The sequence below is a fragment of the Monodon monoceros genome, unplaced genomic scaffold (assembly GCF_005190385.1).
Source record: "Monodon monoceros isolate NGI ecotype Baffin Bay Population unplaced genomic scaffold, NGI_Narwhal_1 Super_Scaffold_7, whole genome shotgun sequence".
Classification (NCBI taxonomy): domain Eukaryota; kingdom Metazoa; phylum Chordata; class Mammalia; order Artiodactyla; family Monodontidae; genus Monodon; species Monodon monoceros.
In genome coordinates, this window is record NW_021703784.1 from 445,611 (window position 1) to 588,322 (window position 142,712).

Consider the following 142,712-nt stretch of genomic DNA (forward strand, 5'->3'; position numbering starts at 1 on the left):
ATTGACCTAAAGTGTTTAAGAACCCAAATCTTCCCCGTTAGGGAAAAACGACTCAATCTGTCTTTAACGTCCAGGTCCTCTGCCCCTGCCTCTGTCTTTCTCCTCACAGCAGACATCTTAGCATAGACTACAAGTCTCTGCTTAAGAAAACCCTCTGTGTCCCTTACCTGGAGCAACAGCAGCGCTGATGACATGCGCGTAGTCCGCTAAGGGCTGTTCCCACAGGAGAGTGGCCTTAGGTTCCTCTGTTGGCGCCATCAGGTAACCTTAAAACACTTGTATGTGCGTGTTTTGTCCAAGAATGACCAGAAAGAAATTTGGTTGGTTCACATTTTAATCCCAGTTCTACAGAAGTAAAAGCACAGGGTTGCTGTTTGCGTGTCCTGCACGTGACGGGGTGGTTGGATGAGAGGGTGGATGTCGTCATGACCCCCCAGCTCCCGTGTGTGTTGACACGCATGCACGGAGTCAGTCAGAGGGCTGCCCCTAAGCAAATACCCTCACCTCCGTCCAGCACTTCAAACCTAGGGCCATGCCTGACACGACACAGGAAGGAGAGAAATGAAGAGACCGAGCTGCTTTTTTTTTTTTTAGAAGCTTTTATAAATGAGGTTTAAGAAATACCAACTCACAGGTGTGTTAGTAGCACAGGTCTGTGGCACTGTGTACAGCTGCAGCCACACCAAGGCCCCAGCAGCCCATGTGGCCTCGCGTCTCCAGCAACGTTTACATCTTAAAATCACTCGATGCTCCTTTTCTGTCTGCGTTTTTACAGTGACGGGCAGCAACCTCCCAGACCCCACACTCACTCCTCTCTCCTCCGTCAGAGCCAGAGCCAGGTCACATGGCACCGGGGCGGAGGTTTTAGGGTACAAGAAGACTACCCCATCACTAGGACAACCGAGGAGGAGGCTGGAGCTGCCCCCACAGGCGGAAGGGCCCTACCCTTCTCCACCCAGAGGAGCTGAGGATGAAGGGACAGTCTTAGGTCTGTCTGCGCTCTCAAGACACAGATGGAAGAAGTCAGGCACCCCCAGCATGACGAGGTGCTGCCCTCTGCTGCCGCCAATACTCCATGACAGAGCGTTCACACGACTCAGAAAAGAAAGGGCAACGGAAGTCTCGAGTATTCAAGTAAGACACTGAAAGTTTCATCCCAAGATGACTATGTTCTTCTACATAAAAACCATCCTGTAACACAGAGTCGGAGGCATCCTTCTGAGAAGCTCCTTGGTCCCAAGGGCTTCACGCTGAGTTAACACAGCAGCGTGTCTGAGGCTAAGAACAAAGGGTGCTGTTCCTGACGCCCCCACAAAGCAGGCAGCATGTGGGGCACGATCAGGAAGTTGCCTTTGACTCAGGCACACACTTTGCCCATCGTCAGTCGGACCGTCGCCGGCCGCCCTTCCTGCTGTTCTTCAGAGGCTGGCCTCGCGACCCTGCACAACAGCTTCCTGTGCGGCGAGACAGAACCTGCGCTGTCTTTGTGGCAGAGAGGGACAGTGGGGTTCATTGTCTTTAACAGATTTGATTTCTAAACTGCCTTTGGCCCTGGACCGTCGTATGAACTACACAAGTAAGTAAAATGAAATTTAAAAGCCAGACAGCAGGGCTGCTGTTTCCTGAGCCATCTTCAGCCAAAAACCTCTGTCCCAGGGAAGCCAGGCTGGGGTGCCACACCGAGGACCCCGCCCTTGCCGCCGTCCTGGGTTGACCCACGTGGTACGTGAATGGCACCCTTAGGTAGGGCTGATCCATGCACGGCCAGTGTCGGGGCGTCGGACAAGGGTGGGCTCAGGAGCCAACGCTACTCTGAGCAGGTATGCGGCCCCACCCTGGGCACCAACCAGCATGGTCTGCACACCGCGTCTGTGGGTCTGGGGCAGAGGTGGTCTGAGGAGCCCAAGGAAGAGGCAGCTTGAAGCCAACCCGAGAGCCCCCTCATGTCTCTTCTGGAGAGACGCAAACAGACCAAGACAGTACTCAACTGGAATTTTCTTAAAGGTTTCCTAAGCACAAGGAACACTGAGTGGTGTTTCCAATTGAACAGGAGTAGCTTGGGCTCCTGCCTTAAGTTGAACTTTTAAAAAAAGAGGTTATTTAACATTGTATGAAAACTTATTTACAGTTTAAATAGAAATTTTCAATAATCAAAATACATCTTTAGCAAAAATTTAGAATGTAAAATTTTATAAAATACCCATAGAAAAGCAGAACATAGTATCAGTACCATTTCAGATTTAGCATAAGATGAAGGTCTTCCTTCAACACTGGGACCCGCCATGGATGAGCAGGGTTCCTACAGGTAAGAAGATTCCCTCCTTCTAACAAGCAATTTACCTTCCTGATTTGGACTGTTGTTATAAAATGCTGACCCAAAAAGATTCCCCAAGATGGACACTAGGACAGTAACAGCAAAGCCTCAGGATGAAGTGGCCTGACCACTTGGCCCCTGGCTCACGGGCCACCGTGAAGCCAGGTCACTGCAGCTGAGGCTCATGCCTCGACCCCCTCTGCCAGCCCTTGGATGCCGGCGCCACCTGCCACGGAGCAGATCACCGTGCCTCCCGGGCCCTTGGCGCCCGCCCTGAGGCCACCCAGGCCCTGATGGGGTCGGCCTCGAGAACCCGGTCACTTTTTGGCCTTGTGACTGTGCCCATCTTGAGGAAAACTCTTTTATTCGTGTGGCTTGTTAAAAAGTAAGAAAGGAGTAGTGGTCAACTTTGGCCAAAACAAAAAGCTTTCGTGCGCGTGTCCAGCCCCATCTGGCTCCCCTCGCAGGGCTGCTCCCAGCAGGGTCCCCCGTGGAGGTATCCACGTGTGCGTGCGGCCGTGCTGCCATCTAGATCACGAACGAGGACTTGTGTCTGAAGTCGCCCTGCAAGGCCAACACCAGGTTAGAGGGCAGCCCGCGGCCACGCAGGGCCCAGCGTGCAGTGGGAAGGGAGCCTGACACCGCTTCCCCACAGCGTGCTCTGAGGAGAGGCCGCGAGGCCTGTGGACTGAGTGCCCCGCGAGCGCACAGCCAGGGGAAGGGCTGAGGGCTCGCGCTTCGGACCTGACTCAGAAATCTGTTCTACGGACCTGCTTGGTTCTCAGGGGAATGTCATCTTCCCTGCTCAGGACACTGCAGTGCAGCCTCTAGGCTGCCTTACCTCGTCGTCCGTCCTGATGTAGTTAACTCCATCCGGCTTCCCTGGGTTCTTGTAGCTGAAACAGAGGGGAGCCGAGTGACCACCGGTGGACCACAGAAATGCCCACTGGAGCTTTGTGCAGCTAGGACAGGCTCACCTTTCCCCGTTCTGCTTGCTGTTGATGAAGTAGCCACGTCTGTAGGCACAGCAGATGCCCACTGTGATCAAGGCCAGTACAGTCAGGACAACCAGGACTCCCCCAATAATCCCGCCGATGTTGAGGTCATCTGGAGAAGAGAAGGAGTCAGAAGACACAGCCTGCTGCCCCTGCCCCTCCCGGCCCGGAACACCTCCGCCCACAGGCCACGACACCCACCCGCTGCGCCAAAGCCGTGTGGCACTGCCTGCGGGGCATAACAATCATCTGGGAACATTATTACTGGACGACATGGTTATACTACAAAGACAGCTAGGAGCCAGGGTCCTAAGGCAGAAAAAATTCTCCCTTGTCTAGTACAGCGTTCTTGAATGTGAGTGCACTGTTATTTAAAAATAAGTCTTTGAAATTTTGATTTCATAACGTCAGTTCCCAAGCTCTATCCGTAGAGAGTCCAGAGGTCTGGGGCAAAGCCCAGGAATCTTCCTCCTGCCGAGAGCAGCTTCCCAAATCTGACAGCAGCCAGAAGAGTCGCCTGGAGGCTGACTCCACAGGTGAGGGGGGCCCTGAAGTCTAACACCGTCCTGCCCTCAACCCCCCCCCCTTAGAGCCAACACCCCCAGAGAAAGAAGCACCCGAACAGGGCAGAATTACTGGGGCTAAACCCTGGGTTTCAGCTTACTGCAAAACGGTTAAACTTGATACATTTCTGGAGAACCTTGTATCTCAACAATTCTATCAGTTACCAAAGAAATGGGAGTTCATGGAACGTCGTTAAGAGTTACAAGATGAGGAGAGGACCAGTGTGTCAGTCCTCCAGCTGCTCCTTGGTGCGTCCTCGCCTCCTCCCACCGGACCCGGGCAGAGCCCGTGTGCCCGCGCAGGGGGGTCACAGCTGAGGGACCCCCGCCGGCCTGCAGGGCAAGGCTCGGCAGAGACACTCACACACTTCCATGTCCTGCTCCTCGCAGCGGGCTGAGCCCGCATCGTTGGAGGCGATGCAGTAGTACTGGCCCGAGTCCTCCTTGTGGATGGCGCTGAACACCTGTTTGGGGACTGGGAGTGAATGGGGACCCGACAACAGGGCTTGGTGCACAGTGAGTCCCCTCCATGCCAGGGGCACCAGAGCCGGCAGCAGCCGGGCTTCACGTGCCCGTGACTCCAACCCACTGCCTCCTCACTCCCCACCACGGGGTCGTCCACAAACATCTGTGTGTCTCTAGAAGGACTTTTTTTAAAAGTCGTGCCCACGGCCGTGCTGAACGCAGCCAGCAGTTCCTCAACATCAGACGTGTGGCCAGGGAGCAAGTCCCAGCTGCCTCCCGACTCTGCCCCGAGGACAGCACCGGCCAGGCCACCTACGCCCTCCTCAGTCACTGTCCCCCCCTTGGCTCTGCCCCCTTACAACTCTTCTGTCTGTAAAGGGAGGGCAGGGTCCCCAATGTGCGGGGCTCAAAGCTGCTGTCTCGTAAAGTTTACTGTCTCTTAATAACTGCTCTTCCCACGACACAGATGTGCGCACCCGCCCCCCTTCTGAGAGACCTTACCAGGGTGCCCGTGTCAGGGTTGAAGAGGAAAGAGGAGTTTCGGAACCGGGGGTTGGCCCTGGAATCTGTGGGCAGCGGCACGTCGTTGCGGTACCAGCTGTAATGAGGCCGGGGGTAGCCCTCGCCCTCCTGGCAGGTCAGCGTGGCCGCCTTGCCCACAGGCACAGCCCTTGGCACCCTGCACACTGGGGGCACCGGCTTCACTGCAGGAGAAGCACAGCAGGGGTTACGGTCAGCAACAGGGCCCTGTTCTTACCACGGCCCACAATGAACCTGCTCCAAAAACGAGAGCCAGCCAGGCTCCAGATGCTGCGTTGCGGGCAGGCCCGCTCCCCCACGGCTCGCGCTGCCTGTGGTTGCCCCCGTAGGTGACCCCCCAGCGTTCCCAGTGCCTCCACCCCCTCTAGCAGGTGGACAGAAGAGGCAGAAGCTCCCCTTCTCTCCTCACCTCCAACCCAACGCAGGCAGCCTGAGCTTCCCCTTCCCCACCCTGCCCCGCCAAGCACCACACCCTCAGGGACGTGACCGTAGAAGCAAAGGAAGGAAGGAAGCTGGTCTTCTCCCCACAGGCAGGCGCGTGAGCCGAGGGCAGGGGCCACCACCCCACGTGCACCCGCACCTTGCACAGTTAACTCGATGACAATCTCATCAATCTCCTTGCGGTCGTGCCGAGCAACCACCTCACAGCGGTAAAGGGCTGAGTCCGTCCGGGTCACGTTCCAGATCTTCAGAGAGGTTTTCCCCAGCAGTTCTGCACGGCCGGCCAGGTCTCCTGTACAGAAGACAGGGCGCTGAGGGGCTCTTTACAGACAGCTCTGCTGCTTGAAGGAGGAGGTTCTGGGGCCATCTCTGGTGCCTCGGCGGGAAAACTGCAACTGGCTCGTCTCCGTTCCTGTGAGAATGCCGAGCACCAAGGGAGTGCCTGGGCTGTAAGCTGACTTGGCCATGTGTCTCTGTTGTTAAGGCAAGGGCCTCCTTTCCTTTTCATCATTCCCAGAAAGGGTTCCCCATTAAAAGAGAAAACAAGTCAAACAACATTAAAAGACAAACAGCATTCCACAAATGGTACTGGGACACCTGGGTACCCACATGCAAGAGAATGACGTGGACCCCTACCTCACACCACACACCACACACAACACAAACCTTGCTGCACAAGCTGAAACTGAAACCCTAGGAAAAAACAGAGACGTGAATAACCATGACCTTGGATTAGACAGTGATCTCTTAGGTCACCAAAAGCACAAGCCCACACACACAAAGTTATATCAGCCTTCACGAGCCTTTCATAATAAACTAAAAACTTTTGTGCTTCAAAGGACAGAAGCAAGTAAGAAGACAATCTGCTGACTGGGAGAAAATCATATATCTGACAAAGGACTAGTATACAGAACGTATGAAAATTCGCAATTCAACAAATAAACAACCTAATTAAAAATGGACAAAGGATTTGAATAGACATTTCTCCAAAAAGACAAATAGCCAATAAGCACGTGAAAAGATTCTCAACATCGTTAGCTGTCAGGGAAATGCAAGTCAGAACCACAACGAGATACCACTTCACACCCCCTAGGATGAGTGGAATCAAAACAATGGATAATCTCAAGCATTACTGAGGATGCAGGGAAACACACAGCCAAGGGAACGTCAAATCGTCCAGCCACTGTGGAAAAGAGCTTGGCGGTTTCTCAAAAAACTGAACATGTGATACCACATGACCCCACAATCGTGCTCCTGCTAATTATCCCCAAGAAGTGAAAAATTACGTTGGCACCAAAACCTGTACAATGTTCATGAACATTATTGATAATAGCCCAAAATGGAAACAACCCAAATGTACAGCAGTTGATGAAATGTGGCATATCTATAATGGAATATTATTCATCGATATAAAGAAGAACAGGGACTTTCCTGGTGGTCCAGTGGTTAAGAATCCGTCTTCCAGTGCAGGGGACATGGGTTCAATCTCTGGTCAGGGAACTAAGATCCCGCGTGCCGCGGGGCAATTAAGCCTGTGCTCTCTAAAGTCTGTGCACCACAACTAAAGATCCCACGTGCCGCAATGAATATCCCACGTGCTGCAACTAAGACCCAACAAGGCCAAATAAATATATATATATATTTTTAAAAAGAACAAAGTACAGACACTTGCTACAACATGGATGAACCTTGAAAACGATGCACTAAGTGAAAGAAGCCAGGACCAAATATTGTATGATTCCATTTATAGGAAGCATCCAGGACAGGCAAACCCACAAAGTGGATTAGTGGCTGCCAGGTTGGGGAAGAAGGGACACGGTTTCTTTTGGGGGCGGGGATGTGCTGGAATCTGACAGTGACGGCCACACGTCTTTGCTGAATGTACTAACCACCAACTACACGCTTCAAAACAGTGAGTTTCATGCTATGTGAATTACTGTGTCTCAATTAAAACATTTTTAAAGCATAAAGGACACAGTAACTCTTTCAAAGAAGCACAAAGGACCCGGGCACTGACAAATAGGGAAAGAGTTAGAAAAGAAAATGACACAAAAATTAGAAACGAATTTACTAAACCTGCTAATTGGTGACAAGTCTAGGAAGGATTTACCACACGTGATGGAAATGGCAAAATGCTTTTGCTAAGAGAACGAACGTTTCTGACGGCGTTTTCTAGCGGGAAGGTTCGTCATCCGGGCACCAGCAGGGTTCAGAGCGTCCACCGTGTGGGAAACAAGTAAACGCAAACCCACCAGGCGCTGGCAGCACAGCCCTGCCCTAGGCAAGGCCTCCCTCCAGGCCTCTGTTTTGTGTGGCAATTTCTGGGGGGGAAGAAACAGAAAGTTGCTTAAGAACATTCCTGCTCGGTCAGGGCTTATCCAGAACAGCCTGATGAAGCTGCCAGAGAAAACCGATTTGTTTCCTGAGAATAGCATTGCCATCTCTTCGTAAACCAGAGGTGGGAGGATACTGGTGGGCAAACAGAACTGTTTCTAAGAGCCCATGACCCCCGATGATGTGGAGGACCTGAGGCAGAAAGGCCGTAATTTCAGGTTGATGGCGCAAAGCCTCCACCCCTTCCCTGAAACCCCCACTGTCACATTCTCAGAGGGATCGGGGCTGCCCGCCTCTGCGGCTGCGCTGACTCTTCCATCCGCCTGCTGTCCCCCGGGGTGGCCCCCTCCTGCCATCACAACCCCCCGCCCCGTCCACACTACCCTGACCCCCTCCTGGCCTCTGCAGAAGAATCCTGAACTGGGCCCTGCTCTCAGCTGTGCCCACCACCAGCCCCGTCTCTAAAGCATCAGTGGGACCACATCATGCCCCTCCTGAGGCCCTCCAAGCGCCATCCACCTCGTGTCCGCCCTCCCCTGCTGGGCCAAGAGCCAGCGGTCCCTCCGAGAAGCTCCCTGCGCTTCCATGTCTTTCTGCCCCACGTGCTCATGGCCCAGCACCTCCCTGCAACCTGTACCCTGCCCTCCCGCATGGTGCGCTCAGCACCCAGGTGTGTACAGTGGGCGCTGCTGTCCCCCTGCTGTTCCATACTGTCCTACTAATGAAGTCACTTATAAAGTCGTGGGTCACGATAGGGAGGTGGCCTCGGAGAATGCTCACTCAGATACCTCAAAGCTACGGCTGCGTGTGGACTAAAATCCTAACTGATTACGTGATATTTACTGAAGCAGGGTCACAGGTGCAGGGAGGTTCCATACACTATTCTCACTACTTTTGCATGTTGACTTTTCCATATGTAAAACAAGACAGAACACCAATCCTGGCTACAGATGCAGGTCCAGTTAGAGCAAAGTCTTGGCCACAAGTGCATGCCTGGGCCTTCTGTACAAACGAGAGGACCACAGGATCATACCCTGAATTTTGTTGTCAAAAAACACGTATGTGGTTTGTTCATCTTGGATTTTCTTCCACTCAATCCTGGGGTCATTTGTCTGTGAATCCGTAATGATACAAGATAGTTCCACACCTAATGAGCAAGGGAAGAAAGAGAACTGTCAGTGAATGTGGAACAATTTTAGGTTCACTTGTATACCCAGACCCTGCAAGCTATATGTATATTTAGGTCTGTCGTGTAGATTAAAAATCTAGCTAGCTCCAGGCTCCAAGAGACTTTAGTTTTAGCTAGAAAAACAATATAGATGATTAGCAAAGACTTTTATTAAAGAGAGCACACGTTCCCCCTAATATTCTGCTTGTATATAAGAACGTTCTTGGTTGTGTAAACGCAAAGCCAGGCCAGGAATCAGGTTTTAGCCAACAGAAAGCCTGCAGAGTTGCCCGCGGGCTGCTGAAGCAGTGCTTCGCTCACACGTGCACATCAGATGGCTGCTGGGGAGCCAGCCACCCCCAAGCCTCTTGGGCAGGACACATCCGTGTGTGTCTATCCTGCATCAGCTGCCAGATCACCAAATGGTGCCCCTTTGCCTAAACCCTTCCTTGGACTTACTTTCAAATTCCTGTACCACTGGGTTTCGGTTGCTGGATTTGAGATTCACAGCCCCTATCAAGCAGCCTGAGGGAAAAAAGAAAAGTAAAATCAAGAGACAACGCGACACTAAAAGAGCAGAGAACCCGCACTTGACATCAGACTTTCCCTTCATGGCGGCTACAGTCACGAACCACAGAGGATGTCAAATGTCATGTTCCAAAACAAAGTCTCTTAGATACAGCAGGGTGACTGCTTTCTGAGTCTGACCTTCACTGGAAGGAACCCAGGAGAAAGAGAATTCTCAGACTGCACTTTCCTTCTTAGTCCCAGAACAAAGCCTCTAGAACTTTCAAGACCTTCCTCTAAGAATGTACTTTTTAAAAAAGGATTGTAAGAGAGAGCTACACAACAACAGACTGGACAACCCAGAAGAAATGGACAAATTCTTAGAATCATACAACTTTCTAAGACTGAATCATGAAGAAAGAAAATCCAAATAGATCACTAGTAAGGAGACTGAAACAGTAATCAAAAGCTCCCCCCAAACAAAAGTCCAGGACCAGTCAGCTTCACTGGTAAATCCTACCAAACATTCAAAGATTTGATACCTGTCCTTCTCAAACTATCCCCCAAAACTGAAGACGACAGCACACTTCCTAACTCACTTTTCAAGGCCAACATTACCCTGATACCAAAACCAGACAAAGATAACACACAAAAAGAAAATTATCTCTCATGAACATAGATGCAAAAATTCTCAACAAAATATTAGCAAACTGAATACAACAATACATTGAAAAGATCATACACCATGAACAAGTGGGACTTATCCCAGGGATGCAAGGATGGTTCAACATCCACAAATCAATGAACATGATACACCACATTAACAAAATGAAGGATAAAAACCATATGAGCATCTCAGATGCAGAAAGAACATTTCACAAGGTTCAACACCTATTTATGACAAAACTCTCAAAAAAATGGGTATAGAAGGAAGCTCAACATAATAAAGGCCACAAATGACAAACCCACAGCTAACATCACACTCTACAGCAAGGGTCCCCAACCTCCGGGCCGCGGACCGGTAGGCCTGTTAGGAACCAGGCCACATAGCATGAGGTAAACGGCAGGCAAGCGACCGAAGCTTCATCTTCCACTCCCTATCGCTCACATTACCGCCTGACTGCCACTCACATTACTGCCTAAACCATCCCCCCACCCCCAGTCTGAGGAAAAACTGTCTTCCATGAAACCAGTCCCTGGTGCCAAAAAGGTTGGGGACCACTGCTCTACAGTGAAAAACTAAAAGCTTTCTTTTACAATTGGGAACAAGGTAAGGATGCCCACTCTCACCACTCCTATTCAACACAGGAAGTCCTAGCCAGAGCAATTAGCCATGAAAAGAAAATTAAAACATCCGGGGACTTCCCTGGTGGCCCAGTGGTTAAGAATCCGCCTGCCAATGCAGGGGAAACAGGTTTGATCCCTGGTCCGGGAAGATCCACATACCATGGAGCATCTAAGCCCATGTGCCACAACTACCAAGCCTGTGCTCTAGAGCCCACGAGTCACAAGTACAGAGCCCACGCGCCACAAGTGCTGGAGCCCACGTGCTCTAGGGCCTGTGCTCCGCAACAGGAGAAGCCACTGCGATGAGAAGCCCGAGCACCACAAAGAGTAGCTCCCACTCGCCGCAACTAGAGAAAGCCCATGTGCAGCAACGAAGACCCAACACAGCCAAAAAATAAATTAAAAAAAAAAAGAAAAAAAATTAGGGGCTTCCCTCGTGGCACAGTGGTTGAGAGTCCACCTGCCAATGCAGGGGACATGGGTTCGTGCCCCGGTCTGGGAAGATCCCACATGCCGCGGAGTGGCTGGGCCCGTGAGCCATGGCCGCCGAGCCTGCGTGTCCGGAGCCTGTGCTCCTCAATTGGAGAAGCCACGACAGTGAGAGGCCTGCGTACCGCAAAAAAAAAAAAAAAAAAAAGAAGAAGAAAAAGAATAAAATAAAAACATCCAAATTGGAAAGGAAGAAGTGAAATTATCACTATTTGTATATGACATGATTTTATATACAGAAAATCCTAAAGACTCCACCAAAAAACTATTAGATATAATAAATGAATTCAGTAAAGTTGAAGGGTACAAAATCAACATACAGAAATCTGTTCTATTTCTAAAAATTAACAACAAGCTAGCAGAAAAAGAAATTAAGAAAACAATCCCATTTACAACTGCAGCAAAAAGAATAAAATAACCTAAGAATAAATTTTTCCAAGGAGGTGAAAGACCTGTACACAGAAAACTATAAGACATTGTTCAAAGAAACTGAAGAAGACACAAAGAAACGGAAAGACATTCTGTGCTCATGGACTGAAAGAATTAACACTGTTAAAATGTCCATATTACCTAAAGCAACCACAGATTCAATGCAATCCCTATCAACATCCCAAGGGCATTTTTATTTTTCACAGAAATAGAACAAAAAATTCTAAAATTCATATACAACCACAAAAGACCCTGAATAACCAAAGCAATCCTGAGAAAAAAAGAACAAAGCTGGAGATATCACACTCCCTGATTTCAAACTACATTATAAAGCTTTAGAACTCAAAACAGCATGGTATTGGCAGAAAAACAGATATAGCTCAATGGAACAGAATTGAAAGTCCAGAAATAAACCCACACATATATGGACAATTAATTTATGACAAAGGAGCAAACAGCATACAATGGAGAAAGGATAGTCTTCAATAAATGGTGTTGGGAAAACTGCACAGCCACATGCAAAAAAAAAAAAATTGAAACTAGATGACTATCATATGCCATATACAAAAATCAACCCCAAATGGATTAAAGATTGAATGTAACCCATGAAACCATAAAACTCTAAAAGAAAACACAGGCAGTATGCCTTTGACATCAGTCTTAGCAATATCTTTCTAGATATGCCTCCTCAGCAAGGGAAACAAAAGCAAAAATAAACAAATGGGACCACATCAAACTAAAAACCTTTTGCACGGCAAAGAAAACAACAAAATGAAAACACAAGCTACCAAATAGGAGAAGATATTTGCAAATCATATATCCAATAAGGCATTAATGCTCAAAATATATAAAGAACAATAAAAAAACCCCAATAACCTGATTAAAAAATGGGCAGAGGAACTGAACATACATTCTTCCAAAGAAGACATACAGATGGCCAACAGACATGAAAAGATGTTCAACGTCACTAATTATCAGGGAAACGCAAATCAAAACCACAATGAGACATCACATTATATCTGTCAGAATGGCTGTTATCAAAAAGGCAAGAAATAACAAGTGTTGGCAAGGATGTGGAGAAAAGGAAACCACGGTGCACATGGATAATGTAAATTGGTGCAGCCACTGTGGAAAACAGTATGGAGATCCTCAAAAAACTAACACTAGTGAGCTTCCCTGGTGGCGCAGTGGTTGAGAGTCCGCCTGCCGATGCAGGGGACACGGGTTCGTGCCCCGCTCCGGGAAGATCCCACATGCCGCGGAGCGGCTGGGCCCGTGAGCCATGGCTGCTGAGCCTGTGCGTCCGGAGCCTGTGCTCCGCAGCAGGAGAGGCCACAACAGTGAGAGGCCCGTGTACCGCAAAAGACAAAAAACTAACACTAGAACTACCATATCACTGAGCAATTCCACTCCTGGGTATTTATCAGAAGAAAACAAAAACACTAATTATAAAAGATATATGCACCCCTATGTTCATTGCAGCATTATTTATAGTAGCCAAGATATGGAAGCAACCTAAGTGGCCATCAATGGAAAAATGGATAAAGATGTGGCATGTGTGTGTATATATATGTGTGTGTGGGATGGAATATTACTCAGCCATAAAAAAGATGGAATCTTGCCATTTGCAAAAACATGGATGAACCTTGAGGATATTATGCTAAGTGAAATATCAGGTGAAGAAAGACAAATACCATGTGATTTCACTCATACATGGAATATAAAAAAACAAACAAAATGACAAAATGAACCAAACCAAACGATAACAAACATGTAGATACAGAGAACAGAGTAATGGTTACCAGAGGGGGTGGGGATGGGTAAAGGGGGTCAATATGGTGATGCATGGAAAGTAAACCCTTGGTGGTAAGCTGCTGTAGTGGATACAGAAGTAGAAGTATAAAGTTGTGCACAAGAAGCTTATATAATGTTATAAAATCAATGTTACCTCAATAAAAAAAAATTTTTTTAAGAATTTTCTTTTCATCATCTCCCAGACCTACATGGGCCTTCTTGTCATTCCTCCCTCCTGCCTGGTACCTTCCCCTGCATGATGGCATGGACATTCTGGGTACAGTTACCAACCAGGTAAGAGACCACCTTGCTGGATTAGCTGTTTATCTAACCCGTGATTTCCATCCATTAAAAAGTTTGCACCTGTCTTTGGTAAAATAAGAAAAATAACAACATGGCGTTTTCATGAAGCTTAGCTGAATGAAGCTATTGATGAAATCAAAATATGCTATTTGCATGGTGATCTCTTTCAAAATTAGCACCTGGCTATCCACGTGTTTAAACAACGTTGAAATCAGTTATCATGGTCTCAAAATGTCTTAGCTGATTTCTTGGAGACAAGATCAACTAGGTACATTGACCACCTACAAAATGTCATTCTTCAGCTACTTGACCTCTAGGAGAATATGCCATCCCCAGAGAAGGCCTTCCTACGTTAACCCTCATTAAGGTCCCTGGACCTCAGCTTACCACACCAGGTAAGAAAATGTGAAGACTTGTACTCTGAGCTGCAGGTCACAACAATCCATTTTTTAAATTTTTAAATCTTATTTAATGGTTCGGCTACATGTATACATTCCAAGTATGTGTTTTGATGCTTTCTGTCTTATTTAGTAAGACTTCATTAATTACAGCAGAAGCCTTAAAGAATGTAATAATAGGGATGAAAGTCAGAAGTATAGGGGCTTCCCTGGTGGCGCAGTGGTTGAGAATCTGCCTGCCAATGCAGGGGACACAGGTTCGAGCCCTGGCCCGGGAAGATCCCACATGCCGCGGAGCAACTAAGCCCGTGCGCCACAACTACTGAGCCTGCGCTCTAGAGCCCGTGCTGCACAACAAGAGAAGTCACCGCAATGAGAAGCCTGCGCACCGCAACGAGAGTAGCCCCTGCTCGCCGCAGCTAGAGAAAACCCGCGCACAGCAACGAAGGCCCAACAGAGCCTAAATAAATAAACTTTAAAATTAGAAAAAAAAGAAAAAGTATAATATACTTGAACTGTCATTAGTTGCTAAAACAGTCACTTCTACTTTAGATTTCAGATCCAGGACAAGTGGCGCCTGCTCTGTTTGTTTTGTAACCACGTGCTACTCCTTTTGGGGAAACCCACCCACACTAATGCAGCCCTTTCCACTGCTCCTTCCATCCAGAAGCCCCCAGGGACCCACTAACAGAGAGAAACACGGGACGCTCTGAGTATCTACCAAGGCCACACAGGTTCCCTCTAAGGAAAATGACCTCAGACAGTCCTTTCAGTGCGATCACTGTAATTTAGGTGACGAGACACCAAAACTGTGGTCCCAAATGACTATGACCAGGGATCAGCTTCCGACCCAAAGGCCATCTAAGGGGCCTTAGAGGTAAGTCACCAGAGCTTTGCCTGACTGGATAATGACAGGACAACCCAATCTGAGGCTTTCTCTTGAGAAGTATGAAGCTGAGAGAAATAAGAGAATAAACTAGAGAGTTTACAGTCACGAGAGAAACAGCTGAAGTAGAGCCTGAGGACGCAGAGCTGGCGACAGATGAGCCAGGGGACAAGAAGGGGACACTGAGGTTACTCTAGTGTCCACAAAGGTCAGATTGTCACGGGGGCCAACTCTTCACAATAAACCTCTTAGGGAAACCAAGACCACTTGTTTCTTATAACCTAAAAGAAGCTAAGGTAACACAGCCCCAGATGATGGAGATAATCACCTCTTTTCTCCCCCTGCGTTGTGGCCAAGGTGAATGCACCCCAAGGCCTGACTCTCTCCTGCCCAACCACATGCGCAAGGGCAGAGCTAGACGAAGTGATGGCTCACAGCAGCCAGGCCCTGGCTCTGCCGAGGCCCCGTGCTGAGTCTCTCCTCAGCATTTCCTTCTGCTCCCAAGCTGTTCTTAAATGTAAAGACGGTTACGTTCCTTACTTTGCCCACCTCCAACAGCCCAGGGTCCCACTTTAAAATACAGAAGTAACTTGTGTATCAGAACGGTGTTTGTGAGGATTGGAAGCCCCAGACCAAACGCTTGAAGACATCGCAGGTAACTCCTCCGGATATGAGCCAGTGCCTGGGCATGAGGTTCTGACATAAGCCAACCTCCTGGTGCTGTTGGAATACACTGAGGCTACATTATGTGAGACTCAGCAAAGGGATTTTGGACGGAAGGAGAAAAAGGGGGAAAATCCATTACAGCATACATCACATGCAGCTGTTCCTCTTTAATTTCATACCAACCTCGGCTTGCGCCTACCAGACTCTAAGCTCTTTGGGACAATCCAATCATTCAGCAATTTTTTATTTGTTGCCTTTTATAAGCCAGATACTGGCCTAAACATGAGGGATGATACATGAATAAAAGATAAAAATCTATGCCCTCATGGAGCTTACATTCTATCAACAGTACAAAGAAACAAGTATCATACGCACTCATCTTTATATCTTCAAATCTAGTGTGGAACAGTATTTAGCAGGGACTCCAGAAGTGTTTACCGAATAAATCAATGTGCATTTTTTATGTTCTAGATTGGATCTCCTTGAGTTTCCCAGAAAATCATTTAGTTGAATTCAGTTTGCTCACAGAGCTGTAATGTGGCTACTCTATTTTTCATCTTGCCCAGGAATCCATTATTAAATCTTGGACTTAGAAGGAATCTAAGACATGTGTAGTTGTCTGTTTCTATTCAAATCCTCCGAAAGAAATTTAAGACTGTCCTCTGGAGGCAGGTGTGGTAAGTTCCAAGTATATTGTGTTCATTTAATGTGACCTTGACCCAGCCTCCCCCAATGGTTATATAATTACAGCACAGTATCAAAACCAGAAAACTGACGCGTGTACAGTGTATGTGGATGGTTGTACATCATTTATCACATGTGAAGATTCCTGTAACCACCACTGCAGTCAAGACACAGACCTCTTCCATCACCAAAGACCTCCCTCCTGCAGGCCCTCACCATCCCTCAGCACTGGCAAATGTTAATCTGTCCCCTATGGCCATAATTCTGTCATCTGGAGAATGCTATATAACAGGAAATGCACAGTCGGTGGCCTTTTGAGGCTGACTTTTTCGTTCAGAATAAAGCCCTTTAGATCCATCCACCTTGTGTGTAATGACAGTTTGTTTCTTTCTACAGCCAAGCAGCGCTCCGCACCGGGGGTGCACCACACTGTGTTTAACCACTCACCCACGGAAAGGCGTCTGGGTTGTTTCCAGTTTGGGGCTATGATGAATAAAACTGCTGTGACATTTGTGCACAGACTTTCGTATGAACATAAGTTTCCTTTTCTCTGGGACAGATGCCCAAGAGCACAAACCCTCGTCGTATGTTGTGGCATGGTTAGTTTTTTAAAGAAACTAATAACTGTTTTCCAGAGTTGGGCTGGACCAAAAATTCATTGTAGGAAAGTTTTCTTTCTAAATTTTGGTTTTTAAACTTAGCAGGTACACCGGACCACTCTGTACTGCCTTTGCAACTTCCTGTGAATCTATAATTATTTCAACATTATATCGTAGAACACTTCTCTACTTCTAAAATGATGATAGTGAAATCAGTATGGCATTTGGAATCGGTTGGGTGTGCAAAAAACTGAAGTAAGAGTTTTAAAGCATTGATATTCACAATACACCAGAAATCATATATATACTTAACTATTTAAACTTAGATAAAAATTTTTATGTAAGGTCTCCTGAATTCTTTCAGTGAATACATCAGTTAAAAAATCAACTGGCATGGGACTTCCCTGGTGGTCCAGCAGTTAAGAATCCACCTTGCAATGCAGGGGATGCGGGTTTGATCCCTGGTCAGGGAGCTAAGATCCCAAATGCCACAGGGCAACTAAGCCTGCACACCACGACTACTGAGCTCGCGCACCTCACGTGCCACAACTAGAGAGAAGCCCATGCGCCGCAACAAAGAGCCCGTGTGCTGCAACTAAGACCTGACGCAGCCAAATAAATAAATATTTTTTAAAAATTAAAAAAAATCAACTGGCATAACTGTATTCATGACCAAAGTATATAAAAGGAATACTCGTGTGGTCATGAATAATCTGCAGTGCGTTTCACTGAACAGTAATGTCTGAGGTTTTGCTTTTGGACTCTCTAAAAAGCAGCAGCAGGTAGAAAGTCTGCTGTTCCTACCCAGCTGAAGGTTGGTGAACAGAGAAAACAGGAGTCAGGGTGACATCAAGATTCCCCCTTTATCAAATGTGGTATTTTTATCGCAGGAGATTCTTACAACTGAATGTGAGACGTGGGGCTCCGCCCTTTGTACTCTCACTGCGTTTTCCACTTTTCCCACGGTCTCACCATCATCACTATTTAACAATGTTTTTTATTCTGGTACAACATATACAACATAAAATTTACCATTTTAACCACTTTTACGTGTAAAACCTCAGCGGCATTAGGTACATGCACAATGGGTGCAGCCAACACCACCATCTGTCTCCACAACTTGCTCATCGTACCAAACAGAAACTCCATCCCCATTAAACAGGAGCTCCCCACTTCTTGGGAACCCTGGCCCCTGGCAACCTCCAGGCCATTGTCTCTGGACTTGCCTACTTGACAGACTTCACAAGTGGAATCACACAATATTTGTCCTTTTATGTCTGGCTTACTTCATGCAGGATGATGTTTCCAAGGTACATCCATGTAACATGTAGCAGCATCTCATTCCTTTTAAGGCTGAATGATATTCCACTGTACGTATACAATCATCCCTCGGTGTCTGCAGTGGACTGGTTCCAGGACACCCCTCGGCTAGCAAAATCCATGAATGCTCAAGTCCTTCATATGAAGTGGCCTAGTGTTTGCATATAACCTACACAACCTCTCGGGTACTTTAAATCATCTCTAGGTTACTTATAACGCCTAATACAATGCCAATGCTATATAAAAAGTTGCCAGGGCGAGGCAAATTCAAGTGTGGCTTTTTGTAACTTTCTGGAATCTTTTTTTTTTTTTTTAACATCTTTATTGGGGTATAATTGCTTTGGAATCTTTTTTCAAATATTTTGGATCTGCATTTGTTAAATCCATGGATATGGAACCCATAGATACAGAGTGCTGACTGTATACCATGTCTTGTTTATCCATTCATCTGTTGATGGACATTAGGTTGTTTCTACCTTTTGGCCGTTGTGAATAATGCTGCTGTGAACAGTGGTGTACAAATATCTGTCTGAGTCCCTGCTTTCAACTGTTTGCGGTATGCACCTAGAAGCTTAATTACTGGGTCATATTGCAATCCTATGTGTAACTGTTTGAAAAACTCCCAAGCTTTTCCACAGTGGCTGCACCATTTTATGATCCCATCAGCAATGCAGACAGATTCGAATTTCTCCACATCCTCACCAACGTTCGTAATTTTCTTTGTTTTTTCAATAATATCCATCCTAATGGGTGTGAAGTGGTATCTCATTGTGGTTTTTAATTGCATTTCCATAAAGGCTAAAAATGCACATCCTTTCATGTGTTTATTGACCATTTGCATATCTTCTTTGGAGAAATGTTTATTCAAATCCTTTGCCATTTTTTAAATTGGATTGTTTGGGGTTTTTGTTGTTGAGTTGTAGGAGCTCTTTATATATTCTGGATATTAATCCCTTGTTATATATGTGCTTTGCAAATACCTCCTCCCACTCTAAGTTGTATTTTTACTCTCTTGATAGTATTCTTTGATGTACAAAAGTTTTTAATTTCAATGAAGTCCAATTTACCTATTTTTTTCTTTTGTTGCCTGCCTGTGCTTTTGATGTCACATCCAAGAAATCATTGCCAAATCCAATGTCATGAATATCTTCCACTGTTTTCTTCTAAGAATTTTATAGTTTTAAATCGTATGTTTAGGTCTTTGGTCCATTTTAATTTTTTATAAGGCAAGGATCCAACTTCATTATTTAGAATGTGTATATCCAGTTTTTCTAACATCATTTGGTGAAAAGACTGTGCTCCATTCAATGGTCTTGGCACTCTTGTCAGAAATTATTTGATTATATACACAAGAGTTTATTTCAGGGCTCTCTGTTCTGTTCCATTGGTCCATACGTCTATCTTTATGCCAGTACCATACTGTTTTGATTACTGTAGCTTCATAGTAAGTTTTGTAATCAGCAAGTGTGAGTCCTCCAACTTTGTTCTTTTCTTTTTCAAGATGACTTTGGCTATTTGGGTTCCCTTGAGATTCCATATAAAACTTTAGGATGGGATTTGCTATTTCTGAAAAAAAAAACAACATTGGGATTTTGATAGAGAATGTATTGAATCTATAGATGGCTTTCCATAGTTTTAACAATATTAGGTTTTCTAATCCATAAACGTGGAATATCTTCCATTTATTTGTATCTCCTTTAATTTCTTTCAGCAGTGTTTTCTAGATTTCAGTGTACTATGCCTTTTACCTCCTTGATTAAATTTATTCCTAAGTATTTTATTCATTTAGATACTACTGTAAATGGGATTGTTTTCTTAATTTCCTTTTCTGATTGTTCTTTGTTAGTGTATAGAAATGCAACTGATATTTGTATGTTGGTTTTGTTTTCTGTTTTCCTGTTATTAGCTCTAACAGGGTTTTTTGTTTCTTTGCTTTGTTTTTGGTGTAATCTTTAGGGTTTTCCACGTATAAGATTAAGTCATCCATGAATAGGGATAATTTTATGTTTTCTTTTCCAACTTGGATAACTTTTAAATTTCTTTTTGTTGCCTAATTGCTCTGGCTAGAAATTCCAATGTTATGTAGAACAAAAGTGGTAAGCTCTGGTATCCTACTCTTCTTCCTGATCTTAGGGAAAAACCTTTCAGTCTTTCACCATTAATTATGACACTGGCTATAAGGTTTTTCATTTATCTTTTATTATGTTGAAGGAGATCTGATCTACTCCTAGTTTACTGAGTGTTTCTATTATGAAAGGGTGTTGAATTTGTCAAATATTTTTTCTGCATCAACTGAGATAATCATGTGGTTCTTTTCCTATATTCTATTAATGCGATGTATTACCGTAATTTTCATATGTTAAACCATTCTTGCATTCTGGGAACAAATCCCATTCATTCATGGTGTATAATCCTTTTAGTGTTTTGTGGAATTCCATCTGCTAGTATGTTTTGGAAGAATTTTGCATCAATGTTAAGGAATATTGGTCTATGGCTTTCTTGTAGTGGCTTTGCCTGGTGTTAGTATCAGGGTAATGCTGGCCTTACAGAATGAGTTAGGAAGTATTCTCTTCAATCTTTGGGAAGAGTTTGAGAAGGACTGGTATTAATTCTTTAAATGTTTGGTAGAATCCATCAATGAAACCACCAGGTCCAAGCTTTTCTGTTTTTAATTACTGTAGTTCTATTCAGATTTTCTACTTCTTAATGACTACATTTTGCTAGATTTTATGTTTTGGAATTTGTCCATTTCATCTAGGTTATCCAACTTGTTGATATATACTTGTTCATAGCATTGTCTTATAATCCTATTTATTTCCATAAAATCAGTAGTTATAGCCCCACTTTCTTTGCTGATTTTAGTAATTCAAGTCTTCTTTTTTCCTTACTGAATCTAGTTAAAGGTTTGTCAATTTTGCTGTTCTTTTCAAAACAGCAACTTTTGTTTTCATTGATTTTTCCCTACTGTTTTTCTTTTCTCTTTTTCATTAACCTCTGCTCTAATCTTTATTAATTCCTTCCTTCTGCTAGTTTTGGGTTTAGTTTGTTCTCCTTTGTCCAGTTCCTAAAGGTGTAAGATTGTCACTGATTTGAGATATATATATATATTTTTTTTTTGAAATTTACATGTACTGCTTTTGCTGAATCCCACTAAGTTTTGGTATGTTGTGTTTTCATTTTCATTTTCTTCAGGTATTTTCTAACCTCCTTTTTAACTTCTTTGACCCATTGGTTAAGAGTATGTTGATTTCCACGTATCTGTAAATATTCTAGTTTCCTTCAGTTATTTACTTCTAACTTCATTCCACTGTGATTAGAAAAGATACTTTATATGCTTAAAATTTTTTTTAAATTAAGACTTGTGTTTTGACCTAACATATGATCTATCCTAGAGAATGTTCCATCTGCACATGTGGAATATGTGTATTCTGCTGTTTTGGGGTGTAGTGTTCTGTATATGTTAGGTCTGACTGGTCCATATTGTTCTTCAAGTCCTACATTTCCTTATTAATCTTCTATCTTGTCTGTTATTGAAAGTAGGGCACTGAAATGTCCGATTATTATTGTAAAACAATCTGTTTCTCTCTTCAATCCTCTCAATGTTTGCTTCATATATTATGGGGCTTAGATATTTCATGCATATGTTTATAATTGTTATGTTTTCTTGGTGAATCAATATACATTGTCATTCTTTGTCTCTTGTAACTGTTTTCTGACTTAAAGTCTATTTTGTCTGATATGAGTATAGCTACCTTAGCTCTCTTTTGGTTATTATTTGCATAGAATGTCTTTTTCCATCCTTTCACTTTACCATCCTATTTGTGTTTAGGTCTAAAGTGAGTGTCTTGTAGACAGCATAAAGTTGGATCACATTATTTCATCCATTCTGCCAGTCTCTGCCTTTTGACTGGACAGTTTGATCCATTTTCATTTAATTAACTGATAAAGGACTTACTTTTGCTATTCTGCTACTTGTCTTCTGTGTATATTATTCTTTTGTCCCTCATTTCATCCACTACTGCCTTCTTTTGTATTTCTTTTTGTACTGACACATTTTGATTCCCTTCTCATATCCTTTAGTGTATACTCATGATAACCAAACTTTGTGGTTATCATGAGGATTATCATAACATCCTAAAATTGCAACAAACTTGAATTGATAACAATTTAACTTTAATTGTATACAAAAACTCTACTGTCCTACCCCTTATGGTACTGAAGACACAAATTACGTCTTTATACATTGTGTGCCTTATCAATAATGGATTTATCTTTTAAATTCTACAGAAATAAAAAGTGCAGTTACAAACCAAAATTATAATAAGACTAGCATTTATATTTGCCCATTAATTACCTCTATTGGAGATCTTTAGATCTTCATAACAGCTTTGAGTTACTGTCTAGTGTTGCTTCATTTCAACTTGAAGGATTTCCTTTAGCACTTTTTGTAGAGCAGGGCTAGTGGTCATGAACTCCCTCAGCTTTTGTTCTTCTGGGAATGTCTTAATTTTTCCCTCATTTTTGAAAGTCAGTGTTGCCAGATATAAAATCTTCTGTTTACAGTGTTGTTGTTGGGTTTTTTTTTCTTTTAACACATTAAATCTTTCATCCCACTGTCTTCTGGCATCCAACATTTCTGATGAGAAATCAGCTTAAGATCTTGTTGAGTATCCCCTGTATGTAATGAGACACTTCTCACTTGCTGTTTTCAAGATTCTCTCTTTGTCTTTAGCTTTTGACTGTTTGATTATAATGTGTCTCAGGGTGGGTCCTCTTGGGTTTATCCTACTTAGAGTTCACCAAGCTTCTTGGATTTGTAGATAAATGCCATATGTCAAATTGGGGGAGTTTTCAGCCATTATTTCTTCAGATAACCTTTCTGCCTCTCTCTCTCCCTCTTCTCCTGGGACTCCCATAAAACATATCTTGCAATTATACCCCAATAAAGATGTTAAAAAAAAAAAACATATCTTGGTCAGCGTAACAGCATCCCACAATTCCCTTAGGCTCTGTTATGGGCTGAATTGTGTCCCCCTGCCACCCAAATTCATATATTGAAGCCTTCACCCCCAGCAACCCAGAATGTGACTATATGTGGAGATAGGGTCCTTAAAGAGGTAATAAGTTAAAATGAGGCTGTTAGGGGCCCTAATCCAATCTGACTAGTGTTCTTATAAAAATAGGAGATTAGGACACATAGAATGATGTGTGTTCAGAGGAAAGACCATGTGAGGACACAGCAAGAAGGTGGCCATATGCAAGCCAAAGAGAAGCCTCAGAAGAAATCAACTCTGCCAATATCTTGATTTTGAACATCTACCCTCCAGAACTGTAAGAAAATAAATTTCTGTTGTTTAAGCCACTCAGTCTGTGATATTGTTATGGCAGCCTAGCAAACATACATGCTCTGTTCACATTTCTCCATTATTTTTCCTCTCTTCTCCCAGACATGATAATTTCAATTTTCTTATCTTCTAGTTCACTGATTCTTTTGCCTGCTCAAATAAGCTGTTTATCCCCTCCAGTAAATTTTTCATTTCAGTTACTACACTTTTCAGCTCGAAAATTTCTTTTTGATTCCTTTTTATGACTTTTCTCCTTATTGATACTTTGTTGCTCATATAATGTTTTCCCTTAGTCTAAGCATATTTAAGACAATTTGTCTTTTTCTAGTACGCCCAATATCTGGGCCTCCTCAGAAACTGGGACAGTTTCTGTTCATTCATTTTACTCTTTTGAATGAACCACGTTTTCCTGTTTCTTTGTATGCTTTGTGATTTATTTTTGTTGAAAACTGGCATCTATTATAAAGCAGTTTCTCTGGAAATCAGATCCTGTGCCCTGTGTGTGTGTGCGCGCGCGTGCACAAAATTATTATTGTTGAAGGCTATAGGAGTGCATTTGTTTTGAGTTCCAAACTTTTTTCTCAAACACTATTTCCTTTCAAGCATGATCACTGAGGTTCCTTTACCTCATCTTCAAATAACATTCTGATTAAGATTCCCTTGAATGCCAAGAGCTAAAACAAACAAAAACACCGGGAGGGAGAAAGGGAGGGAGAGAGGGAGGGAGAGAGAGAGGGAGGGGGGAGGGAGGGAGGGAGAGGAGGGAGAGAGGGAGGGAGAGGAGGGAGAGAGGGAGGGAGAGGAGGGAGAGAGGGAGGGAGGCAGGGAGGAGCCCCCTCTCCCAAGTCTTTGCAAACTGGCTCTGTAGGTACTCCTTCACCTCTCAGCTAGGCTTGCTCAGAGTGTAGGGGTCACCTTGAGATGCGATGTGGTTGCTTTTGTCCTACCTTCCCTGTCTCACCACAGTTTCTCTCCTGAGCCTCAGATGGCCTGTTGTGTGCCTCCACCAGAATCTCTTCAGGCAGTTGTGGGTTTGTCATCCCCTTGTAGCTCTTACAAGCAGTGCCTGCTGCCTTTCCCACCTACATCCCAAGGAGACAAAGACAAGCCCCTCGTCTCAGTCTTTCAGGTATCCCCAGGAAGGTGAGAATGATGGACACAATAATTTGCAAATAGGGTTTGCTCTGCTCCAATTTGGTGGGAGGAGGGGAGGAGGCTGTGCTGGGTAGACAGTGGGGCAAGGTTGAGAAAATGTCTCATGAAACCTTCCTACCACTCTGAAGATCTTTTTTTCTTGATCAGGTATTGACGTGGTTGCTATAAACCTTCGACTGTTTCCAGATCTCCTACACAGTTGGTTCAGCTCCTGTTTGTTTCTCCAATGTTTCTGTTGGGGAACAAGGGCCTGGAGTTTCCTATTCTACCTCTTCCTGATTTCACTGCAGGTGAAAATTGCTGCTTTTTTTCTTTTTTATTTCAGCCATTCTTATGCATCTCCAATTCCCTACCACCACACCTGAGATGCAAGAGTTTCTGGAAATGTTACTGACTGTGAGGCAGAGAGACACGATTTCAATAGAATATGATAAATGTCACAAAGAAGCCTGCAGAGCACAGTGAAGCTGGCCGGAGAACCAGGATCCAAGCCCAGGACTGTCCGACTCACCATCTTTGCTCTTTTGGTGTCACTTCTGACAGTGCACCTCTCACTGTAAGTTGGGAAACTGGCAGGTTTGGTTTCCATGATTTCCCAGGATTCACTGCTTCAAGTAGGACTGACAAATGTGTTTTCAACACAGAAGAACTAGGTGGTCCAGTCCAGAGGACTGATCCAATCAGTCTTGGGCTTGTAATTTCATTTTCAAAGCTCTTCTATATGCTAAAGCTATGAACTACTATCAAGAATCTGGGCTCTTTTTTTTTTTTTTTTTTTTTTTGCGGTATGTGGGCCTCTCACTGCTGTGGCCTCTCCCGTTGCGGAGCACAGGCTCCGGACGCGCAGGCTCAGCGGCCATGGCTCACGGGCCCAGCCGCTCCGCGGCATGTGGGATCTTCCCAGACCGGGGCGCGAACCCGCGTCCCCTGCATCGGCAGGCGGACTCTCAACCACTGCACCACCAGGGAAGCCCTGGGCCCTATTTTTAGTACTCCTATTGACTTTCAGTGTGATTCTGCACCCCTCATTTTTTCCAACTATAAAATATTATTAGAAACTCTTTACCCTTCTTTCACCAATAATTGATGATAAATAAACATTTAGAAGAGAGGTCATTTATTATCATTGTTATTATTATATTTGCTTTATAGGAACCAACATTCTTCTAGTGGCCCAAGGAACAGTAAGTTTCATCCTTAATGGCTTTAGGCCAGAGCCCAGAAAATACATTAACCCTGGATACCACGAGTGGAATAATACAAATGAGAATTCCAAGAAAATTCAATACAACATCTAAGACACGAGAGGGAGAGACAGGCTAAAAAAGAAAAAGGAAAGCAAGAAGGGGAACAAGAGGAACTGAAAAAGAGAGGACTGAAAGGCAGTGAAACAGAAAAAAAAAGAAAACATCAAAGTGATGATTCCTGACTTCACACTAAATCCAGAAATTCTAAATTTTTGAGCACCAGAATCTGCTTGAATTCATAGCTGGCAAAGGCTGCCGGTCTTCTGGCTCGACGGTCTTTAATCCCAGCTGGGGCGCAGACCAGTTCTGAGGATGCAGACACGGGGGTCCACTCCTGGGAGGGCCGTCTCGGCAAGTGAGCAGAGACGGCAAAGGATTTACGAGACCACACAGAATGGCGTTTCCAACTATGTTAAGGAGAAAACCCGACCTCAAGCCGGTGTGTTCTCCAGCTGATGATAATTACAAAAATATACCAGCTCAGTGCTGAGCCAAGGCTAAAACCCAGGAGGGAAATCTTTTTTTTCCTTTCTTTTTGCTTCTTGTAAATAACACCCAAAAGGCTCTGATTTTATTTTTACAAGCAAAAAATACCACCACTTGGCTCACTGTGAGAACTGTTATGTGCTTTCTGCCCGGAGGGACCTCATACCAACCGAACAGCCACGCTGCCACACACCGGGGCAGGGAGGGCAGGGTCAGGAGCTGAGGACGCATGCGGGGACAGGATGGCCAGCCTCGTGGGTCTCTCTTCCTGTTGTTGTCCTCTGTGCCCTTCTTCATGTTATTCTAGGAGCAGCAGTGGTCACTCTATTCTCCACTGGGCCTACTTGTTTGAAAAATATTAAACTAAGTTGTATCTCCAGAGGCATCATGCTTTGAAGTGGCTTATTACAATGGCGTTATTTATTCTTGAAACCACGCCCATCAGAGGTGGCACAGTCCAGGGCTGGGGACAGAGGTGAGGATGACTCCGACTCCTTCCTCAGCTCACCCTTCAAGACGGTGAGGGTGAGTGGCATTTCCAGGTTACGAAGCAGCAGCTAAGGGACTGGCCTCAGTGGAGGATGCAGCTTGTCCTCTAGCCCATCCTCAGACTCAGTCCAACTCTCTTCCCATTTCATGTACTGTCTACAGTTCCTTCTTTTCCCTGTGACTCCATGAAAGAATTCATTAAAATGCGGTTGGGGGCTTCCCTGGTGGCACAGCGGTTAAGAATCCACCTGCTAATGCAGGGGGACATGGGTTGGAGCCCCGGTCCGGGAAGATTCCCACATGCCGTGGAGCGACTAAGCCCGTGCGCCACAACTACTGAGACTGCGCTCCATTGGAGCCTGTGAGCCACAACTACTGAGCCCACGGGCCTAGAGCCCACGCTCCACAACAAGAGAAGCCACTGCAGTGAGAAGCCCGTGCACGGCAACAAAGACCCAACGCAGCCAAAAAAAAAAAAAGAAAACACGGTTGGTTTTATGTGTGATGCGCACGTGACAAGAAATGTGGCAGAAGACAGAAGTCTGAGGATTCGTCCTCTACAATCTAACCACTTATTTCCCCAAATGCTAAGTGACACTAAAATGGCCCAACGGCCAGGTTACCTCTGCTCTGTGGGTGCCCACCACACCCAGTTACTAGAGCGGCAGGGAGGACCCACCCACTCTCCTAAGGCCCAAGAGTGGTAGAAGCAGCAGGACCTGGGGAGGAAGAGGCAGAGCCAAGATTCAGAAGGGTGACACGGGGACATGCCCAGGCCGTGAACAGCAGCGTCCGGCACAAGTTTTCTAGTAGGAAGCTAGGGCTGACCAAGGCTGACTGCTGTCCTGGCTCGTCAAAGACGTCCTGAGCCATCTCCACTGCTCGTCCCCAGACCACCCAGTAGCGCCCCTTCCTGTACCTGTTTGCCAAGCGTGAGGGACAAGGCACGCTGTGAGGGAGGGCCCCAGCCGGGAATCCCGCCTGGAGGACTCAGAGACAGGTCCCCCTGGTCAGGAGGCCTGCACTCAGACACAGACGACAGAGTCATGCACAAAAAGGGACCCAAAGGGCCCTGCGGCGCGGGTTCAGCTGGAAGAAACAGAGCGATGGCGGCAGGGCAGGCACACGGAGGCATTGTCTGCATAAGTCAGCGCCCTGGACACCAGCCTTTGCCCCTTGGCTGGGGTGCCCGGCACGGCAGATGCAGAGTAAGAGCCAGAGGACCGGGGCCTGTTTCTAAGTTCCAGTATCAGCTGGCTAAGCAACTGGGCTCCAGGATGTCAGGGACCCCCCACCCCTCTGGACAGTGGTCTGCAAGGGAAACATGCTCGTCGTGAGACGACCAGGGTGGGCTGGGGCAGGGGTGCCGCATGGAGAATAAACTTCACCACCAGCAGGGCTCCGGGAGAGGAGCTGACGGACGGGGGACGCGAGGCCTCGAGGCACACAAGGAGTCGGGGGGCGTGCAGGTCCGCCGCTGCTTGCGGCTCAACCACGACGATGCTGAAAAGGATAACTGAACCGCTGGGGCCTTTTCCCGGAACAGGACCGATGCCCAGCTTGCAGGATGACCTAACAATGAGAGAGGAACCAAGCGGGAGGGAGTGGGAAGGCCCCACTGCGGGCGTCTCATCTCATCCTGTGCATCGGCTCCAGCACCTCCTGAACGCGCTCCAGCCCCCCAGCTCCCGTCGTAGGGCAGGGGGACTACTCGAGCCCAGCTGGTTCACGTCTGTGAGCGCAGAGCGAGAACCAGAAGCCAGTTCCTACTTCCCTGCTCTGGCTCACACAGTCTCTTACAAGAAGGAACACGCCCAGAACCAGAAGAGACAGCAACAAGGGTGTGTGAGGGGGATCGGAGCTTAAGGAAGCCCGGGTCAGACCCGGAAGCCCAGCTCATATCCCACTGTTCTTCCGGACCTCCCTTAGCCGAGGCGCAATGGCATCTCCAGCAGCCACCCTTTCCCGCCGGGAAGCTGGGGGAGTGGAGGGGCAGGCAGACGGGGAGGAGGCCATGCTGCGCCCAGTGGTTCCTGGCCCCCCGTCTGCCCGCCTCTCTCCTGGTCTGGAACCATCCCAGCAGCTCTTAGAGACAAGTACAGTTTCTTACTGCGGTTGCGGGAGACCTTTCAGAAATCGTGCCAGGGCCTGGGGGCCTGGTGCCAGGCAGGCTGTCGGGGGATCACCTCAGGGGGCCCGTTTAAAAGCCCGCTTCCCAACCCCCCTCCTCGGCCCGAGAGCACACGCCCCAGATTCTAACTCAGCAGGTTAGGAAAGGCCCGGATCTGTGTCTCGCCAAGCCTCTCACGTGATTCTCATGTGCGGCCCATCTGGCAACCCCACTGAGCCCTTCATGAAGTCAGGGCCACCCCAAATCGAGAGCCGGGTCCACAGAGGCACAGCCCTGGGGCTGGGCTTGAGGACGCTGCCTGCTCCCCTTTACTTTCTCAAGAAATTACTAACCACACAGTGCTTGTGAATCCTCAGGCAAAGGAACTAATAACAACAGAAAATATTATAAAAAAGTACATTTAGGGCTTCCCTGGTGGCGCAGTGGTTGAGAGTCCGCCTGCCGATGCAGTGGACATGGGTTCGTGCCCCAGTCCAGGAAGATCCCACATGCCGCGGAGTGGCTGGGCCCGCGAGCCATGGCCGCTGAGCCTGCGCGTCCGGAGCCTGTGCTCCGCAATGGGAGAGGCCACGACAGTGAGAGGCCCGCGTACCGCAAAAAAAAAAAAAGTACATTTAAGCCGGAACAGCTGTGGAGGTAAGGCAGTCTCGGCCCCAGGCTCCCTGACTCAGCAGAGGCTGCCCTGCTGTGGTCAGCTCTCCCAGGAGCCCACACCGGTGCTCGCGTCCCAGCGCACAGTGAGACCAAGGGAAAACGAAATGCCGACGTCCACCACTCAACCCACATCCAGACACATCAAGGTGTGAAGTGGAAACCACCCGTCTTTTCCTCCTGTGGAAACAAAACCAATCTGAACACAGCAAGACAGGCCTGCCGGCTCCTGGATGGGCACAGGGTGAGGGCCTTCCTTCTACCTTCAACAGCGCCTGTGATCATTTAACTGCAGAGACAGCTCTCAACAAGAAGTCAAACTGATTTGGGTTTCTATTCATTACTGTAAACCGAGAGCAAAAAGCAGCTCTTTTAGAAAATGTTTCCACTCCAAGTCACATGTGTGTCTGGCTCTGTAAAGAGTTATATTTAGCCTCTGACATTCCATCCAGCATGTCCCCCGCTCTCGACCAGGCCTGGAGCAGTGCGGGCGCACGGTGGCTCCACTGAGGGCCTCGCTGCTCCCCCGGGCTCCAGGCTAAATTTAAACGGCAGTGCAGGCTCTCCAGCGAGAACACTGCATGGCCATCCTCAAGACAACTTCTGTGTGCTTGCTTAGCAGAACCCGTCCTAGAGAAGAAAGTACCCCATATCACAGCATGTTTTCAACACTGTTCTGGTTCCTTAACCAATTTTTAGAGGAATTTAAGAGCAGGGGGAGAAGTCCACGTCAGTGATATTTTCCAGACACACAGCAAAGAATCCACAGTAAACCCATCAAATACGGGCTCCGACAAGAACACAGGCAGCTGAAGCTCTGGTTAAAGATAGCCCGTTGTAGGGCTTCCCTGGTGGCGCAGTGGCTGAGAGTCCGCCTGCCGATGCAGGGGACGCGGCTTCATGCCCTGGTCCGGGAGGATCCCACGTGCCGCAGAGTGGATGGGCCCGTGAGCCACGGCCGCTGAGCCTGCGCGTCCGGAGCCTGTGCTCCGCAGCGGGAGAGGCCACAACAGTGAGAGGCCCGCGTACCGCAAAAAAAAAAAAAAAAAAAAAAGATGGCCCGTTGTTATTCTGGCTAAACTACATTGTTATCCAAAGAGACCCTTAAAACTAAAGCATAGGGCTTCCCTGGTGGCGCAATGGTTAAGAATCCGCCTGCCAATGCAGGGGACACAGGTTTAAGCCCTGGTCTGGGAAGATCCCACATGCCGCAGACCAACTAAGCCCTTGTGCCACAACTACTGAGCCTGCGCTCTAGAGCCCGTGAGCCAAAACTACTGAGCCCGCATGCCACAACTACTGAAGCCCGCGCGCCTAGAGCCCGTGCTCCGCAACAAGAGAAGCCACCGCAATCAGAAGCCCACGCACAGCAACGAAGACCCAGTGCAGACAAAAATAAATACATACATACATATATACTAAAGTATAGAGACCCAACCAAACATCATGGAATTCCAAATAAATCTGGCTGTGATGGTCCAAGTGTCAGCTTGGAGGGTGTTTTTGGATGTGATTAACATTAAATTGTGAACTTTTAGTGCACTGCCCTCCATAATGTGGGGGGCCTCATCCAATCAGTTGAGGGGCATGAACAAATCAAAAAGACCAGTCTCCCCAGGCTGGAGGGTGTTTCTCCACCAGACGGCACCCTCAGACCTCCTGGGTCTCCAGCCGGCAAGCCCACCCTGCAGAGTGTCAACTCACCAGCCTCCATAATCACACAAGCCAGTTCTTTATAATCAATCTCTTTATCTGTACAGAAGATATATACATAAGGTAAATAAATTCTACTGTGTTCTATTCACACACACACACATCCTGTTTGTTGTGTTCCTCTGGAGAGCCCTGACTCATACCCTGGCCACGGCATGTCTTGTTCTAAATCCCGAGTTTATCGGAAACTGCACATGTGCCCCATGAAGAATGCTCAGTGGCGACACTAGACAGTCTCGGCACAGTCACATCCTGCTCCAGGGATCGGCTCAGCAGCAAGACGTCAGCTGAGGCACTACTGACGTGAGTTCACTTAATTCTATCTCCAAGCCAAAGCCATGGAAGATTTCTGACCATGAGTCCGACCAACTGGGCCAGGTCAAAGCCGATACAAGTCCATCAAGCGGTCACCTGGACAGAGTGTCCGAAGAGCTAATGCTCTGGAGGGACCCCCCTCCTTCTTTCATCTCAGGCACGGTCCAGGGAAGCCGTCCGGGGTTACCGAGGGAGGAGTCCCTGTCACTAAAGGAAGCCGAAGGGGACAACCGGGGGGAAAGAGGGAAGGGCTGGGTCCTACACGCCCGTTGGCATCAAACCATTCAGTAAACCAGAGCTTGGGGAGTCGGCCCAGGAGGGCAGAGGAAGGGGGGGTGCAGCCGAGCAGAGTGGGGTGGAGGCAGAGGGCCTGGGAGAGGAAGGGAAAGGGCACCCAGGCAGGCAGCACGCCTGTGGCGCCAGTGCAGTGGTCCTCGGTGTCTGCAGCAGCTCCAGGCATGTCTGTGCATGGACAGAGACGCTGCAGGGCCCTGTTCTCCCCATGAGCTGGGCTTGTGCTGAAACGGGCACCAGTTGCACGGGCTCCAGTGGGCCTGGTGGACGGCGGGCACCATCGTCACATGAACCCAGCACCGCAGACCAGTCGGACCAAACGTACGCCAGCCCTGGCTCTAAAGCCCAGATCAACACACAAAAGCCTCAGAGGCACTGGGGTCTGACAAGTATGTGTGACCATCACAGACCATGTGTCAAGCACGTCATTCTGTAAAACGCCTCCTCAGGAAATAAGTCCCACAAATCTGGCCCTGAGCGTGAGCCCCGTTCTGCTATTACAGATTCTGGGGTCAGGGAATGCCAAGGGTGAGAGGACGAAAGCTCGCAGCCGCAGAGAAACCCTCCAAGTGTGTCTGTGCAGCCCATCCCAGAGGCGCTGGGGGTCGCCTGCTGATTGGGTCAAAGGCCCGAGGGGTGTGTCACTGCTGAGGACCACAGTGGAGGCAGGGCACCCGATGTTTCTTTTGGCCGTGTCGGGTCTTAGCTGCCGCGGGATTGTCCTTGTGGCACGCAGGCTTCTCTCTAGTTGTGGCGCTTGGGCTCTAGAGTGCGCGGGCCCAGGAGTTGCAGCATGCAGGCTCTCTACTTGTGGCACTTGGGCTCTAGAGTGCACGGGCTCAGTAGTTGTGGTGTGCAGGCTTAGTTGCCCTGTGGCATGTGGGATCTTAGTTCCCCTACCAGGGATCAAAACCGTGTCCCCTGCATTGGAAGGCAGATTCTTAACCACTGGACCCCCAGGGAAGTCCCCTGTTGGTGCTGTTTCTGTTCCTGTTTTATTCCACTGATCCACCAACAAGAGGAAACAAATTTGAGCTACAGTAAGTGGGTTTTAGGGTCAGCATGTTGGAAAAGCTATGAAATACTCCAGTGGGGACCAAAGTGCTGGGGTGGGGAGGTGGGGGGAGTCTATACACACTGGTTTTAGCACCGTCCCACCCGAGGTGGAAGAATAGATTCTATTTCTTCTCTAACATGGGAGGATGGCCACTGAGTCATACACAACCTAAACAAATCATTATAAAGCAATTTAATTTGCTTTTTCTTGTCTCAAGAAAGAGTGAAACATTCAATCCACTTATATCTTAAATTCAGACCAAATTAAACATATATATTCAAAAATATAACTAATGCTAAAAAATAAATATTTTAATTTTACATTAAAGCTAGTTGTAAGGAGACAGAAAGAAACAAGGAAATATGAGAGAAAAATCTAGAGTTTAGTGACACAGTCACGACTAAATACATAAAGTTTACTGAATAAATGCACATATAAATGAATTCAGGAAGGGAATCCCTGGTAGTCCAGTGGTTAGGACTCCACACATTCACTGCCAAGGGCATGGTTTTGATCCCTGGTTGGGGAACTAAGATCCCACAAGCAGCACGGCAAAAAAAAAAAAAAAAAAGAAGAAGAAAAGAAATAGCATAAAAAAAAGAACATAGGAAAAGGGAGAAAGTGCAGAAGTGTAAGAAAGGAGATAGAAGAGGAAATGGAACACAGACCAAAAGTCGGCACTAGAGATAGCTCAAACATCTGCTGTGGCAGCTTCACTCTGATTTTTTTAACCTGGTCTTTACCAGCTCCACTATGGACAGGAAGATCAGAGATGCTGATTTTCTGAAATTCTTCCCTGGGAAGCCACATCAAAGACTCTACCACCCTGGGACAAAAAGCGAGCAAAGCCTTGGTTGTCTTCGCTTGTTTCTCTGCTGATTTCAACCTAACAAGAACTTCTGCTCTGGCTGACCTGCACGGTATTTCATGTCAAAAGGTGCTCTGAAGAAATGACTTTAGCATTATATGGTTTATTTTAATACCAAAATACACTATAAGGATCCATGTAATAACTTATTTTAATAAATAACTTCATTTTTAAAAAGAGGCAAGGGGCTGCCTGATAGACATATTAGGGTGCAGTACCATGATGGTGAATCCACGGCCAAGCATTCACCAAACCCTTCAGAACTCTACACCACAAAGAGTGAACATTATACTGCATGAACATTTTAAAAATATGTATCATACAAAATGTCCAGGGAACCAGGATGGAATGCGGACTCTGAGAAATGAAACTAACTGTATTACAAGTAAAATAACCTCACTTAAGGAGATGGGGAAGAAAGGAGTTGACATAAATGACTTTGGGAAACAGTGTTTTGACTGGCTATAACAAGGCTACCAAGAGAAGAATTTTGCACAAACACTGCACTCTAGCTGATAAATTTACTTCTCATAGCAGCATGGGTTAGCAACTCTGAAAATACTTTACATGTATAACAGGGTTGAGTAAATAAAAACTATAAAGATGTCATCAATAACGAGAGCCACGTTTCTCACTGTCAAAGAAAGTTATGAATATGAAAGAGAGAAGCTAGAAGTAGCTCTGTAGGGCTGGACCAGTCAGAGACACTAGTACAAATCAATGTTTATTTCAAATATACACAAATAGAGAAATAAGTATCCATGAGTCCATTAGATAGGAATAATAAACGACAGACTGTTATCACACAAAGAATAAAATAAGTATCCATGAGTCCACTAGATAGGAATAATAAATGATAGACTGTTATCACACAAAGAATAAAATAAGTATCCATGAGTCCACTAGACAGGAATAATAAATGATAGACTGTTATCACACAAAGAATAAAATAAGTATCCATGAGTCCATTAGATAGGAATAATAAATGATAGACTGTTATAACACAAAGAATATAATAAGTATCCGTGAGTCCACTAGATAGGAATAATAAATGATGATAGACTGTTATAACACAAAGAATAAGTATCCATGAGTCCATTAGATAGGAATAAGTGAATGAATAAGCAAATGGAAGGGAGACAGAGAACTTTCTTTACGGAAGAATCCCAATTAATAATGTAGAATGAATGAGGGAAACAGAAAACCACCTTTAGAACAACAAAGTAATAGTTGCTTCAGGCAAGATCCACTGATGATTGCCAAACTTAGTTGAAAAACTTTAAAGAGAAACAGAATATTTGGACAGCTTCAGAATATCTGATCCCACCAAATACTTATTAGCTATTGTGGTGGTTTCTCATATGTCCACAAATTATTTGATACTCTGCCCTCCCCTTGAGGTAGGCTGGCTGAACCTCTAATAGTGTTCAAAAAAGGAAAAACAGTAACTTCACAGGGGAGAAACCCAGAAGCCACAACCTAAACTCAGAGATCAAGGCAACATCATCAGTGAAATGTCATGGTAATATGATGATAAGAAGGGTACTACACCTCTATGGAATTCTCCCACCTACCCCCTCAAAATCTATAACCCAAGGCCAATCATGAGAAGACATCAAAAAAACTCAAACCGAGGGACATTCTACAAAATACCCAACCACTACTCTTTAAATGTGTCAAGCTCATGAGTAATAGCTAAGAAACTAACAAAGGAGATAAAATAATAATCTGAAAGAAGTGGGAAAAGAGGAACAAAGAACAGATAAGACATGTAGAAAACAAATAGAAAACTAATAGATGTAAACCTAACTATAAAAAATAATCACATTAAATGTAAATGGTCTAAACATCCCAATTAAAAGGCAGAGATTGTCAGAGTTCTTTAAAATGCAAGACATCTTTAAATATAAAGATACAAAAAGATTAGAAATAAGAGAATATATTGGGTGGGCCAAAAGTTCCATTCATTTTTTTCTGTAAGATGGCTCTAGTAGCACTTAGTTGTCTTTAACTTCATTCAAAACAATTTTGTTAGACTGTATGTGACAGCTGTCATACCAGCACGCATTTAAAAAAAGACTTATCAAAATTGGTGAATTTTTGTGTAGCCATTTTAATACTGAAGATGGAAGAAAAAAGCAACATTTTCAGCATATTATGCTTTATAATTTCAAGAAAGGTAAAAATGCAACTGAAACGCACAAAAAGATTTGTTCAGCATATGGAGAAGGTTCTATGACTGATCGAACATGTCAAAAGTGATTTGCTAAGTCTCATGCTGGAGACTTCTTGCTGGACAATGCTCCACAGTCGGGTAGACCAGTTGAAGTTGATAGCGATCAAATCGAGACAATAATAATTGAGAACAATCAACATCATACCACACAGGAGATAGCCAACATACTCAAAGTATCCAAATTAAGCGCTGAAAATCATTTGCACCAGCTTGGTTATGTGAATCACTTTGATGTTTGGGTTCCACATAAGTTAAGCAAAAAAAACCTTCTTGACCATATTTCCACATGCGACTCTCTACTTAAATGTAACAAAAACGTTCCGTTTTTAAAACAAATTGTGACGAGCAATGAAAAGTGGATACCGTACAATAATGTGGGACAGAAGAGATCATGGGGCAAGTGAAATGAACCACCACCAACCACACCAAAGGCCGGTCTTCATCCAAAGAAGGTGATGTTGTGTATACGGTGGGACTGGAAAGGGAGTCCTCTATTATGAGCTCCTTATGGAAAACCAAATCATTAATTCCAACAAGTACTGCTCCCAGTTAGACCAACTGAAAGCAGCACTCCACAAAAAGCGTTCAGAATTAGACAAAAGAAAACGCATAATCTTCCATCAGGATAACGCAAGACCGCATGTTTCTTTAATGACCAGGCAAAAACTGTTACAGCCTGGCTGGGAAGTTCTGATTCACCTGCCATATTCACCAGACACTGTACCTTTGGATTTCCATTTATTTCGGTCTTTACAAAATTCTTAGTGGAAAAAATTTCAATTCCCTGGAATTGAAAAGACACCTGGAACAGTTCTTTGCTCAAAAAGATAAAAAGTTTTGGGAAGATGGAATTATGAAGTTGCCTGAAAAATGGCAGAAGGCAGTGGAACAAAACAGTGAATATGTTGTTCAATAAAGTTCTTGGTGAAAATGAAAAATGTGTCTTTTATTTTTACTTAAAAAAACCAAAGGCACTTTTTGGCCAACCTAATACTATGCTAACACTAGTCAAGAGAAAAGTGGGGTACCTATATTAATATCAGACAAAGTAAACTTTAGAGCAAAAAATATTAACAGGGATTTTTAGAAAGGTCACTCATGTTAAAGGGGTCGATTCATCAAGAGGATATAATTACAATTTATTTATTTTTATTTTTCTTCCAGTCTTCTTGAGATATTACTGACATATAGAACTGTATGTCTAAGGTGTATAGTATAATAATTTGATTTACATACGTCATGAAATGATTATCACAGTAAGTTTAGTAAACATCTATTACCTCATACAGATACAAAATTAAAGAAATGGAAAATTCTTTTTCATCTGATGAGAGCTCTTAGGATTTACTCTCTTGACATCATTCATATATAGCATACGAGTGTTAATTACATTTATCATGTTGTACATTCCATCCCTAGGACTTATTTATCTTATAACTGGAAGTCTGTACCTTTTGTCTGCCTTCATCCAATTCCCCCTCCCCCAGCCCCCACCTCTGGTAACCACAAATCTGATGTCTTTTTCTATGAGTTTGTTTGTTCACTGAAGTATAACTGACCTACAACACTATGTTAGTTCCTGTTACACAACATAGTGATTTGATATTTCTATACATTTCAAAATGATCACCATAAGTCTAGTTACGATACATCACCATACAAAGATACTATATAGTTGTTAACTACATTCCCTACACCGCACATTTCATACCCATACACCTATTTCTTTCCCCCCCCCACCCCCTCCCATCTGGCAACCACCTATTTGTTTTCTGTGTCTATGACCTTGTCTCTGTTATGTTTCTTCATTTGTTTTGTGTTTTAGATTTCAAACATAAGTGAAATCATACAATGTTTGTCTCTCTTTGACTCATTTCACTTAGTATAATACCCTCTAGGTCCATGCATGTTGTTGCCAATAGTAAGATTTAATTCCTTTTTTTTATAACCAAGTAATATTCCACAATGTGTGTATGTGTGTGTATGTGTGTGTGTATGTATGTATGTATGTGTGTGTGTGTGTGTGTGTGTATATATATATATATATATATCACATCTTCTTTACCCATTCACCTGTTCATGGGCACTTAGGTTGCTTCTATGTCTTCGCTACTGTAAACAGTGCTGCAATGAACACAGAAGTGCATATACCTTTTCCAATTAGTATTATTGTTTTCTTCAAATAAATATCCAGGAGTGAAATTGCTGATCACATGGTAGTTCCGTTCTTAATTTTTTGAGGAATCTCCATACTGTTTTCCACAGTGGCTGCACCAATTTATGTTCCAGCAAAAGTGCATGAGGGCTCCCTTTTCTCCACATCCTCACCAACATTGTTATTTGTTGTCTTTTTGATAACAGCCATTCTGACAGTTGTGAGGTGACATCTCATCGTGGTTTTGGTTTGCATTTCCCTGATGACTAGTGATGGTGATCACCTTTCATGTTGACCATTAGTATGTCTTCTTTGGGAAAATGTCTGTTCAGCTCCTCTGCCCATTTTTTAATCATGTTGTTTGGGGCTTTTTTGATGTTGAGTTGTATGAGTTCTTTCTATATTTTGGATAGTAACCTTTTATCAGATATATCGTTTGCAAATATCTTCTCCCACTCACTAGGTGGCCTTTTCACTTTGTTGATAAGCTTCGCTGTGCAAAAGCTTTTTAGTTTGATGTAGTCCCATATGTTTATTTTTGCTTTGGTTTCCTTTGCCTGAAGAGACAGATTGAAAAAAAATATTGCTAAGACTGATATCGAAGAGTGTACTGCCTATGTTTTCTTCTAGAAGTTTTATGGCTTCAGTCTTACATTTAAGTCTTTAATCCATTTTGAGTTTATTTTTGTATATGGTGAGAAAGTAGTCCAGTTTGATTCTGTTGTGTGTAGCTGTCCAGTTTTCCCAACACCATTTATTGATGAGGTATATTCTGGCCTCCTTTGTCATAAATTAATTGCCCATATATGTGTGGGTTAATTTCTGGGCTCTCTATTCTGTTCCATTGATCTGTGCAACTGTTTTTGTGCCAGCACCATACTGTCTTGATTACTGTAGCTTTGCAGTATAGTTTGAAATCAGGAAGCATGATACCTCCAGCTTTGTTCTTCTTTCTCAAGACTGTTTTGGCTCTTTGGGATCTTTTGTGTTTCCAAACAAGTTTTAAGATTATTTGTTCTAGTCCTGTGGAAAATGCCACTGGTATTTTGATAGGGATTGCAATGAATCTGGAGATTGTCTTGGGTAGTATAGTCATTTTAACAACATTAATTCTTCCAATCCATGAACTTGGCATATCTTTCCATCTGTTTGTGTCATCTTTAATTTCTTTAATCAGTGTCTTATAGTTTTCTGAGTACTAGTAATTTACCTCCATAGATTTGTTCCTAGGTATTTTATTCTTTTCTGATGAGATTGTAAATGGGATTTTTTTCTTAATTTCTCTTTCTGATTGCTTACTGTTTGTATACAGAATTGCAACAGATTTCTCTATATTAATTCTGTATCCTGCAACTTTACTGAATTCACTGATGAGCTCTAGTAGTTTTTTGGTGGCATCTTGAGGACTTTCTATGTATGGTATCATGTCATCTGCAAACAGTGACAGTTTTACTTCTTCCTTACCAGTTTGGATTCCTTTTCTTTTTCTTGTCTGATGTGGCTAGGATTTCCAATACCATGTTGAATAAAAGTGGTGAGAGTCAGCATCCTTGTCTTGTTCTTGATCTTAGAGAAAATGCTTCTGCCTTTCCACCACTGAATACGATGTTAGTTGTGGGCCTGTCATATATGGCCTTTATTATGTTGAGGTATGTTCCCTCTATACCCACTGTGTTGAGAGTTTTTATCATAAATGGATGTTGAATGTTGTCAAAAGCTTTTTCTGCATATATTGAGATTACCATATGATTTTTATTCTTCAATTTGTTAATAGGACATAACAATGTTAAACAATTATGCACCTAATAACAAAGCTATGTTATATGATATATAAATCCAGTTATTATTGGGTACATTTCAGTACACTTCTCTCAGTAATTAACAGAACAAGTAGAAAGAAAATCAGTAAGGATATAGAAGATTTTAAAAAGCACTGTCAATGTGACTTAGTTGACATTTATAGAACATTTTACCCAAAGACAGTAAAATACACATTCTTCTCAAGTGCACATGGAATATTTACCAAAGTAGATCATATTCTGGGAGATAAAACCAACCACAATAAATTTTTAAAAATTCAAGTCATACAAAGTCTGTTCTCTAGCTATAAAATTAAACTAGAAATCAATTACAGAAAAGTATCTGAAAAATCCCTAATATTTGTAGACTGAATAACATAATTTTCAATAACCCATAGGTCAAAGAAGAAATCAAAAGAAAATTAGAAAGTATTTTAAACTGAATGAAGATGGAAACATGACATAAGAATTTGTGGTAGGCCACTAAAGCAGTAGAGTGAAATTTATACCAGTAAAGGCCTATATTAGAAGAGAAGGTCTCAAATCAACCATCTCAGCTTCTACATTATGACAGCAGAAAGAGAGAAGCAAATTGTATCCAAAATAAGCGGAATAAAGTAAATAACAGAGATCAAAGCAGAGGTCACAAGAGAGAAAACAGACAAATAGAGAAAAACTAATAAAACCAAAAGGTGGCGCTTTGGAAAGATCACAAAATTAATGAGCTTCTACCTAGACTGGTCAGGAAAAATAGAAAACACAGAGTAACACTGTCAGAATTGAGAGGGGTGACTACAACTGCACAGACATTAAAAGAACATTGAGACAACATTATGAGCAAGTTTATGCTTACAAATCTGACAACTCAGAGTAAATAAATTCCTTGAATGACGCAAACCACCAAAGCTCATTCAAGAAGAAATGAGTAACTTGCACTCAGAGTTTCACTTTATGAGTACTTTTACTTTCCTTTACTCTTTAATAAAGAGATGAATATCTATATGTCTATTTTAAAAAAAAAAGAATTTAGGGACTTCCCTGGTGACGTAGTGGTTAAGAATCCACCTGCCAATGCAGGAGACACGGGGTCGAGCCCTGGTCTGGGAAGATCCCACATGCCGCGGAGCAACTAAGCCTGCACACCATAACTACAGAGCGTGCGCTCTAGAGCCCACGAGCCACAACTACTGAGCCTGCCTGCTGCAACTACTGAAGCCCATGCACCTAGAACCTGTGTCCCGCAACAAAGAGAAGCCACCACAATGAGAAGCCCGCGCACTACAATGAAGAGTAGCTCCCGCTCGCCGCAACTAGAGGAAGCCCGTGCGTAGCAACAAAGACCCAACACAGCCAAAAATAAATAAATAATTTTTTTTTTTTTTTTAAAAAAGAAGAATTTATAGAGGTTAAAAACCTCCCCACAAGAGCAAACTCCAGGCCTAGACAGCTTAACTGGTAAATTCTACAAAACATCTTAAGAAAAAATAATACCAATTCTGAACAAACGGCTCCAGAAATGTGAAGAAAAGGAAATATTTCCCAACTTATTCATTCTATGAGGCCAGCATTACCCCAATATCAAAACTAGACACATTATAAGAAAAGAAAATACAGACCAATATATCTCATGAACATAGATGCTTGCCTAAACATTTGAAAACCAATTAATATAATTCATCATACTAAAAAAGAAAAACTATATGACATTCTCAATAAATCCAAAAATAATCTGACAAAATCTAACCATTATCCATTAACCATCTAACCATTATCTACCATTCCTGATAAAAATTTTTGGAATAGAAAAGAACTTCCTGAGATAGATAACAGAAAAAAAAAAAAATCAACAAACCAGCTTGAGAGAATTTCCTAATCTTTTTTTTTTTTTTTTTTTTTTTTTTTTGTGGTACGCGGGCCTCTCACTGTTGTGGCCTCTCCCGTTGCGGAGCACAGGCTCCGGACGTGCAGGCTCAGCGGCCATGGCTCACGGGTCTAGCTGCTCCATGGCATGTGGGATCTTCCCGGACCGGGGCATGAACCCGTGTCCCCTGCACTGGAAGGCGGACTCTCAACCACTGCGCCACCAGGGAAGCCCCGAGAATTTCCTAATCTTGATAAACAGTATCCACAACAAATCTACAGCTAAGGTTGATTATGATTCATGATAAAAGACTGCTTTCCCCCTAAGATCAGGAACAGGACAAGGATATCTGCTCTCACCATTTCCAGTCAACACTGTACTGGACAGTTTAGCCAGTGCCATCAGGCATGAAAAGAATTTTAAAATGCATCCAGATAGGAAAGGAAGTAAATCTATCTTTATTTGCAGACATCTGGATCATCTATGTCAGGAGTCAGCAAACTATGATGCGAAGGCCGTGTACATCCTGCTCCCTGTTTTCTCTTGCTGTTGTTTGTTTATTTGGATAAATAAGGTTTCACTGGAACACAGCCCCACCCATTCATCTACTTACTGCTCTCACCCCAAAGCGGAAGAGTAGGGTAACTGAGACAGAGGCGTCATGGAAAGGAAACACAAGAAAAGATGCTCCCCATCCTTAGCCATTATTGAAATGTAAGTTAAAGTAATGAGACACCACTACACACCTATTAGGATGGTTAAAACTAAAAAGACTGACTAGGTCAAGTCTTTTCGCAACAAGGATGCGAGAAACTGGGTTTCTCCCCCACTGCAGGCGGGAGTGTAAAGGCACAGTCGCTTTGGAAGTGACCTTAAACACATGCCTATCATTTGGTTCATTCTATTTATCTACATATCATCCTCTTCCCAGATACCTACCAAAGAGAATGATGTTCAAAGAAATACTGGTACACAAATATTCACAGCAACTTTATTTGTAACAGCTAAAAACTGGAAACAACACAAACAACCATAAACAATGAACAGATGAACTGCAGTTATTTCCATTCATCCGTAAAAAGAAGTGAGTTACTGATGCTGCTGCAACACGTCAAAATAATTATACTGAGGGAAATAAGCCAGATGAGAAAGAGTACCTATGGTACGATTCCATTTACACAAAGCTCTGTGGAATCCAAACCAGCGTGCAGTGAAAGAAAACAGTAAGTGGTTGCCTGGGGCCAGGGCAGGATGGGGTGGGATGGGGACGGTGGGCAGAGAGGAAGGGGCACTAGGAAACTTGGTAGCGGTGGACAGGACCAAAATCTTGACTGTGGCAGAAGTCACAGGACTTCATGTACAGGCCAAACTTATCAAACTACACGAAATATGTGTGGTTTATTAAATGTCAATTACATCTCAACTGTTTTCTAAAAGTTTCCAAAACTGAAAAACAGGTTCAGGTGGGTGGCCCTGTGACATGGTGACCTGCAGAACAAGGATGCAGCAGCTCTAAGCCAGAGCCCTCACTCCCAAGACTGGGCACCCGAACTTTTTCCTTTCTGAGGAGCTTAGGGCATAAGGATACAGGACCAACACGGTTGCCTGAAGATGCCGCTTTGTCCTCACTACACCTTTCCTACACCGGGGCTGCACGCCTGCCTGCACCCCACACACCCATTGTTTAACTCAGCTACAGAAAGACACCAGTGACAATTCAAGCACTTTCATTTCTGTCCTTCTGCATGATCCTATGGGTGAGTAAAATCATAGTTTTCAAAAGGAAGGAGCTCCTAATTTTTCTCAGACCATGTAACAATCTTCCCCACACAGCCAGAATTAAGTTTTGGGCCCTGTCTTTGAACTTTAAAATGGGACCCTACAACGTACCAAGGAATAAAGCAAAGAATGGCAAAGTGCAGAAATGGTTAAAAATCACAAGTTAAAAGCAAACTATAAGGACTTCCCTGGTGGCACAGTAGTTAAAAATCCACCTGCCAATGCAGGGGACACGGGTTTGAGCCCTGGTCTGGGAAGATCCCACATGCCGCGGAGCAACAAAAAGCCCGTGCGCCACAACTACTGAGCCTGCACTCTAGAGCCCATGAGCTACAACTACTGAGCCTGAGTGCCACAACTACTGAAGCCCGCGTGCCTAGAGCCTGTGCTCCACAACAAGAGAAGCCACTGCAATGAGAAGCCCACACACTGCAACGAAAGAGTAGCCCCTGCTCGCTGCAACTAGAGAAAGACCACGTGCAGCAACGAAGACCCAATGCAGCCAAAAGAATAAATAAAATTTTTAAGAAAGCAAACTATATAAAATAAACAACAAGGTCCTACTGTATAGCACGGGGACTTATACTCAATGTTTTGTAATAACCTGTAAGGGAAAAAATATCTGAAAAAAAAATAACTGAATCACTGTGCTATATACCCGAAACTAACACAACATTGTAAAACAACTATAATCCAATTAAAAAAAATTACATGGCACATATACATGCACCTTAAATGTATTTGATTTTCATTTCTCAAAAATAAATAACTTGCAAAATGAAATGGAAAAAGCAAACTGGAGCTTCGAAAAAAATGTGTTGTTCTCATTCCAGATAAATAATAAAGCAGGAATCTCTGTGTTCTTTTTAGATAATTTGTCTCAGCAGACAAGTGTTTCATTTTTTCGTTTCTGGAGATCCATAAATTAACAGGATACCCACATGCCCAATCTCCCAGTTATAACTCAGGCCCAGCGTATTCCCTGAGCCAAGCAACTCGGCTATCCGGGTCCAGCCTCTCCTCCCTCCTCCCCAGCCTCCTTATCACATGAAGGCGAGGGCGGTTTCAGAACCAAGGAAGACAGCAGGTCTCTAAAAACAGAAAATAGCTTGTACGTGACAAGCAGCCCTCTCATGTGGCAACATTTAACACAGGAAAGCAATTTAAAATGAGCTGTACACTCGGGAACAGGAATGACATGCAGGTTCCAAGTCAAAACTACAGCCATACACTAAACAAGAATGCAGTGTGTGTGTGTACATGACATGAATTACAGATGTCCACACAGATACAGGGCTGCGCGCCATCTCTCACACACGCACGCGCACCGACGTCCTCAGGAGCATGCCTGCGTGTCAAGCACCGGCCCCTGCAGGCTCTGGGCTCTCACAGTCCTCCGGGCAGCCCCGTGAGGCAGCACTGTGATGACCGCCCCCCAGAGAGGAGGACCCGCGGAGAGGGTCAGCGCGGCCCCACACGTGCACTCTCGCCCGGGCTGCTGTCCTGCCGCGTGCAGTTCCACGCATGCTGCCGCCAAGGAGTACCAGCTCGCCGCCTGCTGGGACACACAAACGAAGAGCGGGACCGCAAGGTGGTCTTAGAGCTAACGGGAGCCTGATGACAGGTTTTTTCATCCTGCTACCTCCCACCCCCACCCCGTTCAGCGTACAGCTTCCGGAGGGATCTTCCTCGTCATCTGGGCCTGAAAAGCACTGTGCTTCCCCTGCGTGGCGCCCCCTCGTCATCAGGAAAGGCTGTGTGGGTGGACCCTGGGCCCTGGGGTGGGGCTGGTGCAGGGGCAGTGGGGGAGCAGCCATGCCTCCGGAAACGCGGGGCCTTGCAATTAAGTCCCGGAAACTCGTCTGGATCAGAAAAGTGGTCATTCCACGGAAGGTCCAGAGAAAGGCACTAAAAAGGGGGACAGGGGGTCACCTCAAAGCCCTCTCCTAATGGAAGCAGAAGCTTGGGGAGAGTTCACCCGGCCGGTTGCATCATGTTTCACCGCGTGCACCGGACCCTCCACCACGTAGAGGGCGGGGGTGAGGAAAAGAACATCTAGACCAGGAGCGGCCTCGGCGCCCTCCAGGCTGGTGCTGCTGTAACCGGCCCCCCAGCCCAGAGCCGACTCTGCAGGAGGTCGGAGGAGGGGGCCAGCGCTGGCTCTTCAGAAGACCATAAAAATCAGGCCTGAAAACACAAGAGAAGGCAGTGCTATTGGTCTAATTCACAGCCAGTCGTCAGCTGAGGGCCCTGATGGTGCCCTGGGGTGATGGATGCAGCGGAAGGCTTCCCACCTGTGACAGGTGACACCGACCCACCGCACAGGGAACTCGGCCTGGGAGCCTTTCGGCTCAGGGACCGCTGGTTCTGGCTTTACATGCCTGGGAAAAGCAGATCTTGCCCTGGAAGAAACAGTTCGCACCTTTCCCGGCTCATTAAAGCTAATTTTGCAAATTCCGAATATCTCACGTGAACCTTCTAATGGGTTTTATCTGGCTTTGGTTACTGTGCTTTTTGTAAGAACTACCTTGCTTCACTAACAGACCTCTTTCCAACGGAAGACTTTTGTTAGCTTGGAAGCGCTGAGCCTTCCTCTCCGAAGGTGAACTTTCTGGCTCTCTCCTTAGACAACAGCCGTCTACGCCGCAGTCTACACGGCAGCCTCCGCGTGCGTTCGCAGGCAGGCAGAGGCCCACAGGGCGTGGAAGAAGCGGCCAGCGCTGTCTCCTCCCCGGGCGGGGAGGGGCACGGCCTTGGCCACACCTCATCGTGATGCCCTGTGCATACAGCAGTCACTCAATAAATACGGACTGGACCCAGGGGGTGGGGGTGGGGGACCCTGAGGTTTGGGGAATGAAGTGGCGAAGCTCAAGGGGGATGTTTCCCGTGCGCCCTACAAAGTGGACAGGTTTGTCACGGACGGGAAATGACTGGAAAAGATGAAACCGTGCTCACAACTGCGGAAGCATGAAATGTTCACGAACTCAAGGGCTAGAGCCCTTAATAAAGGCAAGAACTCAGTATCCATCTTACGGCACCAAGAAGGGCACAGATCTGGAAGAGGAAAACTAAGAATAGGTTTTAAATTTAAAAACCTGAAGATCACACCTTAAAATGACTTTCCATGATTTGGGAGATTTTTAAAGTGGCATCTTGTAATAGAAAAAGAAAGCAAGAAAACGTAAACCTGAAGTAAACGTTCTCTGGTCAGAAATATAACAAATATTATTTCAAGTAAAATACAGTTTTAAATTGTTCTTAATTCTTTGTAGTTTGGATTCTGCGTTCCTGACAATGCTTCCTTCTCCGCTAGTAGAAAAAAACCTGTAGAGCTGACTCACAGCCACAAGTCAGCCTTCTCCCCGCTCAAGGCCAGCCCAGGCCAGGAGGTGTCTCTGCAACAGACACTGAGCTTGTCACTGATGCCCGAAAGAGACCCCAGCAGCGTGAGTTGAGAATGTCATTAATCTAAGGTGAAGGTGTTGCTAAGGACCCTGTTCCCACACACGAGGCAGGGAGCAGGTGACCAGCCAGGACTCCATCCAACGTGCAAAAACGCCCTGAAACGCAGAGCAGCAACTGCAGATAGTTTTTAGGAGGTATTTCCACTCTGTGTTAAGGTAGGGGAAACTGGGAAGTGGGTGTAGCTCCACACTCCCACTCAGGCGGGAGTCATGACCCAAGCTGGGCACTGCGCGTCTCTGGGCCTCTCACAGCAGAGGGTCTCCACTGCAGAGACCCTGCCACCCCGGTCACCCGGAATCACCTGCAGTCATCTCTGGGTGTCATAGCTGGGGGTGCTAGTAGTGGCACTGAGAGGCCAGGGGTGCTGCTAAACATCCACAACACACAGGGCAGCGCCCCCATAACAAAGGATTAACCTGCCCAAAATGTCAACAGCGCCAAGCTTGAGCAACCCTCACAGTCTCTTTCGGCTCCAAAATTCTATAACCTACATGTCTGTTGAGTTGAGGGGTAAATACTACTTCTTTGGGTATAAAGCTAACAAAGAAGATTGGAGGACTTGCTGAGACCAAGTGTAAACCAGGGTGAACTCAGGCCTCCTGTAACCAGACAGGTGGTGAGAAATTAGGCCTGTAAGACGGTTCCCTCCTCCACAGACGTCCGACACCAGCATCCCTCGTAGGAAGAGGGAATGGCTTTAAGTATCTTATCTCACGGGTCTGGAACGAGGCGGATTGCAGGACTCGGCTCTTCAGCTGATGCCCTGAACTGAGCAGGGACGTAACCCAGGAGAGCTGGGAGGCCAGACTCCATGCCTAATGCATGCTCTGTTTTAGCACTTTTTGGAAACTACACGCCCCTTGGGTCTAAACAGAGGCAGTGACTTGCTGAGTTCCTGAGGGCTTTCTTTCATTCTCTCCCCTACTTTCTCTGGACACGCCCGCAGCTGAGGGCGCCCACCATCACGTGGCACCCTGGTCCCAGGACACGGGATTCCTGTGGATACTGAGGCCTATATACTCACGTGACATTTTCTTGTCCTGAACTCATCCATTCTTCATAGCTATTTATCTAAAAAGATGCTTATTTTTAATGTAAACACACTGATTTATATTGGCAGCTCCTCTACTTAAAGATATGCTGGAATTTCCACTGAAACTTTTTATTATTCAAAGTTTGCTAGTGCAGGCCTGAAAATGTCCCCAAGCAAAAGAGGTCTAATCTTTTCTACAAATATCACTGAACCACTTTTTAAATCCAAGAATGTCAGATAATTTCTTCTTTACTCTTGAAACTTAAAACTGGATTTTTGTTTTTCTAAGAAAAAATCAGGACACCAATATGTACTTTAGATGAAATGTCTTTCCTACACAGAAAAACTAAATGTAAAAACTTGCTATCTCATCAAAATAAGGCATCAGGGAAGCTTTAATAGGAGAAAGTTCCTCTAAATTCGGTTTGTAACCTAAACAATCAGAGGACTATATATAAAATAGATAACTCATAAGGACCTGCTGTATAGCACAGGGAGCTCTACTCAATACTGTGCAATGGCCTATATGAGAATAGAATCTAAAAAAGAACGGATATATGTGTACGTATAACTGATTCACTTTGCTGTACAGCAGAAACTAACACAACATTGTTAATCAACTATACTCCAATAAAAATTAAAAAAAAAAAGAACCAGAGGACTAATAAAATCCTAGAACCCAAGGGGAATAAAGCCAAGAATGACACTGTTTACATCCGCATAGCATTTTATAATGTACAGGACCACGTTCACGTACAGTCTCACCTGATGCACCTAAGAGTCCTGTAAAGTGGGTATTTATCTATAGATAAAGAGAAGAGGGCTCGGATATATTAGGAGACAATTACAGCCTCAAAACTTGAAAGTATCAGAGGCCAAGGTAGAAACCAGGTCTTCTGACTCGAAATTATTTAAAATAACAATTAAGAAACATACAAATTAGGCCCTGGTTTCTCATCTGTCCAGGTTGTAATTTGTTTGAATAGAAATACGTGCCGGCCCCCATCTAAAATGGCTAGTGAACCCCCTGCCCCTTTCCCAAACCACAGCTAAGAACAGACACTCACCTCTCCCTGCTGGGCCAGTGCAAGGCCACGAAGGCAGCAGAGGGGAAGAAGAGAACAGTCTTACCTGATTATAGCTAAGGCGTCTAAGTTCTGCAAATCTGAGGACACTGCTAGGATGAAACCTGGGGCCTTGGAAGGGGCCTCCTTGTAATGGAGGAGTCCAAAAGCCTACACTTGATAAGGTTCATTTTCCATTTGCCTCTGATTAATTGAGGATTAAATGAATTGTAGTAAAGTAGTAATAGGAGTATTAGCAGCAGCATCAACAGTTAGTAGTGACAGTAAATCTCTAAAACCCAGCACTGAGAGCTTATTATACCAGGCCCTCTGCTAAGCACTTAATTATGTAATTAATTTTAATTTTACTATATCGATCAGTGTAATTTTCGTTAGCACTCACATAGATAACTTTGATAGGAACACTATATATAGTCACTGGTTTGCAAAACAATCCTACAAAGTTATACGTTTTTCTGCTTTTTTATAGGTAAGGAGATTGACATGGACAAGTCCTACAGTGGAGCTGAGATTCAAACCTTGGTGTAGCTTACGTTCTTCCTGATGAACAGGAATTCAGAAAGGAAGAGATCGCTACAGGCTAGAGACCTAAAAACGCCTTTACAGAGAAGTGTGTTGAGCTGGATACCAGGGAATGAGTGGAACTGAACAGAAAGAGGGTGATCTGCACTGGGGTAGATGGGCCATGACAATAAAACAAATGGCGACACACAAGGATGAGACAGTGATGGAACACTTCTACAGAGCCCAAGACCATGCTCCAAATCACGTGATTTCCCGACAAAACTGAAATGAGTGAATACACTCTTAGGGTCAATTTTCTCTTTATGACATAGCCATTATCTTGTAAAAGAAAAGGAAAAGGCTACGTTTCTCTAGAACCCAAATCCTCTACGGAGAGGGCTGGTGTGGACGCCAAAGTGCCTCGTCTCCGCCACCCGAAGCCCAAACCCGGTGATTCTCCCGTGAAGGCAGCGCCCCTGCTGGAGCCCAGGACTTGTACAGCCCAGTCCTGCGGGGCGGGGCAGGAGAGCCAAGACAGGACCCCAGATTGGAGTCTCTGAGCGCCAGTTAAAGAGTCTTCCTCCAAGTTTTGTGAGAAGTAGCTTCAAAACTGGGAGCTGAGGGCTTCCCTGGTGGCGTAGTGGTTGAGAGTCCGCCTGCCGATGCAGGGGACGCGAGTTCGTGCCCCGGTCCGGGAAGATCCCACATGCCGCGGAGCGGCTAGGCCCGTGAGCCATGGCCGCTGAGCCTGCGCATCCGGAGCCTGTGCTCTGCAACGGGAGAGGCCACGACAGTGAGAGGCCCGCGTACCGCAAAAAAGAAAAGAAAAGAAAAGAAAAAACTGGGAGCTGAAAGGCGCTGCTCGCACAAGGACAGAAACACCAAAGTCCTAACACGTTTTATTTACTCTGCACATAGAAAACGTACCTGCCGAGAACAGCACAGAAAGCAAATGTGTTAGTGGAAGAGGGAACAAAACACGAAAACGCACTCGTCCCAGAGAAAGTCACCAGCCTGAGGATGCCCAGGGGAAGCAGCCCTCTGTGCTGCAAACCACATGTAGGGGGCAGGGGAGGAGGGTCAGCCACGGGGCCACCGGGAGGGTATTTGTTCTGGCTTCAGCAAGGGCCAGATCCCTCATCCAACGTCACAAGACGTCCTTTAGGCCTGTTCTCTCATCACCATTGCCTAGGGTAGAGACAGACAGACACAGACACGGACACCAAGGGAGATGGAAACGCAGCTCCAGCAAGGGTTTCTCTGTTTTTCCTGGGGCTTCACCCTGCACACCTCCTGGAGCTGTGCTGACACGACAGAGCACTGCAGAATCGCAGAATTAAGCATCTCTGAAGCCACGTGCATACTTTGTTTTCCACTTAAATCAAAGTCTTCCCTCTGACCTACCCACAGAGTGAGCTAAACTGGAAATGTACGGAAATTACGACCAGATGCTTCACACGGACAGTCACCATCCATAACACAGCCTCCCAGAAGTCAGGCTGGGACGGAGTTAAGGGAAAGAAGAAATAACAGAATAATAAAAGAACACACTTGTATACCAGTCCTGAGCTCTGCATGCAGTCAGCATCTACTTCAGAAGACACACACTCCAGGGACCCTGGGCCCTCGAGGAGGCCTCTCAACCTGAGGTCACAAATGATCTTTTGGGGGTTGTAACCCCCAAAATAGTATATAAAATTTCCACATATGTACATGAAAGTACTATTTGGAAAAAAGGGCCATAACTTCCATCATCTACACGGTGTTCCTGACATAAACTACTCCACAGATGAAGGTCTGAAACAGGACCTGGTGAATTAAAGACACAAACATTTGTTCTTACTGAACCACTGCTCTAGAGGTTCACGGCTAACGTTCTCTACCGGCAGTGGACTTAAAAGTGAGACCAAATACGGTCAGAGTGAAAACTCCATATCTGACACTAGATATCAAACAACAGATTACCAACCCAACCAAATAGTGGTCTATTTTTTTCTTCCTGGTAAACAAACACAGGAACTCTTAAAACACTAGATCCAGTAAGTAAGGTTGTAGCAGATTAAAAAACAAAACAAACACAAAACCTGAGCTTCTGAAAGATGTAATTTCCTAACCTCTTGGAGTAGAAGAGGGCTTCAAACCAAGGTTACCCGGCTCTAAAAACTTGCAAACTTTCAGAAGAGGAAGACATTTCTATGAACTGGGCTTTCAAAACCTTCAAATGAATTTTCAATTAACAAATAAAGTAATTCAACGAATCAGTTAAAAATTCTCTTGTATTCCCATAAAACCACTTCTTTGGATCTGAAATTCACACTGTGAGTTATCTAACAGGGGAAAGAAATGTGAATGTGTTGGTGGTAGGGGAAGAGGAATGCTGCTTAAATTACTTTCAAGCGACTTGGATTAAAACCAATATTATTTCCCCAAGGTCCCCAAATGAATCACATGCAAAGCTGGGAAGTGGGTCCAGAGTTCCTGACACCCACGTGTGCTCCCTCCTCCACCCAGAAAAGGATCTGAGAGGCAGCGGACAGCGGAGCCTGGGATGGGTGGTCCCTCTCACCTCACCCTGTAGGCATCTGAATCTGAAAACCTGGAGAGCTCTTCACCTGTCCTGTTACCAGCAGAGTGGGGAGCTGCTGTCCCAGGCACCTGTATAGTGTGGGACAGCAGTAATTCTCCAAATTTTAAGTTGCTGCGTTTCAAATGATCAATGCTCATTACTCTTCAGATAAACCCACCCAAGGATGGGGATAACGGCTGTGCAGTTGGGTATATATATGTCTTTATAACAGGACAGCCCCATCCTGACAGCAGTGATGCTTAGCAAGACTCATTCAACCCCTTCCCCCAACCCTATCAGACCTTCGTGGGTGTACATGTGCTCTGAAAAAGCAGAGCCAATATTTTAATTTCATTTTATACTTGAAAAATGAAAACAAAAGCATTACCTTCAGAATATAAACTTTTAAAGGAAGGTGTGTGACCCTTAAGTTATATAGAAGGGGGCCTACATTAGGTAAGGCCGAGGTTCTTGTTTCCAGCTCCAGCTGTGGGTTAGCTTCTCCAAAAGGCCTCGGCACTCCAACTTTGGAGAGCCCACGCGAGCAAACTGCAGTTTTTACTGCACCTCTGGGCTCTCGAGAAGGGGGCGATCTTTAACGCAGCAGGTAAAATAGCTGTAGGCTGAACCCAGAAAATAATAGGATGGGTGGGGCATGACCCTGAGGGTCATTAGGGAGACTGCGCCAATGGGCCAGCAGGAAGGCAGAGCTGAGCCTGAGACTTCCAAACACTGCCAGGCCCTGAAAGCCATCCCAGATGACCATGTCTCTCACACAAAGCGTCCCCAGATCTGCACAGATTGCGATCAACCAAACGTCATTTACAAGTAAAGAAAAACAAGTCACTGCAAGTAAGACTCATAAGAAACAACAAACATTAGATTTAGACCCCCAAGAACGTCAGATATTTGAAGTCTCACATGCAGAATATAAAACAGCTGTGCGTGAAATGTTTAAAAATAAAAAAGTAAGGGCTTCCCTGGTGGCGCAGTGGAGAACCCACCTGCCAATGCAGGGGACATGGGTTAGAGCCCTGGTCCAGGAAGATCCCTCATGCCGTGGAACAACTAAGCCCGTGCACCGCAACTACTGAGCCTGTGCTCTAGAGCCTGTGAGCCTCAACTACTGAAGCCCACAAGCCACAACTACTGAAGCCTGGACGCCTAGAGCCCATGCTCCACAAGAGAAGCACCGCAATGAGAAGCCTGTGCACCACAACGAAGAGTAGCCCCCGCTCGCCACAACCAGAGAAAGCCTGTGCGAAGCAAAGAAGACCCAACGCATCCAAAAATAAATAAATAAATAATAAAATTTATTTTTAAAAAAATAAAATTAAAATGAGTGAAAATGAGCAGGCAAAAGAAACCAGATTATAAAAAGAATCAAGTAAACTTTTAGAAATGAATATAATGGGTTAAAAAAAAAACTTCATACATTGGTTAAATAACAGATTAGACATGGCTGGCAAAAGAAACAATTGTAAAACAAAACTAAATAAATAACCCAGAACAGCACAAAGAAAGAAGAACATGAAATTACAACAGAAAGGCTGACAGTCTTGGAAGATGGAAGACTGAATATATCTAATCAGAGTTCCAAAAGGAAAGAGTTACGAAAATAGAAGCTGGGCAGTATTTGAACTCACACTACCTGAGAATTCTCCAGAAAGATATAAAGTCACAGATACACAAAGTATAACAAACTAACAAGTAGAATAATTAAAAAGAAATGCACCCTAGACACACATAGTAACATTTCAGAACGCCAAAGAGAAGACAAGATCTTTAAAGTGGCTGGAGAAAGACAGGCTGATGACGTGACTGCAGGTTTCACAACAGGAACGATGGAAACCAGAAAGCATCCGTGTAATGGAGCCCAGGCTCCAAGTCAAAATAACTGTCAACCTAAAATTACATACCCAGTAAATCTATACTTCAAGAACAAGATGAAAATAAAGATATTTTCAGATATAAAGAAAAATGAATTCAACATCAAGAGACCTACCCTAAAGGGAGTGACTGTGAACTATTCTAGAAGCTTCCTAACTGACCTACCCTCTCCCGCCATCTTGAATATAATATCAGTCCAACACATGTAAAATCATTTGATCAGATCACTTCCTGCTTCAAACTGCCACATGAATTTCTAGAACCTACATAATAAGGTCCATGACCATCTATCTGGCTCCTCAACTTACCAGCTGTGACCTGGGCCAGGTAACTAACCTGCCTGAGCCTCAGGTTCAGCACCTGCAATGTGAGCCCTATAGGGACTGGCCGCTGACATGGGCTAAGACCCCCTAACGTAGTGCTCTCTGCAGTGCCTGGCAGCTGTTATTAGTTATCATTACGATAACTCATTGGTCCCAAAATACAACAGATGCATTCCCAACGCCACGGTGTTTCCTCCACTTCACTGGCCCCTAACACGTCCATTCCCCAAAAATCTGCACTAAGTCAACCAAATTACTGCCCAAAGTCCAGCTGCTTCTTGAAATTTTCCTCTACCAGGCCAGCCCAAAGTAAGTGCTCTCACTTCTGAACACGTAAAACATTCACCCAAAGTGCTACTCTGTTCATTAACTACCTAAACTGTGTGATGTTTCTGGTCTGGGGAAGCGCTTATCTCAGCTGTCCCTGTTCTGCCTGTGGAAAGCTCTACTGCCATGAAAACGGAGATTTTTGCCTAATAATGATGGATTGGCTGATTGAGCTCCAGAGCCCTGATAGAGACACTTTAGAGGAAAAACATGGCACCAAATTAAAAAAAAAAAAAGAAAAAAGCAAAGAAAAGGCAGTTGTCTTAGGATGTGCTGCATTCCTTGTAATCCTCCAGACAGCTGCACTTCATTCTAAAGACGTCAAATATTTTCCTTAGAGAAAGACATCCCACGAGGAAGTCCTGGTGGGCAGGAAGAAGTGATAAGGGAACTTCAGCTGTCAGCTTACTTCAGGAAACATCTTTCAGAGTCTGTTTCCCAAGGAAGTCAATTTGGCCTGGTATTTGTATCACCCAAGACAAAGAAAACAGTCCCCCAGGAGATGCCCGGCTGGCACGAACGAGGGGTCCAGTAAACACGGGCTGATGCCGAAAAGGCAGAGCAAAGCAGCTACTCAGATGATTCCGTTTGTTTGTTCAAAAAAAGGAAGAGGCAGGTATTCTCATCAACCCTCTTTCAGTTTTCCAGCTAAGCACTTGCTGAGGGTGCCACAGCTGGTTGCCCAACCCAAGAGCCAGGAACAGCAAATCTCTCAAATGGGTCACAAAGAATGCGTGATCAAACCCAACTTCAAGGCTGCCCGTCCTTCTTGCACTGCAGCTGACATTAATTCAGGAGCTAGAAAAAGCCACAATCACATGCTATCACTTTTAACTAAGTTTTCCCACTTTAAAAGAAAATCTTTACTAAGTGTCAAATTTAAAATTCCACTATTTTGTCTAGGAGGCCCCCCAAATGCAATTGTTTTCATTATATTAAAAAAATCCTTATCAAAGAAAACTAGGGGGAAAAAAACCCAAAAGAATCAGTCAGAAAAACAAGAGAAAAGTAGAAAACAATCAGCCGTAAGACCTGGTGGTCCAGTGGTTAGGACTCTGCGCTTCCACTGCAGGGGGCACAGGTTCGATCCCTGTTCGGGGAACTAAGATCCCACATGCTGCACAGCACAGCCAAAGTATATAAATAATAATTTTTTTAAAAAATCAGCCATAAGACCTGCTACTCAAAGACAGCACCTATCAACATTTTGGTTCACTATCTTCCAGATGTTTTTCCTCTAAGGAAAAGATGTTTTGTGTAATTGGAATCCTATGGTGTATGACTGTGTTACTTAAATGACTCCACAAGCATTTCCCCATGTTTTTCTTCTTCATAGCCTCATATAACTACATAGAGTAGATGAGGGAAAGAAGATGTTTAAAGTAAACCAAGTCAAGAAATGCCATTCTCGTTCTTCCACAAAAACTCCTGTTTTTACTGTAGTAAAAACCAAGAATTTCCAGAAGTTTCTGGGGTCACTGGAGATAAGATACATAAAAAAGTGCTTGGACGCATAGGAAGTGTTTAAGAAATGTTAACTGACTTTCAAGTGACAAAGGCAATACTTACTATAGTCCCTGGAAAGATACAAAAGAAATTAAATTCAGCCTCTGTTCCCAATGAATTTTTAATAACACTGAGAAGATAAAATGCATTTACACCCAACAACTAAAGCGCAACATAATTCGGCATGCAATAATCCTGGCTCTTCAAGGGCTTGGGATGCCTTATTCCTTTCTGCACCCCTAGCATGAAGGACATATTACAGATACTCAGTAAATGTCTGTTGTACTGAACAGAACTACAAACTACAAGCTACGCTTCAGAGACAGTAAAGATCACTGTGAGCTGAGGTTAAGTTGGGCAAAGCAGACAACGTGAACATGGAAGAACTTGATGTGAGCAATATTTTGCAGAAAGAAAGCTGAACCATAGAAGCCTTGGGATGCTGTGAAAATGAAAGATGGCATAAGAAAAAAATGTTTGTATAGTCCTAATCTATTAACGAGTTAGATGTTTCTACACAAACAGCTTTGAAACCTCAGCTGTACATATTAACTACTCATGGGAAAAATAATATATATATATAACACATAGTAGATATTACTTAAAAACAAAGAAGACACGCCAACACAAAGTACTACAGCATTCCTAGCCATCAGAAACAAGGGCTAATTCTCAGGAAGCTTTGTGTGTGTCATGACATGTGGGAAAAGGCAGAAAATTAAGGCCTTAGATCTCCATATATAGAACCACAGTGGATGCTGTCCTTACTAAACTAGGTGTAAAAGAATGTGCTTACCAAAACTTTCTTTCAGGAACCCTTTCGACTCCACTGAAGCTATCTGCATGTACTGTGAGCATCCAGGGGGCAAACACAGGAGATGTGAACTCGGCTTCAGCCCTAACAGCATCACATTCACCACCTGATTATACACTTGTCTTAAAGAGAATCCAGTGTCATGACTAGGGTATCACTTAGCAGACTCCATACATCCTGACTTCATCCACACACAAATTTTCCTTTGTTTTACTCCACTTGTGCTTGTGAAAAAATGCAAAGAATTTATGGAGAAGGAATTTGCTAAGATTACATCGCTAACAGCTGCTGGCTGGATTGTACTAAATCCACAGCCTCTTCAGTCACATTATATGGCCATCTCAAAAAGTGGGCTATTAATACAAATCTGGTTTCTTTCAAAAGAACTGATTTAAGCCTACCCCGCCAGGCTGCCTTAAGAGCAAGTTTCCCAGAGCTTGGGGTTGGGCGTGTGAACACTCTGTCTGTAGGTACCGCTGCAATTACTTGTGATTAAGAATCTCTAATAGCTGCCCGTTCAGTCTCCCCAGCCTGAAGCACTCAGAACAAATGCCTTCAACAGGCCCTTCAGGAATGAACAGCTGATCTGAAGCGGGGCATGCTTCAGGGCAGGTGGTCCTTGTTTTTCTGAACACACACATGCACATGCATGTCTGATAACGCTTATATCAGTCAGATATAATTAATTTAAAAGACTGAAAACAACACAAAATAGGTCATTTAAAAATGTTTCAGAGGTCCAAACATATGCAAATGGAAAATTTACAATTTTTTTCAAAAATGTCCTGGAAATTATGATTTTCAGATTTTGCTAAACTTTCACACACAAATTGTCTTACCCCAAGAATACACAAACTGTAACTGTTTTAACTCTAAATGAAGCACTTCTCTAGGACATCAAAAGATTTGGAAACCCAACAATAATTACCACATAATCATTCAAAGAAGACATGTGGTATATAACATTTGCAAAGATGAATTGCACCTGTCACCAATTCAACAAAAGAATACTTTTATCTACAAACCACGCAGCGTTGAACATTTAAAAATCTGGTTAAAATGATCCATAACAAGGACTCCATGTCAAACAGAATAGTACAAGTAACCAAAAAAATGGATTAACACAAATGGTTGATTTCCACATCTGAAACACATGGGATGTCACCCTGAGCAAGTTACTGAATCTCTCCGTACTTGTTTCTTAGTCCACAAAATGGGCAAAATGATACTAACAACCTTTTAGAGTTATCAATATTAAATTAACACATATTAAATTTTTATAACAGAGCCTGGCAAAGGGTAGCTAATAAAGAATGTTTGTATTATATCAGGAACCAGATTTTTTTTAAAATGCGAACACGCATAAATAATAGCAATTGAAAAGTGTAATCATGAAAATAAAGGAGACACAGCTGTGATGCCCTGTGACCGAATACAATTTTCAAGATATTACTGTATATTTAGAGCATAAGCAAATAACAGAAAAGAGCTCCCTACTAAAAATGATAGCTACATCCCTTCAAAGTGTATTAATACATCCTACCACCCCTATTCTTTGTCATTAGTGCTATTTTGCAAAACTGTGATTATTCCTCCTGTGTTCTACAGGTGAATACCAGTCCTTAGCGTTAAGAAAGGCACACAAGTAGCCCCTCCGGGATACCAAAATAAGAAGTTAATGGGGACTTTCCTGGCGGTCCAGTGGTTAAAAAAAAAATTAAATTAAAAAGAAATTTTTAAAAAATAAGTTAAGGGGATGTGAAGGCCTTAGCGTCCACTAGTTTTACTAACAAACCACCAACTTGAAACTCATTCCTGAACTAAACTGCCAAATGTTTCTGCGATAAAAACTGCAAACTCTCATGTGAACAGATCTTCTCAATAGGGAGTTGTTCCAGTCTGTGAATAGGACACTGTCAGTGTGACCAACAAAGCCGGGAGGGGACATTCCTGACACCCCTGTCCCCTGGCTAGCCTTTGATCATTCATCTCTCCCAACCACACGTTTGTGGAAACCACTTTCAAGCACAGCATAGGGACAACATCTACTCCCTGAACTTCGCCCTCATCACAGAGCCCTGCTCCCCGGCTTCTGCCCGAACCCTCACTGTTCACGCCACCCCCGAGGACCACCCCCCAATGAGCCTCCAACACAGAAGCCTTTGTTTTCCTAGTACGCCGCCCACCCCACCCCCAAACAGTCACTTGGGGCTTCGCTGTGTATACTCTGGCAAACATCACGGGATGACGATGGCAACTAAGCAGACCACAGACCGACCCGAGAACGGGGGAGAACTGCTGATGCCCCAGGCGAGGCTGGCGCGGCGCTCGGGACCCCGGGTCTGAGTGTCCCTTACTCCTGGGGGCAGACTTCGGGCTCAGTGCTCTCTCTGGACTCTGCTCTGAGGACTACGTGGGACCGCGGTCTCGAGCGCCTAGCGCGCGCCCACGGCCCCCAGCGTGTGGTCTCGCCGTCCGGCTGCCCGGGGCCTCCAGCCGGGGGTTGGAGGTGTTGGGGGGGTGTTGGGGGTGGGCTGGGGGGAGGAAGGACAGACCAACGCCCCGTCCGAGCCGCCCCCGGGCCACTCCAGAGCGGGCTGCAGGGCTGGGCGCCGGCGGGACAAAGGGGACCGGGAACGGGTCGGCTTTGTTCGAGGAGTGATGGAGCGCAGGGCCACGGGCCCCGGGCCGGACCCCGCACCCCGGGACGCCCTGCACCCAGACCCCCAGACCGCCAGGATTCCCTACCTCTGGGACCCCCGACGCCCGCACCTCTTCCCCGGCCCGCACCCCCTACACCGACCCGGGGCCCGCACCTCTGGGGCCCCCGCACCTTCGGGGCCGCTCCCCGCCCCTCCCGGACCCCCACATCCCTGACCCCGTACATGGACCGGACCCCCGCATCCCCGGGATTCCCCTCCCTGAACCCAGGAACCACCGCACCGCCCACCCCCGGGCCCCCGCGCCCGCCCCCCACTCCGCCCGGACCCCTCCGGCCGCGCCCGGCGGAGGCCCGCGGACTCACCCCGCAGGAGCAGCAGCAGGGCGAGCGCGGGCCGCCGCCTCAGCGCCATGTCGAGAGCAGCTGAGGGGCCGAGGGCCCGCTCCCGGCGCAGGCGCCCTGCCCGCGGCCCTGCGCCCGCCCCGGTCACCATAGCGACCACGGCGGCGCGCCGTCGCCATGGTGCACGGGAAGCCCGAGACGAGTCTGGTTGCTATGGAGGCAGGGATGCTCTGGACCGGGATCCCGGGGTCTGTTTCAAAGAATTTGGTGGAAGGAGGTGAAGGAGCGCGTTCAAGAGTGGGCGGGGTTAATTTCCACATCTATAAAATGAATCCGTCACTACAGATCCGGGAAGGAACGCTCCATTAAAATTTGAGAAATGAGGTGCTTCTTATTTTACAAATAAGGATGGAGCCCAGTTACTGTGGAAGCATTATTGTCTGCGCCTCTTTTGGGGCCCAGACTGTAAATGTGATGAGAGGGGAAAGCGCTGAAATCTGTATAAAACATAAGCAAGACGTGCATTATACAGTACATAAAAGTGATGTATTTCTAAAATAAACATAATCCTTCGTTTCTGTTTTAGATCAAAAGCATGATGGTATACCAAATAGTTTGTTATGCAGAAAAGCAAGATAATTCTTTGCTCTGATTTCTGAATATTGGGAAATGTTAAGGTTAGGGAGGAAAAATGGAACAGAATCTTTTGAGGACCAACACACAAGATGAAGAGGATTAAACATACTGGAAATTGGACTCAAGGATGCAGGAGATCTTGATACGTTTAATACTGTGGGAAATTCTTTTATTATTTATTTATTTGGCTGCGTGGGGTCTTAGTAACAGCACACAGGATCTTTGTTGCTGCGTATGGGATCTTTAGTTGCGGCATGTGGGATCTAGTTCCCTGACCAGGGATCGAACCCGGGCCCCCTGCATTGGGAGCTCTGAGTCTTAACCACTGGACCACCAGGGAAGTCCCACTGTGGGAAATTCTTGAAATAGCTTGTTTTACATCCAACGTAGAAAGTACATCCCTAATGCTCCAGGAAGCAACAGAGTCAAAACAGAATTCTCAGTATAGTTATTAGTAAAATATGACAGAGTTTCTTTCCAATGACTAATATTTTTTAATGTTTAACTTAGGGACTTCATTTTTCATACAGTCACCCTACGTTTTTTTTGTTTGTTTGTTAGTTTGTTTTTTTGTGGTACACGGGCCTCTCACTGTTGTGGCCTCTCCCGTTGCGGAGCACAGGCTCCGGACGCGCAGGCTCAGCGGCCATGGCTCACGGGCCCAGCCGCTCCGCGGCATGTGGGATCTTCCCGGACGGGGGCACGAACCCGTGTCCTCTGCATCGGCGGCGGACTTTGAACCACTGCGCCACCAGCGAAGCCCAACCCTAGGTTTTTTTGTTTTGTTTTTTAGTATTTTAGTATTTTTAGTTTTTACAAAAGTAGAATTTTGTAAGTGTGTATATATGTATATATATACAGGGACTTCCCTGGTGGCACAGTGATTAAGAATCCGCCTGCCAGTGCAGGGGACACGGGTTCAAGTCCTGGCCCGGGAAGATCCCACATGCTGCGGAGCAACTAAGCCTGTGCGCCACAACTACTGAGCCCGCACTCTAGAGCCCGTGCTCTGCAACAAGAGAAGCCACTGCAATGAGAAGCCCGCGCACTGCAATGAAGAGTAGCCCTCGCTGGACACAGCTAGAGAAAGCCCGCGCACAGAAATGAAGACCCAATGCAGCCAAAAATTAATTAATTAATTAAAAAAATAAGTATGTATACACATATATAATTTACTATACTAAATTATGAATGCCAAGAAACATGAAATAGATTGACGTTGTTGACAAGGATATGCTTCAACTGTCATCACTATATGATCTTCTTTATGTCTTTGTAACTGCTCACACTTTTTTAAGTGTGAATTAATTACATTCCTCCAAATCTCATAGAATAAAAATATTGAAATAACTCCATCACCTATTGTGTTTCTACTGTCTTTCCTTTACTAAACCTTCTTTCTGCTCTAGTTTACCATGTTCCCAAGTCACAAGTAAAAATTATTTTATGGTGATGGTCTGTCCCATCACTAAACACAATAGAGAAATTAAAAACAGTAGAATTCTACTTAGGCTCATTGACTTTCCTTCTGCTCTCTCTTTGCTCTGCCATTCCCTTTAGCTCCCTTTATATGCTCCCTTTATATTTCCTTTATATGCTCAGGCATGTTTGCCATTGTGGTGACCTGGGAAATATGAGGCGGTGTCTGATTGTGGAAAGAGCAGTTTTCAGAATCAGTGCCTCTTTTCTCCTGCTGAATTTCCTGTGTTTGCGCTGTGAAATTGTTCTGTCTGTTAAATGGTCTTTTCCGCGAGGGAATCTTTTGAAACTCAGAACAAGATCACAGAGAAAGGCTCCATGAATATTCTATATGGAGCGGAGGTTCCTATGAGAGTGAATGCAGGTGCTTCGTTGTAAAACACTGATTTTCCTCCACAGATGGAGTACACATGTCATGACTAGTGGCTGAGACAGGATCCTGGAATGGAGCCTAACTAGTGACATGGTAGGAGGCACTTGACTGTCAAGTGATCTGCTCCTCCTTATGATTTCACTGTTCTCTGGAGAGCTCTGGCCCTGTGCAGAAAGGCAGCAGAGCCCTGGACGCATTCAGTGAGCAAGGCTGTGGAGTCTGTGCTTCTATCACCACATTATCCAACTAACTACGCTTGTTTCTAATGGTGGCTTACTAAGGAGAGATACATGTCTTAAAAGAGCTCAGGGAACTAAATATATTTGTGCTAAACTTGAACAAAAGCATTTGCAATGCTTTTCAAACCAAAACAAAGTGCAAATCAAGTAGCAAACGGGGAGTGGAATTTTCCTTCGAGACTTGAAATCAAGCAGGACCCTGTGGGGTACCCCCAGGTACAAAAGCCTTTCCATGTCCCCAGTTTCTTATTTGTAGTGTTGACTGAAAAAAAATGCACAACCTAAAAGTTGACAATTGGGTTTCATTTGGTGGACTTGCTGAGGACTTAAGCCTGGGTGGCAGCCTTTCCGAGAGCTCTGAGGCACTGCTCCAAAGAGGTGAGGGAAGAGCCAGGATATATAGGAATTTTTGCAACAAAAACCACATGGTCAGAACAGCAAGAGATTACTGTTAGTTAAAGAAAAACCAGACATCTCAAATTAATGAATTAAGTGCTTTTCTACATATAGGAAGATGCAAGAGTCTGGACTTATTGAAATCATTCCTTTGATATGCTCCTTAACTATCTAAGGCCAGTATCCTGTGTTTCTCCCTCCTGAGTCCCTTCAGGGTATACAGTTGGGGGCGGCTGCAGTGGCTGAGGGCTTGATGGCCGAAACATCCTTTGTTTACTGATATGGCGGGCCGACATTCTTCGTCCACAGCAGGGAAAAGGCTTCAGCCTCCTAGACCTTCCCTCAGTTCCAAAGGACAGATGCAAATGGTTACTAATTAGAGAAGAGGGGGGGCTGCAGAGACAAGGGAGGAGCAGCTGAGAAACCATAGTGCTTCCATAAAGAGGGGTCCTGTTTCCTTAAGGGATTTACATTACAATATGTCTTTGAGTTCTTCAGCAGGAACCAGGGCCCCCACCAGGTGGAGGATGGTAATTTCAGGCTGAGCACAAGATTCCTGGGGCACTGCCCTGTTACGTCCCCACCAACCAAACAGAAGGAAGTCACACACCTTGAAGCCCTCAGCCCCAATTTGGCCTTTAAAAACTGTTCCCCAAAAACCACCTGGGAGTATGGGAGTTTTGAGCACGAGCCACCCATTCTCCTTGCGTGGCCCTGCAATAAACCTTTCTCTGCTCCAAACTTCAATGTTTCGGTTTGTTTGGCCTCACTGTGCGTCGAGCACACGAACTTGGGTTCAAAAAAAACTCACCTCCAAACAGACTGGAGAGATGCTGGAAGCAACATGGGGGGACATGGGCTCTGGAGTCTGAAGGACAATGATTCCAATTCTTGGTTTTTGTAAACTTGGGAAAGTTGCTTAACTTCTCTAAGCCTTGGATTCCTTGTCTGTAAAATAGGGATAACAACACCCACCTCAAATGGTCATTTTGAAGATCAAGTGAGATAAAGATTTGGAGCATACCAGGTGCTCAATACATGTTTGTTGCCTGGACCCCTTCCCTTTCCTACTATTTTGGTTCAGATTGGGCAAAATGGCATAACAGTCCTGGAAAGTCTTGCTAAAGAAAAGAAACTTAAGTCTGCAGATGGGTCAGAAGGAATGAGAAGCAGAGAGGGAGTTTTACATCAAAGTGTGTTTATTCTTTTCGTGTTGATGCCGAATTCAGCCTCTGTACCCCAACACTGGATTAAATCTCAGAGACAGAGCTTTGGGTGAAGTAGAAAAGCATAGCTTTATTGCCTTGCCAGGCAAAGGGGGCCACAGTGCGCTAATGCCCTCAAAACTGTGTGTCCCGACCTGGAGCGGGTAGTGAGGAGTTTTACAGTAATGGTTCAAACAGGAGGGTGTGATCAGCTGGTGGACATTCTTCTGCAATCAGAAGAATTGGTGGTGAGGTAATCAGGGGTCAACGTCATCAACCTGGCTCCAACTGGTCTGGGGTCTACGTGCTTGTGGGCAGCAGACAGTTAACTTCTCCAGCCTGGAGGGAGTTTCAGTATCTGCAAAACAGCTCAAAGACATTGTGATGTGCATCCCCTGAGGGGGCGCCAGGACCTGCCCCGAGGCTGCACTATTGTCTCCTGACTGCTCCTCCCTTGTCTCTGCATCCCCTCCCTTCCCTGATTAGCATCTGTTTGAACCTGCCCTTTGGAACTCTGGGAAGGTCTTGGAGGCTGAATGAAGCCTATTTCCGGCAAACAAGAAATGGGGGACACAGGAAGACTTTTGTGCCCTGGAGCCCCACAGGGTCCTGCTCAGTTTCAGTGTGACTAACTTCTGAAAAAGTAACAGGAATGTGCTTCTGCTCCTTTGCTGTGCATTCTACACTAGAGCAACGACCTGAAGTCAGCCTCCAGGCAGGAGAGAGTGGGATCCACTGACAGGGAAGTCACTGACCCCAGAGCCTCCCAGTAAAGCACGGCCCGCTGGGTTGATCCAAGGTTCTGTGGCTCCAGGTTCCCTCTCGTCAAGTCCCAACTTCTTGCAGTATTTCCAACTCTGTTCTCGCATATTTGTCTCGTCTACCATCTTCTCTTTCTCTTCAATGTCTTTCCTTCGTTTTTTTTGAATAGGAGGACACCTCTCCATAACCTGAGGAAATAGTATGTGGACTGAAAAAAACGCACAACCTGGAAGTTGAAAGTTATGTTTTATTCGGGACCTTACTGAGGTCAACAGCTGGGGAGACAGCCTTGCAGATAGCTCTGAGGGACTGCTCCAAAGAGGTAGGTGAGAGCCAGGATGTAGAGAAGTTTTTGCTGAAAAAAAAATCACATGTAGTCAAACATCAAAAGATGACTGCTAATCACAAAAATAAACAGACATCTCAAACTAATGACTTTAGTGCTTTTCTATGTATGGGAGGATGCAAGAGTCTGGGCTCATTGAAATCAGTCCTTTGATGTGCACCTTAACTAGGGCCTGTATCCTTTTCTCCTCCATCCTGAGTTCCTCTCAGGGCTTACAGCAGGGTGGGCTACAGTGTCTGATGGCTTGCTGGTGGGCAGCATTCTTTGTTTACTGAAATGGCAGGCAACAATTTTTTGTGTGCAAGTAGCAGACATCCCCTTTAACGATAGAGTAGGGGGTCCCCATAGAGAGAGAACCAGGCATGGCTTTCTAGACGTAAGAGAAGGCATTTCTGGCCTGAGCCATTTTGTGATCGAATCTTGGCCACAGCGCTTGCCCTTGAACAGGTCTCAGTAATCAATGCTCTCAGGGAAGTAAGGGAATGTGGGAACACAGGAAAAGCAGTCAAGAAACAACAGCTCAGAAGTAGAACAGAGTCCCATTTCCTCTTCAAGGGCTACATATAACATGGGATCCAGTCTCTTGAGTTCTGCAGGAACTAAGGCCCCCACCCAGGAGGAGGACAGAGCAATGATGTTGACCCTCAAGCGTGGACTCTGTTGACCTTTGCCCCAATTCTATGCTGAGTTTGCCTCTGCTCAAGCCCCTTCCTGAAGATGCATGTGACCCTTAGGGTAAAACTTCCCCGGTTTTGCTCTTCGGGGAGACACTGCTTCGGGGAAGATCCCCTGTGTTCTCCTCACTTGCTGCAAGTAATAAATCCTCGCTTCTCCCACTCTTTGGCTTGTGTGTCTTCTGGCTCCACACCCACCAAGAGGTGAACCCCGTTTTTCTGGGGTAACAACCAGACATGCTGCTTATGCTGGATTAAGAAGCGAAGTCTGCACTTTGATTTATTTGCACGTTCCTCTCCTTTGCAGGGGTTCACTCGAAAAAGGTCATATTAATGCTAAAGTTTGGGCTTACGGTGGCTTCCTAGAGAGAAACTTTTTTAAGAAGCGATTGAGCAGGCCTTACACGTTTCACGCGAAGGAGGCTCTGTGCCATGTGCTAGAGTGTGTCAGTGTGTGTGTGTGTTTAAGTAAAGATATCATACATGCTGTGGGTGAAAGAAAGAGCCCCTCCCCTCTGCCCAGGGTCAGCGTCAGTCAGGACCTCTTTATTCACCAGTGTACAGGCAGCCATGGCACCACCAACAGGGATGGACAGTAACATGGCCACGAGGAAGCCTGACATAGGAGTTGCTTCTCCCGGGCTGAGAGCCCTAAGAATTAGGAATCCCAGCTCCCTGTCAGGGTGTCAGCCTCAGCACCTTCTCTGAGAAAGCAGAGAAACAGGGCTTGGCTGAGTGCCAGGATGCCAGGGAAGAGGGGTCAGGGATGCTGATAAACAACACTCCCCATCGCCTTCCAGAAGGACATCTGCTGAGAGAGAAAACAGACCAGCTCTTTCTTTCTCTCCACTTGGTCTCAAGAACTTTCCACTGACCTGGAGAAAAGTGAGAAACTTTTCCTAATCTATGCTCCAGGGCTGGGGACACGTGTGCGACCCGGTTGTCCTGAAGCAGAGCCAGGAGCACCTGTGGGGGTGAGAAGAGGCAGGGCAGACAGGCACCTGCAGCCCGTGGTGCTCCAGTCGTGTGCCTCCAGGATGCCCCAACCGATGTGTTTGCAGACTGGAGATATTTTTATCCCAACCCTCCAATGAGAGCTAATTTTCTCTTCACACAAATGGTATGATGGAGTGTTTACTTCCTGGAGGCACCGGAAAGAGACCAGGGTGTCCTCTTCTGCTGCAGGAAGGCTGTCTGCCTTGGAGTCCCTCCGGGGGTCAACCCCTCCTCCAGGGTTTGGGGTTAGGGGAAGGAGCTTCTCCCTGCTCCTGCTATGATGTTTATCTTGGGGTCTCTGTCCACAGGGGCCAGACTCCAGCTGCTCAGCCTGGGGCCCGTCTGTCTCCTGCCTCAGTTAGGTACAGACTCCTGGATATACATTCAGTTAAATTTATTTATTGTGCCACTTAAAAGGTCAATATCTTTGCCTTCCTTTTTTACTTTAGTTATTAATATCTGGGAAAGTTTGGTTAAATATCAGGCTGTGATTATGGATCTCTCATCATTGCGTTTCTATGTTTGCTACACGTGCACAGGTTCGGGAGCACCGTGCCATCCCGAGGACAGCATGGGGCAAGCTTGTGGCTTTCACCCTCCTGGCTTCCACTCCTCCCCTCCCCCTCTGCCTCAGCCTCAACAAGGAAAATGCTGCCCTTGCCGGCCTCAGGCCTCAGCAGCCTCTCCCTGTCAAGTTCCCTGAAGCCTTAGCTGCTCTCCCAAGTAGGCCTGGTGAACATTTTCCTCCAAACAAACACAGTCCTCTCCATAAGTGAAATCATGGCAAACGATCACGTGATAGACATGCTTTCCAAGTCACGGCCTCCAGCTGGAGGACCACGGGTCAGTGCTGGCCTTGTGAAACGTCTTCTGAGGGCCTGCCACGTGGTGCTGGCTTGATGACCACATTAGAATGTTGAGAAACACATGCACATAGATGTCATAATAATGACATATGCTACAGAATCACCTGTAAAAGATTTTTCAGAATAAAAGAATATCTTTGTGTTCGGAATGATTGAGGAAATCTTCTTCCTGGAGATGTGGAGAGAGCTGTATAACCTTTGATAATCACCTTCCATCATTTAACTATCCACCCGGCAAAGGCCATGCGTATTGTGTTTGTGCCTGGTACTGAGCGAAGAACCAGAAATAAGATAGGCACAGTTTCCTTCTTCAAGGAGCCCACAGTCCGGTAGGAGAGAGAGGAGGAAAAATAATCATGCCCTAGGCATCAAGTAACTCATAGAATGAGCTACCATGGATCTCCGCTGCTCTGTTCCATCACACAGGGAGATTCTCAATAAAATAGGATAGAAAAATTAAAATGCATACTGAGTTCAAAATAAAGAAATCCATAAGCAACAGAAACGAGGAAGGAATTTAAAGCCAAAATAGTAAGTCTGCAAACTGAAGCCATGGCAAAGCTAACGGGAGGAGGAGGGTGCAAAACCAGGGGAGCAGTTCATCACCACACCGGGCAAGGGGACAGGCCTTAGGACCCATGTGCAGCAGGACTTTGGATGGAAATCCCGGCTCCCTCAGGGGAATTTGGCTAGGAAAAATCTCCATCCATCATTTTCTGCCCTAGGCTCTGGGTAAGAAAAAGAAAACAGTTTCCTGTGAGAAACTCAAATTTCCAGGTGTGGGAAGCCCCGCCCCAGAGTCCTGCTCGGGTCTCTCCGTTCGAGGCGCTAGGCGACCTTGAGCTTACCTGTGCCACCGCTGGCCTTGGGGCACTGTGTTGGTCGGCGGAGTAGGCGGCCATGGGGAGCCTCCTTGGCCTGTGCCTGGCGGCTGGAAGTTATTTTAGGTTCTGTGAAAGAGATGCTTTCTCATCTTTAAGGCTTACCAGAAACTCTGATTTGAAGAGAATAAATGGATTTTGCAACAAACTCCAGGAAAGTCCAAAGCCTCCAACCCACACTTACGGCCGTAGAGCGCCATTGCATAAGCCTACGGATTGGGAGAAGAAGATCCTAATATGGTCAGGTCGCTCCAAAAAGGAAGATGAAATCCCAGAGACTGTCTCGTTTGAGATGCTTGATGCTGCAAAGAACAAGGTCCGGGTGAAGATCGGCTATGTAGTGATTGCCTAGACAGTGGCAGGATGCATCTCGATGGTTATTGAGGGCACGGAGGCTACCAAAAGAAACGAGTCTTTAACAAGCCTGAACCTAGAAAAGAAAGCTCGTCTGAGAGAAGAAGCTGCTGTGAAGGCCAAAACAGAGTAGCAGAGATATCCACGTTGGCTGGATTTGGAAAATCTAGAAACAATGTTGCAGTAACAGGCCTTATTAAAATGAATGTGGTATGAGTTCCCTAATTCTGCTCTAGAGCTACAAATAAATTTTCTTAAAGAAATGACTTGTCTATATTTTACGGCTTTGATCCAGGTTAAATGCAGCCTCAGCTTTTTTGAGAAAAATGAAAAGTGAGACAACTTACTTGAACTTTAATATTAACTCTTCTTTAGAGAGTCAGGTCCCGTACCTTACTTTAATTCCCATTACCAAAGTGACATCTCCCCAGAAGCCAAACGGTTTCTAGTTCTGCATTTCTCTCTCTTCTGTGTCCTCATTTCTGAAGAGGTAATAAGGAAGGCCAGCTGAGTACACTGCCCAGGTGCACGCTGGAGAGCTAACCTCCCCAAATACCCTGGTGTTTCTCGAGAGCCCTGGGAAGCAGCCAGAAGACACTATGCCTTTGTCAGGCGTGCTGGTAGACAGAGGCTTTTAGGAGAACAGTCTTTGAAAAAGTCCCGGCAAGGTGATGATGGAGGTCTGGCCACAAGTTTCTGAGGATTTTGAAATCCCAGCACTGTGGAGTTGCTTGGGACCAGCACAGTCACCTCTTCTGCTCCATGGCTTACAATCCCCAACCGGTCCTTTTCCTTCTGCCTTTACACTAAATTTCTCAGTTATGAAAATCTATCAAATGCATTTTCTTATTCAATTAGTGTTGAAAACTAAGCATTTGCATCTGCTGTGTTATCTTACTTACAGTTCGACGAGGGTGCCAGGCTGTCTCATATTTACGTATGGATGCCGGTTTCTATTTAAGTATTTCATTTATTCTCACGTGCTTCAATAGTATTAACGGGTGGCAGGTCCGCACAAACATCCCAACCTGCTGGTGCTCTTCAGAGGGTTATAGCAGATTAAAAAGCAATATATGCAGCTGTTTGGGAATTTGGTTTAATAAAATACTCAGTAAAATGTAATGCACCACTCTACCTACAGCTCCATAATCTATCTGATGACGTTAATTGTGTCTGTCTATATGCTTTACAGTACTTTAACCTTAGCTTCATTTTAGATATCAAGCTCTTTGATTTTTATCACTTGCAAAGTTATCATCAAAAAGCATTGCTTTGTATACATTTTAGCAGATTAGTTTGTGTTGATTATTTTGGAACACTTAGGTTACGTCTTATCTAAATACGGGTTTTAAATATGGGTAAAATCTAATGTACTTCTTTTAAAAAGTGTATCATCTTTCTTCATAGAACAATACCATTTTTAACTTCTAAAGAAGCATTTTAAAGTGTTGTATCTTGGAGATATATTGTAATAAAATGTATGATTAAGTCAAAGCTCAAAAAAAAAAAAAAATTTCCAGGTGTGGGATGTGAACTTACACCATCTCTCAGGGTGTGGGAATGCCCAAACCCCAAAATTAATGTAAAACTTGTTCTCACAGTGGGGAAACCTCGGGGCAACCAGCTGAAGCAAACCGACAACTCTTCCTGTAAAGGCCCCACAGAATAAACAACCTGGCAAGGATGCTAAGCGTGATTTACAAGCTCCGGAGAAGACAGCTTGCCTCAGAGGCAGCCCATGACCAGCGGGAGACTCCCCCCAAATCCTGAAATAATGAAATAATCCAAAAGAGACAACAAAATAAGTTGCCCTACAAAATGCACAGAGATAAGAGGACTAGAAAAATATGGAGGAATAAAAGGGCACCGGAAGGACTAAGAAGACAAGAAAAAGAGCCACAGAGAGTTTCTGTTAACGCAAGTTCGTGTGCCCGATTATGTACAGCGAGGCCAAACAAACTGAAACGTCAGAGTTTGGAGCAGAGAAAGCCTTATTGCAAGGCCAGCCAAGGAGACAAGGCAGCTCATGCCCTAAAAAGCCCTGAGATCCCTGAAGGGTTTTGGCAAAGCACTTCTAAAAGTTTGGGGTGGGGGGGCAGGGGGAGGTGACGCAGGGTATGTGATCAGCTTGTGCACAATTCTCAGACTGTCTGATGGGGAGGCAGCAGGGAGGTGTCACAGGGGTGAACATTATCAGTCCTTAGGCAACAGGAGGCCTGGGGCTATGTGCTCAAGGTCGCCAAGGAGTTAACCTCTTCCATTTGTTGGAGGGAGGTAGGTTTACATCTGCAAAACAACTCAGGAAATGTGCCTCAAACACTATTATCTAGGTACTTCAGAGAGGAGCAAAGCAGAGGATCTGGGGGAGGGCCTGTCCCGGGAAGGCCCCCATGGGGTCCTGCTCACGTTTCTAGGAATGAAACATTTAGGGGGGAAAAAAAGAACTCAGTGGATGAATTGACAGTTGACTGAAAGAAAATTAGCAAAGTAAGAGATCTTAGGAAATTACTCAGGATGAGGCACAGAGAAGTAAAGACATGAAAATGTGAAAAAGATGTTAAGATGTGCAATAGAGGATAAGAATTGTAGAGGAATAAAATAAGAACAAGGAAAAATCAGTAATTGAAGAGATAATGGCTCAGAAATTCCAGAATTGATGAAAGACATGAATTCTTAGTTTGAGGAGGTATCCCACATGATAGCCCAGGATAAAGAAATGTCTCCTTTTTGTTTAATCACCCAGCCACATGGACCATCCCTAGACATAACAGGGTGAAGTATCAGAACCCAAAACTAGAAGAAACATCCCGAAATTAGTTACGTTGAAAAGATGGGCTATTTACAAGGGAACAACAGCAGCAATAGTAGAGGCTGGAACAAAAGGAGAAAACTGCCCCCAAGAGCTGAGGGAAACGAGGAGTCAGTCCAGGACTCTATCTCCCAGTAAAACAGGGCTCAAGAGTAAGGGTAGAAAATGTGAGAGCAGATCAGCTGCTCATGTGCTGAAAGAGATGCTCAAGGATGCTCTAAAAGAAAAGCATAAAAGGAAAATGAGGAGACAATCCAGAAGGAAGCAACGGGATGAAAGAAGCAAAGATGAGCCAAAGCTTTGGTAAAAGCAGGTGGGCATCTGCAAGTAAGCACTGGCTCTAAAAACACGTAACAATATAATAATAATAGTAACCTATCCTGTGAATTTTGAAAAATAAAGCCAAACTACTAGACACTAATAACATAAAAACTAGGGGTGGAAGACACTTAGAGCATAGGGAGGACACTTAATGTTTAAATTAGACTTAAAATTCGAGCATATGGAGTTGGAACATTTAGGGGGTGCTCCTTAAAAGGAAAGAAGTTCTCAACTTCCAGATCAGTGGAGCAGGTGAAGGGGTCTCCAGCAAAGGTCCTTGGATGGCAGGCTGAGCTTTGTACCACATCCCACGGGAGACGGGAATTACAGAAGGCTTTCTAACAGGGGATCGAGCCCCACCTTACACTCCCGACACACCCTGGGCAGAATTAAGCACTTACACCGTGTTCCAAAGCCTCTTGGAGGGTATCTCTGAAATAGCATCTATCACAGTATGTCATTATTTATGTGCATGTGTATATAGCATGAAACTGTCTTTCTTCTGGTCTGTGAACTCCTGAAGGGAAGAAACATTTCAGAAATCTAAGTTAGCTATCTTTTATGGGAATGGTGAGGGTCTGACACCAGCAAGCCTTCTGTGAGTAGCAGAGGGTGTCGGCTCTATGCTCCCCCAGCTTCTGTTCCCTCCCTTGGGTGGCCGGCCCACCCCTCTTCAGGGCACTGCCGGGGGCCCCCGGAGCACTCTGCACCCTGCTCAGGGAGCCCAGTGCCTGGGAGTCAGTGTCCCAGGTGGGGAGGGGCTTCTTCTCCTAGGATGAGGCCCAGCTCCCTGGCTTTCCCTCCAGGCTCCTCTAAGGATGGGCTGGGGCTGAGGCTTTGCCTGAAAGGCACACTTTCTCTCCCCACCCTCTGACTGCCCCCTCGGGGGGGGGGGCACTCTCTTCCACACAAATCCTCATCACCTTGAGTCTGCTTCCCACGCTACCCGGAAGGAGGCCAGAGTCCTCAATCACAAAGCACTGGGTCTGGGCTCAGGGCATGCTGGCTCTGACCCAGCCACCATCGCAAGTTCAAGTCTCTCCAGCTCTTTTCTTTCCTCCCCTCCCCCTCCCCCGCCTCTCTCCCCTCCCTCGCCTCCCCCCTCCTCCTCCTACCTACCCCCAACTCCCCCACCTCCCCCCACCCCATCTCCTCTTTTCCTTCCTCCAGGAGCAAATCAGCCACCATCTTCTCGGGCTGGGCTGGGCGGGGAGCAAGGATGCCCAGAGTCGTCCACTGAGCAGGCAGTCCTGGGTTAAATTCTCCCAGTTCTCTGGGTTTTTTCTCCTAACTCTTTCACGGGCGTGGATCGCGTGGTCTCCCGTGCTGTGATGGTCTACGGGAAACACGGGACACGGACTTTGGAAGGAGGAAAAGGAAAGGGCACACGTACAGTGGGTGGGTGTCCTGTGCAGCTCGGTGGAGAGCGTTTTCCAGCCACCACGTCCTCCTCCTGCCCCTGGCTGGACGCCCCGGTCGGCGGATGCAGGGAGGCCGGTCCGGGCGGGGAGGGCCGCCAGGTCCCTCTGCAGGCCTGGGAGCGCTAACGGAGCGCGGGAGGATTAGCCGCACGCCACTAATTCCTGTTAATCAGGATTGAGGGGCGCGTGTGCTCCTAAGTAGCGGCTGAGCTGCCAACCGGCCGCCCGGGCTCCCCGCCCCCGAGCTCCCATCGCCCCAGTCCCAGGCTGGTCCTCCTCCGGTCCCCCTCAGCTTCCATCCCCTCTCCCGAGTCTGGGATTTTTTTTTTTTTCTCCGACTGGCTCCTTGGTCCCCACCGTCCCAGCCCTGCTCCCATCTCTGTGGTGTGGTCCTTCCCTTCTCCTGCAGGTTCCCCCTTGTTTTGAACACACGCAGCCCCACGCTCTTGTAACTTCTGTTCCTGCATCAACAAACTCCCTTGGCTGACCTGCGAAGGCCAAGTTCAAAGGCAACCCTTCCTGGCTCCTGCAGAGCCGAGCGCATCTCCCTCATCCCTGACCTCACAGAAGATTCCAAAGCCGGGGCTCCCTCTCCTCATTGCGGAGGACAGACTGGCCTGTTTCTCCTCGTCTCCCTCCTCAAGCTGAGCTCAGAGCCAGCCTGTGCTGAGAGGGAAACAAACTGCCCACCCAAGGTCAAACGGTGATCAGGCCTCACCCTGCGTGGGGTTGTTATTGTCTCTGCATCACCCTGTGTCTGCTGTCTCGGTGCCTGTGTGTGTGTGTGTGTGTGCGTGTGCGTGTGCGTGCACAGGGGTGTGCATCTACCTGTCTGTGTGGAGCAGTGCCTATGAGGTAACATGCATGAATTCTGTGTGGAGCCCCCGTGTGAGAAGCATGGGGAGGTGGAGTCGGGGGGACGTGGGCTGGCGTGGGGAGGAACCCATGTGCGCAGATGTGTGTCTGAGCTGTGTGTTGCCGAAAGCTGTTGGGGGTGTGTGTGTGTGCGTGTGGAAAATGACATTTGTAGAAATGCATATTTAACCACAGAAATGAACTGAGGTGGGAAAAGTGTTTGATTGTGTGGACTTTGGGAAGGTTGGGTTTTGGATGAAAACCAGAGAGGAAGCTTCTTAGAAGCATCCAACCGGAAGTTGACTCCCTTTTATGGTTATCTCATGGATAAACCCCTTAAAATGTCCGATTCTGGGGCAGCAGCAAACATCCAGGGTTTGGCTTCCCTCCAAGAACTGGCTTTGTTTCCAAGAAGCTTGTTAGACTAAGAAAATAGCATCTTTGACCTGTCCCACCCTGACTCTCAAACTTCAAGGACAGGGACTTCCCTGGTGGCGCAGTGGTAAGAATCCACCCGCCAAGGCAGGGAACATGGGCTCGAGCCCTGGTCCGGGAAGATCCCACATGCCGTGGAGCAACTAAGGCCGTGCGCCACAACTACTGTGCCTGCGCTCTAGAGCCCGTGAGCCACAACTACTGAGCCCACATGACACAACTACTGAAGCCTGTGCGCCTAGAGCCTGTGCTCCACAACAAGAGAAGCCACCGCAATGAGCAGCCCATGCACCGCGACGAAGAGTAGCCCCCGCTCGCTGCAACTAGAGAAAGCCCGTGTGCAGCAACGAAGACCCAAGGCAGCCAAAAAAAAAAAAAGCAACTCCAAGGACACACACACACACACACACACACACACACACACACACACACCTCCTCCAGCTCCCCGCTCCCCACGCTGGCCCTCCCACCTGAGTAGGATCCAACCGCGTGGTCCCCAACGGCTGACAAAGAAGAGGAGGGGGCAGAGGGCAGCCCCGGTCTGGGCCTCCCCCGCGCTCCGATCCCGCTGGAGAGCCCACCGTGGCCCTTCGGGACAGCCAACCGGCCGCCCAGACAGCAGGTGTCGGCCACCAGCGGGCTGGCCTGGCGCCAGGCTCATGGCGCCACCTGGCGGCCGCTCCTGCCACCACGGCTCCTTCCCCACCGACCCAGTCCTAACGCAGGCAGCGCTGTCTTCCAACCCCAGCTGTTGGTTCTGTGCCCACTGTTCAGAGGGACTTCTGTGGACTGACGTGGACGGTGCACAGAAAGGGCTATAGTAAACCCACGGGTCAGCGACCTGGGTCGGGTGAGGAAGAGGAGAGGGGCCAGCTAGGGAAATTCCAGGTATTTCAGTCTGGGCTGGGCTGGGCCAGGCCGAGCCCCTAACCCAGGCTGTGAGATGACTTTTCTACCCTCTTTAAGAACATTTCCGTATTCATCTAAAAGTGCAGGATTGGGAGCCGGGCAGCCTGCACTGGCAGCCTGGGATCTACCAGCCGTGAGGGCAAGACCCCTGTGGCGGGGGAGAGGGGAGTGGGCCACAGGGAGGGGCCCCAAGCCTGGGAGGGGAATCCGCGGCTTAGGGCCAGCAGAAGGAGCGCTGGAGGTGAACTCTGCTTCTCTACTAACTCTGTGACCTTGAGAAAACTGCTTAGCCTCTCTGGGCCTCGCCTTAAATTTCAGAACCACCCGTTGTAAGACTTCGGTCTGTGTTCAAGCCGCAGCTGCCATCACGTCCTCTTTCGTGCTGCAGTCACACCGGTCTGTTCTCCTCCTCCCAAACAGACAGCGCTGGCTCTTAAAGTCTGCTGGTGTCCTTCCGTTTGCTTGGGGTGCCCACCCCACCTCATCTGTGCCTCTAAATTCCATCCATCCCCACAGTGAACCCAAATTCCATTCCTTCCCTGGAGCTTCTCCTGACCTTCCCAACTGCATATCCATCCCCTTGTCCTCTCCTGGACCCACCCGGGGACTCATGGACCCTTCTCTTGGGTGGCGCTTCACAGTACAGCCTGGTTGTCCGGGCCTCTATTTTACACCCTCGCCAGGTGGCCAGCTCCACTAGTGGATACCATCCTAGCTCGTCTTTGCGGAGCCTGCCTGGCACTGCTCCGGCCACACTGCGTGCTGAGCAGACCCCTTAGTGAATAAAGGGGAATGTCCTTCTCGTTCGTATCTCAGCTTAGGTGTCATTTCTCCCAGTAAGTCTCCACACACCTCCCACCCCACCCCTGCTGCTTCCAGAACGAGCCTTCTTCCTGTCCCCTACTTAGCACACTGGGCTGCAGCTGCCTCCTTGCCTTTCTCACCTACACGGAGATTAGATCCTTGAGGAAAGACCAGTCTTTGGGTCACCATTGCCTGGACCGTTCCTGACACATGGTAGGAGCTCAGTAACTGTCTGGTGATGGAATAGATGGATGCGTGCGTGGATGGGTAGGTGCCTGGAAACGGGGTGGCCGCGGATGGGCTAAGGGTCGTCCTTAAGACCCCCTTTACAAGCTAATATTTGTGATTACAGAGCTGGGAGCTCTTCTTTGAGGGAGAGTAGCCTGGCTATTAGAGAAACCACACGGTGATCTTGGTGGGCTGCAGCCGTTGTTGTCCCCTGACTGGACATTGTTTGCTTCTGTGGGGATCCGGCCTCCCACTCCACGAGGAATTTCATGTTCCCTGGGCTCAGCCTGGCCCAGAACTTGGCAAAATCTCTGGGGTGTTCTTTTTGTCACCAGCCCGGGTAGGAGGGCGGACGGGTGGGCGGGAACCGTTTTGGGAAAGAGTGTTGGGGAGTGTTTGTGTGTGTGGTGAGTCAGGGCCTCGGAGCCCTAATCTCTGCCCCCCTCTCCGTGGGGGGGGGGTTCTCACCACTCAGAGGGGGTGGAGGGCCACCAACTGTCTTTGGAAAGTTTTCTTAGTCATAGCTTCTACCAAGTCAGCTGGAGCTTATGTAACGGGGCCTCTGTTCTAAAGACAACAGGACCTGATGGGCCAGGATGGCTGCTACACCCCCAGCAGGACCTACCTGCTCCAGCCCCTCTTACCTGCCCAGCCAGGTGGTGGCCCCTTTAAGAAGTAGCACTTTGACGTTTATTCCCACTGGAAAGGGGTTTAGGTCATCCTCACAGGCCCCGTGGGGATGCCTTCCTTTCCCTCCTGTTAGTCCAGCATCAGGCGGGGCTGATGGGAAGATGGGGCGCCCACAGCACCCTGTGACTCCTGCATCCGCCCGAGCCCAGCGGCAGGTGAGGTCAGGGCCGGCTCCCAGGTCCCTGGCTGCTGCAGGGCCGCCCTCTCTCTGCTCTCTTATCACCTCACTCTCCAGGCAGAGGGAGATGCAGCTTCGGGCTTCCTGTCTCTGACACCAGAGCCCATTTGCCTGTCACAACATGGTTCTGTCAGGGAGCCCAGATAAGGCCCAGAGTGATTTTGTAGACAGACTGGGGAGAGGCTTGGCCAAGGGACGCAGGCCCTGGGGCCCCGGAAGAAAGCAGGGCTCGGGAGTCCGTGGAGAGTCGGGGGCTTCCACGGGCTTCTGCGAGGCAGCTGGAGGCCCCTGCGTATGCCCAGCGTTGCTGCCCTTTACGACTTGCTGGAAGGAAAGCGCTTTTTCTTTTGCCTCAGGTTCAGGGGGCTGGGACTGGAAGCTCTGGAAAAGTGGGGAAAGTAAGGAGGTGTGTTTTGGGGGGCGACACCATTGCAGCGTCCTGCCGGCTACTCCCCAGAATGAGAGGGAGTGACACCAGGCTGGGAGCTGAGGATGGACTTCCCGATGGTGAGGATGGCCACGCGGGCCCAGTGGCCTGGGAGGGAGCATGTTGTGGACAAGAAGGAGAACTTGGGGGGGGGCAGTCGGAGCAGCTGGTGGTCCGCGGGAGCCTCCGGCCCATCGTGACCCTCTGCCCCTTCCTCAATGCGAGGACGTTTCATGGGGGCCCAGGTGGCCCTGAGCCCAGACAGGGGAGCTAGAGGAAGGACCTCAAGGGGCCCTGAGATGAGTGGGACCAGCTGAGAAAGAGCCGGGTGGGCAGCAGGGAGGGAGGCAGGCGGTGAGCCGGGCCCGGATGGCCCAGGTGGATGCGGACAAGTCCCAGAGGAGAGGACACCAGCCTTCCCTCTGCCCGGGCACCTGGCGGCAGGAGAAGCACAGCAGACCTTCCTGGGTCCCATTGAGCAAAAGCTGGGGAGACCTGGGAGGGAAGGCAGGAACAGGAGAGGCAGAGAAGAGGGAGAAAGGACAGAAGTGCCCAGCGACCAGCAGGGCTGGTGGTGGGGAGCGGGTGACAGTGCAGGGGAGGGAGCTGTGGCCCTGGGCGGGGCCAAGCTGAGCCAGGATTTCTGAAGTGAGCTCGAATTTCATTTCGGGCTGCTGTGGGGGGTGGGGTGGGGTGGGGTGGGGTGCAAGATCTGTTTCACCCTCACAGGCTGAGCCCAGAGGCCCTGGAATTTCAGGCCCTCCTGCCTTATCTGCAATTTGGGGACATAATCCAACTGGTTAGGTAGGGCCTGGGGAAAGCGTCCAGGAGCCCGGACCCAAGCCAGAGGCGCTCACTGTGGTCAGCGCCTACACCGGTGTCCCTGGCTGGGGTCTGTCGGGCAGTCCACTTCCTCGGGCAGGTCTTTCTTCCTGGGATGCAGCTGTCCCTGCCCTCCTTCTGGATCTCAGAGAATCTCCACTGCTCTGAAGAGGAGGGAGCCACAGAGCAGAGGTACCGCTTGTACATCGGAACCCGAGCCAGGCTGACCCCCAGGCTCTCCCTGAGCCAGTCACCCCCGGCCCTGACCTGTGTCCCCTCCTCAAGGGGAGGCTGCTGACGGGGCTCACCTGGGGGCATGGGCGAGGACCCCTGGGATGACGTGCGCAGGGACATCTGGCTCTTTGGTTTCCCACGGAGTTGGCTCTGGTTTTCACGCACCACGGACCTCACACATGTGATCCTGTTTGGCCCAGACGGAGACCGCGTGTTCCCGTGGCGCTGGCCTCCTCCTCCTGCACCGGGAACAGCCCCTGCTCAGCCCCCTTTTCTTGCCCATAAATGTCCTCCCACCTCCAGTACAGAAAACGCACTAGGCAGCCGCACGGCTTCTTGGAGTGCCGCCTCCTTCCCAAAGCCCCCGCTGAGGGTTCTAACCCACTCAATCCCCTCCTGCTCTGACTTACTGTGTTTCCAGCCAGTGCCTGGAAATTTAACATCGAAATCATAGAACGATAGAGTTTGCAGGCAGGAAGAGCCCTTACAAATGACCCCTGTCCGTTGCTCTTAATCAGGATGGTAGAGAAGTAGCAACATGTTGACTAGCATCCCCGGGCATTCCCCACAGGTGTCACAAATCAACCACAGCCTCAGAGTCCCTGTCAACCCAGTGGTCCAGGCAGAAGTGCTACCGCCATCCTTAACCTAGACAGTCAGAGGTCACCTGCACAGGTGAGGAACCCGCTGCGGGCTGCATGGTGCAGGCTGGAGCTGTGGTCTAGTCCTTAGCCCGTGCTCCTTGGACCACGCCAGGGCCTCTCTGTCTTCCGGCTGTCCTCTGCCCTCCCCATGAGGTGATGTCTTAAACTGCTCTGGCGTCAGCTCAGGACTCCACCTGTTCACCTGCTGATGGCGTGGCCGCCTGGGGTTTCTCCCCGTGTCCTGTAACTTGTCTTCAGAACCCGTGTGAAAGGGCAGGGGGACCGGGGCTAGAGGAGGCTCAGTCTGCGTGCTGGTCAAGCCCACCCGGCTTCACGTCCTCCCCTTTGCCCCCAGCAACTCCGGCCCCTGGGAAGCTACAGAGGGCGCTGGCCTCAGGGCCAGAGTGTCCTCTTCTGTCTGCGGCTGGTCGGCTGAGGGGCCTCTATCTCCACCCATCCAAGGGAGAGGAGGAGGAAATCTGATGCCCATCTCTCGGGGCCCCAAGGGCGTGCGGAGGGGTCTCCTGAAGGGGGTCCTGTGTCCTGGGGGAAGGGTGGGGGCAGTGGAGGGGACACGGCTGACGTCCAGGTTGCTGGAGGTGCTTTCACCCCAACTACGACTCCTGGAGGCCAGACAGAGTCTTTCCCTGCCCGGTCCCACAAGCTAGAAGCCTCAGCATGCCCCCGGCCCCACCGGTCCTCCCACCCCGGCCCCGGCCAGTTCTCCGGGTGCCCCCTTCCTGGTCTCCCTGCCACCCCGGGCCCCTCTCACGGCACCTTGCTGATCTGCAGGTCTGCAGGGCCCCTAATTGAGCTCTGTAGTCATGTCACAACTTGGCTGGACTTTTCTCTCTAGAACCTAGATTTCCTTGTGTCATTCTGTGCTTCAGCTCGTCGTCAGCGCGTTGCCTTCAGGAGGAACGCAAGCTCCTTGCCCCGGCTCCCAGCCTCTGCACTAGTTGCCTCTCGGATTGCGTGCTCCGCTGTGCGGGGGCATCCTGTGCTCTGCAGGACGCTAGCAGCATCCCTGGTCTCTGTCACCTAGAGGCCAGTTCCCCCAGCCCGGCAGCTTTCACCAACCGACATGTGTCCAGACACTGCAAGACGTCCTCTGGGACACCATCGATTGAGAACCACTGTCTTCGCTCACAGAGCAGGCCGATAATAATGACTAATAAGCTAGTGCGTGTTTCACCCTTCCCCTGAATGAATCTTCAGAACCTCCCTGTGGGGCAGCCCCATCAGGATCCCCATTTTATAGACGCTTAGAAGGCACCCCTTGGAAGGGATTCAGATCTTTCAAGAAAGCCAGAGATTTTCCATTCCATGTAGGGTGAGAAGAGAGGATTATAATTCAATACCTCTTCTCCTTGAGGCCAGCCTGCTGAGCCAGAGTCAGGGCAGGATCTGAAACTGGGCGGCCGGCTGGCGGGGTCTGCCTCCAACCCCCACCACACCAACCCACCCCTCCCCCTCCCCCCTCCCCACCCCACCTCCCCCCACCCCTGCCCCATGCGGCCTGCTCCTTCCGCCACGCCCAGGCACTGTCTGGGCGGACAAACCGGACACATGCCCCCTCCGGGCACACGGGCTGGTTTCGGGCCCCTCCATTGGCCAGGGCCTTTGAGTCGGGCATGAACTACAGCCCGGCTCAGCGGGACGTAGCGGAGCTCAGGATGCCCAGAGGCTCTGTAGCTCCTGGTGTGCAGTGGACACTGGGTATTAGCCCTCGGAGGGGCTGGCCCTCTGTCCCCCCCCCCCCCCCCCCCCCCCCCGCCGGAGGTGGCCACGCCCACGCGCAGTGACACCGAGAGTGTCTGTCACACGCTGTGCAGAATCTGCACGTGTGCACGTGTGCCTCGTGACACCAGGACACGTGCTCATATACGGTCACGTCCACATAGACCCTGGGTAAGGGACACGTAGGCCTTCTAGATCCCGGAAGGACGCAGTCTGCGCCCTGCGCTGTCCCTGTGGAGCGGGGGGAGAGGAGGCCGTTCTGGCCTCTGCAGGGGCAGGGCCCGAGGCGGAGAAATCAGAGAACACCTCCCCTCCTCCTGTCCCTCTTTCTGAGCAGCCTCTCTGAGCAGCGGCCAGGCCCCCAAACCCCTGCACAAGCTGGCCCCAGCTAGCCGGACCACTGCTGGATCTCAGGGCCAAGGCGGGTGGGTGGGAGGGTTGGGTGAGTCTCCAGAGAAGCCCAGTTCTTGTTCCCTAGCGACAATCAGAGCAGAGAAAGACCTTCCTGAGAAGATGTCAGTGTTTTGGGGTGAGGATGGCAGGGCAGAGAATAGAGAAAATTCAGGGTCCAGGGCCACTCCAGAGACAGGGGCCCAGGACTGTGTCTGTGTCCACATATTCACGTGAGGGCACCCACCTGGGTGGGTGTGAGGGGCTGGGGCCTGGGAGGAGGCAGAGGTCAACGGGAAAACGCAGAGATACAGCCCAGCCCCGTCAGAGCGTTCCTGCAGGTGGGGGAAGGGCAGGGACCTTGCTTGTATGCCCACACGTGCATGTACCAGAGCAGGGGACCAGTGTGCACCCGCAGACCCCTGTGTGCACCGTCCCTGCACCCCCAGGGGTCCCCTCTCAGCCCAGACTTTGCCTCACATGCGTACACACAGCTTTCACTGCCCCCAAATTCCTCCACTTCTGAAAAAGACAAGGGGAAAAAGGGCCAAGATACAAGAGGAGATAAAAATAGCTGAAAATAAGCTCTTTGGGTCAGAAAGCTCCCTTTTTCAATGAGTCACCAGTTTTCCAGACTGAGCACACACGCACACACACGTACACACGTACACAATCCTGCCTCCAAGTCATGCACAAGTCCTTGCACAGACCCTCGGTCTCACGCTCTGTACTCAGAGGTAAAATTACCCTCCAAGGGGGGTCCTGTGGCTTTGGGGAGCTTGGCAGGCAAAGTCTCCACCCTGTCCTCTGGGGTCCCTACTCACCAGGACTTAGCTGGACGTCATGTCCCTGGGCCTTGTCAGGAAACGGGGGTGTGGTGGCCAGAGAGGATTTACCTGAAAATTCGGAGCAAATCTGAGGAAGTGGCTCTGGGCCTTGGGACGTGTCCTGTGTCCAGGATTACGATGAGCCCTTTGGAGGGTGGTGCTGGGGCCACCGTGCCCGTCTCCTCGGGGCAGCTCTGGGACCCTGTATCCTCTTCCCAGACGGTTGTACCCAGGCCAGCTGGGCCTCGCCGTGCTTGGGGTCGGCTCTGCATTCGGGCTGCGGCCTCCACCTGATGGCTCCGTGGCTTCCGCGAGTTCGTGTCTCTGGGCCTTTGTTTCTTCAACTGCCAAAGGGAATAATAATACCACCACCTACATCATAGGGTCCTTTTATGTCTGTGGTGCTTCAACCAGTGAAAGCAGGCAACTGGCAAGTACCTCCTAAGGGCCAGGTCAGCTGGCTGAGTCTTTGCACAGCTCCTTCCCCTCAGAAGCACTGCCCCGAGGAACCCCATCCCTTCCCTGGGGGAGTTTCTGGGGCGTCAGAGTCAATATGCAGGACCTGAGTCTCCTGTCTCCCCCAGGGGGTCCCCCATCTCCTCCCGGGGGTCTCTGTCCCCCCTGGGGGGTCCCCTGTGTCCCCTAGGCTGTGCCCGTTCGCGCAGCACTTGAGTGTTGCCCACCTGTTTCCCCTCCTGCCCGTGAGTCCCCCTCTCAGCCTTGGCCCAGCCTGAGCTGGACAAGGGCAGAGAAGAGGCTATTTTTAGCCCCAGACAGAAGCAGCAGCTGTGCAGCCACTGCACAGAGCTCGGCTCCCCAAAGGAGGGTCCTGCCCCCAGGCAAGCCTGACGAAGGAGAGGAGGGCGGGTCCAGCGGGCCTGGGACCCCAGCTCCTGGTCCGTCCTCCTTCTCGGGAAGGCGGCCCCGCCCCCAGATGAGCTGCCCTCCGGCCTCCTCCCCCAGTGTCTTAATCCCCGGGGGGCTTAGTGGCTGAGCTGCAGAGGCTACAAAGTGGGACAGGAAAGTAGGGTCAGAGGCAAGGTGGAGAGGCCGGGGCTTGCAGCCTGTGTCCTGAGGCCAGGCACACTGGTCCTCGGTGGACTCAGAGTTCTTCTCTCTTTGCAGCTGAGGACTCAGACTCCCCAGGTCTGGGGTCTGAGACACGCCAGGCACAGCTGCCCTGCTTCTGGAAGCTCTGCCCTCCTGTCTGCACGAGCAACCTCCCCCCCACCCCACCAAAGGGTCTTGGGCGGTGGTGGAACGCCTCCCAGGATGCATCAGGAGGTCTGGGTTTGCCTTCACCTCCCCAAAGGTGATCAGTCTTTCACAGGAGATGAAAAGGGTGCTGAAAAATAGCACTGAATCATAAAATAATTCGTGCAGTTCTTGAGTCACTGCCTCCGTATGACTGCGATTCTTGTCATCTCTGCAGACCAGGTAGTGGTGGGCATGGAAGAGAAGGGCCTAGATCAATACATTAATCTCATTTTCATCTGCCCAGGCCCTGACCCAGGCTTCAAGGATGGCTTAGAGAGTGAAGAAGTGGGCCAGAAACTTGCCCTTGAGGAACTTACATCCTAGAGCTTAGAAGCACTTTCATATTGAAAAATATACACGCATAAACCCAGGGAACAGGAGCCCAACGCTTTTATGTCTGTAAATGCTGCAAAGGCGCTTAGCAACTGGCTGTGAAGATCTGATTTCTCTGGAGTCTGGATTCCTGATGCTTTCAGGCAACAATTCTCAACCTTTCACCTCCTGCATCTCTTTGTAAATCAATTAAGGCTGTAAGCTTCTCTCCAGAAGAATGTCCAGAGCACAGACATTCAGAAGTCTGCCGAGGCTTGGAAGGGCTCACAAGCCCGGGAAGCTGACGCAAGGGCCTTGTGCGTAGAGGCCCTGTTTGAAGAGCAGGAAGCAGCTGCCCAGCCTGTGCTGAGGGCTCCGCTCCATCACTGCGTTTCCCAGCGAGAGGTGTGCGGCTGAATTTTAATCACAGTGCGGATTAGGGCCCAGACAGTCCAGGCTATGGAAACATTTCTAAGTCCTACCAAACTATAGAAGACCCATTTGCAAAAATCCTGACACATTACAGTCTTGGTGCGGCCTGACAAGCTCTGTGACCCTGGCCAAGCCCCCCCCCCGCTTCGGGGGTCTCAGCTTTCTCATCTGTGGAATGAGGGGGCTGGACACTGAAGTAGAGCTGAGGCTCCTCCCGGCACGGATGTGCCCAGAATCTCTGCCGTGGTCCCTACAGGTGTGTCCTCCACTGAGGGGACGGGGAGAAGAGCTTCCATGTGCTGACGCCCCAGGGGGGCTGGGACCTGGGCCCAGACCCGCGCTATGCTCCCGGCCCCCCCCCCCCCCCCCCCAGGCCCCCCCCCTCCCTCAGTCCCCCGCCCCCCCCCCCACTTTGGGCCTGAGGCCGAGGTCGCCTGCTCTGACAGAGGTAACGGCCTCACAGATCAGTGCAGCCCAGACACCTGGAGATGGAGCGGGTGGGCTTCGACAGGGTCGGCTTCCTGGGCAGCTGGGCGCCCTGCACGGTGGAGGCCCCGCGTCCTCAGCCTGGGGCACCTGCTGGGAGCGGACGGGGTGGGCGGGGGAGATGCAGCCCCTCTGCTCCAGGGCCTGTGGACTGCGGCTCTGGGCATGGAAGGGGGCAGGTCCTGGTACCACCTGGCCTTTGTGCTTCTGGCCCAGCGTGGCTTCAACAGGACTCGGGGGCTCCAGGTGCCAGGTGCCGCGTGATAAGATCTGCAAACTCCAGTCCCTCCTTCGGAATCCACGCCGCCTTTTCCTCCCTCTTCCTGGGCCTCCTCAGCACTCCTGGAATTTAAATGTCTCTAACTGACCACTCAGGTCCTCTGTGAACCGCAGATGTGGAGGGCGGAGAGTGGAGGTGCTGCTGCAGGGGGAGCAGGCTCACTCACCTTTTTGTCTGGGGAGGAAGACGCCCTGAGGCCCCTGGGAGAGGACAGCAGAGGCGCCTGACTCAGCATCTTAGCGGCAGCACCAGGAAGCGCCTGGCCCAGGTGTGCTAGTCTCCTTTACACACTTGCTCACCGGCGCCCACACACAGGTACACGTGTGCACACCCGACGCAAAGGCCACGATCGTGGACACATGCGTGAACCTGTCTGCAGAACTTCCTTCTTACCGTCACCCAGACAAACACACCCAGACCCTGCTCACATCTCCGCAGGAAGACATCCTTCCCTTCCCTGGGCATCTTCCCGTCCCGCGTTTGTCATGGTTCGGGGGTCGACATGCATGCTGCACGGTGACCTCCAGCATGCTCACGTGCCTTCCCCAGCTCACCTTGAAAACGCGCAGCGCAGTACGTGCTCACACGCCCCGAGCCCCTCTGTTCCAGGCCCCGTGCAGGGTGACAGTCCACCCGTCACACACCCCCTCCTTCCTCAAGCAGCATCCCTGGGTGGACACGTCTTCCCAGCCGCGCCTCTTCCCTCAGGGCTGAGTACGGGCAGCAAGGTCATGTGGGGAAGGAGGCTGGGAGCCTGGGCTGTCCGCTCAGCCTGGCTCATATTAAGTTCCTTGGTTCATTTATCGTTGCATAACCTCACTTGCCTTGTGAGGCCATCAATAAACAGATACTCAGATCCAGCCTCACTTTCCTCATCCACAGAGTAAATGAAAATACCATCGCTTTATCTCCATCATGGCAGTGTTATGGGAACCAACCCTGATATATGAGGAAGCAGCCTGGGAAGTGTAACACGCGTGACACATGGGCTCTTAGGGCCATTGGGCCCATGTGTGACGTCCAGTCTGAGAGCCAGCAAAGGTAGGGCCAGCATTTTCCCGGTGTGAGTGGGTCCCGCAGCTGCTCTTGCCAGGGCTCCTGGTCCAGGGCTCAGTGAAACAAAGCAGAAATTTCACTCCCAGTCACCCTTCCTTCCCACTGCTTTCACCCTCATCTTCACTCTTGTCTGCCCCAGACACGTCCTGGCTACAAGGCCAAGGGCTTAGGAAGAGCCAGGAGTGCCGGCACGGGGTCCAGCATCTGCCCTGGGCGTGTGGGCTCACGTGGGCCCTGCTCCCAGGCTCCTGTGGGCTTGTGCCTGGGAGAGCTCCTCTCTGTTCCTGGGCCCTGGAGCCATGCCAAGCAGCTGCCAGGACAGGAGGCCCTGTGGTGCGGATGGGCTGCTCTTGAATCTGCGATACCCCAGCTCCACTGCCCAGAGGCAACCCCCACTAGCACCCTGAGCCGGGCGTGGGAAGGCCGGGTTTGGCCGAGCCTGAGTCCTCAGTGAGCTGTGCCATGGTGGCTGGTACAGGCCGGGGTAGCGCAAGGAGGGCGGGCAGCACGCTGGGGCCAGTGCCAGCTATGGAAGGAGGACAGCAGCTGGCCTCTAACTGGCTTCTGTCCACAGGAGCATGTGAGAGGTGATGGGGCCATTCTGTAGGAGGGCTGTCTGGCTTTGGGGCTCAGAACAGTCTCAGATTCAGCTCAGAGCTTTTATTCCTTTAGCTCAGCGCTAATGAGCCCAGGACAGGGCCTGTCTCCCTGGTCGTCCTCCCGCAGCACTATTTAGAGAAGACATTCCACTGGGACACCTGGTACTTTGCAGAGCAGACGAACATTTCTGGACTTTCTGGGGGGAGAGGGAGGCTGAGGCTGGGATACCAGGAAAAGGGCCTCCTGCCAGCAGGCTCAGGGCCTTGGAAGCTCGCGGCTCCCCTAGGTGGACGGCGATGGGGTGGACGAGGGCCCCAGGCAAGCCTTCTGCAGGGGTGAGTGTGCGGGGACCCTCCTCCCTTCTCCCTCCCCGGGCTCTGCAGTTTCCCGAAGGCAGGCTGGCCTGGAGGCCTGGTTGGAGCCGGGCAGACAGGGCCTGGAGCTGAGCTGGTCTGGGGGTGGAGCCTGTGAAGTCCGCAGAGCTCCAGCCGGGCTCCGCCCCTTCCCTCCCGGCTCAAAGGGATGACATCACCCAAGTGAGGGCTCCGGCCTGCTTGGGCTGCTATCTGGAAGCTGGCACCGCGGGGCTCCAGGACTTCCTGGGTAGGCCAGGCCTGCTTCTCTGCTCATCCCCTGAATCCTGCTCGGGCCCTGGGTCTCTGCTTTGGGGTCCTGGAGCCGGCACCTGGATATTCAGACGTCCAAGTCTGGGGCTCGGTTCTACCACCAGAGACCATCCCTGGGGCAGGCGGCCGGGCGTTCCTCCCCACCCGGCCCGCACAGGCTGCTCCGTGGTTCTGAGGCTCCACGGAGGGGGCCTCGACCCCTGGTTCCGGCCAGGCGACAGTCAGCCGCAGCAACTCCACCGTGCCCTGCTGTGGGTCCACACCTCCCCACCCCACTGGGTGCCGGTGGCGCCTGCTTGTGGAGCATATGCTTGGCTGGTTGCTTGGTGTCTGCTGTTTATCCGTCTCTTCCCACTTAACTTCTGTTCCCGCCAGGCCCATCTGGCTCCCTGGTACCTGTCTTTCCCGCGGGTGCCCCCCGCCCCGCTGTCCTCCTCCACCACTTCCCTCCCAGGGCCTGGCTCTCCCCTCTGGGCCACCGAGGGAGCCCTTGACCTTGGGTGGAGGGGCAGTGAGGGGCATCAGTGTTCGGTGTAGTGTTCGGGCCGCCCTTGGGAGGGGAGGTTGAGGTGGGTGGTGGAGGGTAGCACGGGAGGGGCCTGGACTGGGGAGGGGGCTGGGGCCTGTGGGAACCCCGCCCTCCCCGGTCATTCTGAGCGTCCTTCCCATCAAGGGCTTTGCTGGGTTGCAGAGGGGCCGGGGTGTGGGTGGGACACCATGTAGATACTGCCCTCGTCCCGAAGCAGGGGTAGGAAAGTGACCGTGAGTAGCAGCAGGAGAGAATAAGGACAGGGAAGCCCCAAGGTTCTTCTGGCCCAGAACCCGGGGTGGACCCCAGCCCTTCCTGCTGAGCGGAGCCGTGGCAGTCTGGTGGTTTGGGTGAAAGGAAAATCGGTGGCAGCAAGAAGCTGCAGGATGCTCCCGGTGGGCACGAGGGGACAGGATGGCCTCCCCTTGGCCAGCAGGTCGGTCCCGCCCCGGCCCATCGCCCCCGAGTCATTGCCCCTCCCCTGGCCTCCTGCCTGCTTGCACACCCGCACACACATTGCACACACTCACCCCCAGAGCGCATCTCCCGGGTGAGATGTGGTGGCTTCTGGCTCCACCAGGACCCATGAGGGGCTGGCGGAGCCTGAAGGAGGATGGAGAGGCGGGAACGGAACCCCGCAGGGCAGGGACTGGGTCGCTCCTCCGGGCTGCGCTGGGCCCGAGTCAACAAGGATCCTCCGCACGCTCCCCGGAAGCATCTGCTTCCCTCGGAAGCCGCGGGGCTTGGCGGCCAGGCCTTGCCTTGTGCTGCTCCGTCTGGCCGCTCCGCCGGCTGCTGGCCCGCTCCCTTGGCCTCTATTCCTCTTCCCCTTCCTTCCTCCTGAGCCTCCTTTTTCCTGCCTCTCCCCCCATCCCTGTCCAGCCACGTCCATCCGTGCCACAGTCCCACCTTCCTCCCCTCGGCCTTCATCCATCCAGTTTCTCCTCGCGTCTCTGCTGTTTCTCCCGTGTTCAGATTCTCTCCATCATACATATTCAGCAGCTCCTTGAAAATCCACCTAGACTATTCTCAGTGCTAACAGCCTGGATCTGCTTCAGGAATAAAGAATAAAACTTCTCACCCCATAATTCTGCGTCCCTGTCTCCGACCCCAGCCTGGATTAACTGCCTGGCAAGTGTCGGTGAGGCCGCCTACCCTCTCGGTGCCTCCTCCAGCGTGAGGCCTGCGCTGCAGGGCGAGGACCAGCAAGACAGTGAGGTCAGGGGGCAGGAAGCCCCACAGCTCAGGAACAGGTTCCCGTGGAAGGGATTTGAGGACCTCAGTCCTAGAAATTAACGTAGGCTCCAAGCACCTGACCCTTTGGTGACTGACAATCCTTTTACACCTGCCCTATTGCACCCCCCTTACAACTCGTGTGGGAGGTTCAGAAACGAAGGAACTGTGGCTTTGGGCCGGGACTTGCTCCACCAGCACCTGCAGCTCTGGACAAACAGCTGGGCTTGGGATGCCAGCCCTTGGCCGCGGCTGGTGAAGGACAGAGAAAAGTGGCAGTTGAGGGAGGAGGGCCTGAGACACTGCCCTCCGGCCCCCCTGGGGGGAGGGTGAGGAGGGGACAACAGGGAGGAGGGGGGAGCAGGCTCGGCGGGGCCACAAGCCTGGGAGGTGGGGCGGGGCTCACGGTCCCCCGGCCCCCCTGGTTGCCGGCTCCTCTCTCTGCCTTTTTATCTTCTGGCCCTGGGATTCCTTCTCTGCTTTATTCTTCTTTCTCTGCCTAACCTTCACGGCACCTGTCCTTCTTCCCCCATCTTTGGGGTCCAGCCCCCACCTCTGCTCCCTTTCTCTTCCGTCTTTCCCATTCCTCACACCTCTTTGCCCCCTGACCACCTCCTCGTAAGCTGCCCGGCCTTTGTCTCTCAGTGACAACGTGGCCAGTGCAGCCTCAAGGTGGCTGGAGCGACCCTCCTTTATGAAGCCCGTGGGCTGTCGGAGGGGACCGCATCCCTCCTCCACAGCTCCTGACTCTGGTCTAAACTCCCAGGGTGGGTCCCGTGCATCCCTTCCTTATGAGCCCCGGCACCCAGCTGACGGGCACCTGGCCACACAGACTCGCCTCGAGGCTGGTCGTGGGGCCTCCGGCAGCTGCGGTGCAGGCAGACCTCCTCTTCTCCAGGGAAGGCTTCCGCCAGCCCCTCCCGCCCACACAGCCAGCCTCCGATACCCAAAGAGGACGCTTCCGCCCCGAGACACCTACCTCGGTTTTACATGGGACTCCTGGGCCAATGTCCTAATATTTTCTTAAACATTCTTTTATTTCTGTCTGGAAAAGAAAAACAAATCTAACAAACCCTTCAACACCCACTCTGTTTCAAACACTCTATCCCACTGAAGAGGTTCCATCGGTGTGGTCCTCAGGTGGGGAGGGGCAGCCATGCCCTGTGGCTCCCTTTCATGAGCACTGCCTTCCTTGCTGACCCCCCCTGCTCTCGTGTCCCAAGCCCTGGCCTCCTGTGCAGTGTGAGGCGGTGGAGGGAGAGCTTGGGCTCGGGGTCTCCGGGCCCCCTGCCCTGGGGCTGCAGGTGGCGTCAGTTTTAGGAGAGCAGTGAGCTGGGGGACCCTTGGATTCCCCCGGGAGATTCCCGAGGGCACAGCTGGTGCCGTGAGAGCTCAGTGAGCCCAGCTCGGCCCGGCCGGTCCAGCTGTGAGGTCTGGGGCGCTCATGAGCCTTTCTGAGCTCAGGTCCTTATCTGTGAGGAAGCAACAGTAATAATCCTGCATCACCACGTTGCCGAGAAGATGAAATGAAGAAGCAGGGGTGCGAGCACTGGGTGCATGCACAGAGCTCTAGAGAAGCAGGCGTGGAATGCCGAGGCGCCAGCACTGCACGGGGAAGACGGGCATCCCCTGCCCTCGGGGAGGCTCAGCGAGGAGCACGGATGCCCGGGGCCTCCGGAGAGGCCAGCGACCTCACTGCCTACACCAGCTCCATCAGCGTCCCGTCGTCTGCCTGGATGGGCACGGCCAGCACATCACCATCTTCAGACCCTCGTCTTTGGTGCCAGAGATGCGGGAACTAGGTCAGCCCATCCAGGTTGGAGGTGAGGCCCCGGCAAGAGAGCAGCCTGATCTCCTGCCTGGATGAGAAGGCAGGAGGCGGGCACAGAAAACGTGATCTCACTATAAAATCGACAAATACCATTGGTGCGGGAAACAGCAGAGGCACTGAGGAACTCTTTGTCCTTCCGCGGTCTGTGCTGTATTCTTGGGGAACCACAAGTCCTCCCGACAGCCCTTGTCGGCTTGGATCACACGTCTGCACCCAGCCTCGTGGACACATCCACTTAACACAGGTTACTTGACTGAGTGACTGGGAAAGAGCAGGAACAAAGAGAGGGAAATAAAGGGAAGAAGAGCTGAGCTGTTCTATATAATCCGTTGTGTGGAAGGCCCGAGCTTCCCGGCTTTTGTGCTGATTGGGGCACAATTTAAATTCGACTTCCTGCCTCAAAAGGAATCATAGCACCAACAAACCAAATACCTTGCACACTTTGCATTTTGGCAGGTTGGCACAGGACAGAGGCACCTGGCTGCTGGGGTCGGAGGCATCGCTGGGTTGGGAGGGGGCCGAGGAACTGCAGAGCTTGGAGGACAGTGCAGTGTTAGGATGGGCCAGCTAGTCCAGAGACTACAGGAGAGGAAGCCGAGGCCCAGACGCTCAAGATCACCCAGCTTCTTGGTGGCAGAAGTGGGAACAGCACAAAGATCTTCTGACCCCCAATCTTGAGCTCTTCCCAGGATTGCAAGCTGCCCCCTAAGAAACAATTCCAAAAGGGGACATGACTCCAGAGACAGGCTGAGCTTGCTCAGCTTCTGGCACAGAAGGCGTCCATCCCAGAGAGAGGGGTACTGAGGACACCCTGAGATCCTGCCGCGGTCTGCAGATGTGAGGGCTTCCCAAGGAAGCAGAGATATGGAGGAAAGTTTGCAGATGCACAGCCTGCAGCTTGGGGCAGAGACCCCGTCTCCAGGCTTCCCCGATGACCCTCCTTTGTCCTCAGGCTTGGTAAGGACCCCAGTCTCCACCTCTGCTGTGGTCGGAGCGGGGGATGGGGTGAGAGCCTTGCTCTGGCTTCTGCTTGTTGGCTGTGCCTCCTGGTCTCCTGCTTGGATGGAGCCAGGAGGGAAAGGAGAATGGAAAGAGAAATAAAAGTAGCTGGAGGATGAAGGATGCCCATCTGCCATGTAGTGATGGGGCCTGAGGAGGAAGGAGGCTATGTAGGCTCCCAGCTAAGAGGCTGAATCGGGGCTCCCTGGCGTCCACAGGCCCGAGGAGTAGCCCATGCTTGTGGGAGGTCAGAGAATAGAACAGAAACCTGACAGACTTGGAGCCAGTTAAATCTGGGCTGAAGTCCTGCTGTTCTGGGTCAAATCGCCAACCTCTCTGAGCTCACTCCCTAACGGGGGTAGCACTACCAACCTTAAAGGGTTCGAGTGAAGATTCAACAATAAAGTTCCAGCCCAGCTCCTGTGAAGCATCTCCACTCAGAGCACAGAAACCAGGACCATGCCCATGATCCTGGGTTACTGGGACATCCGCGGGCTGGTGCACGCCGCCCGCCTGCTCCCAGAGTACACAGACTTGAACTATGTGGAGAGGAAGTACACGATGGGGGATGCTCCCGACTATGACAGAAGCCAGTGGCTGAGTGAGAAATCCAAGCTGGGCCTGGACTTCCCCAATCTGCCCTACTTGATTGACGCGGCTCATGAGCTCACCCAGAGCAACGCCATCCTTCGCAAGCACGACCTGCGGCGAGACAGAGCAAGAGAAGATTCGCGTGGATGTAGAACCAGGTTTTGGATGTCCGCTTGTACATGGCCAGGACCTGCTACAGCTCTGACTGTGAGAAACTGAAGCCTGCATACTTGAAGGAGACCCCTGAAAAGATGAGGCTCTTCTCAGATTTTCTGGGGAAGAGGGCTTGGTTTGCAGGGAGCAAGCTCATCTATGTGGACTTCCTGGCTATAACATCCCGATGTGCACTGCATATGTGAGCCCGAGTGCCTGCATGAATTCCCAAACCTGAAAGACTTCATTTCCCATTTTGAGGGCCTGAAGAAGGTCTCTGCCTACATGAAGTCCACTCACTTGCCTCCAGGCCCTCTGTTTCTAAAGATTGCTATATGTGGGGCAACAAGTAGTGCCCTGGAATCAGGAGATGGGAGTGGGGAGCTGGTGCCCTGGAAAACAGCTGGATCTCGTGCACCCAGAACCATCTGTCTTTTTCTTCCTCCTTCTGTTCACTCTAGATGCCTTCTCGGCCCCCTTATCTCCCTCCCAACTCCCTTTTCATCTATCCTTTAAATCTTCCGTCCCCACTTTTCTTCAGCAAAGTCCCACCCCACCCCACATTGTCCCTCCTGCACTAAAGACGACCAGATGACCCTTCCCTTCCATGATGGCTTCTGCTATGGGGAGCCCAGCCAGACCCCTGGCCCATAGCGCTCGCTCTGAGCTCCCAGCCCTGCCCTGAAGACCGGAATTGGCCTGGTGTGCAGGCCCTGCTTCCTGGTGTGGTTCCGGCCCAGCCCTGTCTGAACCCCAGTAAAGCTTTCATCATACCTGCAGGAAAAAGAAAAAATATTCAGCAATAAATGTACTAGAATCCCTGGAGCGTACTAGGTGCTTCTAACTGCTAGTTCCCTTCCTCTCATGATCCCAGCTGGCCCAGCCCCCTCGCTTTGCCCTCCAAGCTTCTGAGAGCCGAGACCAGGTGATGTCCTCCAGGTGCCCCAGTTGTTCTGGCAGGGGAGGGCCCAGTGATTCCTGTCCAGGGTCTTCTTCCTATGGAGCTTCCTGGAGTCACTGCCAGGCACCAGAGCCCCGGTCACAGACTCTCGGGCACGTGTTTTAAAGACAATGATGCAAAGTGGTCGCACAGCAGATCCCGGGGTTCAGGAGAAATGTAACTGTTGGTCTAAAGCCACAGGTCACCAATGCACAGTGAGGGGGCACTTTGACCGCGAGGGCCCTGAACCCCAGACCGGCTCGGACGGGCCTGCCCTTGTCTGGAGAGGTGAACAGGTCATAGCCCCGCAGCCTTGGTTCCTCTGCCACCTGCTGGCACGTCAGTAAGAGATGGATTTGCAGGCAGACAGACGTCAGTTCAAATCTCAGCTTTATCACCTGGCCGCATGACGTGGGCAAGTGGCTTGGTCTCCCTAAGCCCAGCTCTCTGGTCTCAAAAGGAGGACGATGGCTCACTCGGAGGGCGGCCTCCAAGAGCAAGCCGCGAGAGGCACAGCATTTAATCACCACCCAGTGGAGATGACTGGACGGTACTTCAGACGCTGGTGGTGTTAAGTGGCCCGACAGCCAGACCAGTGACTGGTGGCCTTGACAGTGTACTTCACTAACCTCTGACCTCCTCTGTCCCTTTGCCTCGCTTAAATCAGACCCAGTGCCATCAAGTCCCGATCTCTTGATTCCTCTTGTCAGCCTGACACTCCGCGGTCCCCGCATCTTCTGAGTGGCCCTGCTGGAAAAGACCCATCCCACCTGGCCACTGGCTCACCTGGGGCACAGCAGGTAGGTCTCCCTCCTAGGGTGACTCCTTGGGCCAGGAGCCAGCGGTCCCTGGCAGGAGGGGGCCGGGCCCCCTGGAAGAGGGATGAGCATCCTGCTTCTGGGGTCGGGCCTCCGCTTGGGAGCTGGCTCAGGCCCGTCACCGGTCGCGCAGCCTCCCGGGGAGCCTGCCGTGTGGAGTGTGTGACCAGCCCTTTGCCCTCTGTGCCCCTGGCCTGCATCCAGCAGACCCGTTCACACCTCAGTTAGCCACTTAGGGAGAAGAAAGAGCAGGGGGAGCTGGAGAAATCTGTCCAGACCCTGATGAATAGTTTCCCAAGCCTGCCAGTTGCCATGGCAGCCAGCTGGGAGCACTGTTTCCAGGGCCCGAGGCGCTCAGACCTGCATAAGGGGCAGCTCTGCTGGGCTGCTGCCCACTCACCTCCCCCACCCAGCCTCCTGGCTCCTTAGCAACTGCCGTCACCAGCGCCATCGCCACCACCGCTGCAGCTTCTGCACTGGCGGCTGGACGTGGGAGTGGGGCACTGTCCAGGGATGCTCTCGGGGGAGGCAGGGAGTGCATGTCCGGCAGAGCTGAGGTGCTTATGAGGTTGGGAGGGGAAAGCCTGGGCCAGCCTTGCTGCCACAGCCCCGGGATCCTTCGTGACTACATGGAAAAGCAGCTCGTAATCTTGGGGTCGGATGATCACCCCTGATTTCTAAGAACATGTTTGTGTATCTCTGTGTATGTGGATTTTTCTGAGAAAGAGTTTATAGTTTTTATCCAACTCTCAAAGAAGACTAAGATCCCCAGTAGGTAAGAGCCGCAATTACGGAGCCTTTTGCTTTCAGAGTCAGAATGATCTCAGGGACTGGTTGATCCACAGGCTTGGGAGGTACGCACAGATGAGGGGGTGAGCGCGGCAGCGTAGGGACAGACGGCGTGCTACCCGGGGACCCCCACAGGGACTGAAACCTACCATCTGCCCCACTGGGGACCTCTGGGAACAGGGGGTGAGGTGACCCTCCTGACCATCCTGAATGTTCCGTCCTTCCCGCCCTCCTCCGCCTCACAGCTCTGCCCCGAGGTCAGCCATGTAAACCACGCATGTTTGCTGTGCCCAGGCCCTGAGCTCCGCGTCTTACACACCCTGTCCACAGGGTCCCATCAACCCTCACGCCAGGGGAGTACGTTCCCTCACCACTGCTGTTTAGAGACGAGAATATTGAAGCAACAAAAAAGTAAGCCATCTGCCAAGTCGATGCAGTTAGGCGTCGGAGGGGCGAGGGGCCGTGGACCAGGGCGCCCCGGCCTGACCCCAGCCTGCGAGCTCGGGGCCCAGTCTCTGGTCTCCCAGCCACACACCGAGGATCCTGACGAGTCCCACCCCAAAGGAGTTAAAAGAGGCAGCACGACATTCGAAAAGCGCTTAGAACAGCCCCTGCCACCAAATGAAGCAGAGGCAGAGCAGGGTCCAGCCACATTCTGTCAGGTTCTGGTGCTCAGGCGCCCCGAGAAGGTGTTCAATGTGCTTCACGTCATCTCGCCAGGGCCGGACCACGACGTGCGGAGTCCCTGCTCCACACTTGGTACCACAACACCGAGGTGGGACAGGTGCGTGGGCTCCTGGAGCTGGGTTTCCCTGTCTCCCAGGAGCAGGGGTCACAGTGTACCCTATTTTCTTGGGAGACACTGTGTAGAGTCACTGTTGGCTATGCGCCGGTCAAAGCAAGCCACCTCAGGGAGTCCTTGTAGACTGAGCCATGCTACAGAGATGCGCCCATGCCTGTGGCTCAGGGCAGAGAGCCCGGGCTGGTGTCCCTGGGTGGGTGCCCCTGGGCAGGCAGATGGCACGGTGCCTCTGGGTACCATGTGCCTGGATCAGCAGCCAGAGTGAGGAGGCTCGGCGATTCTGAGGGAGCGGGAAGGCAGCAGGGGCCCAGCCGCCCCAGGCTTCGTTGGCAGGTGGTAGGGGGGCTGGAGAGGGAGGTGAGGGGAGCTGCGGGGGAGCCCTGGAACGCCCCCAGGCCGGGTGGGCTGTTGGCATCCTCTCAGAGGGTGATGGGGAAATGATGGCTTTATTTGTCACTGCTGGGGAGAAGCACAGGGTACCATCCGATCCGCAAGCCAAGGGATCAGTCATCTGCAGGCTCTGGGGGGAGCGATCTCACGGCCCCTCTTCTTGCCCCAGAGGCGCACGGTGTTGAGAGCAGACGGTGAGGGGGAGGCTGGTGGGTCCTGATTCCTGAGTCACTTGTCTGCCGGGCTTCCTTTTGGGGGTGCCAGCAAGTACAGCACGCTCCAGCATCTTGGACAAACAAGCAGCCGGATGGCAGGGAGGCGAGGGTCAGACAAAGGAGGTGACGCTGTGAGTGACTCGCGCCCAGTCAGGAGCCGTAATCGGAGGTGATTAATCCATGGAGGAGAAAGCCTGGGAGGCATCGCTGACTCAGGGCTGAAGCTTCCTCGTGGCTGCTCTGTTCCCTGCCTCACCTGCCCCGCTTGCAGGCTGGAGGGGGAGGCTTGTTGAAAAGGTGAGTGATTCAGAGGCACTTTAAAAAGCAGCGTTTCTTAAGCTGATGAGCTTCTGATTCTGAATCAAAGGTGTTGGTTTTTTTTCTTTAATTTTCCAATGGTAATGTGAGGAGGTTGGGGTCTTTTCTGAGAATTAGGGGTGGAGCCCAGGGTGGACACTGCCAGGGCCCTGGACAGGCGAAGCAGTGATAATGCCCACACCAGAAAAGTGAGGGGTTTGGGGACGGCCCTGATGGGAGAGGCTGGCAGGTTGTCCAGTTAAGGCACTTGGCTATGAACCCAGTTTGGACTCCCTAGCTCTGCTCAGGTGACCCCACCTCTCTGAGGCTGTTTCCTCACCCGTAAGAAGAGAATAGAATTCCTGCTCATAGGGATTGTGGGGACCAGACTGTAGCAGCAGAGGCGGGCAGGGCAGCGCTGAGGATCTGCCCTAAACGAAGAAGGTAACTTTTCATCAGTTTCTCGCCTCTGTTCCAAAGACAAGGAAGAAATCCTGACCAAGGGGACCAGGTTTATAGTACACTGTGGTCACAGTGGAACAGTAAGTTGGGTGACACAATGATGCAAGTTGCCCCCCAGACACAATAAATATTTAACGAAAGAGGCCGCTTTATTATCGGCAACCGCCTTTGGGAAGGTACCAAAGGTGCACATATCTTGAAAATGCCTGATTGGCTTCTGAGGAGACCTAGATGGTACCCCTTCTGTCTTGGGTTCGGAGTCTTAGAAACTAGAAGTCAGGGAAGTGTGAACATTCAGTGTAGAATGATCAAGATACCATTTTCATAAATAATCAAGATACTAGACCTTGGAGGTTTCGTCAAATGCTCCATCTCAGGTCAGGGCGACACCAAACATAGGCCTTGAAAGAGAGTCTAATTCTTTTCCAACTTTTCTTTTCTTTCCTTTTTTTTTTTTAATAAGCTTTTTATATTTATTTATTTATTTATGGTTGTATCAGGTCTTAGTTGTGGCTTGCAGGCTCCTTAGTTGTGGCTCGCAGGCTCCTTAGATGTGGCTCGTGAACTCTCAGTTGCCGCATGCATGTGGGATCTAGTTCCCTGACCAGGAATCGAACCCAGGCCCCCTGCCTTGGGAGCGCAGAGTCTTATCCACTGTGCCACCGGGGAAGTCCCTCCAACTTTTCTTTATCCCAAAGGAGAAGCAAGAATCCTTGACCGGTGAGAAGAACAAGGATGGGACTTCAAGTGGCTGCCAGAATGCAAACACGGGGTGGTTGACACGAGGTGCAAAGGTACAAAGTTCGGGATGTCACCACGTTAACCTCTAGGAGGCCTCGGCCAGAGCCTGCAGGGCGATCCCAGACCAGCGGACCACCCGGCAGTCCCAGAGCCCCCGTAAGATCACAGCTGAGGACACCCACCCGAGGGGGCCAGGGCTCTGCTGGGGCTCCCGCCGAGATGCTGCCTCCATCCTGGTGTCCGTGGGCTCCCTCCTGCCCTGACCACCCCGACGGCCTGACCGTTCTGGGCACCGCTGCCATGAGCTGGCCTGTTCAGCCAGCGTGAGGCACTCACACACAGCTTTCCTTCTATTTCCCGGTGTTTATTATGACCTTGGGAAGAGCAAAGGCCATTTTTCCTTGGCAGAGGCCTGGGCTTTGGGCCTGTCTGAATTCTGGATGCAGAATGCTTCCAGAACAGCCCCACAGACCCAAGGGCTCTACAATCAGGGTGTCTGAACCATCAGATTGGGAGCCAAGTCACCAAGATCCTGGTTCTTGCACCTGCCGGTGGGAGGGGCCTGGTGCCCGTGAAGCACCGTTCTCTGACCCCAGAAGCCCAGTCCTTCTCCCAAGGTCCAGCTCCTCACACACGCCCCAGCCTCCACTGGCCTCAGAGCAGCAGAAAACGCTCCTGGGAAACTTCCTCCTCGCTTGGCATGTGTGGGCTGCGGCCTCTTGCCATTGAAGGCCAGGACAACAGCCATCAGTGTATCGATTGAGCCGCTAGTACGGGGAGAGCAGAGTGGAAAGGGGGGGTTACAGAACTGAGGTGGGTTCTTCTAGGGGCAAGGTGGCTTCTCAGACGAGGAGTCAACCAGCCGCTCCTGCCACTGTGCCAAGGAGAAGGGGAGGGGCCTGGATGGGGGGTTATCACAGTGCCCGCCCCCCATAGGAGCAGAAGGAAGGAGCAGGAAGACAAGCTGGCTTGTCTCTGTCCCCTCCAGCTGTCACTCAGGACACGTCCCCCATGCTAGAAGGATTTCTCCTGTCCATCCTCTAGGTGGATATTGGGTCTTGGTCCTCCTGTGAATTTCTGCCACAAGCAAAACTTGGCTGAGTCTGTGACCACGAGGCATTTAAGATGCAGAGTTTGTCCCCCCAGGGTGGGGGGAGGGGACAGGACAGAGGGTTGGGGCCCAGAATGACGCTCCGTGGGGAGCCAGAGGGGCAGGTAGCTTCAGGGTAGCTACGTGGGAGTCCAGGTGAGGGAGCTGACACCTGGCGAGATGAATCGGTTTGTTTAGGAGCTCATGCTCGTTGGCGGGAGAGCACGACTACGCTCAGGTCATCAGACGCCTGGGCCTTCCTGCCACCGCAGAGGCCGTCCCGTCCAGCATGACGTGGCGGCACAGCTCTGGGGGCGGAGTGGCAACCCTGTGTAACCTCGACCCCTTTCAGGCATCCCGTGCCCGGCACTAAGTGTCACGGGAGTCCTGAGGTCTGCCTGGCCTGACAGCCTAGGCGGTGGAGCACGGGGGGCACCGGACCCTTTGGGGTTTCAGCCTGGATAAGCCTCCTGACTCTGCAGGAATCAACGCTCTGTGGAAGTCCCACAGTCCCTGCTGCAGCCTCTGTGCCTCCCATCCCCTTGATCTCTCCTGCTTCCAGGGTGGCTCGTGGCTTTCCCGGCAATGCCATCACTTCCTTACACTTGGACTCGTCATCATCACACTCCCACAGCTGAGCCTGAGTGTGCCCCCCGCCGCCTCCTCTCCACGCGCTGCTCCGGGTGTAGCTGCTCTGTCCCCACCAGACGCGCTCTCCAAGCCTCGCTCCTGCCCGGGGAGGGGCGCCCACCTCTCTGCAGACCAGACTCCTGCTGGCCACGTGAGCTCTTCTGCACACACTCAGCAAACGTCTTGTGCACCCTTGCTATGTGCTGGGTACGATGCTACAACCGGGTCTCTGCCCTCGAGCAGTGCTCAGGTGAGTGAGGAAGCCGCCAGGTAAATCAATGGCTTCACTGCAGCGTGATGACCCATGTTTGGCCATAATGGACACAGGCAAAAGGAGTTTAAAAGCAAAAAAGAGGGACAGTCAAGTCAACCTGGGGAGCAGGAAGCTCCCGGAGAAGGTGGTGCTTGGCTGGACCACTGGGGGTCAACTAGGGGAAGGGCGTGAGGGAAGGGAAAACGCAAAAGGGGCAGCGCCAGGCGGGTGTCCAGCTGCCTGGAACTCACTGGAAATCTCTCCTCTCCTCACCGGGGGGAGGGTGTCATGGTGGAAATTTCCCCCCAGCAGGAAAGTCAGATACAGGTGTGGACCCGGGGCAAGTCACTGACCCTGACCTCATGGAAAATTGGACACGATGGTCTCTCAAGTCCCTTCCAGCCCCAGAACTGCCCTCTCCCCCTAGACCGCTCTAGAAACCCACAGCTGATCAAGATGCCAGTGGGAGCCCTTCTGTCACGATGTTTCACTCCAGCGCCTTCATTTCTATTATTACACCAGTGATTTATTCCAAAAACATAAACCAAGCAGCAAGAGTAACTGGCTCTCTAGGGAGAGGTCTGTCCCCTGCAAGCCGCCGCCCCAGCTCGGTGTGCCTGCTGTGCTTGGGCTCGGTCCCACTCTTGGGCGGCAGGGGGTGGGGGATGACAGCAGGGCTGGCCAGGGAGGCTTCATCTCAGAGTCTGCCCGGACACTGGGCCTTACCAAACAGTACTGTCAGCAAGGCGCTGCTCTAGTGGATTTGAAACCTGGGTGAATGTCATTCTGCAATCTGAGCTGTAGTTTCCTCACCTCTGAAATGCGGGGGAAAATTCTTGACAGTTTACGAACCCAGGGAAATGCAAAGACTTGGGTCCTGGCCGGGTGACGGATTAGATCCAAACGGTGCCATATCTCCTGTTGGCTGGCTCTCCGCATCTGAGAAAGATGAACACAGCTCCAAGCAGCGCCCCTTCTCCAGGGGCCATCACGGGCACCTCCTGTTAGCTCTGCTCCCAAACTGCAGGGCTGGCGAGAGAGACGCTGTCATGGAAGGCAGGGCCTGGGACCACCCGCTGTGTCCTTGAGACGAAAAACCTGGAGTTTAGGGCTTCCCTGGTGGCGCAGTGGTTGAGAGTCCACCTGCCGATGCAGGGGACGCGGGTTCGTGCCCCAGTGCGGGAAGATCTCACATGCCGCGGAGCGGCTGGGCCCATGAGCCATGGCCCCTGAGCCTGCGCGTCCGGAGCCTGTGCTCTGCAACGGGAGGAAGATTAGGAGACAACCTGAGACCCTGCCCACACCCTAATCTTGTCAGCAACCCCATCCTTGAACTATTGCTATGAAACTCCTCATCAAATCCTCCCAGGTTGAGACACGTAGCTTTTCGAGGCAGGAGCCCACTGTGTCCCCCCTTGCCTGGCAAAGCAATAAAGCTATCCTTTAAAAAAACAAAAACAAAAAATCTGGAGTTTAAAACATCCTCCCAATAATCCATTGTGCTTGGCTTCTCCTGGCTGAGATGGAAATTGGTGAAGGTTGTGTAGGGGGGCTGGGCTGGGCAGATGTGTCACTGGGGCCTTCTGGGTAATTGCTTCCTCCTCGGAACCCAGGGGGACGTTCTGCTTTCACAATGCTGTCGTTTGTCACTCAGCATGTGCTAGCATGTATTCCAGTGACTTAAAAAAAATATAGCCCGTCTGCATTTCAAGCCTTTCAAGGGAAAGAGCAGAGTGATACACAGTATGTGTTCAATAAATGACTGGTTTGCTAATTGCTGGTGATTATAACCCCAGTTTCAGGGCTTATGAGTTTATTAAAGAATTGGAATTGTGAACTGTCAAAACATAGGGGTCTTAAAGTCCCAGGCCAGCTTCCTTACAGACCTGCACAGCATAAGCTGTCATCTTTCTCTTTAAAATCCTCTAACAGGTGTGTGTGACAGGAAGGCCGACACCTCTCAGCTGACTCTCACTTTGCATCTTGCCCACGGTCCGTCAGCAGCGACAGAGTCGGACTGGAACACTGACTCCAGGCTCATTCTTTTTTCTACCACATCCTGAGTCTTTTTGGTGTGTGGACCAAGGCAGCGGTTTCTGGATGGTTCTGTGAACTCAGCTATGGGTCAGAAGGCTGAGGCTACAGAGGAGAAGGCGGCCTCTCCAAGTTCCAAAGTGCAGTGCTGGGCCCTCTGGGCTCTGGAGCAGGATGGCCACACCAAACCCCCCATACCCTCTGCCTCCCCCACTGCTGCCATGTCTCCTTCCACCAGGGGAGGAATATGGTCACGGCCGTGTCCTGCGGGCAGTAAAGGCCCACTGGACACCGCCTGGGGGGGCGTGTTAGACGTGGAGGAGTGGAAAGTAGTGGATTAAGGCTGCTTTCTCTTCTCTCGCCAAAGGGAAGTCCCTGCACAGCTATGAAATGGCAGCGAGCTTTGAAGAAGGCTTTCTAACCACCCAGAGCCAGTCCTGGATTTTGACGTTCTGTCACTTAGCACAGTTCCTTCCCCACCAACTGTCTGCTATGACACCACGGAGCTAAATAGCAGAGCTGCCGAAATTACAGTCAAAGGAGAGGGGAATTAAGACACCAGCAAGGGAGGAAAGATTTTTTTTAAGCAAGGAAGGGAATAAGACAGCAACCAATAAAACAGACAGAAGCAAGATGTCTGTTCCAGGTGGCGAGAGGCGGGGATGTCTTTTCTGTGGCAACTTAGTCTAAGATGACGAAGATGCTCAGAGAGCGTGTGGTGACAGCAGCCTCCTTCAACAGGGAGCATCTCATCGAGAGGTACTTATCCCATCACGTGACCTCGGGGGCCAACCAGATGGCTTACGAGCTTAGCAGTTCTTCCTTAACTTCAGCAAGAGAAGGCTTGACCAGAGGAAGGAGAAGGGGCCACAGGGAGGGCACATTTGCCTGCTGGACGCCTATGATTTCACAGAGGGAAAGAGCGGGAGTTCTCGTAAGTAAGGGCAGACGCCTGTGTAGAAGCCAACCACTGTGCTCTCTGACCAGGCTGTCTGCTCAGCCAGGACCGATGGATCTGCTCCAAGAACACAGAGGTGGGTTTTCCAGATGATGAGGGCAACGCAGAACAGGCACTTGGCACAAAGGCTTGACTAGAGGACAGTCGTCTTAAGACCCTGCCACGCTTCTAGCCCGAGTGACTGCTGCTGAGAGCGGGAGCGGAGGGTCCGCCCTCTCTGTCACCTGCCCCGTGTCTAAATGCGCGGTGAGGATCCGGACAGGAGTATCATGATAGGGTCACCTGCGATTTGTCCAGGAGTGCAGGAATAAATATTGCATGTTCTCCTCTGACATAATCTTTTCTCTTCCTTGGTCCCCTCCCCTCCCCTCCAAGTCCCCAAAGGGGGCAGCTTTCTCAAAAGAAGGTCTTGGCTCTCCTCCCCTAGTTTCTTGCCTCAGTCTCCCCAGCTCCCATCGTCCTCACTAAAGCCCGCCAAGTGAAAAGGTCTTCATTTAATTAGAAGACTACTGGCCCTGCAGCCCCTGTTAGTGAGGGTTTTCTGAGAGCTGGATTGTGCCTGGCCACGATTCCCTCTTCTTTGTGGCATCAGAGGCATCCAAGATTCCACTGTGAATGACTGAGAAACTGACTTGCCAGTTACCAGTGGTGGAAACTTATAAACCCCAGGACTCACCATTTAGAATCAAATTCTTCTCAAGTTGGGTGAGATCTCCAGAACGATGCAGTGTTAGAGGCTGATGAGGTCTTCACGATTTTCACCTTTACGAGAAGGGGAACCTGAAATCCAGAGGTGACCAAGGCCTTCCTCAACGTTCTCCCCCTACCCCAACTCACCTGTAGTTCACCCTGCCCTCACCTTTAGATGTAATTGCTTTAAAGTCATCTCTCCTCTTCCTAAACTTCTTATAAGGGAAAGCGTTTTTAAGCTTGGTATGCAGAAGATCCAGACGCCCCTAAACCTCTAAGACAGGAGGTGCCATCCTAACAGCAGTAAAGTCTTCCCATCTAACTTTCATTGGTTTTGCTGCCATCTTTCCTAAACCTTTTCAGTAAAGAGAGAAAGGGGGTCCCACCTTATACATACCCTTACGTGTTTTTCACTGGGTGTCAAATAGGCAAATCTGCCCTCCCCGGGCCTTGCTTCCCTTGTTGAAGTTGACATATGAGAGATTCCTTGCTCGTAAGCCATCTGCTTAGCCCCTGAAAGTCAGATGAAGGTTGTCAGTCCATTGGAGAACTGACTCTTTGCCTAATGACAGAAAAGTAATATCTTTAAAAGCTTTCTCTTTTATTTCATGCCAGAGTTCAGGTTGATTTATAGGGTAGATCCAGCCTGGGCTTCAGGTACCCAAGCCCGTCAGAGAGGAAAACTGGCAGGAGAACAAGACAGAGACCTTCGTAGGTGGGACTGTGGAATAAAGATGCAGTGGGCGGGTCTTGGGAGAGCTCCCCAGTTTTGTACTATGTAGTTCTCGAGACGTACCCGTGAGCATCTTGAAGCATCTGAGGAACTGCTAAGAAGCCAAGCTAAAAATACCAGGGAACAGCGCAGTCAAGGAGGAATGCAGAGCTGGGCGTGAGCTCCCCCTGGAAGGTGTGAGACTCGGGCACGGGGGCCAGCCTGCCGTGCACACCTCGGGCTGAACCCCGAGTCAGTCTGACACAGGTGGGAGGAGTGGATGTTTCTGGCTTTAGAGCCTTTTATTTTTGAATCCTCCAGTCCTGTTGTGCACAAGTGTCTCATGAGCACCGACCATGTGCCTGGAACTAACAGGGGAGGACACACCACTCCTTGGGAACGTGAACTGTGAAACCTGCTGCTCCCCTCGCCCTTGGTGACAAGTGGAACTTGGCTTTGGTGGCTTCTGGCTCTCTGTCCACCCCAGTTTCAGGATCGTACTCCTTCTAACACTTAATCATGTGTCCCTGACAAATATCTTCTCTTGTCTGCTTTTACGAACCCTCTGTTCCTGATTATTGGGAACATTTTACCATTGTCACATCCTCCCACCCCTAACCTCCAGGGGTTCCATCAGCAGCTTAATGGTCTCCGGGCAGCAGGACCCACTCCCCTCAACCTTTCTGCCCGATACATTGTCAAATCTCAAAGGCCTCCCCTCAAGGTTCTCTTAACTTGAGGAGTAGGGGGTGTGGGGTGGGGGAGGAATGCTGAGTAGGGGGACAGTCTTGCTTTCTTCCTGAGGGCCCTGTTCTCCATGTTGGTGAAAACCACTCAGAATCATGTACTTTTTCATGTTTTAAAATAACAATTGTGGGCTTCCCTGGTGGCGCAGTGGTTGAGAGTCCGCCTGCCGATGCAGGGGACACGGGTTCGTGCCCCGGTCCGGGAAGATCCCACGTGCCACGGAGCGGCTGGGCCCGTGAGCCATGGCTGCTAGGCCTGCGCGTCCGGAGCCTGTGCTCTGCAATGGGAGAGGCCACAACAGTGAGAGGCCCGCGTACCACAAAAAATAAATAAATAAATAAAAAATAAAATAAAATAACAATTGTTATTTGAGACAAAGACTTGTCTTTGAGGAATCAGAAGTCTAAAGACAGACATCCTGATATGGGCAGCCATCCACAGGACAAAAAGAGCAAACTTTAAAAAAGTAACACGAGACATTAAGCATTTATATCATGCATACGTTAAGGTAAGTGGGTTTGCACTCTGATATAATTTGGTTAATCTGTTCCTGGCTGTTCCCTCAGGAAACGCTCCCTCCCTTGTATCCTAAATTATTTTCAAAGACTTAGAGGACAGAGGCGCAGATACGGGTAACCTTCTGGCTGTAGCATCTTGCTGCTGTCTTGTCATCTGTGAGAGATGGATTGAGTAAGAGGTCACGGGGTGACTCAAGAGAGCTGAGTGCTAGTGATGAACTTTTGGGCAGGTTTTCAAAAAGATAAAATACCTGTTTTCATTTGTTCAGCCTCGATCCCTTTGTAAAACTTTCCTTTTGAGCGCCGCATGGATATAGCCTGTGCACACAGTATGTGTGGTCTTACTTACAAGTCAACAAGTTTACCTCGGGGGTAGGTAGGTTCTGCTTTACCCAGAAACTCTGAAGGGCTTCGCATTTTGTGAATGGAGAAATGGTAAGTTCCTTACGGGCTGGAACCTGGAGATGCTGAAGCAGCTCTGCTTTTCCCGGAGCCAAGATCCCCGTGTGGCCTGTGGGCTGCTCAACACACAGTGGATGCCTGGGAGGCAGTGAGCAGATGAAGGACATGCCGGTCCCTCCAAGCAACCCCACTCCTTCCCCAAAGTGTCATTCTTTGGGAAATTCCTGTAAGTACCAGTGCGCCTCGTATAGGAGTTGGATTGAGAGCAGAGCCCTGCAAAGTCCCCACATGAGGGCCTGACCACGGCAGCCTCTTCGAGGAAGTGGAGCTGGGGCTCTGCTGTGGGGCGTTGCTGGAGGGGAAGGACCCAGAGGCTGAGCCCCTCCTGGGGAGTCTGCCATGACTGTGTGGGTGGGGTGCGGGGCTTTCCCAGGCAACTGAGATGGGGGTGGTGAACGGCCTTGAGCTGAACCGAGGGCTCGGGAAGATGCTGTTTTCTCTGCCCTCGGGATCTGGGCATCTGCCTCTCAGCTCTTCCTCTGGCAGTCCCGTTTGCATAATGTGATCTTGGCCAGATGTGCTGCATCCTGGCAGGGATCCCGACACCTACTTCACCTACCTTGAGCCCTGAAGAGCGTGGGAGCTGGTGGAGAAGCTCTCCCCCAGGGGGTCTGAGGTCGGTCTCTGCCGGCTTCTCCTGTCAGATGGCGTCATTTCGTGGGCGACAAGGTCCTGGCTGCCCTTCCATCTCTCCGTCGGCCTGTCCTGCCCCTGGTCCTCCCTCGAGGGACAAAGCATCTGAGCAGATGGGCCCTGATTTTATTACTCACCAGGGTAAATGGGGTCATCACAACCCAGGGTCTCTGAGCTCAGACTCACTGCCCCCATGGAGCTGGGGGCCGGGGTCACAGCCACTCTGTGTGGTGGCCCAGACAGAGAGTGAAGCACTGCTGGACAGTTTCCCTGCACCTTCCTCACCTTCCTTCCATTTGCGAGGGCAGCTTCGTCGCCATCAGCCTCTCAAAGGTGCAGCCGAGTGCTTCCCTGGTGGCGCAGTGGTTGGGAGTCCGCCTGCCGATGCAGGGGACACGGGTTCATGCCCTGGTCTGGGAAGATCCCACATGCCACGGATCGGCTGGGCCCGTGAGCCATGGCCGCTGGGCCTGCGCGTCCCGACCCTGTGCTCCGCAACGGGAGGGGCCGCGGTGGTGAGAGGCCCGCGTACCGCCAAAAAAAAAAAAAAAAGTGCAGCCGAGCCGCTGCCATCTCTGCTTGTGGGCTTGGGTGCAGCCTCCAGGGGCATCACTTTGGGCAGTGGCCACAGGGCCACTCAGTGCCTGCAGGCCGCCTCGCTAGTCCTGTGCCCAGCCTTCCGGACCTGGCCTGCCAGTCTGGAAGCACTCCCGAGGGATGCGCCCCAGGCAAGGACACAGAGCCGCAGGAAACACACTTACCCGCTTCGTGCGGAGCCTCACCGGGTAAAGCTTTTAAAAATAATTCATGGTAATTTCTGTTACAACACCGACCACATAAATCACTAAAGGGAAAAAAATCCCAGCCAGACCCAGTTTCAGTGTCCAAGCTGCTGGGTTTCATGGAGGCTGATGTCCTGGTGAAAATTCCTAGTTCGAGGTCTTTATAAATGCTTCTTTCTTGGGATTGTCCTAGGACCACATGAGGAAAGAAAACGTGTGAGGCTTGGACTGTGGAACGAGGGAAGACCGGAGCCCCAGCCGGGGGTGGGCTTCGAGCACCAGTTGGATGGTTTCCTTTGATGGAAAGAGCAGAGCAGCTGAGCGTCCAGGAGGATGGCGTGTCCCTCCCCAGGCCTGCCCGCCTCCCCTTTGTGTCCCAGAGCTTTGACTGCATTGCTCACGCGCTCCCCGCCCCACCAGCACCCCTTCTCTATGCTTGCCACCCCTCCCCCAAGGCAGCATCAGCCCTCCCACTGCCTCTGAACACTCCCCGGCCTCTGTCTTGCCTTCACTCCCCGCGGCGGGGTTAGGCTCCTGGTGGCCAGACCACCACCCACCTTCCTAACAGGGGCGAACGCTGGTGGCTTCTGCATGCTCTCTGATCTCCATCCCTATCCCATCCAACAAAGTGGATGGTTTTGTTCCTTCCTCTCCTTGCCTTTGGTTAGAATTATTGTCCCCTGTCCCCCTCCGTGGCCTAAAGTCCATTCTCTTTCTCCAATCATCCATGTGATGGCCAGTCTCCAGCATGGCCCCCGATGACCCTCACCTGCTGGGACCCACACCCTTCGAGGTCCCCGTCCACACCTGGGTGCCCAGTCGGAAGCTGTAGAGGCACAGAAGGGGGAAGCCGTGGGAAGCCAGCTGCCTCGTCAGGAGGTAGCCCAGCAGCCCCGTGGAGTGGTCTACTAGGGACGAGCTCCTGCCAAAAACCAGGGGAACTTCCCGGCGTGTGACTGAGCCACCGGGAGGTGGGTCCTCTAGCCCCAGTCAAGCCTGTAAGTGACGCAGCCCCGGCTGATACCTGCCTGCAGCCTCAGGAGACGCCCTGATCCGGGACCATCCGGCAGAGCTGCTGTCGGCTTCCTCCTGGATTCCACAAACTGTGCAGAACGATAAATGTTTATTGTTTTCAGCAACTGTTTCTTTCTCGGAGTGGTTTGTTCAACAGCAGTAGATTATTGATACGGTGTGTTTCTCTATGACGAGGTTTCTTTCACCATGCCCTTCCCAATAATGTCTTTTACTGGAGCCGAGCCTATTGATAAATCAGCCTTCCTTTATCCAATCAAACTGAAGAATGTTCCTTTCATTTATTTTGTGGGCTTAGCATAGTGCCTGGTAAATAGCTTGTCTCAGTATTAAAAAATATGGAGCAAATGCCAGAGGAATCAGGCGAATTAATTAAATCAATAAATTTCAGTATCTGTCAAATAAGTGTTACTGATAAAGTTAAAACACAATGAGGGGCTTCCCTCGTGGCACAGTGGTTAAGAATCTGCCTGCCAATGCAGGGCGCAGGGGTTCAAGCCCTGGTCCGGGAAGATCCCACATGCTGTGGAGCAACTAAGCCCATGCGTCACAACTACTGAGCCTGTGCTCTAGAGCCCATGAGCCACAACTACTGAGCCCGTGTGCCACAACTACTGAAGCCCATGCACCTAGAGCCCGTGATCTGCGACAAGAGAAGACACCGCAGTGAGAGGCCCACGCACCACAATGAAGAGTACACCCCGCTCGCTGCAACTAGAGAAAGCCCGTGGGCAGCAATGAGGACCCAACACAGCCAAAAATAAATTTATTAAAAAAAACAAAACCAAAAAAACCGCAATGAGCTTCTGCCTCGTTGCAGCTGAGAAAGCAACATGGGTCACCAGCTGCTCTACTGGAGCCATCTGGGAAAATTCGGCCAGGGTTCTCGCTCAGACCGGCACGGTGTGATCCGGGAATATGGCCTCAATATACGCAGCCCGTGTTTTTGCCCGTACGCGAAGGACATCGGCTTCCTTAGGTTGGACTAAGTGTGAACTTCTTGAATGGGTCATCAAGCACATCTACCTTCCTCAGAAACAATACTAACTCTTTGCATATAAAATAAAAAATTTTAAACTTCAGAAATACCCACAATGAAACTCATTTCTGGATATCTGCATGTGATTTATGGGGGAGGGGAAGTCAGGTGGTAAAGTTTACCTCCTATTGCTAGATTGATAATAAAAGTGACTGCTATCCGCTAAGTACACGCCACCTGATGATGTTGCAGCACTGGAGGTGCATTTGGCATCAGAGGATGGAAAATTATATATAAAAAGTGCCGAGGGTGGTCTTTCAGTTAAGTGACTAGTCCCATGGATGACTGGGTCTGAGCCTAGACCTTCACAGTTACCTCGGGTGTCTAGAACATGGCACCCATGGGGTCACTGTCGCAGGTTCCCAGCCACAAACTCTCACTTCTCTCATCCAGCTGAATTCTGTGGCTTCCGTGACAAAGGAGAAGAAATTCTAAGAAAGAGGGAATGAAACTGTTAATGACCTGGGTCCTTGGACTCATTAATCAATAGAAATTGATCAGAGGCCAGAGGGGAAATTCAGGCAAGGCTTTACTGGGGCCCCTGCAGCACAGGGAGTGCAAGCAAGTAACAGGTGCCCCTGCTGCTCCCCAAGGAGGGCGGGCTGGTCCCTTAAATGGGGTGAGGGTAGGGATGGATGCAAGGGTCCGGCCAGAGGTGGGGCTCAGGTGGTCTGCCCAGCCCCTTGGTGGTGCTGTGTGCAGGGATTGTGCACAGGACCCTGCTCTTGCCTGTGGCACCTCAGAAGTGGCTGTTGGTTTGTGGCCTTTTTGTATCTTGTTGTTGATAATTTGCACCCCCTGCGGCTGGCGTGCAGTTATTTTTAGTCCCTTATAGTTTCTTTGTATCTGTTGCTCAAGGAGATGTTTGTCCAGGTGCAGGTCCTGCAGCAAAGGGCCCAGGGCCCAGCCTGTCTCAAAACCAGAATTTACTCTATGGCAAATGGATTACTTACAAAGTTACATTTCAACTTTATGGCGACCTTGTGAGATGGGAGCTGTTATCCCTGTTTACAGATGAGAGCCAGGGTCCATTCTCTTAAGCAACATGCCAACTTCACATAATCGAGAAAATCATGAGACCATCATTCAGACCAGAATCTGCCTGGTTCCAGTCTTCCTGTTGCCAGACACAAGTTCATGTGCCTGACACAGAGTGAGGCCAAACAATACCGAAACATCGGAGTCTGGAGCGGAAAAAGGGTTATAGCAGAGCTGAGCAAGGAGACGGGTGGCTCATGCCCCCCAAACCCCCCGAACTCCCAAAGGCTTTCAGCAGAGCATTTCTAAAGGCCAGGTGAGGGGGGGCGGGTCGCAGGGCATGCGAGCAGCTTGTGCACAGTTCTCTGGTTGGTTGATGGTGAGGTCACAGGGTCAACGTGATCAATCCTGAGGCTCCAGGAGGCCTGGGTCATCAGGTAGTTAACATCTTCCATTTGGTGGTGGTTTTAAGCATCTGTAAAGCAACTCAGGAAGTGCGCATCAGGTACTATGATCTGGCTACTTCAGAGGGGAGCCCATACGGGCGAGGATACGGGCCCATACGGTCCTGCTCGGTTACATTCCCACTACCATTGTTCACAGAACCCAAGATTGGGAAAGCGGCTTTGGAATCTTCTAGACGAGCTCCTCTAACACACCTGAGGAGACGGAGACTAAAAAGTCACGAGACTGATGGAATTAGCTCAGCTGTTAGCGGTGTGACCAGGTTGGTTTGGGACTTCCGGTTTGTTTTTCTTTTCACACCACCGTTTGAGGGTACAACCCACCGTGTGCATCTCCACAGCTCCTAGAAGGGCACTCAGAGCTTATGAGGACTTGGATGCGTGACAGAGTTTTAATCCACATCCTTGAAGACATCCTGCTTTTTAAGATAAACATAAATATCACACTGTTGAAAATGGAGGAAGACAGCGTTCTCACTTGCCGGCTGCCCTTTGAGCCAATGGGGCTGGGGGCCGGCAGAGAAGGAGGTGCACCCAGCTCCACGTGCGCCGCGCTGGCCAACCTGGAGGGGCTGAGGACCCACTGAGTGGCTTCGCAGACACAGGAGACCCCCTGGGCGGATCGCGGCCGATTCCGAGGTCTTCTCTGATAATAGCACCAGTTTAATTATAATCCAGAGTTTGCTTACATCTCGAGTATGTTTCATTTCAAATGTGACTTTCCAGCTCCTTCTCTCTCCTTTTTTTCGCTTCGTGCCATAAAATATTTGCATATTTGAATGTCAAGATTTTCCAAGTGCTGGAAGCAACAGGCTCTGGTATGTTCTCAAGTTATTTTGTACAGCAGCATCTGTCTTGTTTCAGCAGCCACCAGAGCTGAGAAGTGACCCAAGAGCAGCCTGCCAGGAAGACAGAGTGTGGGATCCAAGGGGGCTCCTCCTAAAACAGAGCCCACCAGGGCGGGGGCCCTGTCATCCCAGGCAACTTCAGAACACATGTTTCCCCAGCTTATTTTTATTTATGTATTTATTTTAAAAGAAAGGCAGATAACCAAAGGAAACAAATACTGAATGACAGCTACAGAATGTATCTTTGGAACTTGCTAGACTAATTACTGAGGCTCCAAAATCACTTTAAAAGCAACACATTTTGTTTTGCAATATACATTTTTGTTGCCAATTTTTTTTTTTTTTTTTGTAATTTCAATCAGAATCCACCTCAGACTGGATTGTTGATTGCCAGAGAAGTGGCATCAGGGGGGAATACTCTCATTAGGGCAGCACATTTCAAGGAAGTGCCTGACTTTTTTCTGTATATAGAATGATGTCAGGAAAACTTTTCTACAATATTTTCTCAGAGCTGTATACAGCTTCCTTCTGAAGTGATGCCTTCTGTTCAAGCAATTATAATAGTAGCTGCTTACATGTACCGGGAGAAACCTAGTCTAATCCTCACAGCTCCCCTAGGTGGTAGGCATCCTTATTACCTGCATTTATAGGTGCGTAAACTGAGGCTCAGGGAAGACGCTTTTCTGAAGGGCATATGATGGAAAATGGTGGAGACTGGATTTGGTGGGAGATTATTTGCATTTACTGTGTGCATTGTATTATTGTTATTTGTAAAGAGACCAGGACAGCAAGATCTACTCATTTAACATCCTGATGTTTGAATGCTCAGACCCTGAATTTTCTAGGGATCGTTCTGACAATTTCCAGAAAATATGATTTTCTGTTAATATTTGATCAAGGAAATAGGACTCTGGCTTAAACGCAGAAATGTGACTGCTTTGAAACCACACTTGCCAGAAACATTTGTTCATTTAACAAAACTGTATTAAGTACCGTGTGTCAGGGACTGTGGTCCCCACGGGGGAAATAGTTGTGAGCAAGTAGAGCTCTTCTGGAAATTTAGAATATGACACTGAGCACAAGGAGAAGGTCCAGATTGTTTGGTTGGGGCCATTCTGTCCATCTCATCAGAGAGTCTTTTACCCTGATCGGAGATGCTCTCAGAATCCGATAGGTGACCTAGTTAATCTAAGCGTACCTTGCTGTTTCATTCACTCATTCAATTATTTATGTAATTCATATTTATTTAATACCTAGTGTGTACCATGGACCTCAGTCAGGTACAGTTCCTGTTCTCGTTGAGCCAAGAGGGTGATGACAAATATGAACCAATAAACACGTAAAAAATACAATCATGACTTAGCAAGTACTAGGGGCCGGGGGCCTCTCTGAGGAATATTTGAGCTTGGGGGCTGCTCTGTACAGCTCTGGGGATTGTTGTGGGAGGGATGGCAGCCAAGCCCAGCCTGTTCTCCAGGCTGAGGGCCTGCGTGGCCGGCACCGACCAGGGTGGGCGCCTCTTCCTCATTCTCACGGTCACGTTTGGGGGGGTGGCCCCGAGGAGGTGCCAGCCAGGTGCGGCAGGGTGACAGGAGGGAGGCGTGGATGGGCTTGGGGTGGGGCCTCGCCAGCCACAGGCAGCCTCGGGACTCAGTCTCAGTGCGTGAGAAGCTGTAGAAGCTTCAAGCAGAGTTTGTATTTTTGAAAGCAATCTCCATCTTCAGCCTTTTCGCAGGGCCTACACCTCCAATCTCCCCACAACCTCTCTAAGCCACTACCCCGTCATCTGTAAAACAGGTGTTAATACCTGTGTGTTTCAAGGCTTTTTAAAAAATAAGTAACAAAGTGACACATGTCAAGTTCCCATGAGCACCCTTCTCGGTGGCCTCCGCGCAGAGAAATCGTAATGGACGATGCTCGGGAGTGTGGCTTGAGTCCCACAGACCAGATCCTCCGGTTTGCCATCAAGAGTTACGCTTCCTACCGAATGTAAGGTAGATAGCTAGTGGGAAGCAGCCGCACAGCACAGGGAGATCAGCTCGGTGCTTTGTGACCACCCAGAGGGGTGGGATGGGGGGGGTGGGAGGGAGACGCAAGAGGGAGGGGATATGGGGATATATGTATACGTATAGCTGATTCACTTTGTTATAAAGCAGAAACTAACACACCATTGTAAAGCAATTATACTCTAATAAAGATGTAAATAAATAAAGAGTTAACGCTTCCTGTTTGTAATGAGAATTGTTCTGTCACGATGATTCAAAGAAGGTCACAGCAATTGATTGGGAGGGGGGTCCTTGTCCTTTGCACTTGCCTCTCCAACATCTGTCTCTCCGTCAGTGCTGATAACTTAGAAGGACTGTGGGAAGAACCTCAGCCCACCCATCCTCAGCACTGGTGTGTGTGCACATGTGTGTGTGTGCGCACGTGTGTGTGCACGTGTGTGTGTACGTGTGTGTGCGCGCACATGTGTGTGTGTGTGCGCCAGTGTGTGGTCTTTGCAGGCAATCACCCAGAGGACGTGATGTTGCTGTAAGCTCCTTCAACTTGAGAAAACTATAAAAGATGCAGTTTTAAAAAGCTGACACCTCTGTTATATTTTGGTATCTGTCTGAACGAGCGCAGCATTTAGAGACCCACAGACTTCTCGCCGACAGCTCTGCAGGTACAGTCTGTCCTGAAAGGTATTTCCTGTGGCTTCAGGCCTGGCTGAGATGGATAAAGTGGGGCCCCTGGGGGCGGGGACATCTGGGCCGCGTCTCAGGTCACTGGAGCCTGTGGCTTTACCCATCAGGATGCGGCAGTGACTCTCTTCTCCCCTGCCTGGGCCGCCGCAGAGCCTGGCGGGCTTGCTGGATGATGCTGTTGAGCAGCGAGCAGACAGGCTGGACCTGGTGCAGCTCACACGGGGGCTGGAGCTCAGGAGGCTGAGCGGGGTCAAGGGGTGATGTGTTCAAGGTGTACGAAGTGATGAGTTGACTTACACAATGTTCGGTGTCAATCACATCTCAGTAAAGCTGGAAAAATAAATAAATAAAACTCTTTTGGAAAAAAAATGAGGTGAGGTAAGGACTGTCGCAGTTAGAAAGGCGCAAATGCTCTGAAAGTAGGAAACATCTTAGATCCTTAGACCCAAGGCTGTGACCCAGGCCGCTAAGCCCTGGTCCTGGTCCTCAGCTCCTTTGGTGAGGGGGCAGAGGAGACCCCCGGGACGCAGGCCCAGGGAGGAGAGCACCGCCTTGCTGCTGTGTCTAAATTACACGTGTTTTCGTCGGATCTGTTAGCAGCACGTCACCGCCTTCTCAAGTACAGCCAGGAAGTAGGAACCCGCAGTCCCGAGGGGGAGACTTGGAGGGGCTGGGCCCAGCTTTGTGAACAAAGTGGCTGGTTTTTCATTAATAAAATGGCTCAGGCCTCTGGTTTCTCACCCACCTGTGGAGTCCACCTTCAGTCCTTAACCCAGCTCAGCTTCTAGAAAGACTAGTCCTGCCCTGAAAGTGCCCGAGACACAGATGGGCACAGCCTTGCCCACCTGTCTCTTTGCTGCAAGCAGGGATGGAGGGAGGTATGGGCTGGAGGACTTCAAGCAGGAAGGCTGGTTTGGAATGACCGGGGCTGCTCGCTGGGATGGGAAGGATGGGGCAGCCCACCGTGATGCTCAGGGCTGTCTTGGTTGTCACACTCACCCAGGTCCCACGTCCTGGGAACACTTCGGTCCCTGGCAAGCCGAGACGGCTGGTCACCCTGGGAAGGTACTAATGATGCCGCTGCAGGCCTCCAGCCAGCAGACCGGCCTTGTCGCAAAGCCTCTCCTGGTAGAGGTGTCACATCCGACCAGGATTTTCTGGGCTCTGGGACAAGAGGAGATGTTAAGTGCAAGCGTGGTGTCGTGGGACGTTACCACCAGCGTCCCCGTGTCCCCTCAGCCCCTGCTTCGACCGCTCACCAAGCAAGCAAACGAACGTGCAGACCTGGAGAGAATCTGGAGACCCCCGGCCTCCCCCCGCCGTGCGTGCCCGCCCCGCCCCGCCCCGTGCTGCTGCCTCCAGAGGACAGGCACTTCATCTGCCCACAGCGGACGCAGCTTCCTGAGCTCCTCCTGCACAAGGCCTCTTGTTTTCATCAGGTGACGGGTTAAGGGTGCGATTCATGGCCAGAGACTCAGGGACAGAGCTGGGGGTAGACATCCAGGGGCCAGTCTCCTCCACCAGGTCACGGAGGCACGTCACTCAGTGAGGCAGGGCCTCCTGGGCAGGGCCAGAGGGGGCCGTGGACTGGCCCGGCCCTGTGCTCAGCCTTCGCATGTAGCACCTCGTGAAATCCTCTCAAGCCTCAGGATGTGTCGCCGCCCCCTTCCAGAAGACAGATGAAAACCCAGGCTCAGGGCACACGCCGAGGTCAAGGCAGAGCTGAAACCAGAAGCAGGTCTTCTGACTCTGGCCCAGGCCCTCGATCCCCAGGGGCCTCCGTGGAGTCCTCTGTTTCGGCGGCGAGTGTGCACCGTGCAGGGGTCTAGAGGTGGCCATGGTCTGCCTCGGTCCTGCCCAGAGGGGCATGATGACTGGCCTGCCCCCGACGGCTGTCCCGTGGCCTTGCCTCGGCCGGCACCACAGCGGACTCCCCACTTTGGAAGAGAGTCCTCCCAGCCAGTGCCCAGAGATCACGCTGTCGGTGGCGAATGGTCTGGAAAAGTTGTAATTACCCCTTCTCAGCCCCAGGGAGGCTGCACCTGTTTCCTGTTTAAGGTCCCTGTGTACAGACAGCAACACTGTCCTCACAGGTGGGCGGGAAGGAGCATGTTGAGGGAGGTGATGCGATGCCACGTGACAGTTGGCCGTGGCTCTCAGCTGTGGTCCGGCATGGTCACCAAGCTCCCCACCCCACCCGGAGGCTGGCAAAGTTTCCTTATTCTTCCCTTTAAAACGTGTATAATAAGTTCCTCCTACATGCCTGGCACTTTTTATCTGGAAATATTACTCATGAAGTAAGTTTTTTTTTCTTTAAAATCACTCCTGTGGGAAGCTGCTTCCCTTTGGCTGGGAGAAAGGAGGGAGGTGGAGGCCCCCCTAGCCCATCTCACAGGCCTCTTCCTTCCACGGGGTCGTGGGGGTGGGGCTGCTGGGGGGAGGAGGGTGATGACTGTCCCTGAAGGGAGTCCCAGGGGGAGCCGGGCACCAGGGGGCATCCCTGCCACCACTTCTGGGTCAGGACCTGCCGTCTGGAGGCCAAGACGTGAGAGCAGCTCCCGCTTCGCTCCTGGAGACGAAGCTCCTAACGGCCACGTCTGCTCTGCCAGGAGGCCCCGCAGTGCTGGGCAGCCTGGGCTCGCCCAGGGCCTCGGGGCCTCGAGTGACACTGGGCGGGTCCACCACAGCCTGGGCGGGGGAGGGGAGGGAAGGATGGGCTGGAGCATCGGCTCCGGCCTCTCCCGTCCTCCTCACAGGTTCGTCTGTTCACTCATTTGTTCACTCAGCAAGTTATCTGTGTCTCTGATACATGCCAGCTGCGGCTCTGGGCATCAGAGACACGGTGGAGATGAGGGACGCTCTCCCCTCTCGGAGCTGTCCTGCTCCTGGGCGAGGCGGACAGGGAGCAGGTGCACAAACTGCGTGGAAGTGACGAGGGAGACCAGGGGGAGGGCGAGGCTGGGGGGTTAGAGATGGGGTGTGTGTGGTGGCTGTGTGTGTGATATTATGTGTGTGGTTGTGTACGGTTGTTGCATGTGAGATTGTTCTCTGTGGTTGTGTGCGGGTGGTTGTGTGTGGGTGGTTGTTGCGCGTGTGGTCGTTGCGCGTGTGGTTGCTGCGTGTGTGGTTGTTGAGCGTGTGGTTGTTGCCTGCTGGTCTCGGCCTATCTGTAACCAGCGCTGTGGCAGGACAGGCCCTATTGTTCTTATTGATTGCAAGATGCCCTCAGCAACAACCATCACGTCCTGGAAATTACACGGCACACCTGGGGCCACACAGCGAGTTGTGCGGGGCTGCGGGGGTGAGCGAGCGAGCAGGGCCTGGGGCTCTGCTTTCACTGGGGTCGAGGGTGGGGGCCTGGGGTTTCACAGGCTCAGGCTTTACTGGTGAATTTAAAACAGAAGAGCAGGAATTTAAAGCGCAAAGAGAGAAAACAAGTGGCCCAAGCTGTCAGTCACTGAAATCAACCAGGGTCTCTAAAGCAAAGGGGCCTGGCTGGGGGTGTGGCCATGTGTTTATGCGAGATGCCCCCTACCCCTGCTGCCCAGAAGTGGATGCCTTGCAGTCACAGCCTGTCAGGCACTTGCTTTACAAAAAAAAAAACCGAGGTCGGGCCTCAGGCACGGAGATTACGTGCAGAGTGATCAGGGAAGTTTGCCCCAGACGCGTATTTATGTTCAGCAGATACCTGAGCAGTGTGAGGCAGGGGCTGCACGGAAGCTGAGGGAAGAGGTTCCAGTGAACACACACCACGTGCAGAGGCAGCCACAGTGACCTGCTTAGGAGAGGAGGCCGGCCTGGGGTGGGCTTCCTGCCCCGGTGAGTAAATGAAGTCCTTGCTTTCGTGTCCGCGGCCCCCGGGACCCAGCCACAAGACCACCTCTGGGATCTGTCTTCTGCGTCCTCTCGTGTCCTAAGGCGCCACCCACACTCACTTCTCCACCGCTCCACACGCATCCAGGGCCCTGAGATCCCAGCTGTCTCTGCACTGACCCACCTCCTGCCAGCGAAGACCCCGTTTCACCCTCTCACTCAGTTCCGCACGTGGCCTCCAGACCATGGACACTCTTTCCCCCATGATGACGTTCTTCCAGCATTTGACAAAACACTGCCAAATACATGAGTGACTGTGACCCTCACTACAGGGCAGTGATGGGCAACTTTGTGTGTCCACCTGGCTGGGCCAAGGTGTGCAGATGCAAGTCAGACGTGGTTCTGCAGTGTGTCTGATTGTTCCACGAGGGTATTTTTGGATGAGATTAACATTTAAATCGGTGGACTTAGAATAAAGCAGAGTGTCCTCCATGATGTGGGTGGGCCTCGTCCAATCAGTTGAAGGCCCAAATGCAACAAAAGCCTGACGTCCCCTGAGCAAAGGAATTCTGCAGCAGACAGACTTTGGACTTGAGCTGCAACATTGCTCCCCTGGGCCTCCACCCTGCAGGTGTTGGAACTTCCAGCCTACATAATCATGTGAGCCAATTCCTTAAAATAAACTTCTCTCTATACACATCTGTTGGTTCTGTTTCTCTGGAGAGCCCTGACAAATACAGGTGAGAATTATCCCCTATTTACAGACAAAGAAATTGAGGCTCAGAAACGTTAAGTCGCTTATTCATAGCTGGTTAAAGGACTCGAATTCAGCTCTGCTAGGCTTTAAATCTACCAGGTTTTCCTTAAATGCCTGCCTCCTTTGTCCCTTTCGGCTCTGAAATTGCCAACAGTTTTTCACGTCTTAGGGCATTGTGTCTAAATTCCTTCTTGATGTTGAGAGTCTTCATGACATAACTTTATCTTCTCCCTTCCTGTCAGGCAGTTTGTCTCAGCTTCTCAGGCACACACGGGGGAGCAGCTCCTGCGGAAGCGGCAGAATTTATACCCTAAACTGAAGAGACACAGGTCATCCAGCAGGTTAAAGGTATAATGAAAAGCTAAAGATATAAATCTGCTTTGCAAATATGATGAAAGTAAGGCATCTCTTCTTGGACTAAATAGAGGTTTAAACATAAGTTCCAATGTCAGTGATCTTGTAACCGACAGGGAAGGATGGGCTGGACATTGATCGGAGCCAGACAACACCAGGGTGACGGTGGTGTCTGGGGGCCATGTGGTCACCAACTGATACGGGGCCCACAAGCCACATCTGGCTCTTTAAATTTAAACTAACTATGATGGGGGGGGGAGGGATAAATTGGGAGATTGGGATTGACATATACACACTACTGTATATAAAATATTGGGCTGGCCAAAAAGTGCCTTCGGTTTTTAAGTAAAAATAAAAGACACATTTTTCCTTTCACCAAGAACTTTATTGAACAACATATTCACTGTTTTGTTCCACTACCTTCTGCCATTTATCAGGCAACTTCATGATTCCATCTTCCCAAAACTTTTTACCTTTTTGAACAAACAACTGTTCCAGGTGCCTTTTACAGTCTTCCAGGGAATTGAATTTTTTTCCATTAAGAGAATTTTGTAAAGACTGAAATAAATGGAAATCCGAAGGTGCAATGTCTGGTGAATATTCATCCTGGCGGATGAATCAGAGCTTCCCAGCCAAGCTGTGGCGCTTTTTGCCTGGTCATCAAAGAAACATGCAGTCTTTCGTTATCCTGATGGAAAATGATGCATTTTCTGTTAACTAATTCCGGACGCTTTCCGTTGAGTGCTGCTCTCAGTTGGTCTAACGGTTCCAACAAGTTAGTACTTGTTGGAATTAATTGTTCGGTTTTCCATAAGGAGCTTATAATAGAGGACTCCCTTCCAATCCCTCCATATACACAACATCACCTTCTTTGGATGAAGGCCAGCCTTTGGTGTGGTTGGTGGTGGTTCATTTCACTTGCCCCACTATCTCTTCCATTCCACATTATTATATAGTATCCACTTTTCATCGCCCGTCACAATTTGTTTTGAAAACGGAACGTTTTTGTTTCGTTTCAGTAGAGAATCGCATGCGGAAATACGGTCAAGAAGGTTTTTTACGCTTAACTTATGTGGAACCCAAACATCAGAACGATTCACGTAACCAAGCTGGTGCAAATGATTTTCAACACTCGATTTGGATATTTTGAGTATGTCGGCTATCTCCCGCATGGTATAACACTGATTGTTCTCAATTACTGTCTCGATTTGATCGCTATAAACTTCAACTGGTCTACCCGACTGCGGAGCATCGTCCAGCAAGAAATCTCCAACACGAATCTTTGCAAACCACTTTTGACATGTTTGATCGGTCACAGCGCCTTCTGCATACACTGCACAAATCTTTTTTTGTGTGTTTCAGTTGCGTTTTTACCTTTCTTGAAACAATAAAGCATAATATGCCAAAAATGTTGCTTTTCTTCCATCTTCAATATTAAAAAGGCTACAGAAAAATTCGCTAATTTTAATGTCTTTTTAAAATGCACGCTGATATGACAGCTGTCACAATACAATCTAGCGAAATTGTTTTGAACGAAGTTGAAGACAGCAAAGCGCTACTAGAGCCATCTTACGGAAAAAAACGAACTAACCTTTTGGCCAACCCAATAGATAACTAATAAGAACTTACTGTATTGCACAGGGAACTCTACTCAATACTGTGTAATGACCTATATGGGAAAAGAATCTAAAAAAGGAGTGGATGTATGTATTTGTATGACGGATTCACGTTGTTGTACAGCAGAAACTAATACAACGTTGTAAATCAACTATACGCCAGTAAAAATTATTTTTAAAATGAACTATGATCAAATAGAATTAAAGCCTCAGTTCCCCAGTTGTGTTACCCTGAGGAAAGGCCACCTGTGGCTGGCAAGAGGTCACCATGTTGACCGTGTCCACCCACTGCACCAAGTCCTATCAGACAGCACTGAAGTGGGGAGACTGGCCCCAAATACAAACATCCCTGAGCCCCCAACACAGCCAGCTAGTGACCGAGGGAAGGCCAAAGAATCCTCACGGTTAAACTGGGGACTGAAATGCCTGTGGGAAGAATCCCTCCCTCAGTTCCGGGGTGGAGAGCAAGGCGTGGGGATGGTGGCTGGGCTGTGGGCAGAGGGCCAGCCCTGCCTAGACCAGGTGCCCAGGGCTGTCCCGCAGGACTCAGCCAGGAGCTCCTTCTGGCTGGAGGCCCAGGTGAGGCCTCTGTCTCTCAGCTGTCAGGTGGTTTCAACAAATGTGTTAGATATGCTTGATACAAATTTATAGATCCAATGAAAAGACATAATATTAGAAAGTTTGACTACAATCTATATTGCAAATTATGTTATTCATTAGAGTGCGCTGCTGTTATATCATAACATAACTTATTCAGTTTGAAGGAAAATGGGGCATTTATAGATTTGATATTATTTTGAATGAACAGAAATCTCAAATCCTGAGGACACTTGGAAACTCTGTCTCTAAGAAGGTCATTCCCACCTGCACAAACAGATGCTCTGGGAGAAAGCAGTGGCTGTGTTTTCTGATTTCCCCTTTTGCTTTTCTCCTCTTACACTTCCAGAATAATTTCAACCTTGTATCAGCCAACCTAAGGCAAACAGGTGATTGTTCCCACTGCAGGGACAGGGCAGAGATCAGATCAGCACCGCTGGGGTGGGGATGCAGGGCTGCTGCCACTGGAGAGCAGACTGTGCCACGCGGTGACACCTGGTGATCCCCACCTGCCTGGGGCGCTCCCTTCCCGGGAGACCGGCTCCAAGGGGTGACCCGAGGCAAAATTCTGAAACCAAAGCATCTGTCTCAGCGCGTCCTCCCCCTTCCTTTCCGGTGGCTTTCCTGGCTCCCAGCTCGTGTTTGATCTGTTCTTATGATACAATGAGAACCTGGTAATACTGCTGTTCCACGTCTCCCGGTTTGTATATTAAGAATAAAATTTACATTTTTAACAAAAAGCTTCCGGAGACAGCGCTGAGCTACAGGCAGTGGGGTGGGATGGGGGGCGTCTGGCTGAGTCGCCGGTCAGCGTCGCCGGCAGCACTGAGGTCTCTTACAACATCTGTTCTGTTTCAGCCGCTGTTGCCTGCGCACAGCCCTGGAACTTGGCTTCTAGAGGTGCTGTCAGGTAAGAGGTTTGCCAACGCACCCCTGAGGCTCCACCGACCCCAAGTGCAGGGGTCCAGTGAGGACCAGGTCAAAGGTCAGTCGGCACCCGGTCCTGGGCAAGTGGTCTGCTGGTCTGGACCTGAGCAGGTTTATGCACAAGGCAGGCTGGGGTTCTGGAAACCTGAGTTGGAGGAGGACTGAGAGAAATCAGGTCTGGACAGAGCAGGGGCTGTGGGAAACGTGTGCCGAGACTGCTTCCTGGGTCAACAGCTGGCCCTCAAGGGCTTGTCCGAGGGGCAGCTCTGGACTGGCAGGTGTGAGGGGGTCCCTGGGGCAGTGGGCCCTGGTGGGTGGTCGGCACCCCGCGAGTCAACTTCTGGAGGGCCTGGGGGCAAGGCTGGTGGAGCCGGAGGAAGTAGAGTGGTATCTGCGGTCAAGCAGGTTAGAGGTGAAGGTGCTCCAGCACTCCCGTGGACTGGGGCCAGAACCTGGTCGTACCGACACCTTGGTGCACACGTAGGAGCTGGGCCTTCCCCCAGGACCACCGCGTCAGGGGAGAGGGCTTGCTCTACTTTCTGTGCCCAGCACAGCGTCTGGCTCACTGTGAATGCCCGATCTAGGTCTAATCAACACTCATCGAGCTCCCACTGTCCTGGGAATATGGGGCTGAGTGACAGGATGACCCTGTCCCCATGCGAGTAGATGGACAGCAGTGAAGCGGGACGCGACAGCCACGGTCATCTCTGAGGGCTCTGGTGAGTAGAGTCGGGGACTGGAGCGTGTCTGGGTGGAGGGACCACCTTGCATTGGGTGGTGGTACCTGAAGGACGAGAAAGAAGCAGCCACACAACCGTCTGGGGATGGGGAGGCAGCTCCAGGCCGAGGGTAAAACCCCTGGGCAGCAGTCAGCTGGCTGTGTCTGGGATGCAGGAAGGAGGCCAGTGTGGCTTTGGAAGAGGGCATGAGCTTGGAGAGGCCGGCGGGCATCGATCCAGAGTTTCTGAAAGGAGCGCTGTGGGCATTTGGGGTGAGACGGGTGTGGGTGGTAGGTGGCGTTTAGCCCGCTAATTGTTAGTAGCACCTCATCTCCCAAGTCGTTCTGACAACCAAAAATCCCCCAATGCGTTTCCATTTCTACATACTGCCTAACAGGGGCCACTACACATACACAGGACACGTGTATAGGAAGATATTTATCATAAGGAACTGGCTTATGCAATTATGGAGGCTGACAAATCCCAAGAGCTGCAGTCAGCAAGTTGGACCCGGGAGAGAAGATGGTGTGAGGTCCAGTCTGAAGGCCGGCAGTTTCAAGACCCAGGAAGAGCTGATGTTTCAGTTTGAGTCCGAAGACAGGAAAAGACTGCTGTCCCGGCTCAAGGCTGTCAGGCAGGAGTAGTTGCCTGTGACTTTCGGGAGTGTCAGCCCCTTTGTTCTACTCAGACCTTCAGCTGATTGGGTGAGGCCCACCCACACGGGAGAGGGCAATCTGCTTTTTTCAGTCTGCAGATTCACACGTTCATCTCATCCGAAAATCTCATGGACACACCCAAAATAACGTCCGAATACCTGGGCATCCTGTGCCCAGTCAAGTTGACACAAAATTAAGCGTCACAGCCATGTAGGGCCCTGATACTCTTCCCATGTGTTAAGACCCGGGTGGAGTGAGCTTGCTGGGGTAAGTCATGGGGAAAGTGGGAGGTGACAGTCCCGAGGCACTAAAACTGCCCCGGCCCCGCCTGCTGGTGATCAGGTTTGGGGTGTGTTGTCTTGTACAAATAAGAATAGTAAGAACCGTTTTTAACGGTGCTCAGCAAACCCACACACAGGATCTCATTTCACCTCCCGGTCGTCTTGTGAGGCTGGCTAAGGAAGATGCACTATCATTGCTGTTTTACAGAGAGAACAGCCTCAGAAAGGGTCAGAATTTTGCCAAGTTTGTACACGTGGTGAATCAGGGCTGGGGTGACAATGTCTCCCGACGCTGGGGAGGTCGAGGTGGGAGAACAGGGTGGCCGCAGTGTCTGGAGGAAGCTGCAGAGGGCGGGGGGCAGCCACGCGTGCACTGCAGGCAGGAGAAGGTCTTCAAGGACGCGGAGTGCTGCCCGAGCCGCACAGCGTGATGTAGCAGAGCTGTCACTCACAGGGAGAGACGGCAGCGGGGACGGAGGCTGCTGGCAGTGGCAGCCGGGGGCAGGGTGACTCAGGGAGCAGAAACCGGGGCTGGCAGGGAGGTGGCCCGATGGTGGGGTGAGGACCAGGCAAACCTGTCACCTAAAGCCTCAGAGGGAGAGGCCGGGGAGACGGAAGACAGTGCGGGGGGCGGGGGGACGCGGGCAGCGGTGTCTCCGCAGCCCCTTCCTGGAGATGAGCTGGGGCTGCTGCCTGCCCTGCTTTCCTCCCTGGAAGGCTGGGGCTCGGGAAGGTCTAGAGGAGGCTGCCAGGCCTTTCGGTATCGATGGTGAAGGTGCAGAGAAGCGGGCAAGCCGAGGCCTTGCGCGCTCCCACCCACCCCCCTGGCACATTTTGTGAGTTGTTTCAAGCTGGAGCCCGGTGTGGACACCGTGCACGGGACCTGCCTGCCTCAGGGAGAGGGCTGGGGGTGGGGGAGAGGAGGCAGGAGCCTGTCCTGGGGGGTCTCCTCACCGCGTTGGGGAGGATGGCTGACTCACGGGCCCAAGCCACCCGGGGACCACAGTGAGCTGTCCCGTGGGCAGGGCTTCCTGTGTCTCAGGAGCAGGAACCTGCCACAGCAAAGTCTGGGCGGGGAGGCCGGGAGCGAGGCTGTGGGGAGGCTGGGCCATGGGGGTCCTGGACCCCCAGAGAAGTGCGGTCACGTGGAGAACAGAAGGGAGAAGACCTGGGAGTCTGGAAACAATGGCCTTTCTCCCCTCAGAGTCCTTGGAGGCGGCCTTGTGGGTGGAGGCACCGGCTCTGGGTCGTGGCCTGGAGGACGTACAGTGTGGACGTGGACCTGGTGCCCCCTGGAGCTGGACCCACACAGGCCCTGCCAGGGGCCGGGGCCGGTCCCTCCCTCTGTGAGAGGTCCAGGCTGCTGGGACCTCTGCCCCGCCCATCTTTCTGGCCCTCTGCTCACAGGCACGGAAGCCCCCTCATTTCTGGGCCAGTGTCACCTGCCCCGCTGCTGGGTGCACACCCCGAGTTCTCACTGAAGCCGGGCCTGCCTTTTCCGTCACACAGCACAGTTCTGTTAATCCCCGAGCTTTGCCTTGCTTTGAGTGTCTGCATCCATCACCTCTATTCATGGCTGTCCTACACCCATCCGTCCATCAACGCATCTAGCCATCATCTGTTTTCCTTTTTTAAAGTTATTTTATCCAGGTATGATTGACCTATAACATTATATTAGTTTCAGGTGTACAACATAGTGATTTGATATTTGTGTACACTGCAAAATGAATCGATAACAGCTGTCACCATGCATTGCTACAAAAAACTTCTTTCTTGTGATGAGAACTTTAAAGCTTTACTCTTTGAGCAACTTTCAAATACGTAAAATAGTATTAGTAACTGTAGTTGCCATGCTGTACATCCCCATGACTTATTTATTTTATAACTGAAGTTTGTACCTTTTGATCCCCTTCACCCATTTCACACACACACACACCCCCGCGGCTTGTGTAGCCACCAATGTGTTCTCTGTAGGTACGAGCTTGTTTTGTCTGGTTTTTAGATTCCACATATAAGTGAGATCATACAGTGTTTGTCTTTCTCTGACTTATTTCACTGAGCATAATGACCTCGAGGACCACCCATGTTGCTGCAGATGGCAAGATTTCCTTCTTTTTATTTGTATATGGACCACATCGTCTTTATCCATTCACCCATAGATGGACATTCAGATTGCTTCCATGTCTTGGCTATTGTAAATAGCGCTGCGGTGAACATGGGAGTGCAGACATTTCTTCAGATTCTCGTCTCTGTGTTCTCTGGATAGATACCCAGAAGCGGAATTGCTGGATCAGATGGCAGTTTTATTTTCAGTTTTCTGAGAAGCCTCCATGCCGTTATCCACGGTGGCTGCACCAGCTTACATCCCCACCAGCAGTGCACGAGGGCTGCCTTCCCCCACGCCCTCGCCAGCAAGCTCATTTTGGTGGCAGAGGGTGGGTGAGCCGTGGCCAGAGATGACAGTGCGCCTGAGTCTAGGTTCCCAGGACAGATGGAATGCGCTCCCCCAAAACGGGGAAGAAAGAGCTTCCTAGTAGCAAACCGTTGGGAGAAAACTTAAACGAATATATTGTTTGCTTTTAATCTGCACAAAAAATGCCGCTCTCCAACTGGCCTTTTTTGATTAAACATAACAAACATTTTTTCTTGTCAATAAAAAAACCTTTCTTACCAGGTTTTAAAAACGGCAAACCACTGGGATATTGTCAGAGTTCAGGCCTCTGGTCTTCCTTTCCCGCGAACAAGTCCCCAAGGAGTGACCCCTCCCTGAGACGTTCACTGTCCTGCCTGACTTCCGTCACCTTGCCTGAGAGGGGGGCCGGGGGCCACCTCCTCCTCAGCGGGCCTGCCCCCCTGCCTGGGGGAGAACTCCCACCCCAAGAGGGTCACCAAGGGGTCTGTGGGCTGGGCTGGGTGGGCAGGGTGGTGGATGGCGTCCCTGGAAGGATGCAGGGCGATGAAATCGCCTCAGGAATGGCTCCGCTCCCTGCCCCTCTCACAGGGCCCGTGGGCGGCTCACTGTGTCTTAGGTGCCAGGGAGGGGGCTGCTGGCTGCTGGTGACCAAGGCTGTTCTGCAAAGGATTACTCCAGTACCGTTCATCAGGGTGTTTGTGGCGATCAAAACAATCAGTTTTGATTGTCTAACTAGACATTTATTGTTGCTCCCTCTCTGTCCTTTCCATGGTCAAGTGGGATGTGACCTCGGAGTGTGTTTGAGCTGTGATACCCTCATAAACAACCGGGAAGGGGCTTCCGGGGCCGCGCCCTCTGGTCTGCTCCATACGCTGCCCCGTCCCCGAAAGTCTCAAGCAGAGCAGGTGTGACCGCACCTTGTCCCCAGCGTCGCACCACCCAGAGGCTCCAGGGCACTCTTTCCTGTTTACACAGTTTCCTTGCGAGTGGTGTCTTTCTGTCTGCAGGGTGGGGAAATTAAACTAGTAGACGGGGGTTTGCCCCAAATTCCGAGCTGTTTCCTGCGCCTCAGGCTGACACAGGCTGTGAGAAGCGTCCTCCCGGGGGCACAGAAGTGGCTGGGTCCCAGCTCTCGGGAGGGTGACCAGCGTGACTCCACCCCAAGGCCGTTTTGTTCGGCCGTCAGCAGCAACTGTCTGCTGAGTGCAAAGCGTCACACTAGGTCTGTACTCCTCCCCCCACGCTCTTCCTTCTGTGCGTCTCCCTGCCTCCCCCATCTCAGGACCCCCCGAGAGGGGAGGGGGAAGACCAGCCTTCTCTACAGCCCCGCCCCTGATGATGTGGGCAGTGCCCCCAGGTCCTCTGGTCTAACGTCCTGCTCCAGGGCCCCAAGCCAAGCTGTAAAGCCGCCTCCCTGGGCCTGGTCTGCTCACTGCCATGCTCTCTCCTGCACACTAACAGCCAGGGAGAGAGGAAAGAAACTCTGGAAGGAGCCCAAAGTGCCCATTAGATGACTGTTATTATGTTGCAGCGGTATAAGTGTGAGGTCTTAATAAAATCCAACATTTTCCAATTAGCTGTTGCTTAATTAGTATCATGAATATTCAGAGCCTCACGCCCTTTTGCATCCGCCCCCCTCAATCTCTCCCAGCCCAGCCTGCTCCATCAAACTGTACTTGAGACACCTGGGGTGGGGGGTGGAGACCGCAGAGCTCAGGCCTCCTCTGCCTCTGCAAGGCTGGGCGTAGGCAGGACACCTGAGGTCCTATTTCTCACTACCACCCCCTTTCAAGGGCAAGAAGTTTCTGGCCATCCGAGCTCCCCGCTGGGAAAATGCAAAAGGCACAGATTTCCTTACTTGCCATGAAGCCTGTGAGGATGGTTACTTCCGGAGAAGGCCACCCTGGACCTTTAAGCACAGGCTGTTCGAATAATTAAGAAATCTGGTTGCTCCTGCCTCTTGGTGGTTCCCTCCCTCCCTCCCTTCCTGCCTTCCTGCCTTCCTTCCCTCCTTCCCACCTCCCCTCCCTCCCTCATCCAGTGTGTTTCCCGGATGGCTCTCCTGGGAGACCATACAGAAGTGCAAGCCCAGGGGCTCCTGGTCGGATGGAAGAAAGCCGGTCTCCCCGTCAGAAAGAGGACAACAGGCCCAAAGTGGAGTCGTGTGTGCTTAAGCCCCGTCCCCAAATCGAGACATCATACCTCACTTAATCACAGTTTCAGCCTCTCCGGAGTGGACTCTTGAACGAGTCCATGTGGAATGACCTGGTCTGCACTAGGGAGGTGGTCTGCCGGGCAGACCCCTGCCACCCGGCCCCTGAGGGAGGGTGACTTTGCCACGGCCAACCTTACCAGCGTGCTGCTGGTAACTCCCTCCCCCCGCCCTGCCTGTGGAAGTCCTTCATTTTGCTCCCTGGAGCTCCTTTCTGTCTGCTGTATGGACGCAGCCCGATTCATGAACGTTTTTGAATGAAGCCAGTAAGAGCTTTGACATCTTCTCGGTAGAATTTTGAGTTTTAAACACCCCGAGCTGCACTAAAGGCCGTTTTCTTCCCCTCCCGGCTGTGGGAGGACAGGAGAGGAAGAGCCCTCCCCGGGCAGCCTCCCACCCCGCGAAGGCTGCATGCGCTGCAGTGGCTGTAATTTGGACTGAGCTTGGAGGTAATTTTCCGGTGGCGCCTGCAGCTTCTTAATGCAGGCTGTCAAAATGATGTAAAATTGTGCTCTGCCGGCCGCCCAGCAGACTTTATTCAGCTACATATAATGTGACAATTTTGTCACAGCTCGTATTACACAGCGGTTTTGACTGGAGGTTAATGCAGCCTTCCCAATCAGCTGGTCTCCACGCCAGGAGCGAGAGGTGACGATTTCTCTGTGGAGAAAGGTCTCTGTCCCCGGGGATGACCCGGGCCCTGCCCTCCCTGGAGCTTGCCCGGCCTGGGGCTGAAGGCTGAGGGGGGCAGGTGAGGAGGGGGCTGGAGTCCGTGCTAACGGGCCAGTTAGGGGCCTCGGACGCACTCGGAGACGCTGGAGCCAAGAGCACGGTCGGGATGGGCCCGGCCACCGGGTGACTTGGTGAGTCCACTGGTCCAGACTCTTTGCTGGACTGAGGTCTCGCCGCTCTGCATCCGGGTGGAGGGAGTAGCCGCCGGGGCCACTGGGCCGACAGCGACAGACACGCTTAGAACCCCAGCCGGGTTCTAACTCACGTGGCTCCTCTGAGTCCCAGTTTCCTCATCTGCAGACCGGTGAGGACTGAACGCGGTGTCGTGGGCAGAAGATGCAAGATGGCAGCCTCCACCCTCCCATCGTCCGGCCCCTGCTCCTGGCAGAGCGGAGTCTGAGCCGTGCACCGATGTCTGTGTGGACGTGGGGGAGAGTCTGTCTTCTGCTTCCTCCGTGTCTGTAACAGCCCAGCTTGATTTTTTTTTTTTTTTTTTTGCGGTACGCGGGCCCCTCACTGCTGTGGCCCCTCCCGTTGCGGAGCACAGGCTCCGGACGTGCAGGCTCAGCGGCCATGGCTCACGGGCCCAGCCGCTCCACGGCACGTGGGATCTTCCCAGACCGGGGCACGAAACCGTGTCCCCCGCATCGGCAGGCGGACTCTCAACCACTGCGCCACCAGGGAAGCCCAGCCCAGCTTGATTCTTAAGCTCTGTGTGGGTAACAGTTGGGATTTAATATATATTCCAAGGACCCCGTATATTACTGCAGAGTCCTTGGCCCCTGATTTAGATGAGATGTCTAATCAAGTATTTTATCTTCTGTAATTTAAACCAATTTCTCTACCCAGTGGATCTTGTCTTCTGAGGGAAACAGAACATGAAGGAATGGGTGAGGCTTGTTGAGACCTGGCCCCTGCAGGCCCTTGCCTCCCAGTATACATGTGACACACCTTAACCAAGGCCCCGTGGCCTGCAAAGCGTCCAGCTCCCACCGCTGGGATGAGCCCGAGCTCAGGCTGGAGCCACATCATCCGGCACCAGGCCTGTCCACCGCACCGTCGTGAATGTGAAGGCACTGGTACAGTGGCCACCACGGCTCCAGCCTGGAGAAACAGCAGCTCCGTTCCAGGTTGGGTCCTGAGAGGTGTGGGCAAGGGACAGCCTCCCAAGTGTCCTGGGCCAGGCTTGCTGCGGGGTCAGGGACTGCACCTCCTTGCCTGGCTTTGGGACGTCCCACTTCGTCTGCTTCTCAAAACGTCCCCTCCTCTCTGCCAGCTGTTGGTTATTGATGCTTATTTTTAACTTGCTTGCAATGAAGGTGAATCAGAACTGCCCCCACCAGCTGCAGGTGGTCCTAACTGGGGAGTTAGGGGTTTGGGCCTCTAGGTCCCTTCTGGGGCTCTCCTCTGGCCCTGTCCAGTTGAATTGACTCTGGCCACTCTGATGTCCTGTCCTGCTCCCAGGACCAGCTGACTCGGCCACAAGAGATTCTTTGGTCCTGTCTGAATGCCCGGGTCCTGTCTCTCCCCTTCCTCGGCACCCCTGGGAACATCTGTGCTGTGGAAGGCACTTTGTCTTCATCAAACAAGAGTTAAAAATAAAAATCAATAACCACTAGATTATCAACGGAGGATTAATTCAACTTCTATAAATGCTAATGAGAAGGCGAGGATTAGCACCCTTCTGCTGGGCTCTCAGAGGGCTTAGCAGGCTCTCCCACAGAGGCCTGTGGACTCCGGCCCCTGTGACCTCAGCCTGGCGAGGCCTGAGCCCCCAGGACTCGGGCTGCATCTGGCCCCTGGCATCGCCCTGCTGATGTGTGGGCAGAGTGTGACCAGAATGCCACTTTCCTGGGGGCAGAATAGACTCTTGGGTCAGGACCCGAGGGTCTCTGGTTTGGGGCTGCTTGGGGGGCTGGGTGTAGCTGTGGTGGGTTAGGGAGGCCGCTCCCTCCGTGGGCACGTGCTCCGGTGGCCTTTGGTGCCCTTCCATGCTTGACTCCCCAGGATGTTCCGGGATGTCACAGTCCCAGGCGGAGGCTGAGCCCCAGGCCTGCAGGACCGGCCCCTCCCCCAAGCCGTCGTGCGTCGTGAGCTTTGCTCTAGCGGGACGTCCCCTCCTCGAAGGGTCTCCTCGCCAGGCTGCTCGGCTCCAGGAATCAAGGGGCTCCACTCTCTCCTTCAAGTCTTGGCCCAAATGTCTCCTTCTCCGTCCCTAAGCCCGCCCCCTGCCCACACAGCTGACTCCCCTTGCCCTCTGTTCTGCTCCAAAGCACCCAGCACCTCCTAACAGCCCACACTGTCCGCTCGTCAGGGTTACAGTTTGGTCTGTGTGCACCCCCAGTCAGAGGGCGTGCTCACCCGTGGGGGACCTCAGCCCACACCCACTCAGGGAGAGACGTGGAAGGTCAAGGTGTCTTCCCTTCTCTTCCTCTGCCCACGACGTGAGGAAGGAAGGAAGGATTTATGAGGCGGCCTAAAGGGCAGGGGGGCAAACTCGGGTCCATCCCCCGGGGACACTGCTCAACAGACAGAGCATGGGCTGCTGGTACAGGAAACAGGTCAGCAACTCGCCCACTGGGTGAGAAAGCCAGTGGGAGAGGCTACGGACCACGTGCTTCCATTTGTTAGACACACGCTGTGGTGATGGGGAGCGAATCAGCGGGGTGGGTGAGGGCTTGAGTACAAAGGGATGGTGGAGGGAGTTTTGGGGGTGATGGAGCTGTCACGTGACCTGATCAGGATCGTGGTTATATGGACCTATATGTGGGTAGGAATTCATTAGAACTATTCACCAAAGGAAAAAAGAGCCGCGTTTGCTGCTGTATAATAATTATATGATAAAAATATCTTTAAAAGGGGAAAGGGTGGCGTTTATCCCGAGGTACAAGTCCTAGGATTACCCATCACTGGAGTGTGAGCCCTCAGACACCACAGGCCCTGTGCTTGTGAGTGGGAGGGGTGCGTCCCCCCGCCCCCATGTACACACGGCAGATGCGATGCAGAGTGTCTGCGTGCACTTTTGAAAGGACAGCAGGGTTTTAACACAGAGCAAGGCCTCTTTGGCCGACCATTTACTCTGATAAGAAGGAAATACACCATGAACAGACTTTTCTTTGCAAGTCCCTTTCCTGGCCTCACACCCAGTTATGGATTTCCTGCTGCTAATAGATTTCAGCTCTTTACTCTCCTCTTCTCGCCTGTGCTGCTGCGGCTGCACTGCCTCTGTGTCCTGACAGCTCTTGTTGCCCCAGAGCCGCTGTGTCCGTCACCGCTGGCAAGTGGCAGTCCCGTGACGAGAAGAGCGGGTCCCTCCCGCGTGCGGTGCTCTTTGGTGGAAGTCAGCCATCCCTGGAGGGCTGGGAGCTGTTCCTATGTACTGTCTCTTCCCGCACTGCCCGCCCTGGTTCTTCTGCTCACGAGGTCACAACGCTACCCAGTATCCTGCGTTGTCGGTCAGTGTCCTTGCGAGGGGTCGGGGACCAAGACCTCTCATGCTGCGTCCCCATGACCTGACGTGGTCCCTCCATCAGGAATGAAGTTCTGGGGTAGGAGCGGTGCCTGCCGAGCAGAGGCTTAACAGGTACTGCTAAGGGAACGAGTGAGTGCCTGACAGAGCAGAGCCGGGTCAGCCGTGGACGAGGGGCCCAGGCCCGGGTAAGCCCGCCTTCTTCTGGATCCCAGCAAACCATCAGAACTTTCTTTCTTCTCTTTTGGATCTTCATTTGTCTGGTAGATTTTTCCACCTGAGGGTATGAAAGACAGGCCAGTGGGTGGCCGGGATGTGTGGGCTCCAAACTCTGGCTTTGGACATTGTTAGCTTGGAAGACGGACAGAAGATGACCCCCTGTCTTCACCTGCAGGAAGGGGTGCTGAGCCCACGGCCGGCCCCCACGGGGGGCGGAGGCACAGCTACGGGAGGGCATCTTGTCCTGGACTGTGGAGAGAAGCAGGTGAGTGCGCCTCGTTCTCCTCTGATTAGTATAGAATACTATGGTGAGCACCAGGCAGAGCTATGTTAATACAACGTTAGGCTGGAGGCAAGACCTACAGGAAACACCATTTGACTCTTCCGCTGCATCAGTGATTTGGCTTCTCGCACTGTTAGCTCAGGTGAGGGTGAGAGGACCCTGAGGGCGGGCAGTGCATCTGGTTTCCTATCCGGACCCGCTGGCTGCGGGGAGGCTCCAGCGCTCCTCTGCTCGTTTCACGCACAAGCGGGAGGGAGGTGGCTTTCCATGTGCCAAGGGCGAGGATGGTTTGGGGCCCAGGTGCTGCAGGTGCGGTCTCTGCCCCGGACTTGTGACCTGTCCTGACCTGGGGGCTCCTGGCAGGCGCCTTAGGAAGAAGTGCTCTGACCTCTGCTTCCCTGTCCACGCTGGTGAAGTGGGTGTAGACGGAGGGAGGAGGAGACCCCGGCCGCTCTGGGTGTTTCTTCCTCCACGGGGGGTTGCGGCCCAGACCTCAAGACCACGCCAGGCCGGCTTTGTCTGCCACGCATTGGCACCACGGGGCCGGGGAGGCATTTAGGCGTGCGGGCTCCGCGGCCCGGCTGAGCATTGTCTTCTAAGTTACCGTGGTTTGTGGAGTGTCACAGGAGGAAGCGGGATGGGCGGCCTGACCTCTGAATGACCTCAGAATCCCCCCAGTCTTCTGCATTCCCAGCTCCAGCTATTGCTTAAGACAAGGGCTTAAGTGAGAAGGGAGAGTTTCCGGAGCGGAGCCAGTGCAGTGTTTCCACCAGAAGTGGCATCCAGGGGTTGGAGAGGTGAGGAGGTGACGCTTGCCGGAGGGCTTGGGGGATACAAGAGGGAGCGAGGACAGGCTCTAGCCTGGGGACCGGCCAGGGCCGTGCTGACCCAGGCAGACCATGCATGTGCACCTGCTCTGTTCCCCATGCCCCTCCTCGCCCCACCTGTGTCACCCACCTCCCCACCTCCCCTGGAGGCTGAGTCCCATCTTCTTGGCTAACCCTGAATGTCCAGCAGTTTCTCACCATGTGGGAAGGACTCTAACCATTGTAAAGTGCGACCCCGTCTTCAGTGCTCGGCACCGTGCCGCCCTGTAGACCAGAGCCAACCTTGTTGTTGCCCGTACGATGTGGCCCTGGGAGCAGGGAGCCACCATTCGCCTTGTATCCTTGGGAGGCAGAGTGGGTGCCTGCCGGGGACCCGGGGCCGGAGAGGCACGTGGGGGCGTCACTGCTCCGGCATCCACGGTCTCCAGACGGATTCTCCGGGACCTGCTGCTGTCACTTTCTCTTCTCGGCCAGAGCAGATAGCCCTTGGGGCAAATTTGCTCCGAGAGGAATCACCACCTGCTTCTTTCAGGCAGGGGGAGGTGGGAGAAGGGAAGGCAGTGGGGTTGAGGCCAGAGGGACCGGAGGCCCCCAGAGCGCTGCTCTTCCGGCTCTGGTGAATCTGGCCTCCTGGGAGTCTGTTGTAGGGCGTGTGGGACTCAAGATTCCTGGCTTAGAGGTGAGAAACCAAACAAGCCAAGATGGGAGATTCCTTAAGGCAGGCAGCATGCAGCTCTGATGTCAGTCCCCGGGAAGGGGAAGCCCAGGCATCAGGTCCCTCTGGCATTGTCCCTCCTGGCCAAAGCCCAAGGGCCCAGGGCACCCTGCGGGCTCTTGGGCTGTGTCTTGTCTCTGGGAAAGGTCAGCTCTGGCCAGCTCCGCTCTTTCTCTTTCTGGGCGAAGGGAATACTAAGGACAGACTCAGGCCATACAGCCCCTGCTTGCTGTGTCTTTGCAGGGCTGCCCTTGCATTCCCAGCGCTATGTTTTTCTGTCCCTCCCGGGCTTATGGATGGAACAGAGCTCTCTACAGGCTGCTCAGAAAGAGGGGGTGCCAGACATCCCCTTGCCTCCTGGAAAGATGCTAAGACGAGGTGGCCTTGGAAAGTAAGGCCTCTTCCACCTGCTGTGCCCTTTGGTGGCCCCCGGGTCGCACCAGACTGTTCAGAATTCACTGCAACCCAAACAACAGGTCTGCCTGTGGCAGGTGAGAAGCGTCACACCTTGCAGCTTTATGGTGCCTAATTAATCCCCACATACCTGCAGGCACAACCAAGTCTTTGCTGTGACCATCTTGCCGTCTTGGCCGGAATCTGCTCCACCCACTCTGGCTCAGCTGGTGGGGGAGGAAGGCAACTGGACGAGGAACCTGACCCCGTCTGTCCAGGTGTTACTCTCCACGCATCCTGTAGTGCACTTGCTGTTTCCTACCTCTCACAGGCGGCGCTTCTCCCAGGCCCTTTATCTGGCTGCGGTACCCGCCCGCAGCTGCCCTGCAGGGAAACACTGGGGAGGTCGTGTCCCCGCCTGGGTGACCTGCAGGTTACAAAGGCCTTTCCTCAAGGCTGGGGCTTGGGGATTCCAGGGGAGAGTGCGACTTCACATGAAACCCCATCTTTCCTGGCTTCCTCCCTAGCCTCTTAGCTTCCTCCTGGGAGCTCCCACCCCAATAAATCCCTTGCACAAGAATCCCCATCTCAGGTTCTGTGGCTAGGGAACTCAACCTAAGACAAATAGTTTCTTCCTCTGTGTGTGTGTGTGTGTGTGTGTGTGTGTGTGTGTGTGAAAGAAATATTGGAATGGGAATCAGATGGATTCAATCTACTGAGCACTTTGGTTTTTAAAAAAATTTTTTTAATGTATTTATTTTTGGCTGCGTTGGGTCTTTGTTGCTGCGTGTGGGCTTTCTCTAGTTGTGGTGAGCAGGGGATGATCTTGGTTGTGGTGCGTGGGCTTCTCATTGCAGTGGCTTCTCTTGTTGTGGAGCACGGGCTCTAGGCATGCGGGCTTCAGTAGTTGTGGCACGTGGGCTCAGTAGTTGTGGTGCACGGGCTTAGTTGCTCCGCGGCATGTGGGATGTTCCCGGACCAGGGCTCGAACCCATGTCCCCTGCATTGGTAGGTGGATTCTTAACCACTGAGCCACCAGGGAAGCCCTCAATCTACTGAGCACTTTGTATGGACCATGCAGAGAGGTTATGGGAGAGGTTAGTGTAGAACAGAGGCATTGATGGAGGAGATCCAGGGGACATTGGGGAGAGGACACTGCCCAGTGTCTGGGCAGGTGAATGATGGAGACAAAGGAGAGGAGGGGCAGCAGGGGCAAAGCAAAGGAGCCTAGCCCTAGACAGAGCGTAGGCAGCGTGCCCACACTCAACCGTGGTGAGCGCTGGAGCCAGGCCCGAGCCCGTCTGCCCACCTCCCAAGGCCCCCTTTCTTCCACACGCCTCTCTCCCTTGAGCTTAGCCGGGTGGGTGGGTGAGACTCTGCTCCCCCTGCCCTTGATGTGTACGTGTCTGCGTGGGCACCGGGCCAGGGTAAACAAACAGTTTGTGCTCATCAAGAACCTGCTACGCTGAGTTGGCTCCCAAACTGCCCTTGACCCAGCGTCACCTTGTTTGTCCAGGTCCAGAGAAGGACGACGTCTCCCCTCTAGAGATTCCAAGCAGAGAGGGATGTGCTACAGGGTCGCAGGGGCTTGCACTCTTGGAGGGCAGGAGAGGCAGGTTCAGTGTTGGGACGACTAGAACCTCCCAGACCAGTGCAGAATCCGGGCTGCTGAAGCACTGAGGCTGCCGGGGGGCTGAGCCCGGTGAGGTTGTAGCTGCCACTGGCCCCAGACCATAGACTCCGGGGATCAGACAGTCGGATGGAAAGGCTGCTGTTTACCAAATGCAGAAAATGAAGAATAAACACGGAAGCTCCGGCAGGTGACCCTGAGGCCGACAGCCAAGGCTGCAGGCACATCACCTCCACCGGCTGGGCATCCAGATCCTGTGTGGGTGCGTGTCGGGGACGGGGTCTGATTCACACCTGGAATCACAGCATCAAGTGGGGTGGGGGGCGGCTTCGAACCTCTCCATGGAGACGGTGGGGAGGGGAGTGACATGGGGTCCCCCACAGGCTTCCCTCCCCCAGACGGACCCTCTGTTGTTTTGCCTGGAGTGACGGAGGGATGAGTAGCAGTTACAGCCTGGGGGTGGGGCAGGGGCATGGCTGAGGGTCCTCAGGCCCTAGAGGGAGGGGCTGGGAAGGCTCTGCGTGAGTGAGGGGTGCTGGGTCACGCGGAGAAGGTTCAAACAAAGTGGAGAAGGGGACTTCAGGGACCCCGCCTCCTGGGCTGAGGGCCAGAGTCTACAGCTGGGCCGAGGAGGCTGGGCGTCCATGAGCAGGTGCGCCCGGCAGCCCGCATGCTCGTCTCAGACCTTGGACGTGGCGTCTGCTACGATCCTGTGAACCCAGAGGACCCCCACTGTCACTTAGGAAGATCAGTCTACAGAATGAGAGCCGGAACCCAAGTCAGGCTTCCTGCAAAGGCTGAAAGCATCTTGGACTTTTCCATCGTCTCCTCTTGCACGATTAAGGTCAAAGTCACCTGCACGTCCTTCCGAGCGGCAGACCACCAGGGGCCTGGTCGTCCGCCTCTGCGCAGCGCCTCCTGTTGGGAGCTGTGAGCAGACGCTGTGAAACGGTGACCCTGTCTGGAAGTAGCCGCAGTAGCAGAGCCGGCCATTTATGATTAAAATCTGCTTCATGCCAAGTGGCGGGTGCTGTCGGGAGGAAGGTTTTGACTCTATTTGGAGAGAATCTGAGAGCTGTTCATCCTGGGACTGCATGAAGGTTCTGCATTTCCCAAGTGTCCAGTGAACATGTTTACATAACGGATGGTCATTTATCCAGAAAGTCCTCAAGGAAAGGTGGGCATTGAGAGGATGGGGCGGGGTTCCCGATAGTACCCGGGCCTTTTCTATTTCTGACATTCGGTGCTTCTGTGACTCGACCCAGAGGGGGACCTGGCGTGAGGTCAGTGGCCTGGGGGTGTGTGTGAGGCTGAGTGGAAGAACTTGACCTCGAGGGCAGGGGGCCGCGCAACCTGAGGCCTTGGGCTTCAGCATGGGCCGTACCGAGCGGGGGTCCCATTCTGCCTTCTCTCTGCTCTACACTTGACGCTCTCTCTTGGTCCCCACGCCGCAGCCGACAGGAGCGCGCTGGTGGCTGTCCCTGTGCTTTGGCTTCTGGATGGCTGGGCACCTCATTGCCCGCTGTTTGGGACCCCGGTACAGACGTGCACCAGGCTTCTCTTCGGATGGCGGTGTAACGGGAGCCCGGCTGAGCTGCCGTGGGCGTTGCCAGGTGAGGAAGTCGCCGGGCGTTGCTCCAGCCCCCGTTGAGATTAGCGGACAGGGCACGTCCTAGAGGTGTGGGCACCGCAGCCCCACACAGCCACAGAGGCTTCTGCCCGAGGCGTGTCAGAAGCACGTGGGTGTGAATCAAGCCTGCGGGCCCCTGAGTGTGCGGCCGGGGAGCGGGCGGGAGGGGCTGCGGAGGACTAGAATTCTGCTCTCCGCTTGGCCAGGACACTCTTCCTGTGGCTCCAAAGGGCCTCTTCTTTGTGCCAACGGCAGGTGCGTGCCCCCACGTGTGCGTGTGTGTCTGTGGACACTTGTGTACACATGCACGAGAGTATCCAGGAATGGGCATCAGACTACGTGTCTCCACGCGAACACCTACGTGTGGCCGGTGCCCTTTGTGCACATACTCATCCGTGTGCCTTCCTGGGCACGTGCGCACGCGTGTGTGCGTATGTGCCCGAGTGCACATGCGTGTCTGTGTGCGCACGTGCTCACGTGCACAGTTTGGGTGGGCGGGTCTGTGCTGGGCTTGACCTCGGGCCGTCGGTTTCCTCGAGGGGAGTTTGTATTCATCCCCCTGTTCTGGGTCGATGGCATTGACCCAGGAGGAGTGAAGGATCAATTGTAATTTGGTTGCAGGGCTGGTGCCAGAGTGATTAGAGCTGAAGAGCAGTTGCAGGGGGCCGGGCCCTGCGCCTGACAGGCTGGTGGCCTGGGAGCAGCTGGGGTGCCGGGGAAAGGAGACTCATTCAAGGGGGTCCCAGCGATTCTGCCTCGAGCCCTCCTGCCAACGAGCCTTCCTTCCTCGCTGGGCTTGGGACGGGCTCAGGGTGAGGGCTGGGGGCCAAGCTTCCTGGCTTTGGCCTTGCTGCCGGGGCACGAGCATGGGAGCCCTTGACAGATGCTTCACCGCCCCCTCCCATGCATCGCTTACATAATAATAAAAACACATGTAATTTAGTCAAGGCTTCTAGCTTCTCCACAGGGTTTCACTTTTCTTTTCTCACTTTTCTTTTCTCATCTAACCTTAGAGCATAGTCCTAAGGTGAGAGAACAAGCATCACCCCATCTTACAGGTGAACAGGCATAGGCCAGGTGCACGGGGACAGTCGAGTCACCGCGGACAGTCGGGGTGGAGCTGTGCACCGTCCCAGCCCAGCCTGGGGCTACACCAGCGATTCTCCAGTGCAGCACAGACATGCAAGTGTCTGGGGTGAAGGCTTGTGAGTAAGGATGGCTTTGGAGGCTGGTTCCCGCACATTAGGGCAGCAGGTCCTCAAAGTGTGGGCCTGAGCCACAAGGGGCTCTGCAAGGCGAGTCCTCAGGCCTTTCCTGCTTCTCAGGAGGGCTGGGCCCAGACCTGAGATTTTCACTGATGCTCCTAACGCAGGTGGACCCGGAGCTGCTTGTGGAGAAGCACAGCGCTAGGGGCTGAGAGGAGGACATCTGGAAAACTTGTTCCAGCTCAGGGTGAGGACGGTCGGGAGAGGATGTGAGTGATGGGCACTATGTGGGCCTGCGGTAGGTGGAAAGAGAAGGGAAGGTGCTGGGGGGGGGGCGGTCCAAGGCACGAATAAAGAGGGGCTGGGACAAGGACCCTTTAGAGCCAGGGTGTCTGGGGTTCATGGGGTTCCCAGCCTCCCCAGTTCAGTGCATGCTCCTGAAGAAGCTCATTCTTTGGAATTTAGAGGAGGAGCTGCTGTGTCTTTCTTATGCAGGAGGGGGATCCAGATTGAGTCGAGGGGGACATGATAGGAGATGGAAAAGGGGCGGGAACAAGACAGCTGGGAGGCTTGTGCACCTTCGTGGCTCTGCTAATCGCATCAGGCTCACAGCCATTCCTAGTGAACGGCTGGGTTCGTGCTGCCAGCTTGAGGGGCAGAAGAAAAGGACTCTGTCCTGATGGGTCATCAGCCAGGAGAGGCAGGCAGGAAGGACCAGGCTGGGGAAGATTCTGGAAAGGAGGGTTGGGAAAAGCAGGAGGTGGTATGGTGTGAGGGGTTTAAGGGCCCCTCCGTCCCCAGCCAGTGACTAGTCTGTCTTATGTGGAGCAAGTGAGGTCGGGGGGCAGGGAGCTTCCAAAAAGATGGGGCTTTTCCCCACGTCTGTGGAGCAATTCATTTCTGAGAATCAGAGAATCTTCTCCAGGATGAGTCAGGTTGGGGTTCAAGGACTGTTCAGGGGTCTCCTTTCCCCGAAGTCAGTTGCAAACAGAGTTCCTGGTCTCCACGTCCTGCTTTTTGAGGCGACAGGGGGGCCTGATACCCGCTCACCCTGGCTCTGCTATGAGACCCTCCTAGGACGCTCTGGGCTACAGCAGCAGCTGTCCCATCACAGCAACTCCCAAATACGCCACCGCAGGTGACACGGTCTACACTAGGGCTGTGGCTGAGGCTGCTGACAGGAAGGGAGCTGGGGAGGCCGCAGTTAGAATTGAGAGGAACTTCCTGGGAGACTTGAGAATGATCTTAACGCTTCACAGAGCCGTTCGGGTGCCAGGCCATCATGGCCTGAGAAGAGTGTAGCCCCACTGAAGGATGCTCACAGCTGTGGCGTGGAGCCCCTCTCTCCTGAGTGACGTGCCAGGCCCTGGTGGCACCGAGCCCATCCTGTTTCCGGCACTCATCCCGGTTTTCGCTCCCGTGATGTTACTCGGAGCACGAGCCAGGCTGGGAGGCATAACAACTGGCCCTCACGTTTGTGACAAGCCTTGTCTGCAAACTACAAACTAGGCCCATGATGTCACTGGTGCACAGGACACCGAGGAGGAGGTGATGCAGCATCACGGTTCCGAGCACGGGTTCTGGAGGCAGCTGCCTGGGTCCCAGCCCTGCCTCAGCTCCTGCCGCTGGTGGGATCTTAGGCAAGGG

General features: G+C 50.7%; 1 protein-coding gene and 3 pseudogenes across 2 annotated transcripts; 3 read left to right on the forward strand and 1 right to left on the reverse strand.

The window, feature by feature from the left end:
* Positions 1 to 2,206: 2,206 nt before the first annotated feature.
* On the reverse strand, positions 2,207 to 60,369 carry JAM3 (junctional adhesion molecule 3). 2 transcript variants are annotated; one of them, XM_029206984.1, is made up of 8 exons: positions 9,280 to 9,487; positions 8,686 to 8,799; positions 5,458 to 5,610; positions 4,839 to 5,041; positions 4,237 to 4,336; positions 3,292 to 3,421; positions 3,156 to 3,210; positions 2,207 to 2,878 (listed from the first exon to the last, which is right to left on the reverse strand). In XM_029206984.1, exons 1-8 carry the CDS (start codon positions 9,431 to 9,433, stop codon positions 2,843 to 2,845), a joined length of 945 nt encoding a protein of 314 aa, XP_029062817.1. In that variant the 5' UTR covers positions 9,434 to 9,487; the 3' UTR covers positions 2,207 to 2,842. The 2 variants fall into 2 exon arrangements, with proteins under 2 accessions (XP_029062817.1, XP_029062818.1); XM_029206985.1 differs by lacking the exons at positions 8,686 to 8,799; positions 9,280 to 9,487 and adding an exon at positions 60,302 to 60,369.
* Positions 60,370 to 69,152: 8,783 nt separating this feature from the next.
* On the forward strand, positions 69,153 to 69,620 carry LOC114886365 (annotated as a pseudogene).
* Positions 69,621 to 93,297: 23,677 nt separating this feature from the next.
* On the forward strand, positions 93,298 to 99,323 carry LOC114886840 (annotated as a pseudogene).
* Positions 99,324 to 110,434: 11,111 nt separating this feature from the next.
* Positions 110,435 to 110,590, forward strand: LOC114886386 (annotated as a pseudogene).
* Positions 110,591 to 142,712: the final 32,122 nt, after the last annotated feature.

Coding starts and splice junctions, on each gene's coding strand:
- JAM3 (XM_029206984.1), bottom strand. CDS start 9,433: ATGAAGGGAAAGTCTGATGTCAAGTGCGGGTTCTCTGCTCTTTTAGTG. Junction 8,800..9,279: donor AGTGGTACAGGAATTTGAAA/GTAAGTCCAAGG, acceptor CTTGCTCATTAG/GTGTGGAACTATCTTGTATC. Junction 3,422..4,236: donor GGAGCAGGACATGGAAGTGT/GTGAGTGTCTCT, acceptor TCTCTTCTCCAG/ATGACCTCAACATCGGCGGG.